General features: G+C 39.2%; 1 protein-coding gene across 3 annotated transcripts; it reads right to left on the bottom strand.

Moving 5' to 3' along the window:
- Positions 1 to 13,817: 13,817 nt before the first annotated feature.
- On the bottom strand, positions 13,818 to 117,413 carry mef2aa (myocyte enhancer factor 2aa). 3 transcript variants are annotated; one of them, XM_028450756.1, is made up of 11 exons: positions 117,101 to 117,413; positions 79,553 to 79,754; positions 66,440 to 66,643; positions 37,539 to 37,670; positions 35,601 to 35,790; positions 33,905 to 33,967; positions 22,094 to 22,278; positions 17,336 to 17,359; positions 15,098 to 15,236; positions 14,887 to 15,010; positions 13,818 to 14,166 (listed from the first exon to the last, which is right to left on the bottom strand). In XM_028450756.1, exons 2-11 carry the CDS (start codon positions 79,604 to 79,606, stop codon positions 13,818 to 13,820), a joined length of 1,464 nt encoding a protein of 487 aa, XP_028306557.1. In that variant the 5' UTR covers positions 79,607 to 79,754; positions 117,101 to 117,413. The 3 variants fall into 3 exon arrangements, with proteins under 3 accessions (XP_028306557.1, XP_028306555.1, XP_028306556.1); XM_028450754.1 differs by lacking the exons at positions 17,336 to 17,359; positions 33,905 to 33,967 and adding an exon at positions 37,337 to 37,471; XM_028450755.1 differs by lacking the exons at positions 17,336 to 17,359; positions 33,905 to 33,967; positions 37,539 to 37,670 and adding an exon at positions 37,337 to 37,471.
- Between the last annotated feature and the right edge of the window lie 26,766 nt (positions 117,414 to 144,179).

The raw sequence follows: 144,179 nt of genomic DNA on the forward strand, positions 1-144,179 counted from the left end.
CGTCTGTAATGTCATAGATGTGGTGGCTCCAATCAAAACTAAGAGAAAACCAAACACACAGAAAACACCTTGGAGGAGGACTGAGATAATGCAGAATTTGAAATCTGACTGTAGAAGAGCTGAGCGTAAATGGAGATCAACAAAACTCCAAATTCATCTAGAACTGTACAAAATAAGTCTGCGAAAATTCAATGATGGCTTGTTCAAAGCAAGGCAGCAATACTTTTCTGAAATTATTGCCAAAAATGTCAACAACTCTCGCACGTTGTTTTCTGTAATTGAAAAGCTCACAACCCCCCCAGATCAGATAGCCCCTGAATTACTGTCAGCTGGAAAATGCAATGAATTTGCTGTATATTTCAATGAAAAAATACAATCAATAAGGTCAAACATCAGAACAAACCAGCAAAATTACAAAAAGCTTGAACAGCTTCAACCACTGAGGGATGAGTCAACTACAATGTTAGAGTTTCTTACAGTGAACCCAAAAACAATAGAGGAGACTGTTCAGCAGCTGAATCCATCAACGTGTTGCCTTGACACAATACCCTCAAACTTCTTTAAAACTGTTTTTAAGTCAATTGTCACTGATTTGTGTCAGATAATTAACTGCTCATTCCAATCAGGCACCGTACCAAAATCCCTGAAAGTAGCTGCTGTGAAACCGCTGTTAAAAAAGAGAACACTGGATGCCTCTATACTGGCTAACTATAGACCAATCAGCAACCTTCCATTCATGGCCAAGATCATTGAGAATGTGGTCTTCAACCAACTGAGTCAATTCTTAACATTCAACAAAATATTTGATAAATTTCAGTCAGGTTTTCGTTCTCATCACAGCACTGAAACTGCTCTTATCAAAGTGATCAATGACATAAGGTTGAACACTGATTCAGGAAAAGTATCTGTTCTCATTCTGTTGGATCTAAGTGCTGCATTTGACACTGTAGATCATACAATTTTGTTGCACAGATTGCAAACATGGGTTGGACTAAATGGAAAAGTAATGCAATGGCTTAAGTCATACTTGGAGGAGCGAAGCTATTTTGTAAAATTGGAAACTTGTCCTGTGGGGTTCCTCAGGGCTCTGTTCTTGGACCCCTTCTGTTTAACCTTTACATGCTTCCTTTAGGACAAATTTTACAGAACTGTAAGGTTGATTATCAGAGCTATGCAGATGACACACAACTATATCTATCACTGAACCCAGATGACCATGGTCCCATAGAGGTGTTGTGTGACTGTTTAGAAAAAATAAACTGCTGGATGAGTGAAAACTTCCTTCAACTAAACCATGACAAGATGGAGGTGATTGTCTTTGGTAACAAGGAAAAGAGGACTGCTGTCAGCAATTATCTTGAGTCTCGATCTTTAAAAGCTAAAGACCAAGTCAAAAACCTTGGTGTTCTGATTGACTCAGATCTTACATTCAGCAGTCAGATCAAATCTATCACAAAAACAGCCTTCTACCACCTAAAGAACATCTCCAGAGTGAAAGGTTTAATGGCTCAGAAAGATCAGGAGAAACTGGTCCATGCTTTTATCTCCAGCAGACTGGACTATTGTAATGGTCTTCTGACAGGAATCCCCCAAAAGAGCATCAAACAGCTACAGCTGGTTCAGAACGCTGCAGCTCGGGTCTTAACCAGAACAAAGAGGTCAGAGCACATTACTCCAGTTTTAAAGTCTTTACTCTGGCTCCCAGTCAGCCTCAGAATAGACTTTAAAGTTCTGCTGCTGGTGTATAAATCTGTGAATGGGTTTGGTCCAGAATACATCAGTGACATGTTAGTCAGGTATGAACCCAGCAGGTCTCTCAGATCTATGGACACAGATCAGATAGTGGAGCCCAGAGTTCACAGCAAACATGGTGATGCTGCTTTTAGTTGTTATGCTGCAAAGAAGTGGAACAAACTGCCAGCGGAGCTGAAGTCAGCATCCAATGTGAACATTTTTAAATCAAAGTTAAAGGCACTTTTTTTCTCTACTGCATATGATTGAGAGAGAGATTTTTTGTCATGTTGTTGATGTAATGATGATTTTACTGATGATTTTAATTGATTTTACTGATGATTTTAAATATTCTTATTGATTTTACTGATGATTTTAAATGTTCTTATTGATTTTAAACAATTGAATGTTTTATCATGTAAAGCACATTGAGTTGCCTTGAGTATGAAATGCGCTATATAAATAAATTTGCCTTGCCTTGCCTTGCCTAAAGAACAAAACAACACTCAAATGTGTAATTCTTTAGCCAAAGGGTGTGGGTTGGAGCAAAGCTTACATATTGTACCTACCCCATCACAACTAAACAAGGTTCTCTCCATAATATCACACACAAAAAAATAATTTAACCTGTAGAATAGTGTGCGCCATTTCCCTAGTTTATTTCTATGGGACATGCGCATGATAAATGTGTTTTTTTTTTTTTTTCATTTTGTGTATTTTTCTGTAATGTATGTTTCTGGAGCCTTTTTGTATATTTTTGTGCACTTCTGTTGTCATTTTGTGTACTTTTTGTATAAATATTTTTTAGTTTTTTTGTTTTATTTCACTCATTTAGTATATTTTTATTATAAATACCTTATGTGTGGTGAGGGCGTGTGTGTGTGTGCGCGCGTGTGTTCCTGTGAAATGTTTGAGACGCTGATAACCAAACTCCATAGGTATTTTCAGAAAAACAACAAAACTACGCAAAACAAAATGTAAAGCTCCAAACTACATGCATGAGTAAGTAAATTATAGTATTATCTACAATTCGGCTGTTTTTTATTTCAAGAAAAATCATTGTTTACCTTGGGCAGAGCCTTAACTTTCATGCGCGGCACCACAGAGAATCTGCAGTTTTCCAGATGGAGTATTGAACGGGTTGAGTTCAATACCGACTATAGTGCGTTAGTGAGTAATTACACAAACAGTTATATGGTTTAAACAATGGGAAACTTGTTGGTAAAAGACTCACAAGTGGCTGATGGTTTCAAATTATTGAAAGACCTCCTGTTTTTAAGACGCAACGACAGCATGACAGGCACAGAGATGGAGACGGAAGAGGAAGTGGACTCCGTGACCCGCGACTTAAAGGAAGTTTGGGATCACGGGAATAATTTTAAATAACCATGAAATACTAACTTAAATGACATTTAGCAGTCCAAAAACGTTTTTAATATTGACCTTCTTTTTTTTTTTTTTTAACCCAAACAAACTGCGACACAGTGACGTCATAAACCCAAAACCGGAAGTCGCGTGCTCAATACCACGCTCATTACAGAGAGGGCCGTAATCTTCAAATTAAAGTTTGGAACGTTTTGCTACACCAAATTACTCCTAAATAACAGATGCACACACTTGGAGTATTTGACTAACTTTCAGGTCGAACTCCTACCGCGTTGGGGAGATATTCGCTACACACACACAAACGCGCGCGCATGCAGACCTTTTTTGCTTTTATATATAGATAGATAAATAGATATTCTGCACAAGTTTTATATATACAGTTTATACATTCACATCAAACATATATACGCACGTACACACATACATATAAACACATTAATGTATGACATGTACATAATATTCATATTATAAATTATATTTCATATTTACGACACAAAATTCATCATTTAAATTTAGATTGGCAATACATAAATTAATAAAAACCTTTTATTATATATATATATATATTATTGCTGTCTTAGGTGAAATTGTCGCTTTTCTTTCTTATACTTACTAACAATATATGATTTAAAAAGTGTTTTAAACAGGTTTATGTTGTTGCTTTGTTTTATTTCATCTTTTATGCAGTTCCATAATTTAACCGCTGCTGTTATTCATCCTTTTCCCTGTTGTTCTAGCATATTGGATCTTGAAATTTAGTTATATTGCTTTTCTCTCTCTAAAAATCTTTTCTGCAACCCTTTTGGAAGTGCACCTTTACATGCTTTATAAATCATTTGGACAGTTTTGAGGTGGATGAGATCTGGGAGTTTTGCATTATGAATAACAGTTGGATCATTTATGTATTTCCCCAAACTTCTAGACAATAATCCAAATATGGTAAAACAAGTGTACATTTAAAAACTTACACAAAAATTGGGTCTCAAAATAAAGGAATTTAGCAGTGAAGATCCAACAGGGACTCAAACCTGTCATTTATTGATTGGATGGAGATATCATTTACACGTGGAAGTGAAAACTAGGGCACAATAATGTGGAAATCACTTCTTTTTTTCCCGCTGCCTAAAATCTGCGGCCCTTTAGATAATAAACTACTCTGTGTTTGGCCCCTCAAAGAAAATGACTTTGACAAGAAAGTATTTCTATTTTTATTTCCATCATAATATTCATGCAATCCTTGCCCGATGAAGAACATTTTATGAAATATCATGCAGTGAAATCCTTATACATCAACGTCATTGACCCTGATGCAAGTAACCTTAAGTTAGAACAGTTGAAAAAAGGAAGGGCCAATGTTTCTATTAAAAAGGTTATGACGCACCACAGTAAAGTAACTATGAGCTGAAATTTGTGCCATTAACTGAATTTGAATAGTTGGAAAAAAAATCCTCACTGTGCATTCCAAAAATTCAATATATTTCTGCTTATCAAATTCAGATTCAGTGTACGCAATTCAATTTTTATTCCCTTTCTGTCATAAAAACACAATTTCTGTTTCAATGACAAAAACACAAATAGAATGCAAAGTGGAACATTTGATATGAAGTTATTACTGACTTGAGTAGGTCAAGAACTGATAGGAACATTGATTTTGAAGCATTAATACTTTTAGAGCTATGAGCATTTTTTTAAAAACCTAAACTATTTGAGCTTAAGTACCAAAATCGTACCTTTGTACCTAAGTGTCTTCATAATATCATATATAAATATTTTTTCCCCACTTTTTTCACATCAGATATTTTCAGTAACTTCAGCATTAACCCTTAACATAGTTTTTCAATATATGTTTATACATTTTATATTTGTATGCCCTTTTTGTCATAAACACATTTTTTTTTCAATGACAAAAACACAAATTAGCATTTTTTTTTTTCAAAAATAAGGTGCAAAATGAAATATTTGGTATGAAGTTAGGTCAATAATTAATAGGAACATTGATTTTGAGCCATTATAATTTTTAGAGCTATGAGCATTTTTTGAAAAAGCCTACACTCTGACTCTAGGTACCACAACAGTACCCTTACCCTTTATGTCATATATAAATATTTTTCCCACTTTTCTCACGTCAGAACTTCAGACCTAACTATAAATGTAAAGTTTTTCATTACATTTTCATACATTTAATGTTAGATGCATTTAATTCTTTTTTGTCATAAACCACTGATGAACCAGCTCATTTTGGCTTTTGTTATTCAACTTTTACACACGCCTTAACACTAGAGTTGCACCGAAATGAAAATTTGAGGCCGAAGCCGAATAAAATATAAACGCTTGGCCGAAAACTGAATATCAAATACGCTTGTTGAGTTTTTCACTATTTTTTTAAAATAGTGCATAAATAGCCTAGAATACAATTTCAGACATGATTTTTTCAAAGAAAGTAAATGTTAATTGAATATTATGATATCTTTTAAATATTACAGTAGCCTTTACTTTTTACAAAAAGCACAAAAAGGTTTTTCATTTAGCCCTTCAAATAAAACAAAACATGCATCCAAAAAAAACTAAAGTGCATTAAAGGGGAGGTATGATGAAAAATTACTGTCTAATGGTATTGATACAGTGATATAAATCCCTTTAGCCTTATTCAGAGGGACAAAGTGGAAAAAATTATGTTTCCTCCCTCCTTTGTTATTCCACATTTTGTAAAAAGTCAGCTTTAAACGAGACAGTTGGATTTTGCCTACGTTGGCAGGTGACATCACCTAACACGCCTCCTAGAATGTGAGCTCCTCCCTCTCCAACTATCTAACAGCTAAAACAACACTGTGGTTTAATATTGAATACACTGTATATTATAGTTTATTGTCATATATGTAAATACAAACTGCACTACTTTTTCTGCTGCCGATCTGTTGGGAGTCACTGCTTGGAGCCACGGACCCATTGTTAACACACATCAGCTGTTAGCGCTCCATGCTAATGCTACACCAGTTTATGCAGCGAGACCCGGTGTAGTGTAAGGTGGAAACGATGGGGATGTTTACGGATTCGTCATCCCACCTAAAACCTGTTTTCCCTATATTTTGAAGGTAGTGGTTTTGATTTGTTAGGTATTTTTTGGGAAAACCACTTCTATACATCTTACATAAAAGTGATCATGGAATTCTGAACATGACAATAAAAGAAAACTCCTGGCCAAAGTTCATACAATTAGGATTTAAACTGAATGAGATATAGAGAGTTTAAAACACTGAATAAGCAGAAAGTACATGTTTGGTACCCAAAGGTGCCCCAAGAGTTAATCTAGTTTTGATTTATTATGAAATATGATGTTACTTGTTCCCTGTTAGTATGATACATTTGTAGATTTTATGGGGGGGTAATGGGGCTTTAAAGGTCACCTTCGTTCAAAGTGGGAAATACCCAAAGAAAAGCAGCCTGTAACAGACCTTAGTGTTCATGTTGGTAACAGTTCACGCTTTTTATACATTCAGAAAGTTTTTCCTCTTTCCCATCACGTATGTATGTCAGCATTGAAAAGCTTTTCCAGATTCTGTCTTTCATAAAAAATAAAAGAAGTGCATCTTATGAAACTCTTCCAGTTTCTGAAACTTGTCAAGTTGTTTTTCCAGCGTCTGTGGTCGACCTGTAGGTGAGTGAGAGGCTCAAAGATCTGACCACAGATTTAGAATCAGTCCACGTAGACAGGCCCGTCACATCTGTGCTCTCACACATCTGGCTTTGTTGTGTTCAAGGACACACGCACACGCACACGCACACGCACACACACACACACACACACACACACACACACACACACACACACACACACACACACACACACTAAACGTATCTATCATCACTATACATCACCAGTGAATGTTTCAGAGCAGATTACAACAGAAAACATTATTATACAGATTTAATATTGTGTTAGTTTTGTTTAGAAGTCATGGAGTCGACAATGAAAAGCATCCGATGGATTCAAAATTATCAAGCTAACACTCAATATGATTTGATTAGATTTTTGTGACCAATTTTTCATTGATTTTTAATTTGGGGAAATTATGTGAAATAACTACAAGAAAATGTCATTCTTTGGACAATTTGAGTTGGTACCTGATTCTCCCACACATGAAGGAAGCTGTTAGAAATGGTTTTCTCATTTATTCCCAATCCATTTCAAACTCAAGCCCAAATGATTCCGAATGGCTTACGCTACAAGTGAATCTTCTACATCATGTCCTCCTGTCAACTCCAGAGGATTATCAGTTCTGTCTCTGAGAGGCACACGCTCTGTGGCTTCATCGCACTAAGTGTTTTAATGAGAGAACATATTTAGTTTGACTCTCTTTCAGCAGCCCAGTCAGTTATAGGCCTGTACAATTATATTTATATTATATTACTGGGGTCAAGTTAAACATTTTATTTTTTGTTTGATTTTATGTTGTGCATTGTTGGAATGTCAATGCTCAGTAAATATTCACATATTTTAATTGATTTATTCTTTAAAACATTAACATTAATTTATACAATTGTAAAATTTTATTTTTGGTGGTTTGAACACAGACTAATAATTGACAAAATAATTTATTTCATTGTTTCAATTTTCGGCCAAGAAATTTTATTTTGGTGCACCCCTAATAAAAAGCATCAGATGGATTAAAATAATATATTGGAAATGTATCAGGGTAACACTCATTAAAATAATAAAAAATGAGGCATGACTGAGTGAGAAGTTGCCAGGTTGGGTTTAAAGTGTCTGAAGGAAGTGCTGGAGGCTACATTTTAGTTTGGAAAGTCTGTGAGTAGAATTAGCAGCTCTTTCATAGCACACTGTGTGATGTGGGAGGAGCTTCAAACAAAGGAGTTACAAGATGCTTAACCAATAGTTTACTTAGTCTCTACTAGTCACGTTAAAAACAGCGAATTACATTTTTTTCAGTCTCGCTTCTCTATGAAGAGTGAACAATTTAACTTTTAATTTAAAAAAAGAGAAAAAATTATGATTCTTCTTATTTAAAACTAAAAACAAAAAATAAATAAATAATGTGCAATCACATGTATTACTACAGCAATAAATAAAGCGATAATAACGACATGATGTTATTCTGCCCTATAACGTGTCACACCCCTCTATTTGAGTGTTTGAAATGCTAAATGAGCCTCTGCTTGATTAGCTTTAGCAGCACATGCTACACTGCTGAGCTAACATTAATAAATTAAATCAATTATTAACGTGAGCTCATGTATGAAGAAGTTACATTGATGTTTATCTGCAGCAAATCTCTGTTTTAAATGTGAAAAGAATTAAATACTTAAACAAAAAGATTATATTTTTCAGCAAAGCAGATTATTTTATCACTTAAAAAACAGCTAAGACACAGACTGTTTCTATGAACCCATGCACTGAAACTAACATTTGAAGATCATTTGTTGCATTTTTAATATACAATGTGAATTGTATCATGTGAAGGGTTTGTTATTACATTTCTGGTACAAAAAGTGTGTGAAAACTGGACATAATAATAAGTGCTAAGTGAGTAAAACATGATTTAGTAAAAGCTACTTTCCTTAATTTCTTGTGGTTTTATGAACACAAAGTCATTGTTCAGTGTTCAACTGTTCAGTGTGTGGGTCTTTATTGTGTTTCATGTTTTAGGTTTGTTTAATGAACAGTAAATGTGGAATGTTTGGGCAGGTAAAAAAAAAAAAAAAAAAGGTGTATGAAATGAAGTAAATAATAGCCTAGCATGTCTGTGCTTGAGCTACATTCCTTTAATGGGAGGTCCTGCAGCATTATTTAAGTTAACAACAACTGAACAACTGTTGAAAATATATATATACATATATATTGTAAGTAAGACAAAAAATAGTGTTTGAGGGTAAAACTGAATTTAAAAACGCTAAAATAAAATACATTAAGTAGCAAACAATAACAAAATACCCAGAACATTATTAAAGAGCAGATTTCAAATAATTCTTACCTTAGTTTAACAACGTCGTAGAGTTTTGTTTCACACAGCCGCCAAAAAAAGGATAAAAGTAAATCAATGAATCACAAACAGAAACACGTGCACTTATTTACTTACTCGAACAAAACAGAGCCGCGGGGCAGCAATTCATTGTTCCACAGCGCGCTCTGCTGGACACACGCGGAAATACAGCCGAAAAACTCATTTATTTAGTTTATTTATTTATTTATTTGGCACTTTTCTTGCTAAAAGAAAAAGAATGGGAAAATGTGATCTAGGTTATTATTATTATTATTATTATTATTATTATTATTATTATTATTATTATTATTATTATTATTATTATTTACTTCTGCTGTTAGCTCTTTTGTTGCTTTTTTTTTTTAGAAAAATCGAGCTGCATTTTTGATATATTAAGTGAGGAATGTCTCATCATGAATCACTCTCGTTTTTTTTTTAATCAAACGTACAGTTACAGCAAAGACGGAACTTTTTGATTTCATAAAAACATGATCATTTGTGATTTTATTTCTCCTTATTCCCTTTTTTTCTTTTTTTTTAATAAACTGAATAAATTTACTATTTTTGTCTGTAAAAGCGAGATCCTGTACAGAACTCAAACTTATTCCTTCCTATAAATTATACAATTTCATCATTATTTAACTTCTATTCCCACATCTCAGCTGACCTTATTATTTGGTCTGTAACCAGCAGCAGAAACAAGAAAGGAAGGAACATGCAACGTGCACAAGGAGAGATCTCAGTCTCTGTGGTAAGAATAGAAACACATCCATCCTCTGTCCACCTGCTAGTTTACTCCTTAATTCAGTTTAAAATCACAAATAACTCCATTATGTTTCAGTGTGTGAAACATACACACACAAGGAGAACATGCACACTCCACCAGGTAAAACCATATTGAATGGTCTTACCATTGGCTGAGAGCGAGCGTTGGAAGCTAATAAAGTGAAAGAAGAATATTTAGATGTTCAAGCTCATTTCATATTATTACTGCCTGGTGCACATTTTATTGACTTAAACCACATGTGTCAATCTCAAGGCTCGGGGGCCAACTATGGCCCTTTAGAACCTTCAATGTGGCCCGCAGGAGAAAATAAACATGACATGAATCATTGTGTAAATTCCACATCTCAGCCTCTACAAATACAAATAAAGTGCACAATGTTTGCAGGGCTCACTGTTTTCATGTTTTTTTTGCATCTGAACTAGTTCTTCAAAAAAATCCTCCAAATTTCCTCAAAATATTTTACAAAATTTCCCCAAAGTAATTAAAAATTGTTCACGAAATAAGGAAAATTTAAAGTGAAGATTCTGCAGGGACTGAAATCTGTCACTTATTGCTTGGTAATGTCAGTTTCAAATACTCTTTTTTGTTTCCCATAAGTTATATTTTACTACAGTGATCATCTTTTTTTCCTCAAATAATTGGAAACAGTGAGAAAACAAATAAAATATGCCCTTGAATTAAATATGCATGTAACTTGTGTTACTTTAATTGTAACTAGTAATTTATTATGACACAACTGAGTTACTTTGAAAAGGAACATATTACTGTAATATATTACAAAAATAAGTAGTTACTCCCAACACTGTTTATGTATCCTTTATATGTGGAAGTGCAAACTCAGGCACAATAATGTTGAAATTAGTCGTTTTCCCAACCAAAATCTGCAGCCAACTTTATACTAAACTGCTCCATATTTGGCCCATGAACTAAATGAGTTTGACACTCCTGATCTAAATGTATTTCTTCATTAGAGATTAAAGGAGTGAAGTGTCCATCAATGAGCTGATTTAACCCATTTCTCACTAAAAACAAACAGAAACAGACGTGGGTTGAGCTTGAGCTTACACTGAGGTGTTTAATAAAGTTTCTACTGTTTGGGACTTCACAGGAGAACAAATTCTATGAAAGAGTCGTTGACTTCATTTTATACAGAAGAGAAAAAAGCAAAATGACACGTTTTCAAACCCAATATTTCATGTACTTTAGAGAAGAATACAAATTTTGTACAACATCTAGCATAGTATCTTGTTTGTTAATAAAAAGTTCACTTGAATATTCATATTATGATGACAATAAAATAAAATAATAATAACACATTTAAGGGAAATAAAATGCAAGATTAACTTAAATCTGTTCAGAATTTGAAACAAAAATATTCATAATTGGCAACAAAGTCCAGCTTGTGCCGCCAAACGGTCTGAGCGTTCAAACCGAGAACAGCCTCTTCAGTGAAGGGAACTATGGACCACACACACACACACACACACACACACACACACACACACACACACACACACACACACACACACACACACACACACACACACAGAGTTGTGTTCATAACAGCCATGAAGCAAAGCAGTAGCACAGCAACATGAAGAAGAAGAAAAGCCTCTGCAGAGGACACAACCCTAACCATGATCACATACATCAGATGTGCAATGACAGGAGGAGAAGATCACTGTGCATTCACCACTACATGACACACGTTTGTGTTTACACCAGTTTACACAATAAAAAAAGAAAATTGATGTTTGAGTAAATGTGCATCATCAGAGTGAGAGCTGTATCTTTGGATAAGGTCATTCCTGAATGTGCAAACACATAGACACAAAAAATTTCCCTGATAAGTCAGTGAGAGCCAATCAAACAAGCAGAATCAGGAGGAAGTAGAAGAAAAAAGAAAAAGAGAAAAAAAAAAAAAAAAGAGAAGAGAAGAGAATACAAAAAACAAAAAGAAAAAAGAAAGAGGAAAAAAGAAAGAAAAATAAAACATCAAAAATGGAAAAAGAGGGAAAAAAATAAAGAGAAAAAGAAAAGAAAAAAGAGAAGAAAATAGAGAAAAGAACAGAAAAAAGGAAAACAAACAGATAAATAAATAAATGTGCAGAATCAGGAGGCGATGCTGCCAGGAGGAAATGAAAATACTTTATTTTCATTGATTGATTATTGCTATTTTCACCTGATGTGTGGACAATGCACACATTAACATCTGCAACATTCCTCTTTAATTCAGACTAAAATGTGAATAATGTGATGGTGGTTTCAAACTGCATAGGTCATAAACAGGTGAGGATGACGATGATGATGAAGCAGGTCATGCAGTGGCGAATGCAGAGCGATGGCCTCTCGTACAGAAAACCTTCTACAAACACGAGTAAAGGATGATGTTTGAATGTTTAAATGTTTCAGATTCCCGTCCTGATACAATTTATAAAACACATACGTGGTTTTTTTTTTTAGACTGCAATGATTCAAAAACCTTTTTCAGTTATGAAAAAAAAGGGGGGGGGGGGGTGATAAGATAGAAAAATGGGACAAAAGGACAAAACAAAAAAAAAAAAGAAAAATGAAAGGAAAGAAAAGAAAAGAAAAAAAGGAAGAAAAAAATAAGAAAGAAAGAAAAAAAGACAAAAAGAAAAACAACAGAAAAGAAAAAAGGGGAACAAAATTAAAAAAGAAAAGAGAAAAAAAATGAACAAAAGAAAAAAAGAGAAAACAACAGAAAATAAGAAAAAAATTTAAAAAGAGAAAAGAAGAAGAAAGAAAGAGGAAAAAAGGAAAAACAGAGACAAATAAAACCTCAGCAGAACTTTCTTCCATGTTTGTTTTTTTTCTGTGAACTCAAAGAAGCAAAGTGTAATTGTGTTGTTATCCATATTAGCGACATGCTAACATGCTAACATGGAAATAAATAAAGAAGAGGAGGCAGTGTGTTTATAAACTGCTGGTCACTAGGAACACACGCTTCATCCTCATCGCCCTGTGGTTGTGTGTGTGTAAAACAAGTAAAAGCCTCACACTTTGTGTCTGTTTGCTTTTTCGTCTTCAGGACAAAAAACACGAAAGATAAAAACCAAATGATTTTCATAAAAAATCCTAGTGAGTCGCTGTGTAAAATTTAGAAAAATAAAAGCAGTGTTTCATGTTTCAGGTTCTGTTGTAAAGTCAGATGTGTGTCTTCACACCACTGATGATGTGTGTTGATGAGTTTCCATTTATACAATAAACACATCAAACAACAACGTTTGGCTCAAATTGTCTCACAAACAGAACAACAGGATGGTTTCAACGCTGTGTGCGTGTGTGTGTGTGCGCGTGTGTGCGCGTGTTTGCGTGTAACTAATGTACAAAACAACACAAAAACAGCTTTGGCTTATATTACTGATGAAGGAGACCACGCCTACTTTCTGAATTGCACATTTCTACGTCCCACTCTTTAAAATGTCGACATGAATAGTTTTTATTTAAAAATTATTGCAATAAATTGTGTTGCTTTCCTGTCTTAAATATCCAAAGTAGGTCTAACGGCTGATTATGTTTACTGTGTGCGTTACTTCCTGTGTGTTACTTCCTGTGTGTCATCGATTCCTCTGATTGATTGATCAAAGCTCTCTGTGGGAACAGGAAGGTTTGAACGATGATCGTCGGGTCGTTCTCTGATTGTTTGATACTCGCCAACACAAAAGCTAAACTAACACAGAGACTAGAAAGATCTAGAACAATCTAGAATGCTCTAGAATGATCTAGAATGATCTAAGGTGAGTACCTGATCCACTTCCTGTGCATAAAGTCCAGTCCAGCTCAGAGTTTGGACTTTTATTGGATCTGTAATGACTTTACGTTTGAATATTAGGACCTTTGCTCTAAGCCCCTCCCCTCCCTCCCTCCGATTGGCTGCTGTTCACATGACTTTATGTGACCCACGTGTCCATGCGCAGCCGTTTGACCGATGGGCTCTCCCGGTCCTCAGCGCTGGCAGGGGGCCGACCCAGGCCCAGAGGGGAGTGGAAGTCGGGCCGATGGTCCTCTCGGTCGCTGCCGTCATACGAACTACAGGAAGAGCTGAGGCTGTCTGCGGGGGAGCGGCCCAGCACTTCCTGTCGGCTGGAGCTCTGCTGCTGGGGCTGCTGCTGCTGGGGAGGGAACCCAGACGAAGCAACGCGCTCCCGTGGCGGGGATATGGGTTCAGACTTGATATTCACACTGTGGTTGGTGTTGATGGAGAGGTTAGAGCCCTGCAGCAGTTGATGTCCTCCACCCCTGAAACAAAATATTTAGCTTTAGAACACAAAAAAATGTAGGATTCAAGTCAAGGAAACATCAATGCCATCAGCTGATGCCCCTGAAGAAAACTGGCAGTTGACAGTTGAAACATGTCAGGGCATCAAAGTAAATTTTCTGAAAAACAGTTTGTCTGAATAAATTAAAACTTGATATATTATTCAAAAACAAGAGAAAAAGAACTTGCTAAAAGTATTATGCCGAACTTAAGGAAACATCAAAGCAATGAGTAGACACCTCTGAAGAAGACTGGCAGTTAACCGTCAAAACATGTCAAGAGATCAAAGTAAATTGTGTGAACAAATGAAATCACAACATATTCTAAAAGAAAATAAAATTGCTGTAATTCTTATACAAAAATGTAGAAAACATCAAAGCAATCACCAGAATCCTCTGAGGAAGACTGGCAGTTGACAGTCGAAACATGTCAGAATGCCATAATAAATTTTCTGAAAAAGTTGTTTGAATAATTGAAACCTTAACATACTATTCAAAAATAACTTGAAACATGTCAGGAAATCAAAGTAAATTGTCTGAATAAGTGAAACCTTAACATATTACATGTGTGATTCATCTCGTTGCCGTGGCAGGGCTTAAAACAGTGGGTGTTTGCGTTTGTGCGAGGGCGTCTGGAGGAGAGTGTGCCTTTGTTGTTTGTGCGCAAGAGTGTGTGTGTGTGTGTGTGTGTGTGTTACTCACACCAAAGAGTTGAGAGCTGCCTGGCCCAGTTGATGCTGTTGCCATGCCGACATGGAGCCCAGCGAGAGCCCAGGAGAGCTGAAGCCCTGCAGGGAGGAGATGTCTGCGCTGCTCAGGGAGTAGTCTGTACACAAACAAGAGCGCACAATAAAACACTGAGACACACAACCAGCTCACATTTCACACAACACAAAGTTAAAGTGAGACTGACCTGCTGGATTGTAGGAGGTGGGCATGCCTGAGTACACCAGACCCTGTGGGGGTAAACTGGGGGTGGTGACGGACACAACTGGAGTGGCCAAAGGCTGGGTGGACTGGGAGGACTGGGAGCTGCTGATCCTCTGAGTGTTCTGTAAAAACAAAAATGTACACCAACCCACAGTGAATTATTAGATGGCTCTGTGTTTTAAAAGGTAGAAGAGAAATGAAACTAGTAAATTATTCACTGCAAAACATGAAAGTGTAACATCATTCTGGGCCACAAGGAGGCAGTGTAGCTTCATAGCTGGAAGTGTTTCTACATCAGAGGTGGGCAACTATCATACAAAAAGTGTGATTGTATCTGATCCAAGAGGACCACATTATCAACATTCATGTCAGCATTTAGAATAATAACCAATCAGATCATTAACAAAGGGGGTAAAAGGTTTGTCATCTTTTTTGTCTTTGGTTTCATTGTTTTGTCAGTTTTTGGAGTCATTATGTGTGTTTTTGTTATTTTTTTTAGTTCTTTTTGTATCCATGTGTATTTTTCTATCATTAACTGCATTTTCATAGTCAATTTGTGAGTTTTTGGGGTCACTGTATTTTCCTGTCATTTGTGCAATTTTGTTGACAATTTGTGTGTCTTTAGAGCTATTCTGTAATGTGTTGTTGTTTTTTGTGTTTTTGTAGTCATTTTGTTTGTTTAAGTGGTTGTTCTGTGTCTTTGTTTTCACTGTGTATATTTTGATTTTTTTGTGCGTATGTGTGTGTGTTTTTGTGTACTTTTTGCAATTTGCTGTCAAATTGCTTTTTGGGAATTATTATTACTATATATTCCTTCCAAATTTCTTGAAATACTATTTTTGGGGATCTGTTTTAGGTGGCCCCCGGGCCGCCAGTTGCCTATGTCTGCGCTACATGAAGATCAGAGAAAAAAATTTCATGAATACACAAAAACTTACAGAAAAAAAAGCTGACAAACAACCTACAAGTGATTTAATTTAGAGAAACAATGGATACAGCTTGGGATAAAATTACCTAGATCTAAATAATATTAACTTTATATTAAAGTTAATGAAGACACAAACATGGAGGTTCGTAGATCACATACCACACACTTTCGACATTGATGCAGTTCAATACAAAGCATCTAATGCACATGTGTCAAACTCAAGGTCCTGGGGCAAAATCTGGCCCTTTAGAGAACCCATTTCAGCCAGCAGCAGAAAGCAAAAAAGTCAGAGAAACCATGAATCATTGTGTAAATTTTATCTCCAAAAATAATACACAAATGAAATGAAACTCCACAATATTAGCAGGGCTCACATTTCTCCCCAAGCTTCTCATTTGTAATCTCAAACTGTTAAAAGAACATTTTTACCAAAACCTGCAATTTTCTTCAAATAATTCCACAAACTCTCCCCAAATTACATAAAAATGAATCAAAAAAATCAAATAAATTGAAAGTGAAGATCCTTCAGGGACTGATATCTGTCACTTATTGCTTTGATATGATCAGTGCCGTACATATTTTACATGTATTCATACATGTAAGTGCAAACTAGAGCACAATAAATTACTCAGTTTTCCGCATAAAATCTGTGGCTCACTACAGATCAAACAACTTCGTATTTGGCCCCTGAACTAAAATGAGTTTGACACCCCTGATCTAATATAATCAACGTGTTATGCAGCTGCCAGTGTTTACACACAGCGTTGCATCATCATCATCATCATCATCATCATCATCATCATCATCATCATCATCATCAGTGGATGCTTCCTCTTATTGTTCCAACACTCCTGAGCCCAGATGACTTCATTCAAACACAATGAGATCATCCAGGATGATGTAAGCCTTGTTTCCTCAGATTAAATAAACCACTCATTAGTTACACATTACACTTAAAAACTAGAGTTGGTTTCATTGTTTTAAAAAGTAACACTGCATTAGGATGATTCCTGCACACATACACACACAGGCACAAACACACACACACACAAACACTGCTAACACTCTGTGGTTTATGACTAACGTTGACGTGTTGTAGTGTTATATTAGAGCCAACTGAACAGGCTGAGGCACATTTCACAGGCCGAAACCAAGGCATGCAGTGACAAAACGTCTTTTTCAACTTTTGTTTGTGCAGAGTTTAATGCTGTCTGTTCCGTTTTGAGCTTTTCTCTATCAGATATCATTAAATAAGGTGCTCTTACTTTAACCATTAGCTCAGGCACAACTCACCAAGTCCATTTCCTCCTCCTCTGACTGACATCAACAAAAGGAAAGAGGAGGAGCTTAGTTTAGTGTTGTTGGAGACGATGAAGGATAACCAGCCATGATGTAAAATCCCTTTCTGTTTCCTATCTAAATATAAACGTTCACTTGCATTTGCAGCACCAAGCTTTCTAACACTCACACCTGAGCCGCACACAGAGACGTGCACATGTGGAGCAAGTGTTTCCTCTCTCTGTTGGAACTGTGATGGTTAAAGGGCCCATGTTACACTAAATCAAATTTTCTCTGCTTTAAACATCATAAAGTGTTATTGAGGCTTCATACACATGCCCAAAGTGTTTTTCATTGATTCCCTCAATCATTAGTTAGAGGGTGATTTGTTCCTTTCTTACTGCAAGGTGAGCCCAAACACCTCGCTCTAATTTGATGACGCGTTCCCACTTTGATGACGAATTTGACACAGCACTGAGCTGGAGAAACCGCACCTCCAGGAAGCTCTGTGCCGTGATTGGCATGTAAACAGACACGCCCACAAAGGTGAGCATTTCAACGTCCTTCACGCAGTGCTATGTATGTATTTTCTACTGTCTATGTACGTAACGGCAAACCCCCCGCCCCCACGCTCTGTCTCATGTTTATAAAGCAGCATGAGCTCGGCTACGAAGTGGGTGGGAGGAGGACGGCCGTAGTGTTCCTTAATGTGACTGAGTGACGTGTGTGACACACTCGTGTGTGTATGTGTGTGTGTGTGTGTGTGTGTGTGTGTGTGTGTGTGTGTGTGTGTGTGTGTGTGTGTGTGTGTGTGTGTGAGCGGAAGGGAGATAGAAACTAATCACTGGTAAAACCATTAAAACACCAGAAAACAATCACTGAATACATATTTGCTCCCTGGTAAAGACAGTCGCTCTAACAACAGGTAAAATGATAGACTGGTTATATTACAGCCTGTACATGCAGTACGGGGACGCATTAACTCTGCCTCTGGGTCCTAGTGCCTGCCGTCCAGTGAAGCCTGTTCTGTTTACCGAGGTCCGTGTGTGTTTAATAAGTCCCATTAAACTATATCAACTAAGTGAATTAATAAAAATGGCCTGTGTAAAGATTTTTTCAAACTGAAAAATGATCTTGTGAAATCTGTGACCTGTTGACCTGCACAACTCAAAGAATCAGAATCGAGGATCGTTATTTCTTGGCAGAAATACTTCTTGGCAGAAATACTTCTTGGTCTTGTCTTGGTCTCGGTGCATTCTGGTCTCGGGCAAGTCTTGGTCTCAGATAGTGTGGTCTTGAACACAACACTAGCGGGCCGTCCTCTGGCCCTACATCACCGTGCGGGGAGGAGACAGTGTCCACGCCCACTCATGAATATGCATAAGTAGGCCGCAAATCAGCCTGTTTGTGTAGAGTTGCTCAGAAAGTGACTTTACAGAGGCTAAAACTCTGGAAAACAGGCGAGTTTGGGAAAATAAACCTCAAATACTATGTTTTAGGAGTTCTTAGAACAAATGGAAATGGGTGAAAAATAGCATGATATGGGACCTTTAACCTCCACCACCAGTGTCACAAATGCTCAAATTTGTGTCCAAAAAAGGCTGGAAATGCATTAAACATTAACATTAATTTTAAGTCTTTTAATGCTAATGGTTGATGAAGCGCTCAAAACCAATGAGAATGAGCCCACACGCATTTCTCTCTATTGCCTTAAGTTTGTGTGATACATTTTATCCCGCTGTTCTAAGGCCAATTTCCTCGCGCAGTTCTGCAGACGTGGAGTCAAATGACACTGGTGCTTGTTCTCGACGGCTTAAAGAGGCGTCCCAATAACCCGGAAATAAAAAAGAATGAGAAGAAGACGACTTAGAGACTGAAAGAAAACAAGAACAGTGGACAAAACTACTGTTTAGTTCCACAGAGGCATGTGCACAGGTCTTGCAGTAAATAGTCACATCAACAATGAGTAAATATATAACTGCGTCACAGATGGAGTGCGGATCGGGCCGCATTTTCGCATCCAACCCAACAGTGAAAACATCCATCCTCCTTCGGCTGGGGAACAATGCTCTCACCGTTACAGATAAAGTGACATTCTTCAGCACTACATCAGCTGTGGCTGCTGCAGCAGGAAAGGAAGAACACTGCAGTGCAAACGACACTATGTGACTGAACCCGACCACCAGTTCCTAAATATCTGTCTGAACCCAGCCCGTCCGGTGCTGTCGGGTCCCGTCAGGGTTCGGTCGGGTGTCCATCCTCTATCCACAGTATCTAATCAGCTGTGTTCTGGTGATAAACAGTAAATGTGCGTTCCCGCGGTAGCTTGACTGATGGCTGTGGTGTCACTATGGAGTCTGATTTCTAAATCCTGCCCTTTAAGATTTCATTTTTTCAGGCAACTTTTTTCAGGAAATTATCTTATGGCTGGTGCACGTGAGTCATGGACAAAATCTGTGCCCAAGCATTGGACACGTCAAAGCAATCAGCAGACACTTCTGAAGAAGACTGGCAGTTGACAGTCAAAACATGTCAGAAGATCAAAGTACATTTCCTGAAAAAATGTGTCTGAAAAAAATGAAACCATAACATTTTATTTAAAAGGAAGAGAAAAATAACTTGCTGGAATTAAAAGTAATTCGACCTCTGGTTATAATCACTGATGTTTCTCACACATACATTCATAAGAAGCCTGTTTCCATCCTTGCTTTAGAAGCTGAGTCCAGACCAGGATCTGATACTCACTTAATCAATAAAAGGAGGAAGACACGACAAGGGCAATGAGATCTTATCAGGCTCACCCTCTGCTCCTCTGATTAAGTCTTTATCTACTCTCAGTCACACTGAGCTGTCGTTAATCTAATACTATTACAGTGTGTCCTAATGACAGCCTGTCTGTCTGCAGACCAAACCAACCAAACCAGCCAACTTTCAGTGCTGATCCGTGTTCCACATGCAGACATGGCAACACAGAGTTTAATTGGTGATTTAGGAGAATCTTACACAGTAACCCCAAATGTATCGCACAGAACATGGTCCCTACTGGGCCCATTAGCAGCACAAAGCGTTCATACCAGGGTCAATTATAACTGTATTCGCGTAACTTGTAATTAATTGCAATTATGACTTAATTATAATTATAATTGTAATTGTAAAAAAATATGTTACTGTTATAATCATACTAGAATTGTAATTGAGTTCAGATAATTGACTTTGTAATTGTAATTGGCATGAAAAGTCTATAAAAACTGTCATTTACAATTTAATAAAGGCAAACCCGGTGAACCATGTCACAGTTCTATGTCTTACACATATGTAGTTAATAATTATTAAAATATGTTTCATATAGAGTTTACCTGTCACTTCTCTTAAGGATCATTTTACCAATTAAAAAATAATTAAAACTCGGGGTAAGGTGAAGGAAAAAAAACTCAGTCACTCACACTAAAAATATTAATACCAATATTTTCATCGATTAGGAAGCCTAACGAGGTAACCAAGAGATGAAAAACACATTAGATGATGGATAATATATTTTAGTGTATTTTACAGCTCATTTAAGACATGGGTCAAACTGACCTGTTATTATTAGAGATGCTAGCAGAAAGCTAACACAAGAGGAAGGTTATGTTTAATAAGGGTTTTTTATTAAAGGCTCAGTAGTTGTGATTAACTGTAATTTAACTTTAGTAATTGAGAGTGCATTTGTAATTGACTTTCAGGGGAAACAATATTTGTGATTGGAAGAAATCACGGTCACAGTAATTGAGTTGTAATTGAACATGGATAATTGAAGAAGAAATTGTAAAACATAACTGACCAAGCAGTCGTTTGTGGGGGATTAGGGATAAAAAAAATTCAGATGTACAACAACCAGGGTTGGGGTCAATTATAATCATAATTGTGTAAATAATCATTAATAACAATTATTAATTATAATTGTAATTGTAAAAGACATGCTGTTGTAATAGTAATAGAATTGTAATTAGGTTCAGATAATTGACTTTGTAAATGTAATTGTAATGGAAATTCTATAAAAACTGTCATTTATAATGTAATTAAATGCAAACCTGGTGAACCATGTTACAGTTCTATGTTTTACACATACATAATTAATAATTATTAAAATATGTTTCAGATCAACTTTTTCCACTGACCCGTTATCATTAGAGATGCTAACAGAAAGCTAACACAAGAGCAAGGTTACATTTTATGTGTTTTTTTATCAAAGGCTCGGTAATTGTGAATAATTGTAATTGAACGTAATTATAATTTACTTTTAGGAGAAAAATTGTAATTGTTATTTGAAATTAAATTGGAAAATATGCCAGTCATCGCGATTCAGTTGTAATTGAAGGTGGATAATAAGACGTAATTGTAATTTTAAAATGTATTTGACCCCAAAAGTAAATATAAGGCGAACAAGGCGAGTGTCTCACAGACTGAAGTTTATCTTGGTGTTTTTCTCTGTATTTTTATCCAATGATGGATTTGTGCTCTTTGTGTCTTTCAGGCGCTCACGCTTCCTGTGACCTTCTGATAAAAGTTGTAGAACAAACTCGGGCTTTGTGTTCATTTTGACATCAAAGTGTAAAAAGTTATCTAACCATGAGTTTTCTGACACGTGCTGTGGATTTATGCTCGTGTTCATTTTCCTCAGAGGAACAAATCCCCACCATTGCTTTTAAAGATGTAATAAATAAATGTTTGAGGACCTGCGGTGCAGACGTTTTAATCAGTGATGCGTGTGTGTGTGTAGTGCTGCGTACGCACCAGCGGGGGCATCATTCCTTTGCTTGATGGAGGTATGACCACCCTGAGGTCTGGCTTACGGACCCCCATTCCCATGTTCCCTGTGGGGGGCGGCGGGGACTTGGTGGGCATGACCTTCCCCAGGCCGTTACCACTGGACGTGCTGAGGAGCCCCGGCGAGGCCCTCGGGTTAGCAAAACCGTTTCCTGTAGAGACAGAAACGACAGAAACACATCATCAGAACACGGAGCGTGACCATCAACACTTGCTCTCATCAACACAAACTCAGTGTTTTTCAGCTCCAGCACGCTGCGCTAAGTGTTTCCAGCCCTCTGGGAAAGTTTTAATAGAGCGGGATAATTATCCTGCACATTTACAAAAATAAAATGTCCATTTTAAAATTGATGAGCCTTTTATTTTTATTGTGAATGATTACATCAAAGCTTTTGCTGACAAATGTAGTGTGACTGCTTTAAAGAGAAGCTGCAGCTATAAAAGACAATAAGATGTTTACACACACACACACACACACACACGCGCGCACACACACACACACACACACACACACACACACACACGCACACACGCACACAATAGCAACGTGCTACATTCTCCCTCAACACTCACACCTTCATGCTTGTGTCCATTACTCATTTCCTTTCTCAGACTGTGTATATGAGTGTTCACATGTTATTTTAGGAGCTCACACTCCCCTTCTTCTTATCACCAGGCAAAAGAGAAAAATTCACACCCAACGTTTCCAAAGAAATACTCAACAGTTGGGGAGTTAGATGTGAAACACATGCTAATACTATGTAATGTTATATATTGTGTTATATTAAACATTTACAACACATCCATTCAGGCTAAATATCACACATTTTCAGAGACCCTCTATTGTGCTACTGACTAAACTTCCTGTTAACTTCAAAATAAGAGAACTATTTATAAAAAAGTAAAAAAAAATAAATAATGGAAGACAAGAAGAGATGCTGCTGTTCTGCATAGGCCTGAACCCCTTCAGCCAAATAATCAACAAGACTGGCTATGGATACCAACACAGGAACGGGGCCACCATCAGTCACCGCCTCTACATAGATGATATCAAGCTGTACGCTAAGAATGAGCGAGACACAGACTCACTGATCCATACCATCTAGATAGATCTACAGCGCAGACATTGCCAACCTGTCACGAGGCATCAGATTGGCCAGGAGGAAATACTCCAGGAGGATCGCAGACCGGTTCACCGACAGCAGAGACACCAGGAACCTGTGGCGGGGGGTCCAGACCATCACGGACTACAAGCCCCCTCCGCAGACCTGTGACAGCTCCACCTCTCTGCTAAACAACCTCAACAACTTCTTTGCTCGTTTTGAGGCAGACAACAGCACCCCAGCACAGAAGACGCCACCTTCTCCTGGCGACCAGGTACTGACGCTTTCCCGGGATAGCGTGAAGCGATCCCTCCAGAGAACAAATGCACGGAAAGCGCCAGGTCCCGACAACATCCCAGGTCGTGTCCTGAGAGACTGTGCAGAGGAGCTCACAGATGTCCTCACCGACATCTTCAACTCGTCACTGAGCCAAGCTGTTGTCCCCACATGCTTCAAAGCCACCACCATCATCCCGGTCCCCAAGAAGCCGTCTCCATCCTGCTACAATGACTACCGCCCGGTCGCACTAACCCCCATCCTCATGAAGTGCTTCGAGCAGCTGGTCATGCAGCACATCAAGTCTGCCCTCCCCTCCACCCTGGACCCCTACCAGTTTGCATATCGGCCTAACCGATCGACCGACGACGCCATCTCCACTGCCCTCCACTCAGCCCTCACCCACCTGGAGACCAAGGACGCCCACGTCAGAATGCTGTTCATCGACTTCAGCTCAGCATTCAACACCATCATCCCGCAGCAGCTCATCCACAAACTGGACAACCTGGGCCTAAGCACCCCCATGTGCAACTGGCTGCTGGACTTCCTGACAGGGAGACCACAGGCAGTTCGGGTCGGCAGTAACACCTCCAGCACCATCATGATGAACACAGGGGCCCCCCAAGGATGTGTGCTGAGCCCCCTACTCTTCACTCTGCTGACCCATGACTGCGCCCCATCTTCCAGCTCCAACCTCTTCGTTAAGTTCGCGGACGACACGACTGTGGTGGGTCTCATCAACAACAACGATGAGTCAATCTACAGGAGTGAGGTGAGCAGGCTGGCCTCGTGGTGCAAGGACAATAATCTCCATCTGAACGTTGAGAAGACGAAGGAGATTGTTGTGGACTTCAGGAGAACGCACACCCAGCATGCTCCTCTGACCATCGACGGTGCTGCAGTGGAGAGGGTGAGCAGCACCAAGTTCCTGGGTGTGCACATCTCCGAAGACCTGTCCTGGTGCCTCAACTCTGCATCACTGGCCAAAAAAGCTAATCAGCGCCTCTACTTCCTCCGCAAACTGAGGAGAGCAAGAGCCCCATCCTCCATCATGCACACATTCTACAGTGGCACCATTGAGAGCATCATGTCCAGCTGCATCACCGTGTGGTACGGCGCTTGCACCGTGTCCTGCCGTAAGTCTCTGCAGCGCATCGTGAGAATAGCTGAGAAGATCATTGGTGTCTCTCTTCCCCCCCTTCTGGACATTTACAATTCACGTCTCACCCGCAAAGCCACCAGGATTGCAGGTGACCCCACCCACCCGTCCTACAGCCTCTTCAGCCTGCTGCCATCTGGGAGGAGACTGCAGAGTCTCCGTGCTCGAACGAGCAGGCTCAAGAACAGTTTATTCCACCAGGCTGTCAGGAGACTCAACTCCCTCCCTGCTCTCCCTCCCATTCGTCCACTCATCCCCTTTCCCTTTCCTGCCCCTGCCTCCATCCCCCCTCCGCCTCCTTCCACCCTCTGCCCTCAGTTGTCTACCCTCCTTCACCCCTCTGCCCCCTCTGCCCTCCACCCCCCCCCCTTCATCCTGCCACAGTCTGCCCCTACAGGACCTGGCATCACCCCCCTCCACCTCCACCCCCTGCGTGCTCCACTAATTCACGCACCCTAAACTCTGCACAGCCGTCATTGTATTGTTATGCTATTTGCACACTACCTCACTTTTTTAACTTCATCTGCACTCTGTTTATATTATTAATACTGTAATTTATTTATATTCTACCTCATAGTAATTTATCCACATTCTACCTCATTGTTGTTCGTTATTTTTTATTTGTTGTCCATATGTCTTTAGTTAAGTTATTTGTTGTATAGTATTGCCAGTTGTTTTTTTTTTGTGTGTTTGTTGTGTGTTTTAAGTGCTCTTTTTATGCACTGCAGGTTTGCACTGGGGGTTGGGGGGGGGGATTGCAATTTCATCTGTGCTGTATGTTTAACATGGGGCATATTTGACAATAAAGAACCTTGAATCTTGAATCTTGAATCTTGAGATGTCATTCGGACTAGAGAAGTGTGGTCGGATGGTGACTAAGAGAGGGAATGTAGTCCACACAGAAGAGGTCTCACTCCCAGAAGGAACAATAGCAGACATTGAGGACAGTTACAAGTACCTTGGAATCCCACAAGCAAATGGCAACCTCGAAGAAGTGACTAGGAAAGCAGCTACGGCCAAATACCTCCAACGAGTAAGGCAAGTCCTAAGAAGCCAGCACAATGGCAAGAACAAGTCCAGGGCAAGAAACAGCTACACCCTGCCAGTAATCAGATACCCTGCAGGAATAATAGGATGAGATACAGACCACAGATGTTAAGACACGAAAGCTCCTAACCATGCACGGAGGGCTCCACCCCAAATCCAGCACCCTGAGACTGTACGCTAGCCGTAAGGAAGGAGGCTGAGGACTAGTGTGTGAGAGCCACTATCCAGGATGACACATCCAAGATCCATAAGTACATCAAGGACAAGGCTCCAACTGATGACGTGCTCAGTGAATGTCTCAGACAATGGGGAACAGAAGATGAGGTGCTGGAGGTTTCGTCATGGGAGGACAAGCCCCTACATGGGATGTACCACCGAAACATAACTGAAGTGGCGGATATCAGGAAATCCTACCAATGGCTAGACAGAGCCGGACTAAAGGACAGCACAGAGGCACTCATCATGGCTGCACAGGAGCAGGCCTTGAGCACCAGAGCATTAGAGGCCCAGATCTACCACACCAGACAAGACCCCAGGTGTAGATTGTGCAAAGAGGCCAATGAGACAATCCAGCACATAACTGCAGGGTGTAAGATGCTGGCAGGGAAAGCTTACATGGAGCGCCATAACCAAGTGACTGGTATAGTGTACAGGAACATCTGTGCTGAGTATGGGCTGGAAACCCCAAGGTCAAAGTGGGAAACACCTCCAAAGGTGGTAGAAAATGACCGAACTAAGATCCTGTGGGACTTCCAGATACAGACGGACAGGATGGTAATGGCGAATCAACCAGACATTGTGGTGGTGGACAAAGAGCAGAGGAAAGCTGTTGTGGTTGACATAGCAATACCAAGCGACTTCAACATCAGGAAAAAGGAACATGAGAAACTAGAGAAATACCAGGGGCTCAGAGAAGAGCTGGAGAAAACCTGGAGGGTGAAGGCATCATTGGTGCCCGTGGTTGTCGGGGCACTCGGGGCAGTGACCCCCAAACTGGAAGAGTGGCTAAAGCAGATCCCACGAAATACATCAGACATCTCGCTCCAGAAAAGTGCAGTTGGCCTATTCGGTTTTCTGGGGCTCACAATCAAAATCCTGGTGCCGCTAATGCATCAGGATGACTGGAAGATTTCTAAAATGCTAATATTGAACATTTCTAACCAGTAAATCAAAACAACCCAGATTACATGTTTTATATTTACTCCCAGGGCAAAGGACAGTTAGTACAGCTGTAGTAAAGTATTAGTCTACTGCTTTCAGTTTGAAGAATCCACTTCTCTGTTATCTGCACTTCCACTTTGTGCTAATTTAAAAAGCAAAAAAGCATTTTAAAAAGGTCAACACACACACACGAAACCGCGAATCCCTAAAAAATTAATAAACACAACTTCATGGATTCTTCCTGCTTGCTTTAGTTTTCAGTTTGATCACTGAGCAAGTGGATCTGTTAATTCCAGACAAATGCATCAAAACAATATTATTAATTCCATTTCTGTTTTTTGTTCTTAAAAACTGTGGAAACCAAAAGAAAACAAATCTAAATATGAATTAGAACAACAGGAGGATGAGAGGATTAATGCTTTCAGTGCTGCATCAACAGTATCAGTAACACTTCGACAAGCTACTGACGGCTCCATTGTGTTCACAACACTCCCATGAAACAATGTGTGTGCGTTTCAGGAGCCTCAGGCCCTCAAACATAATGGAACAATAGGCTCTCCCTCTGCTGATAAACTCAGCAACAATTCACGGTCAAATAAACAGTTAAGGAGTCCACAATAGTATCTCACAGCTGAATCAACAGTATACGTACAATCAGCTCCACTTTGATCAAACGCTACCAGAAAGAAAGCAGCGTTTTACAAAAATAGTAAAAGACAGAGAAAGAAAGCAGGCTAAATGTCCAACAGCCTAAAAATAGTTTTACAGAGTGTCACTTTATCACAATTTACAATTACACAAAAACAAATAAAAGCCGGCGTCTCAAAACATAAAGCTTTTAGGCAGAAATATTGACAAATCTCAGCAAAAGTTTTACACATCAACATTTCTCATTTGCTTAATAATAATAATTAATCTACAACGTCAGTAAAAATATATTTTAAAAAATTGTTGTTCAAATCTTGTCATCAGTAACTGTGTGTAGGTTTTTATTGATATTTATTTGGTTGTAAATATAGGTGGAGGCTTTAAAATAAGCCATTGTAGGTTTTCTACCTCCTCTTCTTCTTCTTGGTTTTTAAATTATTTGTGTTCTTTGAATTATGTGCTAAAAAAAAAAAATGAAAAAAAAAATATCCTAAGGCAGGGGTCACCAACCTTTCTGAAACTGAGCAACTTCAAACATACACAAAAATCCGAAGGGCTACATCTTAATATGTACATTTTTAAATACCAACTTTCCACAGTTTCACTTTAATTAAAGGGTAAGGAAAACTATAGCAGCCACTTCAAAAGGTAGGAAATGTTTCAACATGTAACACTGGCCACGTTTACATGGGAGCTTTAATTCCTCTTTATAATGGAATAAAAGTTAATTCCTCTTTAACCTGACACCTAATTTCTAATGCTAATTTAATTCCAAACAAATTCCAGTGGTGGGCCATCAGGGCCAGCAAGGCCTTCTCTGCTGGCCTAAACATCATCAGAAAATAAATTTCATTTTAATATATTTTTTTCATAAATATGTATTAAATTATTCCTCATAGTCTTTTCTCTTCATTTCATAGCTTTCCTCTTGGTTGCGCTGCTTCCAGGATTGTATATTTATCTTATAGCTTTCATCCGATCATATTTGAGCTGTCACGTGTTGCCAGGCTCCACAAAATCTTCCCGAGGCCTTCAGAATTAACAGTGGGGGCGCCTGTACACTTAAATGAACTGAAACAGACAGATTGTGAGAACCAATCAGATTTCGAGTTGGTGACATCAGGGCCAGCTAGCAGGTGTCACGTTGAACGTGACACGTTCTGACGTTCACGTCCTCTGATTGGATACGCACTAGTGAGAGGCAGCGCTATGCAAAGTAGAGTGACGTTAACCAAATGGAAGCTGGTGTCCCGTTAGCAACTCGAACGAGCTAAAACGTTAATTTGCGTTAATTTCGCTGTTTTTTTCAACCCACAATGGCTGAAGGAGGAGAAGAGATTGACCTGGTCGCTGAATATACATGCAACGCCATTTTCAAGACGGACCTTTCAAGAAAAACTTGATTTTGTGAGGATAGGTCGTCCAACCTCCGCGCTAGCTAACCTGTCCCAGCCAGGAGAAGGGTTTGTGCGCCACTTTCAAAGCAGCAACTACGAGCGGTATCCCTGGCTCACAGGATCAGAGAGACTCGGCTTTTAGCACTAGCCTCCATGTCGATAGACTTGTTGGTGGAACTGAGACAAACAGATAAACTGTACAACAGTCAGTGAAGACTTATTGAGGAAAGAAAGGAGGATGGATTTTGTGTTCAAATAAGCGGGGATAGTCGTTTTGGTGAGTACAAAGCTTTTTTTTCTATATTTTTGTGATTTTATTTCGTAAGCCCTGTCTCGACGGTCTGGCGGGGTGGTCTGCGCCGTGCCGCGCCGAGCGCAGCCTGCACTTTACCGTTGAGACAGAGCCCATAATGTGCCGGTACCTGGCGCACCTGTGACTTCACTGAATTGTTTCGCTTTAATCTATATCAAAGTGGACGTTCAAGGAGTAGGCTACACCATTTCACCACTGTCGGAAATGAATGAATGAAACTGCTTTACGGGTGCGACAATGTGCTGTTTAGTGGACTTTTGTAGACTAATTGCCTTTTATTTTTAAGTTGTGACAGTATCCAAGCGATCATATAACTTTTACTTTACTACTCTTAATTGTTAATACGGATGTATTGATTTTAAATGCTCCGGAAATAAAGTAGTTGTACTCGACTATGTTTGTTTCTGTATAAATGTATGGTTTAGAGAGACATGGTGTCATAATAATGGTATTAAGAGGTGGATTCATTCAGTGTAGGACATCACTGAAGGCCTAGGTGTGAAATGCACGGCACGCCACTGCTTAATTCCGAATTACAGTAGATGGCTGGTTTATTCCATTTTTCATTCCGAATTAAATAATTCCACTTTCTTGTAAACAGTTAACAACACTTAATTCCACTTTAAGTTAATTCCAGTTGTTCTGCACATGACGCACTGGTTGACGACATAATCCAACATGGTGGCCCGGAATAGAGCCGACACTATCTAATAAGAGCCTTAAAAACATGGATATAATGAAAAAAGGGGATGGATGGAGGCATAAACATGCAGACATTAACACGGACACATGGAATTATTACACACATGAAGATCAGCAAAGGGAACAGCTTCATCGGATGGGTGAGAGATGGAGATGGAGTAAATGCGTCACAATACTGCTGCACAGGCTGTAATATCACCAAGTTTATCATTGTAATGGTTGTTAGAGCTACTATCTTTACCAGGGAGCAACTATTTATTCCTAGTTATTGTTTTCCGGAGTTTTACTGGGCTTTATTTACTGGTGATTAAGTCTAATCTCCTTTCCGCTCCGTGGACCAAAGTGTGTTATTGTTGAGCTGCTGCTTCAAAACTACAATCAAAATAAAGGTGAAAACAGTTGTCATGTGTGATCTTTTGTGTTACAGCCGACATTAAAATGTTTGTTGTGTGTTTGTCCCTATAGACGTGATCGGCGTGATACGTCATGTTCACCCCGTCCACTCAGAACCTTCCCAACCCCCAGAGCTAAAGCGGAATTAACTAAAGCCGAATAAACTGGTTTTCCATGCAAAACTCAATTCAGGTATGACTATTACTATGTAAACACAAAGTAAAACACTTTAATTCTGAATGATTTAATTCAGAAAAACTAATTCAAAATTAATAAACATCATGTAACAGTTTGTTTCAATTCTGTTACATTTCATAGGAAATCATGGTTCCTATTTCACTAGCCACTAACTACAACTTTTTAACTAAATTTGTCAATGTATGTGTTTCTGTCAACTTTTGATAAACTAACCCCCAATTTCCAATGGATATGGGTCTGCTGCATTACGTCTCTGATACGTTTCACTTTAGTCTATGTGTTAATTTCCACCAGGTCCGGTGGAACTTCTATTTCTGCCGGATTCCGGAGCACAGAGCAACTCAGCACAGAGCAAATGCAGTAAAACAGGAATTTAAGCACATACTAAACATTAAAACATCCAGTTACTTTTCAAAATAAAACACAGATCAGATCATGTTTAATCATACTATCTCTTTTCTGTTGGCTGTAGCTAAAAAATGTGGCTAGGACAAAACATCAACAAAAAGAAAACTTTATATTTTAATACCTTAAAACATGTAATAAACGAAAAAAAAAGCTGTGAAACTAAATAATGTAATACATACATATATGTCTGAAAAGTGTTAATGTGTTTCCCTGTCACCCCTTTATCGTTATTTATTTATCTTTATTAATTTATGTTTCCTCTCCTTTCTCTCTCTTTTCTCTTTTTTGTAAATTATTTTTTCTAATGATATATGTCATTCAATCTATTTCCCTGGCTCTATTAACCACATACATGCCTGTCTGTATCTGTACTTGTTTGTGAATATTGCTGCACTTTATTATTGTATATGTCATTGTAATTCACTACTTTAAAAAAAAAAAAATGTCGGACGGCAGACAGCGGAGCAAAACCGGATCGGAGCCGTGGCACAGTGGAGACATATCCAGTGGAAACCCTGGGTTAAAAAGCTAAATTTCCAACATTGATCAAAACTGTGTTTCTGGTTTTATTTACCGTACCTGCTCATTAAAAAAAAGATTAAACCAACAAAAATAATTTACTAAAATGCAATTCTGACATAAACTTCAGATTTCTGGGAAATTCATGCAATTCTTTAAAAATAAATCACAAAACAGCAGCCTTCAGACAGGACATTTCACTCACATTTCCTGAGGTTTTCTCAAATTTCCAACATTCGCTTGTGGCGTTAAATCCTCTGAGTGGAGGCTTAGCACATACAGTATAAAGTTGGCTGATTTCGACTTGTTTGTAATGCATTAAAAACATGGTAATAGATCATGTTTTGTGTCTAAAACTTTGATTGTGAAAGGTTCAGCGATTATATCCGGACAAGCCCCCAATTGTTACGTTTCCCCTGAAACAACCTGAAACCCAGTGATCACAAAAAAACAAAAGTATCCAAACAGAACAACTGAAAATTACGCCTTTTTCCTCAAAGGAAACAGAAAAGTTAATATGATCCCAACTGAATCTCCCACTGATTCCAAAGACAAACTCTAACAACCCAAAATGAAAAAAAGGGAGACACTAAATGGAAGAAGTGAACCATCACTGTGGCTCTTGTGCAGCTTGTATGAAGGTGATCAATCAGCTGCTCAGCTACACAATGGACTTTAAACTGGATTCTATAGAATAAGAAATAAGAAATTAGGATGATTCAGTTTCAGGGTTGCTGGTTTTTTTTGGGGTGTAAAAGCTCTGGAAGAATTTTTCAATAACAACAGATGGCTAATTTAAAAAAAAAAAAAGAAAGAAAGAAACAGCTGATGCTTGTTTTGCCAGGAAATTTTGCCAGTCGTCTTAACAGTGGCGCTGAACATGGATAACCTGCACTACAGAACATTCACACAAACTGATCACTAACTTTAAACCAGATAAAGACCCGAAGGTTTTTCTTTCCCCAAAAAAAAAATAAACTGAGTTTTTAACTTCATAAAAATGATCCAGTAAAGATGAACCGTGTGACACATGGTTCGTCTGCTCTGTGTTTACAGCAGCTACTTGTTAAAAATCAGAAGTATGTCAACAATGGTGGTCTGACATGAAGCCTGGAGATGCTTGTCCTGCCTGTGGTACAAAGAACAGCTGCAAACAGCTCTAACACCACCTTGCACAGAATCTAAACTGCAACCACGCCCAAAACCAACCCAAACCTTTAGTCAAAATGAAATGCAAAAAGAAGCTCAGTCTGCCACTAAATACGATGAGTGACAGATCAACTAAAACAGTGGTTCTCAACCTTTTCACCCAGGGACTCCCAAAATAAAGGTTCCAGAGACCGAACACCCCCACTGTACCTGAAGGTGGTTGAACACAGACATGAACATTGAAAAACAGTCTTATGGTAATCAGAAATGATGATGGTAAAAGTGGTGAAATATGATTTTAAAAACCACAGAAATTGATTAAAAGTTAGCTAGTAAAGGGCATGACAAATCGAGAATGTGGATAAATCGGCAAAAATAAGCATGAAATATGGTGAAAAGAAGTTAAAAGTGACAAGAATGGGTCATATAAGTAATTTAGAAGTGAAAATGTGTAGAAAAGGCATACAAATTTGATGGAGAAGTGTCAGAAATGGAAGTAAAGTTGCAAAAATACATTAAAAGGAGCAAAAATATGGCAATAAATAGTGATGAAAATTTAAATTTAAATATAGCAAGTTTGGTGGCGTTGCAAACAAAGGGTAAACAAAACTGGGCTGAAATTGTTAAATATTAATTAGTTTCTTGAAGGCATCTGGGGACACCCTGCCAGTGTCTTGCAACCCCAAGGTTGAGAACCCCTGAACTAAAGCACGTCCGTCATGCTTATCATAAGGGATCATTACCGGAGAGAGTGAGGTGTGTGTTACATGAAGCATCTCCACAGAAACATGAACCAGTTGAAGCTCCACCTGCCTCCGAGCGTCACTCAGAACATTTCAGCTCTGACAGTCTCAGCTCATTGTGTACAGAGGACTTAGTGAGTCACATGGCCTGAATGCCAGCAAGGTTACGCTCATGGTCCAGCATCTCACAGACCCGTCCGGCCTTTTAAGGCAGGCCAGCTCAGCGGGGTAGGGGCAAACGCACCTGTCGGTAAGAAAGAGGAGAGGGGACGTTTTTATGGAGGTGATGAGCTTGACGGAAACGCCGCGTTTGTTCCTCTGCCAGAGTCGCAGATAGAACACTGAGTGCGTAACGCTTGCAAGTTCAACACCCCACAGTGTGCGTGTGTGTGATTCTATCAACCATCCATTAAACAAGCATGAGAGTCCACCAGTGTTTGCTTGGCATGCAAAAAACATAGTCACACCAGAGACAGGGAGACACATCTCTGCAACTGTTAGCAAAAGTAAACTAAATGCTACAGTTCAAGTACCAAGCAGCAGCAGAGACCTGAGGACTTACCCACTGGGCTGGAGGAGCCCGCCTCATTCTGCACCAAAAGTTCTGTGGTTTCCAGCATTTCACCTGACGAGATGCACAGAGTGACAGGATTAACCATCTGCTGGACTCTTGAAAGGGATCCTCCACTGTTTTTACAAATGTGGCCTAAAATCTTTTAAATTTACTTATTAGGAGATCTATGTCTTACAAAACACATTATTACGCACCATATTTGTTTAATAGCCTTTTAAAAATGGGATTAGTTTACAGTTTTAGAGCCTGTGTTCCTCCATCTTCAAATCACGTGATTGATGATGTCACACTGCCTGTAAACATCTCATTGTTTTCTATTGGAGTGAAGCATTCAGACTGCGTTTTAGATCATTTAGTGGCTCTTTTAGATCATTTAACAGTTTTTAGATCACTCAGCAGCTTTTCAGATCATTTAGCAGCTTTTTAGATAATTTAGCAGCTTTTTCAGTCACAATGATGATGAACCTGTGCTGCTTTTGGTTGCTCTATAAAAACCAGGAAAAGTTAAAGATCTCTTTTGTTTATCGACAGAGGATAAAAACAGTTGTGACCCCAAAAAAATCTTTGATCACAGGTGGCGACAGTTCCAACTCTGAGGTTTGGTAGTAGACAATGAAGCAGAGAAGACGAGCTCTCCTAAGGGACCTTTACTCTCCCTTAAACAGTGCATGGCTGACGTTCTGATGGCTGAAGTTAGAGAGTAAATCATGGATAGAAGAACTATAGACACAAGATTTTCCGTGAATATAAAACAAAAGCATGTTTTTCTGAAAACTATAATGAAACCTCTTCTTTATTCAAGTAGTTTATGTTCTGTTATTACTCACAAATAGAAGTCATTGGTAAGAGGTTCTCCTTGGACGGGGTCACCAACCCTTCTGAAACCATGAGCTACTTCAAAGTTACTGAATAATTTGAAGGGCTACCAATTCGATATCTTCGAAAAATACTAACATTTCATGGTTTCACTTTAATTAGAGGTAAAGATAATGGAAAATGACTAGAAATAACTTAAAAAGGTAGAAAATACTTAAGCAGCACTTCTTTTCTTTTAGTTTTCTATAATTGTTTCATGTTTGGGGTGCACGGTGGCTTAGTGGTTAGCATGTCTGCCTTCCTGGCTTCTTCCCACAATCCAAAAACATGACTGTTTGGTTGATCGGAGTCTCTAAATTGCCCGTAGGAGTGAATGTGAGTGGTTGTCTGTCTGTGTATTGTGTGTGATGGACTGGCGCCCTGTCCAGGGTGTACCCCCACCTAGTGCCCAGTGTGAGCCGGAGATAGGGACCGACAGACCCTGTAATAGGACAAAGCAAATCGTCATGTTCCTGTTTTTTTACCTGTCACTATAACTACTTTTAACTAATAGAAACATGTTTTTTATGTGATTTAACAATCACGTAAACAGTTAAAGTTCTTTAATTGAATGGAAAAACTATATGAAGTGCAAAAGTATTCAACTATACTAATGCAATGTCTACTGTCATCAAATTAATCAGATTTTAGATGGAGCTCATAGGTGAAAGATGTTCTCGTTACCCCCCTTGGTGACCCCTGTCCTTGGACGTAAAGGACAACCAATCAGCCTAAAATGTTTTTCCTTTTGCGTTACCAGGTTGTGAATACTATATTTATCACATGTAAACCAGCTTTCTGATGTGATTCTGGTGGATTCTCCACTAACCTGCACTACCCGTGCTGGTGGGCCTCTGCGGGCCTCCGCTGGAGCCCACGTTCCTGTGCAGAGCGGTCTGTGACGGGGACAGCATCCCGATGTCGCTCAGAGAGGCTCCTCCCCCCTGGTACATGGCGATAGGGTTGGACACGGGCACGGCTACGTGCATGGAGAAGTTCTGCTGTGGCAACGCCGTGGGCTGGAGGAGAAACACAAGAAGACAAATATTAACAGCCTGAATGACAAATGTCCAATAACTCAAACTGAAACAGTCAAATTCATCTAAATAACATTATTATTATATGAAGTGAAGAATAACATTAGACTGACAGCACACGACAATCAACAGTCATTTGTCAGTAACAGTGTGAAAACAATGGTCTGTATTAAAGCACATACACAACACAACAGAATACACAGTTTTACTTTGGCATCGCACACACTGTATGAAACAAGCTGGAATTAAAACCACAAATATCAGTAGTGCATGATCACTATTAATATGTTATTGACTACCATCATTAACAAAGTGTCTGAGGAAAGGATCTGAACTCAGTTCATTACAATTCAATTACAATTACAACATAATTTTCAATTCGAATTACAATTTTATATACGTCATAATCTTTATTAATTTTCAATTACACAATTACAATTATAATTGACCCCAACCCTGGTTTGGAGTAATAGGCTGACACATTATTAGAACCAGAGAAAACAGTTTAACTGTGATTGTATTTGAGGAAGATAAGAAGAAAATACAACTTAGTAGCATTTATGCATTCAAAAAAGACATTAAAGTGCTTTGAAATTTAATCAGTGCAAACATAACATGACATTGGTTGAATAAGGACGTCTATAAGTGTGCGTCATCATTGCTAACGAAGGCATGCAGCATTTCACCTGTTAATGAAATGTTCAGGGCGTGCCAAAAAATATCAGCAACAAAGAAAATGTGAAGAAGGCAGGGTTGGGGTCAGTTAAAGTCATAATCATAATTAAATTGTAATATAGCTTAAATAATTGACTTTGTAATTGTTATTGCTATGGAAATTCTATAAAAATTGTCAATTATAATTCAACGTAAAACTGGGGAACCATGTTACAGTTCATATCAAGCTTGGGTTATACTGACATAAAAAAGGCTCAGACGCCCAAATCAAAACTGTTAATACCAATATGTTCATTGATTAGGAAGCCTAACACGGGAACCAAGATGTGAGAAACAAATTAGATGATAGATAATATTTTTTAGTGTATTTTACAGCTGATTTAAGACATGGGCCAAACTGACCTGTTATCATAAGAGATGCTAACAGAAAGCTAACACAAAAGGGAGGTTACGTTTTATGAGCTGATTTATTAAAGGCTCAGTAATTGTGATTAATTGGAATTTAACTTTAGTAATTGAGAATGCAACTGCAATTGACTTACAGGGGAAAATTTATAATTGTAATTTTAGTTATAAAGATAGATTAAAAAAAACTGTGAGCCACCGTAACTGATGTAATTAGGCATGGGTAATTGAAAACGTAATTTCAATTAAAAAATGTAATTGACCCCAATCCTGGAGGAAGGTGTCGATTGGATGGTGGTTAATAAGAGTTTCAGAAAGAAAAAAACCCAAAGATTTAAAGCCGGACAACGACAAAAAAGTGGAGAAAAGTGAGAGAAAAAAAAAAAAAGCCAAAGTCCTTTTTTGTGCCACAAAGCCAAGCAAAAAGCGTTGCATTGACAGTACTTACGATTTTATGATTTCTCATCATATTATCAAACTCCTCATTAATTTTTTTATACTTTTCTTCAGTGTGAGGAGTGAGGACATATGAGGCATCGGGATCCGGGCTATCACAACCTCTGTGTTCTTTCTTGTTTAGCGCCTGCAGTGAACATCGACATAAAGACAGGAATCAACACAAAACAGCAGGAGACAAAGGAAGTACTTACACCACAGCGCTTGTACATTAAATCACTGTCTTCGCTTAGTTTGCCGAAATGGTCGTCCATGAGGGGGCTGTGCCCGAAACAGTCCTCGGGCTCAGGACTAGCACAGTCATTATGGCCTTTGTTTCTCAATTTCTGAAAGGAAATTACACAATTGTAAAGAAACACGAACAAGATGTCGATAAACTTTATTTAAATGAAATATTCAGTAGTACACTTGTTTGTAACACAAGTTGTCTACTCTGAATATGAGCAACATTGTGCCATTTGATGACAGGTCTATCAGGACAGAGAACAATGCAGAAGCTAATGGCAATTAACAGCATCAGCAGCACAAACGCCTTGACAGTAACAACATTTAAAAGACCCAATAAATGAACTTGTTTGTTACTGATTTACACCAGTTGTTCTCAACCTTTTCAGCCTCTGACCCCCAAAATAAAGATAACAGAAACCGGGGACCCCCACTGTACCTAAAGGTGGTTGAACACAGACATGAACACTAAGAACCAGTCATGTGGAGACAGGGCCATCTATAAGGGGGGATAAAGGGGAGATCTTTTTGGGACCCATCCATAAAGTCAGTAAAATGATGGTCCATTGTTCTATGAATCTATGATAACCACATTTATTTATTCATCTGAATAATATCTAAAGTTATCCAGGAAGTTTAGTATTATTTGGCCCATATTATATATCTTAAAGATGTAAACCCTTGTTTTAATCAAAAATTAAATGGGTTAAAAGTGACCAAAGATGGTGGAAAAGGTGGTGAAATGGAATTTTAAAAAAGTATAAAGTTTAAAAGTATTAACAATTAGTTTAAACTGGAAAATCATGAATGGGGTTAAATTGGCAAAAATAACCATGAAATATAGTGGTGAGGTTAAAAGTAATAATAATGGGTCAACTTATGTGACATTAATGTGGAAAAATGATAGAAAGGGGATAAGTGCTGAAAATGTCTTGAAAGTAGAAAAAAGGTGCAGAAAAGGAATTGACATTTGATGAAGTGGTAGAAATAGGAGTAATGTAGAAAAAAACGCATTAAAATGAGCAAAAATATGGCAAGAAAAAGTGATGAAAATAGGTTGAAATTTGACAAGTTTGGTGTAGTTGCAGAAAAAGTTTAAAAATAAGCAAAAATGGCCTCAAACTGTTCAGAAAAAATTCTTAATTTCTTGAAGGCATCTGGCGACCCCCTCCTATTGTCTTGTGAATGGGGTCCTGACCCCAAGGTTGAGAACCCCTGGTTTAGAGAGGGAACATTAGGTCAGGGCAGGCTGCCCCGTGAAGGACAACAGTCGCACGTGGAAGGAAGTGTCTGTCCTATCTCCAACATAGTCCAACGTATTCACCGCTTGTTTGGTTTTTAAAAACCTTTAGTGGATTTAAAGACCTATAGTGGATTTAAACCCTAGGGTTCTATGCCCACACAGTCCACCCTTAGCATATCAAAGCCAAGACCGTCCAGAACCTTTAGCCCATTGGATGATTTAGCTCACTATGACGTTCAAAGAGCAGTTTTTTCTTCTTCGGATCCAGCTTGTTTGAGATCAAACTAGCTCCTGAAATTGACACACCTTTTTTTTTCCTGTGAAAATAGAGCTTTATTTTTATTTGTTTTGATTGCCATAAATGGACGTGTCACTGTTAGCTTTAGCTTACACCAACACTGGAGATCCTCTGCTGCTCAATACGTCTCTGAATGCTGGTGTTAGCAACACTCGCTGACAGTGTGTGACAGACAGCCAATTATATGAAGACATGATGATTTATGTGTGGCCCTCACGGCCCGTCCATCAGGCCCCTGCAGGTCCACAGACCACCACAACCCCCACACACACTCTGTAGGAAGGTCAGTGACTCCAGTGGAGGAGAGGGTCAGAGGAGAGGGATCGACACACACTAATGAGATCTGACTATATGTGTGTGTGTGTGTGTTATTTTAACTACAGCTCCATATTTTGACAAACTGACATACTTTGATCACTGCAGCCAGTGTGGTAAACCCAGTGCTGATCATATGTTACATTTATAAAAACAACAGACGGAAATATCAGATTTCACGCCCTGAAACGGAAATGGGTCAATGACGTGCTATTTAAATATTCTGTCTAACTGCATTTCCCTAAGTTAAAACAAGGTTTAATTGCATAAAAAAATTCAAAATATATAGTATATATGTGCTCACTTAGATTTTTTAAATTTTTTTGTTACTAAATGACTTCTGTAATTTATTCTGTTATTCAAAGTGTCCAAATATCATGTGGTGCGACTGTCTGGAAAAAATCGTTAAAATTACTAAATATATTCACATTTATTTCTGCTTTCTATTTTTATATCTATCATAATAGTCATGCAAACCTTGCCCGATGATGCTTATTTTATGAAATATCATGTAATCCTTACCTGTCATTGACCCAAATGGCAATATTGTTTGTTTAATTTTTGTTGTTTTTAAACAAAAACAAGAAAAAATTGCCATATACCCACACATGAATATTTTGGGACAATTTCACACATTTTTCAGGCACTTCTTTCCTGAAAAGAGGTGAGCAATTTGATGGAAATGTCAATTCTACAGCAAAATTTGACAAAACATGATAGAGTTCAAATGAGAAGAGCTTTATGACAGATACTAAACCATCACCTGAAATGTTTCGGGACAATAATACACATTTGTTCCATATTTTTCACTGTAAAACGCGTGGTTTAATGTGTTTGCCTTTAGCAAACTTACACACGTCAAATCTCACACTTAGTCTCACGTTATTTCAGCAAAAACAGTGGGCAGATATGAGATTAGTAACAATAGTTATAAACCTTATTAACGCAGAGTTGTAAAGACTACAACAAACAAGACATTCATAAAATACTCAAGTACAAATAAGAAGTAGCTCAATTAAATAGTACTCAAAGTACAAGTTACTAGTTACTTTCACCCCACCCATGTTTACTGTTGTTAATAAATCTTGCTACAGTTCCCTTACATACAGTGAACATTTCATGTTGAAACTTCAAAAGGAAGAGACCAGATCTATCACAATTGGAACCTAATTTATTTTCTAAAACGGCATCTCTATAAAATAAAAGTTTTGTCAAAATGTACAATTTTTAAAAAAAAATAAAATAACATCAATGAACTCAAGTCTCAGGCTCTACGTACTGTATAGCTACATTTATGAACTCTAAAACAGTGCCATGCCAAATGTTCCATGTGGGTAACAATGTATTAGGTAGAAACCACAACCTGAACAATAGAAAGTGTCTGGACTTTGGCACAACTTAGAACATATGGATTATGTTCAACGTACCAAGAGATAATGAAAAAATAATCACAAAAAAATGATAATTTACTTAATAACGGTTGGGTGTAGAAATGTAACTAATTACTGAACTACAACGCCTCACTTTAACCTGACAGCTTTTTGATTCTTGTACATATCTGTATTATCTTTTACATTTGTATTATTATTGTTATTATTTTTTCTACTCTAATGTGTGCACTTGTATTTAATCATTAATTAGCAGTATTTTACTTAATGATGTACTTTTCCTTTTTCTTTGTTTAGTGTTTCTTCTTTTCATCTGTAAAATGATCCAGGCTCAGTAAGAAAGTCATTTCCCCCTGGGATAAATAAAGTACTTCTGAGTCTTTTGGAATGCACTTAAGTACAAGTAAAAATGATTTAGAAATATACTCAAAAAAGTGCAAGTATCCATAAAAGCAACTTAATTACAGTAACGTGAGTACTGAGTAGTGAAACAGAAATTAAACGGAAATGTGTTGTTTTTTTTTTTTTAAGTTATGGAGGAGGATTTTCCTGAAGTTTAGAAAAGAAACGCCCTCTCCCCTTTTTGAAAAAATGCACATGCGCAACACTCTACCTGCTCCCAAGAGGGAACGCCTTTTAAACATGTGCGAGAGAGAGTGCATGAGCCCTGTTTTCCTCGTGCACAGCTCTGTTTACAAGTTGGTGTCAACATCGCGAGAAGATTTGCATCCAGTGAGAATGGCAAGCCTCAATGAATGGCTGAAACCGTAGCTAACGAGACGCATAAACACTTGAAAAAGTACATGTGCAGCAAGCGAAAACTAGCTAGGAACGAGCACGTACGACGGCCTTACGTCAGAATGATTGACAATTCGGAAGACCAACAGTCTTGATGATCCACCCGGAATTTGAAGCCAAAAAAACATCCTCCACAATACCTAAAAACAAATATATATATATATAAAAACAGAAAAGTGCTTGATGAGCCTCTCATTTGGTATCATTGATCCTTAAAAAGGACAATTGGGGATCTTATATTACTATTTTGAGCTGTGAAAAAGTGATTTGTGTTTTGTTGCTCTGTGAAGGTAGAATAAAGGAGGATGAAGAAGACTCCCACACAAACACAAACACAAGTGTCCACAGTCCCCAGAGGAGATGATGGAGAGAAGTGCTTTGGATAATGAATGACCAGCGTAGCCTGTGGTACATTCTTTTCATTCTCAGAAAATGCCTCGGTGCTTCATTTCCTGTTTACTGAACCCAACCCGCTCAGCCCAGCTCGTCAAAGGCCTGTGTTTACCCAGTTACACTCTGCACTTTCTCCTCCTGGGAGCCAAACATCTGATCTCAACCTGCACATTTAAGCAGAAGCTGCTCATTATAGGGAATATCTTGGTTACGCTGGTCAGCCACGGACGTGCACGGAGACATGCACAGAGACGGAAAGGGCTGATCTGCTTTCACGACAAGCCTGTCCTGGGTTTTGTATGACCGCACCCACCGGTTTCAGCCATTTGGCGAAGGGGGGAGGGGTGAACAGAGCCATCTAAAAGGGGGAATAAAGGGGAGAGCCACAAAAACCACAAAAATTGGTAAAAAGTCACAAACTAGAGTGGCAAAAAAACGGACAGAAAAAGTGGCAGAAAGTGTTCAAAGTAACAATATTGGCTTAAAAGTGGCAGAAATGGGAGGGGGGGGCGGAGAGGGTTGGGATAATGTAATTCATGTAATGTAAAGTAGGAACAATTAGTCTAAACTGGCAAATAATGGGCATGAGAAATTGTGAATGTGGTTAAACTGGCAAAAATAAGCATGAAATATGTTGAAAAGAGGTTAAAAGTGACAATACTGGGTCAACATATGTGACATTAGGTGGAGGGTTTATAAGAGCCAAAAATGTAAAAAATGTGGAGAAAAGGCATTGAAATTTGATGGAGAAGTGGCAGAAATGGGAGTAATTTATTAAAAATGCATTAAAAAGGAGAAAAAATATGGCAAGAAAAAGTGAATAGGTTAAAATGTGGCAAGTTTGGCATTGTTGCAGAAAAAGCCTAAAATTGACTTTTTCCCCTTTACATTTGCCACAGATTTGTATCCAAGGAACTTTACTACAGACGTCAGTAGGCGTTTTAATGCAGATCAATCTTACAGTGTCTTTCCCTAAATGATCTGCATCCACAATGTTAGAAAGAAAATTAACATTTGTAAAAAAAAAAAAAAAAGGAAAACAGCACATTATGATGTGAGCACGTCTGTGGTGTGTGATGATACTAATGTGTGTCAGAGAAGAGTATCAAGGTAAATTAAAGTGTTCCTTGAGAAGCAGTGTTCAGGTGGGCGGAGCTAGGTAGAAAACCAGGGTTTCTTTGATAAAACCTGCCAGCGAGCAGGTTCAGTTCACAGAGAATGTTACCATGGTGACATACTCAGAGAAGAACATACCTCACCTTAAGGAATGGGATACTCAGTGTTTCCCTCATTTTAGCCCAAACATACTCAGAGTTTGAACATAACCTGCTTTATGAAATATCCCTCTGAAGGACAAAAGACACAATAATCTCAATCTCAAACTGTATTTCTTTTGTTAAAAGATTATATATATATATATTAGATAAATAAATTAAACTGTGGTGGGAGTTCAATGTGACACATACTCAGGATCTGTTGACTGTTCACGTGTGTACTGTACAAGGACTCGTGTGACCATGAAGACCTTGAAGCTTCTTTGTCTAATAGACAACAAATGCTGCCTTCTCTTACCATGACACTGTTGATAGACAAAGCACATTTCATTGTTGCTGCTGGAACGAATGTGTCATACTTCTAACAGGTGAAATAAAAAGCTTATTTAAAGGGATCCTCCACTTGTTTTACAAGTTTGGCCTAAAATCTTTGAAATGTCCTTATTAGAAGATCTATGTCTAACTAAATTATATTACTATACATTATTATGCACCATATTCATTTACCGTAACTTCCTTTTAAAAAATGGGACTACTTTCCAGTTTTAAAGCCTGTGTTCCTCCATCTTGAAACCACGGGATAGATGATGTCACATGGCCCCACTGCCTGTAAACTAGTGATGTAACGATTAATCGTAAGGCAGTTAAAAATCGATTCATAGGTACCACGGTTCACATCGATGCTCTGAAAATTGAATCGCAGTACTTTTTTTTAAACAGCAGAGGGCGCTATATATTAATCCTTCCAGAAGCGGACGTGGCGGGCGGAATCTGCTACTACTTTCTTTCTGGCCGCCATTTACTGTTAAACATGCTCATAAATGATTCTTTACTCCTTTAGCACCGAAAGAATATCTGTAATATTACGTGAATATCTGTAAAAATCAAGTTTTTCTATTAACTCTGTCTGTTAGCGTAGCATCTCTTCTTCACTGGTGGAATATCTGCATGCCAACCGACCACTGGGTTACGAGCGCCCTCTGCTGGTCCAAACAAATATCTGACGTAAATACAGTAAAATGTCTAATTGTTAAGGCACAAAATACATTTTCAGTTGCACTTTTAAAAAGAAAAAGAACTATTATGTAGTTTTGAATTGTTTACTATAGAACCAGAATTTAAATTAATAGGCTTCTTCGTCATTTGTATTATTCCTTTATTTATTTCATTCAAGATTTATTTTTAGTTAAATTGCATTGTTTTGAATAGTTTATCAAGGGATTCTTTTGACAATGAAAAATAAAAGGAAAATAGTATTTTCCCCCAAAAAATAAAGGAATATTTTTCAGTCCCATTTTGTAAAATAAATCGTGAGAAAATCGTATTGTGAACCCAGTATCGTGAATCGAATCGTATCGGGAGTTGAGTGAATCGTTACATCCCTACTGTAAACATCCCATTATTTACTATAGTACTGAAGCATTCAGCCTGATTTTTAGATCATTGAGCAGCTTTTTCAGGCAAAATGACAACTTGCGCTGCTTTTGGTAGCTCTAAAAAGCCAGGAAAATTTCAAATCACGTAGTTTCAAGATGGAGGATCACAGGCTCTAAAACTATAAAGTAGTCCCATTTTTAAAATACCATGAAATGAATATGGTGCATAATGATGTGTTTTGTTAGGCACAGATCTACTAAGAACATTTAAAAGAGTTTAGAACAGATTTGTGGAGGATCCCTTTAAGACCTAAACTACATACTGTACATCACCTGTGTCTGGCTGAGAAGCCATTTCCTTGGAATGTGCCTGTGCTGTGTCATGTATTTAAGTAATTTATGTGCTGTACGTGAATAGAGAAGCAGCATGCACGAATAGAAGCTGAAAAATAAGTATGAAAGTGTCAGTTGACGTCTGTTCTGTTGAGAGTTTTTTTTTACTGTTGACAGAGACATGACTGATCTGGGCTTCATGCTCCACAGCGCTGAGGAAAAGCCTTGCAGTGTAACAAACTTAAGCACTTCATCAAAGTTTCATTGATACGCCGTTGGCTCTAAAGTATAGCAGCGTGTGCATCAGGCTCCTCCCACCCCATCCCATCATGTCCCTCCTCTAATCCTCATGACATGACCATTGTGTCCACACGGTTCCGTCTAATGTTCTTATCAAAGGGCTTCTTTGAGTGTGAGGAAGGTGCTGCTTGGAAAGCTTTTATCTGCTCTGGAATATTTCTCATCTTATGTAACGTTTTTTTCTACGCTCGTGCTTCCTTTTCCTCGTGATGCAGCTGTGTTCACTTACAGAGCATAAAAGCTCTTTAGGTTGCTCTGCAGGCCATAGAAACGTCTCCTCTATCTCTCTTTCTAACTATTCCAGTGAGTGGCTACTCCATCAGGAGACCTCTACAATTCCCAGACATATCTTGTTAAATCACATGACAATTATGAATTACAGAAGGGACTGATATGAGGATATGAGGCTGAATGCATCTCCTTCCTTTGGCCCACTCCATTGTCTGAGTTATTCTGTGGGCAGGAAGAGCAGCAATGGGGGGGCCGGCTCAGGACTTAAGCCTCCGTATCAGTTTTTCATACCGTCTTCCTGCTCCAGGTCGAAACAAACATACATTAGTGGGGCAAGCTCCTGGTCTTGCTTCTTTTCTTTCCAGCTACAACATAGAAGACCACAACTATTTGCATCAGAGCTGTGACAATATGCTTTTATTCTGAATCAATGTTGTCACAATACTCTGATGCCAATTTGATATATAAGGGCGAAATGTTCATTAGGGCCACATTTGTGATGTTGTAAATGGTGATGTTAATGTTAGCTGTGCTGTATGAGTACCATAGCAGCAGTGCTGAATTCTTCCTCATGTTTGTTTAACATGGGGCTGAATGATGAAGGTTTTCCACTCCGTTACCTTTTTGTGGTAATGTGAGTGGAATGGACAACATGAAGGTTGGTCACAGCCATCACACACTGAGTTACAACTCAATGGTTCCTGCTCTAATACCTAATGTCCTTCATGGATTTCCATGGATACGGTTGATGATAACAGAGTGGAAAGGAAAAGGAAAATAAAACCTGCATTTCAAAATAAAACTGGGTGAACTAGAAAGCTAGGAATGTTATGCTTTATTAAGTAATACACACTGATATTTCAGTGGGTCACATTTTTACTGAAAATAATGTTAAAAAGTATTGAGCCCACAAATATTTTTTCCAAGATGTGCCCCTAATGAAAATTTTGTCGTTGCGATTCAATAGTCACGACTATTGTGATTTTTTATTTATTATTTCCCAGTCAGTTGCTCTGACATTTTTTGACATTGCACCACTGTACATGTACTGTTAACCTGTGAACACATGGATTATTTTCTAATTAAAAAAAGTAATGTGAAGATAAACATCAATTTTGCCACCAAAAAATGTATCATAAATTGATATATTTTCCCAAAATTTAAAGTTATATTGTCTGAAGCATTTTTTTAATTAACTTATAAAATTGGGAAACGTGCATGAAACACTTCATTTTAAAGAGAACGGACAAAGTGCAGCTTCAGTCAATGTTTTTATTTCACTGATAGTTGGTCAGTGCCTTCAATCTCAATAACTTTTAGGTGATTCTCTTTCTGTTGGTACTTTTTGGTTATGCGTTCTTGATTTTTCTGCACTTCTCAGATGGGTAACTTTTTTCTCTCTTAACTACTAACTTATTAATGCTTGAGGTGAATTGTCGAAGGTCATCTTTAAACAAATCTTTGAAAGTGAAACGTTCAGGCCAACCACGCTAAAAGCTTTGGGTCGTTCGCTAATTAAAAAGGCATGTGTGGACCTGGAGTTTGTATACGCTGTGTACTTAAACTCATTAGGTTCACAAACTGTCGAGTTCAAATACTTTATTGTAACTGAGAGGGAAGTAATTCCAAAGCAATGCAATGAGAGTTTTTGGTTCTCTCTCTGTCTCACACACTCTCTCTCTCTCTCTCTCATCATTGATCATTCGCTGTCCGAGCCATTGAAACTAGAAACTATACCTCCAACCCTGAAGTTCCATTCCTGTTTGCCTCTAAAATATTCATGAGGACAATTAGGAGTTCCGATAAAGCAAATGCAGAGAAGTTGGGGGCGTGTGGCAGAGGAGGGCGGGATCTGTTCACCACAGACCTGTCCTCATCAGACTTAGACACAGACTCCTTTTGCCCCCAGTCATATGATGCTGGGTTGGCACCGTGCCAGCTAACCATCCCAGTCAGGTCTGCTCCGTCCTCGCCCCGGGGACCCAATGGTTGGCTGCTGTGCATGAGAGAACGGTCACGCCAAGGTCGGTGAGGAACAGAGGATGACGACTTATGGTTCATGTCATCTTTGGTATCAACGGGACTCGAAAACTCAATCCAATCGAATTAGGTCAGATATCTTTTCCACATGCGTCCCGTTTGTGTTGACTTAGCAAAGCACATTCAAAACACACCTCAGCATTTTGTTGTTAGGGATAATTCTAGACTGCGTGGAAGTTCTCGTAATCCAGGTTCGTTTGCTCTGATTGTCCTCCTCGTTTGGTCGGTGTGAACGCAAACTAAGTCTATAGTGGATCAAACAGGACAGTTCTAGAGTGATTGTTTCTGTTGGTCTCAGAGAGTTTCTAATGAAAGTCCAGACTGATTAGGAGTGCCGTGAACACAATGCGAGCTCGGAGCGGATTAAAAACAGAAAGTATCAGAGATGACGGAGAGCTGAAATTGAATTGGTCGAAACTATTTAAATATCTTTATTACACATTTTCATGATTTTCTCCAAAACTGGTGGATCAGTGTCTACAAGTGCAGCAAAGAAATTTGGCAAATTTCTTACGGCATAATCTGGCGTTATTTCAGTTTTACTCTCCTGGTTTCCGTAAATCATCTGAAACATTTAAATCTAAAATGAATAACAATAGTTGACTCTATGAACATATTCAGCATGTTTGAATTTCAGGGAGTTTAATGTTAGTAAAGGGTCTAAACAGGGAAGGATGATGAAACTGAAACAAAATGAAAATGGGCAAACTAAAAATGACGCAGAAAACGGTAAGCTCTAAAACAGAATTGAAAAAATGTTGAAACACAAAAGTCGAGGATTTACCTCCAACTTCATGCTTCTCAAAGTCTGTCGCGCCCCCTTGGTGGGGAATGGAGACACGGTGGGTGGGGCGCAACAAATAGGAGGACATTTTCAATGTCATGTCAGTTTAAAAAAAATTGAAGAAATCTTCATTGACAATAAAGATCATTAAAACTAAACAAAATGCCTAGAAACAAAGAAAGTCATAATGAGAAGCCTAAAAATTAAAAGAGAATTAAATGGATAGACTGCTTTAGATATGGACCTGGAACAAAATGTAACGTGGACTAAAGTGTAGAAATAAAGATTCATGTTGGATGTTGGTGGAAAAAAATGAACAAACTTTCAATAGCTGACTCACTAATTTCCTTTTTCTGAAGATTTTTGTCACAGATTGTAAACAATGTTTGGTTATTTACTGTATTTTTGACTACTGCACTTTTACATTTGTTTTTAATGCAGGTGATTATTTTAATTTAGTTTGTGATTTTTGATTATTATGAATGATTTGAGTAATTCGTTATTATTTTCATTATTATTACTGTCATGAGTCTGCTTATTTAGTCACTCCCTGTTCCTTGATTTTGCCTGTTCCTGCCCAGTTTTCCTGCTCTCCACAGCTGCTCCTCATTCTCTTGTCAAGTTGAAGGAGGGTATATATACTCCTTCAGTTCAGTCAGTCTCTTGCTAGATTGTTAACCTGTGAAGAGAGACTTTCAAGCTCATTGAAATTATTGAGAATCTGTGTTCCTTTAATAAACAAATCCGATTGGGGAATATTTCAGTTATCCTCCTTGTTTTGTTTGGGGCCCGTTTATTCAATCTGTTAGATATTTCAGTTTCTTCCTACTCCTTCCTGCGTTGCATTTGAGTTCTTCTGTATACCTGTGATAGTACAATCTAGCCACGCTATGAACTCAGCATCACAGAAGGAAAGCCCAATGGAGCGGCTAGACAGACTAGAGAAGTGTATGGAGCAACATCAGGCTCAGTTACAATCTGCTACTTCTGATGTTCGTCAGTCGGCTGCAGCTAATGATCAAACCATTGCTACTCTGCTCAGATCCAACAGCTGGCAGTTACTGTCACTCAGTTAGTCACTGCTGTTGATCCCAATCCTGCACCAGCTCCGCCCTCTGCTGATCTTGCTCCTCCATTACCAGTTTCTGAACCTCGAGTGGGTACCCCAGAGCGCTATGGTGGTGACCCTGAAGGATGTGATCCTTTTCTGACAAACTGCTCCATACTCTTTGCCCTACAACCACATACATTTTCCACCGAGAGAGCCAAGGTGGCTTTTGCCATAAATCATCTTACTGAAAGGGCTCGGTTGTGGGGAACGGCTGAGTTGGAGCGACAAACACCTGCTTGTTCTTCCTTCCAAGCCTTTGCGGATGAACTTCGTAAGGTTTTCGGTGAAACCTCTTTAGGTCCGGACGCAGGGGGAGGTCTACTAGGGATACGACAAGGGACCCGCACTGTTTCTGGTTATTCTATTGAATTCCGGACCCGAGCCCTTCAGAGCCAGTGGAATGCCGCTGCCCAAACGGATGCTTATCTCCTGGGTCTGAATGACTATGCTGGTTTCACATGACCTTCCCTCATCTCTTGATAAATTGATAGAGCTTGCCACCAGATTGGATCGTAGTATCCAAGCCCGACGGCAGGAAAAGAGGCACAGAATTCCTGAGCGACTTCCTGTTCCACGACCACGTCCTCCAGTAGATGTAAACTACTTTCCGGCTCCTCACGATGGTGGTCCCGAGCCTATGCAGGTGGGCCGAATCAGCCTTTTGCCAGAGGAGCGACTACATCGTCGCCAGAGAAATTTCTGCCTTTATTGTGGGAAGCCCGGCCATTACGTTTTCAGATGTCCGGTAAAAGGGGCACGCTCATCAGTAGAAAGGGGAGTACTGATGAGTCTTTCCTCCACACCATCCCCTATCAAATGACCCCACTTCCAGGCTCGCCTGTTGCTCAAACGTGGTACTCACACCCTGGCTACTTTGATAGATTCAGGCTCTGATATTTGCCTTTTGGATGAAAACCTGGCCCAACAATTAGAGATCGAAAGCGTTCCTCTTCCAGCATCTGTTCTTGCTAATGCTCTGGACGGCAGACTCCTGGGTACTATCACACATCGCACAGTTCCTGTTCATCTGGTACTGGCTGGCAGGCACCATGAGACTGTCCAGTTTCACATCCTGAAGACTCCACAACATCCTGTTGTTCTGGGGTTCCCTTGGCTTCTCCGACATAACCCGCATATCGACTGGTCTACGGGTTCCTTTATTAGTTGGAGTCCGTATTGCCATCAGATCTACCTGAAACAAGCAATACTAGCTCTACTATGCAGTGACACCTCTGGTCCTCCATCTGATCTACAAGGGGTGCCAGAGGAGTATCATGATCTCCAAGAGGTGTTCAGTAAGACTAGGGCTACCTCACTTCCTCCACATCGTTCGTACGATTGTAGCATTGACCTGCTACCTGGAACATCACCTCCTCGTGGTCGTATTTACTCCCTGTCAGGACCTGAAAGAGAAGTGATGGAAAAGTATGTCAACGAGTCTCTGGCTGCAGGCTTAATCAGGCCCTCCTCATCTCCCGCTGGAGCAGGTTTTTTCTTTGTTGAGAAGAAAGATAAGACGCTAAGGCCGTGCATCGACTACAGAGGGCTTAACAACATCACTGTCAAGAACCGCTATCCTCTTCCGCTCATTTATCAGCATTTGAACTCCTGCAGGATGCGGTCATTTTCACTAAACTTGACCTACGCAATGCTTACCATTTGGGAAGGGGATGAGTGGAAGACTGCTTTTAACACTCCTACTGGACACTACGAGTATCTGGTTATGCCATTCGGTCTCACCAACACTCCCGCAGTTTTCCAGGCCCTGGTTAACGATGTTCTCCGTGACATGTTAAACCAGTATGTTTTTGTTTACCTCGACGACATCCTGATTTTCTCAAGGTCCAAGGAAGAACACGTTCATCCTGTCCAATCCGTCCTGCAACGCCTGCTTGCAAACTCACTCTTTGTCAAGGCAGAAAAGTGTGAGTTCCATACCCCATCTGTTGCTTTTCTTGGTTATGTCATTGGTCAGGGAAGCATTTCCATGGACCCATCCAAGGTAGAAGCAGTTGCGTCCTGGTCTGTTCCTGAGTCCCATAAGATGTTACAGCGCTTCCTTGGGTTCGCAAACTTTTACCGAAAGTTCATCCGGGGTTACAGTTCGGTTGCTGCTCCACTCACAGCACTTACCTCCTCCAAAGTACCCTACAGGTGGTCTTCAGAGGCGGAGGAGGCCTTTAAGTCACTAAAGAAGCGTTTCACCTCTGCCCCCATTCTTAGGGTTCCGGATCCTGAAGGGAAGTTTGTGGTGGAAGTCGACGCTTCTGATGTAGGTGTGGGGGCGGTTTTGTCTCAACGAGCACCTGATGATCAAAAGCTGCACCCCTGCGCCTTCTACTCTCGACAGTTAACATCGGCAGAGAGGAACTACGACATTGGTAATCGGGAACTGCTGGCAGTTAAATTGGCCTTGGAGAAGTGGAGACACTGGCTCAAAGGCAGCAAGGTGCCATTTCTGATATTGACAGATCACAAGAATCTGGAATATCTTCAGTCTGCAAAACGCCTCAACTCTCGGCAGGCCCGGTGGGCTCTGTTTCTCACTAGGTTCAATTTCACTCTGTCCTATCGACCTGGTTCTCGCAACACTAAGCCGGATTTGCTGTCCCGCCAGTTCTCCACCTCGGAAGTCTCCACTGCAGAACCCGAGACAATCCTGTCCAACTCCCACATGGTTGCCATCCTCACATGGGACGTGGAGGAACGGGTCAAAGCTGCTCTGGAGGACAGTCCTGGACCCAGCACCTGCCCTGACAACCTTCTCTTTGTTCCTCAACATCTCCGGTCGGATGTTCTGCAATGGGCCCACAGTTCTAAACTCACGTCACCCTGGTATCCAGCAGACTAAGGAGTTCCTGCGGCAAAGGTTTTGGTGGGCTTCCCTGGATGAAGACACCAGAGATTTTGTCAATTCCTGTCCTGTATGCAATCAGTCAAAACCTACACACCAAGCACCTGCTGGACATCTTCATTCCCTACCTGTTCCTCATCGACCTTGGTCCCATATATCCCTTGACTTTGTTACCGGCTTACCTGCTTCTGACGGACACACCACCATCCTGACAGTCGTTGATCGTTTTAGTAAGATGGCTCATTTCATTCCTCTTCCTAAACTTCCATCGGCGAAGGAGACCGCCCAACTTATGTTGCTAAATGTTTTTCGTCTGCACGGACTACCTACTGATATTGTCTCGGATCGGGGCCCACAATTCACCTCCATTTTCTGGCGGGAGTTCTGTTCGCTTCTAGGAGCCACTGTCAGCTTGTCATCAGGATACCATCCTCAATCAAATGGCCAAACCGAAAGAATTAACCAACAGATGGAAACCATTTTGCGTTGTATGGCTTCCAGAAGTCCGTCCTCCTGGTCCCAACAGTTACTGTGGGTCGAGTACTCGCATAACACTCTGCAAAGTATGGCCACAGGCCTTTCACCATTTCAATGTGCGTATGGGTATCAGCCACCCTTATTTTGATCCCAAGAGAAAGAAGCATCTTGTCCATCTGTTCAGGCCTTCATCAAACGCTGCTACAGGACCTGGAAACAGGCACGAAAAGCCCTGCTCCGTTCAGCACATCGTTACTCTGCTTCTGCTAATCGCCGCCGCTCTGAGGCTCCTGTATACCAAGTAGGCCAGATGGTTTGGCTTTCCACAAAGAATCTCCCTCTTAGAGTTGAGTCCAAGAAACTCGCTCCAAGGTTCATTGGTCCTTTTGAAATCGAGAAGGTGGTCAACCCTGTGGCTGTGCGCCTCAAGTTACCCAGGGCCATGTGTGTTAATGCCACTTTCCATGTCTCGAAGGTTAAACCTGTCCATGAAAGTCCTCTTGCTCCCGCCCTACCTCCTCCACCACCAACGCGTCTGATTGATGGGGAACCTGCAGACACGATTCGACGCCTTCTCCGTTCCAGGCGCCGTGGCAGAGGACTCCAATACCTAATCGACTGGGAGGGGTATGGTCCTGAGGAGCGATGTTGGGTACCTGCCAGGTTTATCTTGGACCCGCGTCTCATTCGAGCCTTCCATGAGCAGCATCCGGTTCAACCTTCGGCGGCCGTCACTGCTTCTGGCCGATCTGGTTCTGGGGTGCCTTCTGTCTTTCCTCCTGCGGCCTTGGATGACCAGCTGGACAACAGTGGTTCTGTGGAGGAATCGAGTGGTGGTTCGTCTGTCTGTTCGTAGGGTGTTCTGACCCTCCATCGTGTTCCCCTCCTCCCTCCTGGCGTGGTGGTTGCTGTTGGGACGGCAGGAGCCGTCCCTTGAGAGGAGGGTTCTGTCATGAGTCTGCTTATTTAGTCACTCCCTGTTCCTTGATTTTGCCCGTTCCTGTCCATGTTTTCCTGCCTGCCCAGTTTTCCTGCTCTCCACAGCTGCTCCTCATTCCCTCGTCAAGTGGGAGGAGGTTATATATACTCCCTCAGTTCAGTCAGTCTCTTGCTAGATTGTCAACCTGTGAAGAGAGACTTTCAAGCTCATTGAAATTATTGGGAGTTCCTGATTCTGATTGCAAAGTGTGGAATCTGTGTTCCTTTAATAAACAAATCCGATCGGGGAATATTTCAGTTATCCTCCTTGTTTTGTTTGGGGCCCGTTTATTCAATCTGTAGATATTTCAGTTTCTTCCTACTCCTTCCTGCATTGCATTTGAGTTCTTCTGTATACCTGTGATAATTACAATTATTTTGGGGCAATGGACACGGGTGGATTGAGAATCACTGCTCTAATTATTGCTTTTTAAAATGTAATATTATTGTTTTTTCTCTAAGATGAAAAATAGAGTAGGGGAGTAAATGTGTCTGACATCAATGAGGTCTAAATGTGCCACAGGCAAAACTCTCGAGTGGTAACCAGGTGACAAGCCTCACACAGTAACAAACATGCACACTCACACACACACATACACACACACACACAGCCACAGAAAGCAGAAACATGAGGAAACATTAGGATGCGATTAAAAACTAGTTTTTATATCTTTAAAATCTCTAGTTTGGTTCTGACATTCAAACTACATAGTCCCACATAGGAATGTGATTGTACAACATTTACCAGGTACTGTAGCAGCTCCTTAGCAATAGGTCACATGTAGCAGAACGATCTACACAAACATTATGAGCATTATCATCGCACTCAGAAAGCTACAAAAGAAAACACGTGACCTTTTTTTCATGAAAAACCCAGAGGAAAAGAAGTCCTTGTCCTATAAAAAGGGGCACTTTGAAACGCAGTGTGTGGCTCGCTACAGGCCCATGACTGTAATACTGGCTCGCTCGCTGCGGCACGACGAGAGTTCTCAGAGAAACCTCAGCAAACGATGACACCAGAGATGTCATAATAAAGCAAATAATAAAAACCTGACACAATGAGCAGCTGCTCTAACAAACATACGTATATAGAAAAACTACACATCCAAATTAAATAAACTGTAACAGTTTCACACACTTCAGTGGTTTATTTCTATCTCGTCCTACTACTCCACAGGATTTTAACAGATATTTGAGTTAAATGAGCAAACTGTGAGTTTCTTTGCTTCTGACCCCATGAAAAACACAGTGTGCTCTTAGTTACACAAAACACACACCAAAGTTTCACAATATGTTGATTTTAGCTGTGCACAATACAAGAACGCAGTAAAAAAAAAAAAAAAACATTTGTATCACACGACAACTGTGTGATATTCATAAGAGGAAGTAAAAGAATTGCTTTGTAATTCATATTGCAGCTTTGGAAAGAAACCAACAATTTCTCAAGTATTTTTTTTATAGATGTTTCATATTGAAAATACTGTATATATCCTGCTTTTAAAACGACTTGAAGGGTATCTAAAAATTTAAAAATAATGTGCAAATCAATTGACTTTTTTTAAATTGTAATGTCAAAGAATGAGAATTTACTGAAATCATAAAAATCCCCTTCAAGAAACTAAGAATATATATATATATATATATATATATATATATATATATACATATATATTTTTATTATTATTTTTTTAACAATTTCAGCCCATTTTTGCTTACTTTTTTCCCTTTTTCTGAAACTACACTAAACTTGACCTATTTTCATCACTTTTTCTTGCCATATTTTTGCTCCTTTTAATGCATTTTTACTACATTAGTAGTAGTACTATTTCTGCAACTTCTCCATCAAATTTGAATGCATTTTCTGCACATTTTTTCCACTTTCAAGACATTTTCAGCACTTATAAACCTTTTCCATCACTTTTCCACCTAATATCACATATGTTGATGCATTATTGTCCCTTTTCGCCTCTTTTCACCTCATGCTTAATTTTGACAAATTAATTACATTCACCATTTGCCATGCCCATTATTTGTCACTTTAAACTAATTGTTCCAGTTTGACACTATGACCCCATTAAAAAAAAAAAAAAGAAATCTTTTTTTAACTCATAATAAAGTCTTTTTATATTCAGAATGTAAGAATTCTTTGATGGACTCGTGTCCAAACAAGCCTGTCAGACGATGAAATGTAGATAAATTCTAAAAAATCATAACAATAACATTTTAATTCCACAGTAATTGCGTTTTTCTGATCAGAAGAAATGATAGATGAACATTTCCATTCAGACAAAGCAGGAGTTGACATTTAATAATGGTCCAAATTTACATGGACCATAAAAACAGGCCTGTATTCTTTCTAACAGTTGATATTGACTGTCACATAAAGCCAAATGGAAATGACCTGATCATTTATGCACCGTTCTTCACCCTGTTTTTCTCCGCTCACAATAACAAAGGGCAGCTCTTTACTATTATGGCAGAGATAAGCAGAATTTCCCTATGAATGAATGAATGATCTTCAAGCATTTACTGACACAAAGGAGGCAGTGGAAAGTTGCTCGCTTTGGTTTGAACGAAGTTTTGTCATTTTGCAAAGATTGGTCCCAGAAATGTGATTAACGCCAATTTGCTACCTTGATTTTATAAGATTACAGTTAAGTGTTGATTTAACGTTGATTCGGTTTCCCTACAAACCTGATTAACACTAATGTATACGGTGTGGCTTTAAGCGTGTGAAGTCATTCAGCTTTAAAGAGCAAGTGGACACAGAGTGGAACACGAGGAGTTGAGTAGCACACAAAGTATTATTATTGGATTCATCCTAATGACTAACAGCAGCGTTTAAATTTACCCTATAAACAGAATTCAATTTGTGTCACAGAAGAAAACAGCTTTACACTTGAGGCCACTTTAGGCACAGCATCACATACAGTCATTATGAACACAAAGCAGTCTGTAGCAATACTTATTAATACTGAGTGAAGCAGCCATAGTTCAGTCTAATAGTTACTGTAGGTATTAGGTTTTTAGCAGGAATTTTATGAAAAAACAGCATTGCCCCCACCCCCCTAGGTGATTAAAAGTTTTCATTTAAGTTTTCCTAAATTAATTCAAAAAATAAAATTCTTAATATTATGTAAAAATATATATAAGAATTTTAAGTGCCAGAAACACAGTAACTAGGAAATGATAAAAGCGCAATGACATTTGACCCTCTTGCTTCCAGTAGCAGCTCAGACGTTGCAGTGTTTACAACATGGACACCACAGGTGCTCCATAGACTCACTAGTGGGCGACCGTGGATCAGTTGGTAGAGGGGTCGTCTTCTGATCGAGAAGTTCGATCCCGTCTATGTCTCCTGTCTATGCGTCAAAGTGTCCTTGGGCAAGACACTGAATCCTGAGTGGTTGACCAACACCTTGTGTGGCAGCTCAGTCCCATTGGTGTGTGAATGAGTTGATATTGTAAAGCACTTTGGGACTACTTCAGTGTATCCTAAATATTGTGTAACTTAGTGATTTACAACTGACAGAAAGTCTATCCCTCCATGTACATATATATATATATATCTATATCATGAATGTAAATAATAACACTGCTCAATTTAAGCAACTGTATTCTCTCATTCTTTAAGTTACAGGAACATTTACTGAACATTTCAAGCTGCATTTTGGATTTATTTTGGCAGGGCTTGTGTTACAGAAAGTAAAAAAAAAAAAGTTAGATTAGAATATTAGTTTTCAATCCTTATTTGTAAAGGGAAACTCGAGACGTTCTATATATGTAATTCTTTTTCTGTTTTTTTTTTTGCTGCCACACTCCCCCAGCTAGAATCTCAAACTCTGCCTATGCAGAAACTGTATTGTATGTTTACAAAAAAAAACTGAAATTATAGCCATAACATCCAGCTTGGTTTGGGTTTCTGTAAATGCATTATATTCATAAGCTTGTTAGGTCAATCTATTTCAGTGGTTCCCAACCTGGGGGCGGAGACGTCATGATGGGGAAGGAGGGAGGGGGGCGCTAGAATGGCCTTGCTGAACCTTGAGCATGAAAAATGGAAAATGATTTTTTTTCTTTGTACTTTATTAATAAAGAGCTTTATTACTGTTCTAAATAGAAAAATATGATTTTTAAACTGAAGCTAAAAACAATTCATTCAGCTGGTCTTTTATGTAGTGCTGGTCACAGCTCAGACTTCGGCCACTGCTTTTAACTAAGTTTTGCAAACAATAAAATACTTCTGGACTTAAATGGAAACAGGTTCTTCTTCTTTTCCTGCCAAACTGGACAATTGATCACATGTCGGTTAAACATAGGAGAGTCACTTTAACACAATTTATACATTTAGATAAGTGTCCACTGTAAGTGTCCTCATGTGAGGCCCATTCCAACAGAGGGGGGTGGGATCCATCCCTTCATCGTGAATGTCTCAGTGAATGCCAGTAGTGAGAACTTCTGCACTGGGAGACGTAGACTGAAACATGACATGATAAACAGTCTTCACTACACAACCTTGATGATAACCAGCCGGCCATGTGTTCATATCTCTAAAGATACTGGGACAACAGTGGCTTGTTCTGTGTTACACTGGGTCAGCTCCATTTAAAGCTCTCACCAGTAGGAATGCGATCATGGGACCATTCGTTCAATGACTCAATAAAATCTACGGGAAAAAAGACTACAGCAGTCACTGTATGGATAATCAACAATCAGTTTTATCAGTTTGCCCACGTTAAACAACTCTCTACTAGTTTTGTCCTGTTCAGAATCCTGTATCATGTACAGCATGCATGTCAAACTCAAGGCCCTTTCTGGTCCTTGAGGGCATCCAAAGTGTCCCGCAGGAGAAAGTGAAAATGAATTGTGTAAATTACAAACTAATTCAGTGGTAGATATGTCAGTTCATACAGATACACAGATTCAGTGTCCCCACGCTTACATCATATGATGTAATAATCCCACGTTGTTGAAAGAACTCTCAATGTTTACCAAATCCTTCAATTTTCCTCAAATTAAATAGTAATTGGTCATAAAGTCAAGAACACTTAAAGCTGCAGTACGTATCGTAACTTTTTTTTCCCATACTATGAACCCTGTGGCATAAACAATGACGCAGCTAATTTGTGGATTTTTCTGGTTTTCAAGCTTCTTGACGCCAAAAGATTTAGCTCCGACACATTAGACCAGGTGGACCAATGAAACGGTTAACATTAAATTGTTCACCCTCCCACTGAATCATTCTGATCAGTCATTTTGTCACAGACACACTCCCTCATCATGGCAAAGACATGGAGAAATGCTGTCAGAAAGAAAGCGAGAGAGAGAGAGAGAGAGAGAGAGAGAAAAGGCGCTGCGGCAGCCTGTATAAAGTAATAAAGTAAAAGTCAGCCAGTTTGTAATAGAAGGAAAGAAACAACAAACGGCTTAAAGTTGTTGAATCACAGCATTAGTCTTGTTCAGAAGTGATTGGTGCTCTGAGGGCTGGGTGGGTCGGGTGCAAAGAGGGGCTGGGCTGAGGAGCTTCTCTGTGTTTACGCTTTAGAACACAAGTAGTTTGATGCTATTTTTCAGCCAATCAGAGACCTGTTTACAGCTGTTTTGGGGCGTAACTATTGACTAAAGTACTCAAGGCAACTCAATGTGCTTTACATGATAAAACATTCAATTGTTTAAAACCAATTAAAATCATCAGTAAAATCATCATGACATCAACAACATGACTAAAAATCTCTCTCTCAATCATATGCAGTAGAGAAAAAAAGTGCCTTTAACTTTGATTTAAAAATGTTCACATTAGATGCTGACTTCAGCTCTGCTGGCAGTTTGTTCCACTTCTTTGCAGCATAACAACTAAAAGCAGAATCACCATGTTTACTGTGAGCTCTGGTCTCCACTATCTGACCTGTGTCCATAGATCTGAGAGACCTGCTGGATTCATACTTGACTAACATCTCACTGATGTATTCTGGACCAAACCCATTCACAGATTTACAGTATACACCAGCAGCAGAACTTTAAAGTCTATTCTGAGGCTGACTGGGAGCCAGTGTAAAAACTTTAAAACTGGAGGAATGTGTTCTGACCTCTTTGTTCTGGTTAAGACCAGAGCTGCAGCGTTCTGAACCAGCTGTAGCTGTTTGATGCTCTTTTGGGGGATTCCTGTTAGAAGACCATTACAATAGTTCAGTCTGCTGGAGATAAAAGCATGGACCAGTTTCTCCTGATCTTTCTGAGTCATTAAACCTTTCACTCTGGAGATGTTCTTTAGGTGGTAGAAGCTGTTTTTGTGATAGATTTGATCTGACTGTTGAATGTAAGATCTGAGTCAATCAGAACACCAAGGTTTTTGACTTGGTCTTTAGCTTTTAAAGATCGAGACTCATGATAGTCGCTGATAGCAGTCCTCTTTTCCTTGTTACCAAAGACAATCACCTCCATCTTGTCATGATTTAGTTGAAGGAAGTTTTCACTTATCCAGCAGTTTAGGTTTTCTAAGCAGTCACACAACACCTCTATGGGGCCATAGTCATCTGGGTTCAGTGATAGATATAGTTGTGTCATCTGCGTAGCTCTGATAATCAACCTTACAGTTCTGTAAAATTTGTCCTAAAGGAAGCATATAAAGGCTAAACAGAAGTAGTAAATATAGACGTTCCATCATGAGAAGTCTCAATCGCAGCATTAGACACAATGTTTACATGACAAAGCAAAAAGGAAGACCCACGTACAGAAAAACAGAATGAAGGACAAATATACTGAGGAGGAAAGAACAGACTCATGGAGGTCTGTGGACTTAAAGCGGACATTCCGTGACCACGCTCAGTCCGCCCCACATCCTGATGTCAGAGGGAGAGTGAGAAGAAACGATAAATCATGTGTAAACCTAGAGAAGCATATCCAAGAGGGAGAGAACATGTACAGTTCATTTCCAGTGTGGAAATGGAGTGGTGTGGGTCTGCTCTGACCTTTGAGCCCTTTGGGATGGGGAGGGGCTCACGTTGAGGACAGTAACTACAGAGTGATGCGAGCTTTTATGTCAGAGTCTCTAAAACGTAAAAAAACTCCAATAACACAAGATAAAGTTGGTAAGAGGAGTTGGAAAGCTCCACAGTCGTGCGCGTTCACAAGGATGCTGGTCGATACAAAATTGGGAGGGGAGGGGGAACCATGGTTGTTTCCATTCCAGTCTCACAATTCTATATACTGCAGCTTTAAGTGAAGATCCTGCATGAAATGAAATCTGTCACTTAGTGCTTGGATATCGTCTGATCATTAATAAATGGAACATAGGGCAGAATAATGTAAAATCTGCAACCCACTTTAAGATCAAACGGGTCCATATTTCGTCCCTGAACCAAAATTAGTTTGACATCCCTAATATACAGGACACACTTTTCCTGTATCTAATCACCACATGCATGTGTTTCTTATCATGGCTTTGCATCTTTACTGTAAACCTATATTATTATTATTATTATTATTATTATTATTATTATTAATTATTTTAACTCTACATTTTTGTGCATATTTGTTAGGTTAATAGACACCTTAGCAGTTGTAACAATGAGCTACTCCACTAAGACAAAACACCAGGAAATGAGTAAACAGACGCAGAAGCAGACGTTTGTGGCCACTGTTATTATGTAAAAAGGACTGCATCATGTATCATTGATGCAGGTGAAGCCCTGCTCTCTGCGCTGAAAGGCTGACGGAGGAAAAGTGACTGCAGAAAAAGAAGAAGAACGCTCTTTGCAGCTCTGCCGAGCAGGTAATTCACATAAATAAATCAAAGATAATGGGCCACAGCTGCCAGTAGTTCCACTAATTCATCCAGGAGCAAGTGTTTTCCACAGCTGGGATAAATGGAAAGATCCTTTTCAATCTCACTCATCTTCAACTCTCGGTGTTGCTTAATTGTGCAGCTCTAATAAAAACACTGTATGTTTTGGTGGCTATAAGAAACATATCAAACTCAAGGCCCGGGGGCTAAACTTGGCCCTTTAAAACCTTTACTGTGGCCCACAGGAGAAAGTAAAAAAGAGACACAAGACAACATGAATGATTGTGTAAATTAGACCAACTAATGTAGTTTTAGACACTCATATGCATGTCACATGATGGCAGTTGTTTTTTATGGGGCCATTATTGTAACAAAACTATTTGTGTGTGCGTAATACAATCCATGTGTCTGTAGATTGATTCGTGTGTGTAGAGTTGTCTGTGTGTAATCCAATCCGTGTGTCTGTATTAACATTTGTATGCATGGGTCATCAAACTGGGACATTCTATTGGCTGTCTCTGTGCATGGAACTTTTGGAACACATGATAACATTATAATACTGCTAGAAACCAGCAGTTGTCGCTGGTACCAAGCGTCAGGCCCTCCAATCTGAGGAAAACTATATAATAAACTTTTTTATATATACGTATATAGTTTATAACTGTAACTTATAAGTCATATACATTATATAACTGCGTCATATAGCTTATTAATAAAACACGCGTTTATAAAACCAAAAAAGAAATGGAGAAAAATCAAACACCAGACAAGCAGCAGTTTTCTGTGGTGTAATGAATCTGCTCCTAGTTTCTTGTGATCAACTTCTGTGTGTGATGATGGCTGAACATAAGCATCTTGTTAAGGAAACATCCACAAACTGCATGAAAACAGGAGGAACCTGAAAATGGCTTCAATAAATCCTAAACAGTCTTATTATGTGTGGAGACCTGGTCCAGGACCTGTGGAGGGAAACCAGGTGCAGAGGACTGGTCCTGTTCGCTCAGAATGTGACGTGCTGAAGCTCTTGCTCTAATTTTCCCGTAAATATCCAAACATCTTACAACTACAATATGATTTCACGATTAAGATTTTGAATTTCATAACAGAAAAACGCTGCTTATCTGGGTAACACATATATATATATATATATATACATGTATGTATTATGAAGTTTGACTGTGATTGGAGGGTCTGTCACTTGGTACCAGCGTCAACCGCTGGTTTCTAGCGATATTGTACGATAAAACTGTTCCAAAAGTCCTGTGCACAGAGACGGCCAATAGAATGTCCTGGTTTGATGAGCCACGCATATGAATGTTAATACAGACACACAGAATGGATTACACACAGACAACTTTGTTTACAAATCCTAATTCTACACACACGGATTGAAACACACACAACGTAAAGGCACACATATTGAATTTATGGCGTGTTCACACCAAACGCGTTTTGGGTGTCAAAATCGTGCGTCACGCCCCTAGTTTGACGCTTGTGCTCACTGAATCAGACGCTTGTCACCAGCGTTGAAGACGCTCTGGACGCGCGTCCAAACACGTGGGGAAGAGAACGCGTTGAGTGAGTTTTGGGGAGGGGCTTCTCTGTTAACGGTGGTGTTCATACAGTGGATGATAGTGTGGTGATCAGTTACGTTCATAATTCACCCAGTGACTGTGAAGTGGTGGGGAACATTGTGTTGAGAAGGCGGTGTTTCCAGTCGGATATATTTTGGTGTGACTCAGTGTGTGCACTGTGATGTTAGAGGACTATAGAGAAAGTATGGTTGAATGGAGAATAAAGTTTGGAGTTCCTTGCTGAACACTCCGCCTCTGACTCCCGTTCATCGGCTCTACATTATATAGAGAGTGGCTTGGCTTTATTTGCGCCATTTCTGGATTCAGAGAGTCATTTTCAGCGCTACTTCCGTATCTCCCGTGCCCAGTTTGACGCCCTGCTGACCCGCATCGCCTATGGACACCAACTACAAGCGCTCTATTCCAGCGTTGTCCATCTGTCTCCAGTTAGTGTTGTTTTTTTGATTATTCTGGATTTGTCACAGTTGGGGAATGCTCCTGATTGGTTAACACTCCGCGATATGCCCCAAAAGTTCAACAATCCCTTCATAACGCGCCGCACAGGAGGTGCGGGACCTCTCGATGCTCCTAGAAGCGCATCCACCATATATTGGACGCTTTTGACGCATTCGATGCATTTGGTGTGAACGTGCCATAATAGTTTTGTTACAATAATGGCCCCATAGTTTTTAATCTGAAATTTTTAAAAGAACACAATTATTAAACAATATTTCCCTATTTTTTTCCAACAATTTATTTATTATTTTTAGCTTTTACAAAACACAAAAACAATACAACCGCTCAGACACATATCCGTGCTTCTCCTTCTTCACAAAGAATGACAAGTTAGAGTACAGACGACAATAATTCCAAGAAGAAAAAAAAATTGGTCACAAAATGAGGGAAATTTAAAGTAAAGCTCTGTAAAGCCTAGTTTCTGTCACTTATTGCTTTGATAATATCCGTTTCTTACATACCAGACATCATTAATAAGTGAAAGTGCAAACTCAGGCACAATAATGTTGAAATTAGTCATTTTCCCACCGAAAATCTGAGTTTAAACTGCTCCGTATTTGGCCTCTGAACTAAAATGAGTTTCACTTTGTCTAATCCATATGTGTCAAACTCAAGGCACGGGGACCAAAGCCGGCCCTTTAGAGCAGTGTTTCCCAATCTTTTTTGTCTCACGTACCCCCAAGGCCTCTTCAGATTAGGAGAACCCCTTCGTCACTCCAATTAAGTAACCTTTCTTGTTTTATTTACATGTTGTTAATAACTTGAAAATATCAACCTGTACGTTTAACACACACTAAATATCGGTTTTGTGCATTACAGTTACTGTATATATATTTACCTCAATTTTTATGTGCATAACATGTTTGTAACAATTTATTAGGATATTAAGGCCACAATATTGTTTATTTCATTAATGAAATTTATTGTCAACGGGTGGAAAAGATGTTGGATGAGCATGTACAGTGTCTGAAATAGGCTTTAAAATGACTCAGCATGTTGGAAATAGATTTATCAATGTTTCTAAGTACCCCCTACAATGGGTTCAAGTACCCCTAGGGGTACACGTACCCCTGGTTGGGAACCGCTGCTTGAGAGCATCCAATTCGGCCCACTAGAGAAAGTAAAAATGACAGAAAAAGCATTTATCATTGTGTAAATAACAAAAAAATTAACTTGTGGGTCTCACAGTTTACCATGCTCATATCACATGACTGACATGTACTTTTTTTTCTATCACAAATTGTGGAAAGAACTGTTTTCAATCTTGGAATTTCCTCACAAACAATTCCACAAAATTCCCCCAAATATTACACAATAGATATAATGTTGACATGACAAGATAAATGGATGAATACATGTAATTAATTCAAATTACTATTATTATTTATTTCACTTATTATTTTATAGAATTAAATATATTATATTATTATTTTTTTTATTTTATTTAAATAGATAATTAAATTTAAAAACTTGCTCAAAAATTGGTCTCAAAATCAATGAATTTAGAAGTGCAGATCGTGCAGGGACTCAAATCTGTCATTTATTGCTTGGATAGAAATATCATGTACACATGATAGTGCAAATATGGCAAGATAAATGGATTAATAAATGTTTGTTTTTTTATTTTTATCTATTTCATTTTTTTTATTTACATTTTTAATTTTTTAAATTGTATTTATTTTATTTTTTTTATTTGATAAATACATTTCAAAACTTACTAAAAAATTGGTCTCAAAATCAAGGAATTTAGAATTGAAGATCCTGCAGGGACTTTATTGTTATTGACCATGCCAGCCTGTCATTGCCTGATCTTGTTAGGTGTCTGAAGCTAAGCAGGTCTGGGCCTGGTTAGTAGTTGGATGGGAGACCACTGAGAATTCCAGCTGCCACAGAGGGAGACAGTGGTATCTGTCCTTGGGCAAGCCACTTCATCCACATTACCTAGTATGAATGTAGTGTGTGTGTGTTAGTGGTGGTCGGAGAGACCAATGGCTCACTATGGCAGCCTTGCTTCCGTCAGTCTGCCCCAGGGAAGCTGTGGCGACAATAGTAGCTTACCACCACTAAGTGTGGAGTGAAAGAAGAATACCTAAAATTCTGTAAAGCACTTTGAGTGTATATGATAAAGTGCTATAAAATCCAAAGCATTATTATTATTTATAGCTTGAATCGCTTGCCTAAAATCTGCGGTCCACTAGATTTCAAAGTACTCTGTGTTTGGCCCCTGAGTGAAAATGAGTTTAACAGTCCTTCTGTAAAACAATGAATAAAAAAGACTCTTAACTGAAAATACAATCAGAGTGCTTAAAAATAAAATGAATTATTATTATTAAAGTCTAGCTTGTTGAGCAGGATTCATCCCTAATATTTTCATATTTCCTGGTCGTGGTTGTGGTCGTGGTCGCTGCCTGCTGACCCACTGATAGTTGGTGGATGGAAAGCTCAGAGCCTACAGGTGAATAATCTTGAGGAAACAGGGTCAGCAACGATGCTAGTGGCTACCGTTAGCGTGCGCATACAGAGATAGGCTTTTGTTGTCCGTTGAAGTTGAACTTATCAGTGAGTGCAGACCCTCCACAGCCGTATCTGACTGTGACTCAAAGGAAACTGTTCATTGTCTCCGACTGTTTGAATTACTTGTGTTCTATTTATTTGGGCGAGATGTTCTCACACAGAGAACCTTCTTTATTGCTTTGATAAAATGATTAATATAAGTAATTAACCATGAATCTGAGCAGTGTGTTATTGATGTGAAAGTCGTGACTCACGCTGACGTAGGACAAAAGGATGGCTCACTCACTCACCTCTACGATGTCAGAGTTGGTTCTACTCTCGTGGGGCTCGTTGTACTCGGTGTATTTCAGCAGCACTTTGTCCATGTCTGTGCTGGCGTACTGGAACAGTTTGTTAGAGCTGTTGAAAATGATGAGGGCGATCTCACAGTCACAGAGCACGCTCAGCTCATAGGCCTTCTTCATCAGGCCAAACTTCCTCTTTGTGAAGGTGACCTGAAGGAAAACAGAGAGAGGAGAAACATGGGTTACAGCAGATACTGGCTTTGTTTGTTTTAGGGGAAGATGAAGAAGAAAAACTCCACATCTGTGTTTAGTTTATGCAGCATTTGATGCAAGAAATAATTTCATCCCGGTTTATATTATCCATCTATCCATTTTCAGACCCGCTTGTTCCTAGGGTTGCCACCTTTCAGAAAATAAAATAAGGGACACCCATGGGACCGTGAACACAATCCTCAAAAATAGAAACATTTTGACATAAAACTTGCCCCATGCACCCCTGAGTTCATGTTATACATTATCTATTTGTGTCCCCAGGCTCGTCTAAACTCTTTCCGTGTCTCGTCCAACATTAACCTTGAATTTAGGCCTTTTTTATTCATTTATTTCTGATGTTTTGCTCATTTTAGAATTTGAATTTCACCTTTGGGTGTATTTTAAAGAGTTGTGCAACAAATTATGATTGATGGATGAAAAAAAAAGTCTGTGTGCATGTAAAAAAAATCAATAATGTTGAAAAATGAACTCAAATGTTTGTGTACCTCCTGAATGGTGTTCAAGTATACCTAGGGCAGCGGTATGCAAACATTATTCTCAAAGGAGCCATTTGGCTTCCTTTCACCTGGATTAAAATTTAAAAAAAAAATACATTCTCAATGAAGACAATATAGTGTATAAAGTTCTATACGTAGATACAAATATATCAAATAATATCATGAATAATAATACTTATTTTTTTAGTTGATTAGTTATTTGTAGTGCTACAATAAAAGCACATATTTCTTACACCCGTATATATATATATATATATATATATATATATATATATATATATATATATATATATATATATATATGGGTGTAAGGAAAGTTTATGGTTGATAAGCGTTATTGCACAATGCAAATTATTTTTAAGTTCACAAATTGTTATATCTTGATTTTATTTGGTGTCAATGTCATTTATAATTAATACCCTCTGTAAGAAATACCAATTCATTATTTTAATATTGTCCTATAGGTATAGGCAGCCATTGAAAAAGAGTCAAAGAGCAACAGGTTGCAGACCCCTGTCCATGGGGTACACGTACCCCAATTTGAAAATCCACTAGAATATACAGAAATTTCAACAAACATTTTTATTAGGGATAATATATATTATAAAATAAAATATTCATGTTTTTATTTATTTATGTTAACCAATCAGTATGATTTTCGTTAAAAGCACATACAGTACATAATATGCCTTTTTATATTGCCTAATACTACTGTAATAATAATGATCTTTCAGTAAACTTCAAACCTCCACATCCTAAACATGAAATCAAATCCCACTAGTTTATTACATCTCACGTATATCCCACCACAACGATGTTACTGGCCTTTGTCTTTCCTGCGTTTTTGTGTGTGACGGACATGTCTAGTGTTCTGGTCATTTATGCAAATATGGAACAAACAGCATTCCGTTTTGGCTCAGTATGGGACGCACCATTTAAGGGCCAAATAAGGAACGATTCCGTATTTTGAGGGACCCTACTTGTTCCTGTTTTTCAAGGTTGCTGGGGGTTTATTTTATAGTTTTACATAAAAAATAATTTGTGAATCAGGTTAAGACATCATGTTGGGATCAATTAAGCAATATCACACTGGTTGTCGTGCTGTTGTGCTGAAATATCAGCTCTGGTGTGATTAGGTTGTAGATAATCACACAAAAGCATATTGCTTTTATGTAACAGTTCTCAAAATACACATTCACATAAACATATCCTAACTGAAAGTTGAAATAAATGCTACAGGAGCTAGCTAGGCTACTCTACAGGAGCAAGGTAGGCTATGCTTCAGGAGCTAGCTAGGATACGCTACAGAAGCAAGCTTGGCTACTCTCCAGGAGCTAGCTAGGCTACGCTACAGAGACAAGCTTGGCTACTCTACAGGAGCGAGCTCGGCTACGCTACAGGAGAGAGCTATCCTACACTACAGGAGAGAGCAAGGCTACGCTACAGGAGAGAGCTCGGCTACGCTACAGGAGAGAGCAATGTTACGCTACAGGAGAGAGCTATGCTACGCTACAGGAGAGAGCTAGGCTACGCTACAGGAGAGAGCTAGGCTACGCTACAGGAGAGAGCTAGGCTACGCTACAGGAGAGAGCTATGCTACGCTACAGGAGAGAGCTATGCTACGCTACAGGAGAGAGCTATGCTACGCTACAGGAGCGAGCTAGGCTACTCTACAGGAGCGAGCTAGGCTACTCTACAGGAGCAAGCAAGGCTACTCTACAGGAGTGAACTAGTCTACGCTACAGGAGAGAGCTATGATACGCTACAGGAGGGGCTATGTTACGCTACAGGAGAGAGCTATGATACGCTACAGAAGCGAGCTAGGCTACGCTACAGGAGCGAGCTAGGCTACGCTACAGGAGAAGTCTTGGCTACGTTACAGGAAGGAGCTAGTTGTACCCCAACTTTAGATTATTTCACCACTCGCGAATACTGAAAAACCTTAGAAAAAAAAAAAATTGAAAAAATATAAAAAGTATTGCATCAGAAAAATATTTATTTTTGAAAACATAATATCTATTATGAGGCCAATATCAAAAAGTATTAATCTGATCAAACTAAAAATGTACAGTGTTACTATTGAATAAGAAAATTCAGAATTTTTTTTAGACTGAAGTGCGTGGGCCATTTGTTGAAAGGACATAGAATGACTCCTATGGTACACATCCCACAATGCATTGCACCAAATTTTTCCAACGGTGCTCATAAACAGTGGAGCTCAAAACAAACTTCCGATTGGTATTTTGATTTTTGTTTTATTTGATATACTGTACATTCAGTGTGATGTAGCCATCACGTAATACGACACATACACGTAATAAATAAAACTGAATAATTGCTGAAACACAACGCTGCATTACACAAGGTGACTGATAACAAGATAATTCCACCTTTACAATGAATGGCCATGGTGGCATTTGTAGTTATGAAGGCCAGAGGTCATCCTGGACAGTGAGCTGAGTCAGGCCTCCATACATTAGCCCTGACTCCATATACAGACAGTTATCTCCATAGTGCAGCATAAGCCTTGTAACACGAGCCCTCAGATGGGACTGCAGGTCATACATCACTCCATTGGTAACGCAAACCCTCTCTGCAAAGTGACTTTCTGTCCTGTGTCTCTGCAGCTCTCAGACGTTCACTTACAGACACCTACACCTAGTCCTCAACCCGAGATAATGACCCACACCTACACCCAGTCCTCACGCCCACATAATCTCCCACACAGTGAAAGGACTTTGTCTTTTTATCTACATTTTAAAATAATTCTACATAAATGTTTGTTGTAAAGGGTTGTCCTTCCTTAATGCAGATGACTTCTTTCTCTGTGTTGAAAGCTTAATGGACATTGGTGTGTGTGTGTGTGTGTGTGTGTGTGTGTGTGTGTGTGTGTGTGCGTGTGCGTGTGTGTGTGTGTGTGTGTGTGTGTAAAAACGTGTGCTGGGAGCTACACAGAGCCACCCACGGTCTGTGTGTGTTCTCCATCAGCTTCACTGACCTACTAAGGGAGGAGTTGAGCAGATGAGCTTTGTTCATGTTTAATTGGTCACAGCTCGCAGCCATACCCCCATTTTAACTGGTATAACGCAGTATAATCCAACGTGCAGCACAGCGTTATGTGTGACCGCTGAGGCACGGGGGGTTTTTGGGGGGAAGGGTTGTGGGGGTCAGAATTACAAAGCTTCTACCTAACAGGAATCACAGCAAAGTTTGTGATGTAAAACAGGAACGACTTCGATTTAGGTGTAATGTTTTGTAAATGAACATGAACGTTTGGCTTCTTTCCGTCCTAATAGCTTCAGCTTCTGCTTCTCCAAACACCTGATACGAGTCCTAAAAAACCAAAGCCGCCCACAGCCTCATTCTGGAAATCAGGAGCTGCTGTCGCTGTGTTGTGTGGGAGAACGATTAACAAATTGTTTGCTCTTTAGCAGATGAGTGTGGCAGTTAAGCCAGGGATATGTCACCTTTCAGCAGGAAGCCTGGGACCAGACCCTGACTGAGGATGCTGTGCCACATGGATGCATGGTAGAGAGAGTCGCTACACTTCTCCTTGGTCATTGCCACATTCAGAGTGTATTAAAGGGATCCGCCACTGTTTTTACACGATTGATCTAAAACCTTTTTACATGTCCTTATATGATTAACGAAACACATTATTATGCCCCATATTCATTTAAATGCCTTTAAAATGGGATTACTTTACAGTTTTAGAGCCTGTGTTCCTCCATCTTGAAATCACGTATTTGATGATGTCACACGGCCCCACTGACATAAACATCCCATTGTTTTCTATTGGAGTGAAGCATTCAGCCTGCTTTTAGGATAATTTAGCAGTTTTTTAGATCATTTAGTAGCTTTTTCAGTCAAAATGACAACTTATGCTGCTTTTGGTTGCTCTAAAAAAAAAAAAACAGAAAGTTAAAGATGTCGATGTAAACCTCTTTTGTTTACCGAAAGAGGATAAAAACAGAAAACATACAGTTCTCTGTTTTAACATACAGTATCCCCTCCCAGAGGAGAGTTTACCGATCCAGGAGAGGCCAAGGCCTACGTCAAGAATCGTATCCTGCCTGCCTGTGACAGTCAAGATGTCGGCTGAGTAGCATTATCCTACTCTATGTCAATGGATTAATGACTCAATGTTTGTGCCCCCTGTGGGTTAACTTTATTTTTTCCGAAAAATATTATTCATATATTTCTATTATTGTGTATATGTCATATTGTTCATAATATTCAATAAGAATAAGAACAGGTTATTGAGCTAATTAAGTTTATCAGATATCCTTTGATATATTTTTATAATACTGCCGATCCACGTTCTGAGCAGGTTTACATGCTACTGGTTGGGAGGGAGGGATGAGGTCATCTCAGATTTGGGGGGAGAGAAGTTCAAGGGCTTTATTTTTTTGTTGTTTTTTTTCCCAGCTGCAGTGCTATTTGCATTTTACGTTATTATATTGTTGCATATCTTCCCTGATTGTTTTCAAGTGTGATCATGACTACCTCTAGTTTGATGCAGACTGCTGCACCTGGATCCCGCCCTACTATTTTTATTTCCTGGAATGTGAAAGGACTAAACAATTTGGTTAAGCGCAAAATAATATTTACTCATTTGTCAACCCTAAAACCAGACTTATTTGAGCTCAACACATAGTAACAGGTTCATACGAAGTTGCCTTCCCCAGGTCAATAAAAATGTTCCTTTTGTTTCCACTAGTGTAAAAAGTAATGTCAATGGCCGCTTTGTAATAGTTACTGGTAAACTGCATGACACTTCCATCATTTTGGAGAACGTCTATGCTCCAGCTTGGGACAATCCACAATATTTCATGAGACTGATTGATACGCATTACCTGATTTTTGGTGGGGACATGAATTTAGTACTTGATCCTAATCTTGATAGGTCCAAACTACGTCAGTCTGCTGAGGTTTCCAAGTCAGCATCAGTGCTTACCACCTTTCTTCTAAACTATGGTATCTCTGACCCACTGCGTGTCTCTGAACTCACTGCAAAAATCGACTCTTTTTTCTCTCCTATACATCATTCGTACTCCAGAATTGATTGTTTTCTGTTGGACAATACTCTTATCCCAAATGTTACCATGTGTAAATACCATACAATTCTGGTTTCCAATCATGCACCTGTACAGGTAGATATTTTATTACCAAATGTCGTTGCCACGCTGCGCTCTTGGAGATGTGACTCTACATTACTGTCAGATGAAGACTAAATTGATTACATTTCATATCAAGTTTTTTCTGGAGCTGAACAACACTCCAGATCTTTCAAAATGTTCTATCTGGGAATTGCTCAAGGCATATCTTGGTGGCCAAATAATTTCTTTTTCTACTTGAAAAAAGAAAAAGTGTGACGAGAGACTTCGGGAACTGACAGAGCTCAAAGAAGACCTTGATGCACAATATGCAAATAATCCATCTGCGTATTTATATAAACAGAAGGTCTTGCTACAGTCTGAATTTGAAACACTTTCGATCACAGAAACAGAAATGCTCTTACCCAGAACAAGAAACCATGTATATGAACACAGGGAAAAGTCAGGGAGACTTTTCTCTGATCAGTTTCGTCAGTCTATTTCACACCACTTAATATCAGATGTAAGGTTAGATTCAGGTCAGGTGGCTTCAGACCCTCAAGAGATTAACATGGTTTTCAGGCAGTTCTATCAGGATCTCTAAACATCCCAAGTTACTCACAGGCTGACTTGGACTCCTTCCTAGACAGGGTAAACATTCCAACTATACATGATTTACTCAAAAGACCCATTACAAGGGGGAATTATTACAAGCAATCAAATCCTTACAAATTGGTAAAGCACCTGGCCCTGATGGTTTTTCATGTGATATTTACAAGGCATTTGAAGGGCAAGTTACTCTCTTTGCTTGGTGAGGTCTTTTTATAAATCCATACAACGACTTTGTCTCAAACCCTATTCCAAGCCACAATTTTGGTAATATTGAAAAAGGACGAAGACCCTCAAAAATGTGGATCCTATCGGCCAATTAGTCTGTTAAACATAGATTATAAGATTCTAACTAAGGCTCTAGCACTTTGCCTGGAAAAGGTAGCACCAGCCATTCTCCATGAAGACCAGAGGGGCTCTATAGTCAACCATCAGTCATATTTTAATGCCCGACGCCTATTTAATGTTTTGTATTTGGACCACTCGACCGATCACTTTGATAGTTTCACTCAATACCAAGAAGGCTTTTGATTGTGTTGAATGGCCATACCTGTTTTCTGTCTTGAGCAAATTTGGTTTTGGCCCCAATTTCACGTCCTGGATCAGGGCTTTGTATTCATCATCTCTATCCTCTGTCCGTACCAATAACATTACCTGTGATTATTTTCCTTTATACAGAGGCACTCACCAGGGCTGCCCCCTTAGCCCTTTGCTGTTCAATCTTGCAATAGAACTATTAGCAGCTGCGCTCAGAGCGAGTCCAGGAGTTCGGGGATCACCCGGGTAACACTACTCACAAGTGTTGTTTGTATGTGGATGATCTTCTTTTATATATTACAGACCCGGAGACATCTATTCCTTCAGCTTTGGAGCTCCTCAGGTCCTATGGGCGTTTCTCTGGTTACAGATTTAATTTGGGCAAAAGCATACTTTTTCTCATTAATCAACCAGCTAAGGAGCTGGATTATTCAAAATTGTCATTGAAAAATTAGCTTTTTCCTCATTTGTTTATTTGGGAATTCACCTGTACTTTTAAAGATCTTTTTAAGCATACTTTTGCCCCCCTATTAGAGAAATTTGAATTGGTTTTGGCGCATTGTTCCGTGTTGCCCATCTCTCTCGCTGGAGGGGTTAACACAATCAAAATGGTAGTTTTGCCCAGATTCATATATCTGTTCCAAATGATTCCCCTATTCCTTCCTAAAAAAATTTAACAAAGTAGATGAAGCAGTGTCTTCATTTATCTGGGATAAGCAAGTTCCAAGAATTCATAAATCTTTATTACAGTACAGTACATTACTGGAAGGTGAAGGTCCGCAAACATTATAAAACTATCCACCTGGATTTGAGTATTTAAAGAAGGCAATGGGCCACTTTGGTCCACGAAGGAACTACACTCTAATTCCCTTACATCCTCAGTTGCAATAATGTGTTCTACCTTACCAGTCAGTCATGACATTAGGTTAAAAAATCCAGTGGTTAAAAATTCTTTAAATATTTGGTTCCAATGTTGCAGTCATTTTGGCTTCAAGCAGTTGCTTACCTGTTCCCTTATCACATCAAACCCTCTTTTCCTACCAGCCCTGAGTGACTCTAGTTTCAAAATCTTGCCTAATAAAGGAATTGTATATCTTTCTGATCTTTTTGTTTGGTGGTAATTTTTGTCATTTGAAGCGCTGGCCAAAGATTTTGATACACCTAAAACTAATTTTTGTAGGTACTTACCGATCCGTAGCTTCGTAATTAAACACTTCACCACTTACCCAACCCTACTGACCGTTTGCCCTCTTGAGGAATGTTTGCACTCTTGTCTCATGGCAAAAGGGCAAATCTCTTAAATATACAATTCACTTCATCATATAAAACCTGAATCTTTGTCCAAGGTGAAAAATGCTTGGGAATTGGATATGAACCAACAGATCCCTGATGATGCATGGGATATTTGCATCAGTCAGGTTTATTCATCTTCGATTTGCATACGGCTGAGCTTGATACAGTTTAAAGTCTTTCACCGGGCTTACTTAACAAAACCAAAGTTGGCCAAAATATATAATACTTCTGATGATAGATGCCGGAGGTGTAAACAATCTCCCACCACTATGTTGTGGGAGATTGTTTATTCATATTTTCTGGTCCTGCAGTCACTTGAACGGGTTTTGGAATTAAATCTTTAAAGCGTTTTCTTATGTGTGTAAACAGACACTCGACCCTAACCCAATAACAGCAGTGTTTGGTGTTATTCCAAACCAAAATGGTCTAACTTCATTTCAAACCAATGCAGTTGCTTTTTCCTCTCATTTGGCCCGAAGGTTAATTCTCCTGAAATGGAAAGATTCACGCCCCCCTCCTTTATTCACTGGGTGAGAGAAGTAATGTTCTGCTTACAGATGGAGTACTTAAAAAACAGTTTACAAGGGTTGCAAAGTAAATATCATGAAACATGATAATCTTTGATTGAATTTGTGGAGAAGTTGACATTTGCTGATGTCTGACACGATATGTATGTATATTAAACTGAAATATTCAAAATAAAGTTTTCCAAAAAAGAAAAGGTGGCGAATCAACAGAGATATTTAGCCTCAGAGTGCTTCAGGTTTTTGTCCTTGTAGGTTTCAAATGTATCTTGGGAAACTTGGAAGTATACTTCAGTGGGAACGCTCATCATCCTAGTCATACTTATAATATATAGTAGACACTATATACTCATAAAGTTATTAGTGGAGAGTACGTATGGGACATTTACAACACAGCCAAGCTCTAGGTTTAAAAGACAAAAGACAATCATGTTCAAGTCTTTCACAGAAACAAATAGCAACACGTTGATTCCTACGGGGCCGACGTGTCAATCAGAGAGTCTATCAATGTCTGTCCTCAGGAACAAATGCCAAGAAGACAAAATAAGACATGTATGACTGAGAAGCTGCTCTGACTAAAAACACCTTCAGAGGAGCTGCGGGCTTCATCAGGACCCACGTCACCTCTGACGGACCCCGTGGCAGACATCAGAGTCTGGCACCAGCTGGTAAGAGTGACCCGGGCCCTGTGGGTCCACAGAGCCACTGTCTGCTTGGATCAGCTCTCTGTGGGAGAGGACACGCCCCCAAGACCCCTCTGTGGACGGCTGATGGTGCAAAGGCCTCACCCACAGGCTCGGACTGACCTTGAATGCCACAGAATCCATTACTGATCCTGTTTAGTGGTCAAAATACAGCACGCCAGTGAGCAAAATGGATCTGGATTTACTGGAAAATAATTCTAATCAATAGCAGGAGTCGTGGGTCCAGTTTTACATCACTTATCAGTTCTTCTATAGCTCATATATGTAATCTTTTCTCCGATAGGATTCACTCAGAATTTTAGGAATGAGTGAAAGCTGTAAAATGATAGTTTTTCTTTGCGTTACTCCCTGAAGTCTCAGTGTGAGAGCTACTCTGAGCCCACGGGCGTTTACAAAATGAGGCACAGCGAGCGCAGGCAGCCCTTCTAATGACTGGTACCATCAGCCCAGTGAGCCACAAAAACAGCACTGACAGGGTTTTACTTGTATATTTACAGACACATTAAATAAATACATGTCCTCCTTATTATATTTAGTGAAAGCAGCTAGGGGTGCAAAGTGTATTTTCTATGTTTCGATGTTAGAGGTGGTACGATATGATATGATAGATGATAAAGGGTTAAGGAGGAAAAAAAACAAAATTGTAGTTAGAAAATTAACAATGACCTTAATTAAGGGTGTAACAATTCATCCATTAGATCAATGAATCGATTTCTATTCCTACAATCCAACTACATTGATTTGTGCTCGGCTAGTTGTCCTCCCTGATAACAGATACCAAACTAAAATAGTTTTAAAAGCTAATCACTCGATCATATCGATACAATGAAACAACTCATTTTAAGCACAGCAGACTTTATATGGATGTGTTTTAAAAGCCACTCACTGTGTCCACCACCAGGCCATTCTGGCAGCGTTCACTGCAACAGCAACAGCACATGTAGCGTTAGCATTAGCTCTGCAGAAGCCTCATGATAACCATCATATTAAAAGGAAAAGTATCAGGTTCAACCACTGCTCATTTAACCTCAACACATCATTGTTGATATTAATATTGTATTATTTTGATGTATAAAAATAAACAGAAGACTCAGGTAAACCTAATACATATTTTTACTGAAAATGAGAGCAGAAAAGTTAACATCCTGTTAATTTCAGCTAAAGTTGTCACCAACAACACATCATGATCTAAATCGAATTGTTAAAACAAATGCTACTTTTACCTTTCTCCAACAATTTAACTCTGGACATACTTACACACTGACTCTGAGTAAGAAATTTTTAACTCAATAGGAATGTAAAAAAATGAAAACAAACCATAACAAGCAGGTGTTTGATATATTGCGTAGATTTATTTATTTTTATTTCACCCCTCCCCTTGCGATACCACTCTTACCCTTGACGATACATCTTGTGATGTTTTATTATTACAAGATCTTATCGCATGATATATCGTCTCATATTGTCTTTATTATAAATGTATATATACTGTATATTTTGAGAGTGATGCAGTTCAAAACCGAGGTTAAGTTCATGTGATGAAGCCCCTCCCACATCATTTCTAACCTCTCATGTCATGAAATACACTGCACATATCCAAATAGAAATGTTTGTTGTTGATATCCTGCACGTTTCTCTAACTGAGGCTTCTCAGCTTTCCATGTAGCGGCGTTATCTCATTAGCCTACTTTAGGCCCAATTTCCTCTATTGCAAGAAAAGTTAACAACACAGTGACACAGACTGCTACAATGGGGAGTGTATGCTAATAGCTATTCCCTCATGGTTGGGAGCGAGCCCCGGGGAGAAGGCATGGTGCGTTTTATGACTCCAGGGGAAAGAAGGAGGGAAAAATACATACGCATACATCACTTTGTAGCAACGCTTTATTTTAGCACAGCAGCCTATTGTCACAGCACATTCTTTGCTGAGCCAGCGAAAACACGCTAAATTACAGAGTGAAGTGCCTGCTTTCTGCTGATAAACTTTCTCAAAAAATATACAGTGAAACACTGAGAATGTGATGCAAACAATGGACTTTGTGAGTCACATTTAGAATCAGCTGCACTTTTCAGAAGAACAAAAGAGGGAAGATCTTTGTGAAGGCCTCAGTGTCACCTCATGTAACATGTCAACATGTTTTCACTGTAAAGCAGAGACACGATCAGAATCCAGCTCTGCTCTTGGATCAGTTAACAACCTCTGATCTGATCTTGCTTAAACAAACAGGACACATAACAGAACTCTGATTAACTCCATCTGACTCCGCTACCATAGGTGGCGCTGTATCCTCTACCAAGAAGGAAGACGTCAACTGATGAAAATAGTTTTTTTTTCAGTTTTCTCCTGTTAACGTATTTTTACATTGTCCTGCTCGCCATGTCTGATTGCTGTCGCGGCAACGTGCCTAAATGCACTATTATCTCAACTGTCAATCATGTTATCTAAGTGTGTTAATTTGGGATATAACATAATAGGCTCACCAAAATAACTCACGATACGAAATACTCAAAATACAATATAAAAAATGAAAGAAACAAATCCCCAATGAAGATTACACAAGATGAACACTACCACACACTTTCCACAACTTTTGCAAACAAAAAATGAATGAAAAAAAATTACCAAACTACCTACATATTTTTAATTATTTCTTTTACATAAAAGTTTTGAAAGTTTCTGTCTTGAGGCCTTTATACTTTTGGCTCAAAATGCACAAATACAATAAAATAATTTCAATAAAAAAATGCACTTCAATCAAAAAAAATATTTTCAATTTAAAAAAAATGTCAATAAAAAATACTTGAATATTTAAGTGTATAAGTCACAAAAACACACACACACACACACACACTCTTAAGCTGTGGGTAAAAACTAAGTTGGGACCCTCCCAAAGTCAAAGTCAGGTGTCACATTAATAATTGGTCCACAGGGTGGATTTTTGCTTTGCACTGATTAGAAACAAACACACACACAGCGATTATTGTAACCAGCTCAAATTATCCTGAGGTTGTTTTCTCCTCATGTGGAGCTGAAAAATCTAAAGATATCTGTGTCTGTTTTTCTTATTTCATTATTAATTCCAAGCTGTTTCCGACACTGTTTTCCTGTTTCGGAGTTTATATTTAACCGGAGCAGACAGAGTGGATTCCAGCTCTCTCCCTCTTTGTGGGAAGCCATAACCAGCGCAGCCAGGGCAAAGAAGGGTGCTGTGTGTCCCATCTGACCCACCCTGCAAATGAGAGGGTGCTGTAGTCCTAATTACTACCAAACAGCTGCAAACACACAGCGTTAAAAGGGACAAGCCCCACAGTGTGGGGAGGGCACAAGCAGCTTGCTGTACAACCTTCAGCTCACTCCCACGCCGCGAGGCCCCCGCTACGGCCCGGCGCTCCTGCTGCCTCATCAACTTCCACGACTGAAATTGCAGGGTGGCAAGGGAGCGATGTCTGAAAATATGAATGTCACTGCTCCTGTTCACCTGCTGCGTCCTCGGGGACGGAGGTACGTCTGTTTGGATCCATGCAAACCCTGACAGCTGCTCAACTTTGGTCCAAAGCAGAAGAAGGAGAACTCGTAGACACTGACCTGACGGTTCCGTTCATCCATGATCCTGGTGATCTGTATCTTCTTCCGCCCCATGGCTTCGTCCCGTCCAGTCTCTCTGACACCTCGGTAATATCAGGAAAATGATGCACCCTCTTATCTCACTGAACTAGTACATCGCTGTGCTTTCACACGCCGACTCTTCTCAGTTCACACTTTAATCTTCAGCCAAACTCACTGAGACCTGAAACAGAACCAGAGATAAAAACGAAAGAGATCAAGAAAAGGGGACAGAATAACAAAAGGTAAAACATGTGTATGTAGCACTTCAACCAGTGCTAAAGTCAAAATAATTTAAGCTTCACTGTTGATGGATGTTTTATAACAAGTTGGAAACACTGGATAATAACCCAATCAGGTTTTTTGTAGGTCTATTTTTTTATCTTTAAAGGAGACATATCATGCATTTAAGTCCTTCCTTTTTTACATATAAATAATACAGTTGTGGTCTATATAAAGCGGAACTGCAATGCTTGGGTCTGAATTCCTCATTATTATAGCTCCACAGACCCCTTTTTTACCCCTTTTCTGATGTGCTTCTGAGAGCAACTCATTTTGGTGCGGTCTCTTTAAATGCAAATGAGACACTCCATTCCCCGCCTCCTCTCCAGGTTGCAGAGGTGACACTCGGTTCAACTCCACCCTGTTCGGCCATTTTTGTAGTTTGATAGAAGAAATACGATTATTTATCAGCGCAGAAAATGTTTATTCACACGTTATTTACACAATGTCAACAACAGAAGACTTGTCCATCCAGCTTTACATGTTTGAGCCAGAGTCTGACCCAGCGGAGCGAGATGAAAATGAAGATGATGAACCTGCAGAACCCTAACAAGTGAGCTAACACAAGCACTGAGCTAACGCTAGCGCCAAGCTAACGTCACGAAATGCATTTTAATAGTCTTTTCGGAGACAAAAACGGCAAAATGAAATGACTAATGAAAACTTTAGACTTAAATTAAATCACGTAGGCCATACCATCAAGGATCTAAAACGAGCACACAGCGCTAACATATGAAGACGGTGCAACTGCTAATGCTAACAAAACAATGACAGGGACGTCTTATCATCACACTTTTTAGCGTTATTTACAGCTTACCGAAGTGTTCTGTTTGTTGTCTCCAAAGATAGAAGGAATTGAACCCTCAATCAGACAAAGTCTTTCGGCAAATCCTTCTTTATACTGGCGGAGGTTGCTGAAGATATCTACGGAGCACCTGAACAGACTAATTTGAACTTTTCTGTACTTCTAAACACTCTAAATATACAACAAAATGCATTTAAGGGCTAAAAAAGTGGATTTAGCATGATATGTCCCCTTTAAACAAAAACCATGAAACGTTTCAGTAGGTATCTGGACAAGAAGCTAATCTTCACTGGCCATTATTCAGTCCAGACAAAAGACGCAATAACTATTTATAAAACATGGATTGAGTCTATAGCTGCATTTCTGTGTAAAATCTAACCCTCAAATATTGCAAAAAAGTTTTTAGTCTTTCAAGAGGAGGTTTTTCCAACATTGCCATATTGAAATGTTTAATGGAAACACTTTTTACACAATTATACATCACAGGACGTGACGTACCTGGTCACATGACCACTTCTCTCTGAGAAAACATGGAGTGGTAGAAGAGGAGACCCAGACATTATTAGGATTAGACTTAAAACTTATTAAAACTTTTATTAAACGTTGAAACAAAGAAATGCAGAGTGTTATAAGGTAGTTTGGAGCGTCCATTTTCCTGCAGAGAAGTCTCATGGGATGAGATTTCACCAGAGTTACCAGACTCCAAAACAACCTTCAAAAGAAACACCTTCAAAGAGACATTAGACTTTGTGGAAACTTTAGAAATATCACTTTTATTTTGAGATAAACTGTAATGAAAACAGCTAGTGACAAATTGTGGGCAAAAAAATAACCTTGCAGATAGGAGAGAGTGAAAAACAGTTACGGGACGCAAGCTTAGGCTTGATCACCCTGTAGCCGGCCACTTTTGATGAGGATGTCTAGTGTTAAACACCCTCTGATTCAAAGGAACACTACTGATGATGCGTCCCAAAATTACATCCTTCCAATTTCTGAGACACAGCTCTCACACCACTCTCAAATGGTAAACCTCATGTGACCACAATCTTTTGGCACAAAAGACAGTTTAACATCACGCCCTGTGTTTAATGGTTCTGTGGACATTTTTGAAATACTACTTTTATTTTGCGAAAAACTGTAATTGAAACACAGCTTATGTTCTTACTGCTGCTCAACGATGTCCTCAAAGCTTCTTTTAAGTGTTTTTCCTCCAAAAACAACTAAAATGTTCCCAAACTGAGTGACTCCATCAACCACAAACTTTCTTGACCATCATCAAAAACTAAAGGTAGAACAGGTTCTAAAGGTGATGATGAACATATCTGTATAATTTTTAAACCTGGGCAGTAGTTTGGAGAACAGTTCCCTGAGGATTCTCTGCTTCACTGTAGGCAGAGATTTTGCTCCGTCCCTGGAGGCACATCCATCACTTATACACAGCAAATAGAAAATGTCTAAACAACTGTCCTTCCCCCGCGGGAACAAATGCAGAAAGGTTAACAAGTCGGGCCATTAGATGCAGTCAGCAGTTGTGAGGCGAGCGAGCTCCAGGCTGTACTGGCAGTGAAAAGGAAAATGACCAGTTCCAGTAGCACACACTCATTATTGGTTACAGATGGACTGGCATTATGGTGTCTGGCAGTCTGAACTGGGTCTCCAGTGGAGGCAAACTGGACTGAGATCATCCTGCTAACTACCCACGCATGGCTGTCTGAGCCAGGAAAGTAATGAGGAATTTAACCCCGACCACATCACAATGGAGCAGAAATGTTGTGTTCATTTGGAAAGACTAAAGTGAGAGTAACTCTACCAAGATACATCCGTGTTCAAAATGTCACTATAATACCACACGTGTAAGAAGATCTGAGTTTAATGATGACTTGATTCACAGCCGATTGTCACAGCAACGATCAATAAAAGTGACAGAATGCTTGGCCTCATCATGTCCTTTATTTGCAAGAAAAAAAGAGAGATCACCATAAATGTCAGGATAATGTCTTTGCCATGATAAAGTATTTCACTCTGTGAGCACTTTGTTTGATCCACGGGTGTTAGCGTAGCTTAGCTGTGGCTCTCTGACGTATATTAACCATAAATAAATACCTGTTTGTAATGATTGGTCTGAAGGTGATTAGTGAGCAGATGATGCTTCTTTAAAGAGTAACTCAACCACCGAAAATAATTTTTCCTGCTGAAATCAAATGTATTGGGAATAATAGTGCTGTTGATTGATCCTGGTCCAACTCTCAACATTTTAGTCAAACTATTTCCATTTGTCATATTTTGTTGTAAAATGTCAGAGTGACTACCCTCTATGGGTTGAAAACAGGCTATTACATTTTTTTTTTTTTTTTTACTATTGGCTTAGAACAAGATTTAGTGACGTCATTGAACCATCGTGTTTCACAAACAAGCACTGTTAGCTCCGCCTCCTCCAATAAAAACTATCATCTGTGGACTCAACAATCTCTACAACTGCATCAGAACCAGTGCATACATGTGACTAATCATTAGTGATTTTAACAGTCTATGTACAGAGCTCAAAGCTGATCAAATCACAGGGAGCTGAGGCATATGTAAAGTTGTTTACTGAAGGCCCAAACATGTTCCAGACCCAAACACACACTAACTTTTTTACTATTTTGAGGAGCTGACATGTCCACCAGATAGGATGTATAGCAGATATTTTTCTATATTCTGAGAGAGTAGGTGGAGCTGTATTACTATACCAATTTTCAGTTTCCTATGTGGTGTAATTCCTGAGATATTGGAAGCTGAGTATGGAAAAAAAAATAAGGACGCAAAAAAATCCACAAACACACGCCTCACTTAATTGTCCATATCTCAAAAAGTGATCAGCCAATCTAACTGAAAATATACAGTGTGGCTATTGAATACTGACGGAACAATTGGTAATCATTTTCAAATTTTTTGAGACTGAAATGCATGGGATGTCCTGAAAATGTGTTGAAATGACATGAAATGACCCTATCATGAGCAGTTCTGGGTATCGCTAGGGACCTCGCAATACAATACTGTCACGATATTTTTCCCACAATAACAATAATATCATGATACAGCAATTCTGTGATAATTGGTATATTGCAAGAAATTTCATTCACGTTATACTACGATATCTGTGTCACTGAACAAATTCAGAATTTATTGACTGCACCAAATCCATTTCACAGGAATTACAAAACATTGTCAATCAATTTCTCATGAATTTCAGCCAATAAGTGGAACAAACAGGCCGAATATAAGCTGAAGCAAATAAATATCAAATCAATTACACAACTATGCATGTTTGCTATGACTTTAGAATGTTTAACAGCCAGTAAAGTCATCAAAAGAGGGAAACTGTAGATCTTTTCACTTAAATTGCTGGCTGTGTTTCTCTTTTTATGAAATCAATGAAAAATCACTGATGATGTGAGTCTGAAGGAGGAGGACAGACCAACTCCAGAGACACAAAGAGGAGATGACAAACTGATGACTGCAGGTGAGCCACGCTCCCAACTCGAGTCCACATTCATTAAAGTTAACTCAACCACCTCCACATGAAGCTTTAACTGATCCACTACCATCATCAGTACATCAGTTTATTTCTACAAGCACAAATCTGTTTTTCTACAGACATCTCGCAAATTGTGTTGCAAAACTCGAGCAGTGCAGATTGACGTGAGAAAAGTAGTTTGTGTTTTTGTAGTTGTAACCGCAGAGTCATGGTTGTAAACGATATTTGACGCAAGTATTTAAAAAAATGTACAAATATTAACATAAATAATTAAAAAAAAAAATCCCATTTTTTGTGACATGAAATTTATTTAAAGTGTGTGTATTTTTTATACACAAGCTCACATCACATTCTACAAGCTCTCACATTTTGCAACATATCTACGCAACCCCCAAAATAAAGGTGCCAGAGACCAGGGACCCCCCCATTGTAGGTGAAGGTGGTTAAACATGCATGACAGACATGAATACATTCAATTAAATTCATGTGGTGGGAAAAATTGTGGAAAAAGTGGTGAAATAGGATTTTAAAAAACATAGAAATTGGGTAAAAACTGCATATTTGAGTGCCCAAAAACAGACAGAAAAAGTGGTAAAAAGGGTTCAAAGTGTCAATATTGGCTTAAGAAGTAGTATTGCTATTCTTGTAGTGTTGACCTTCGACAGCATGTGCAGACAAAGTGGAAAAAAGGTTAGGTACAATTAGTTTAAACTGGCAAATTATGAGCATGACAATACATGAATGTGGTCAAATTGGCAAAAATAAGCATGAAATATGGTGAAAAGAGGTTAAAAGTGACAATAATGGGTCAACATATGTGACATTACGTGGAAAAATGGTGGAAAGGGTTTATAAATGCCAAAAATGTTTTGAATGTGAAAAAAAAAAAATGTGCAGAAAAAGCATTGAAATTTGATGGAGATGTGGCAGACATGGGAGTAATGTAGCAAAAATGTGGCAAGAAAAAGTGAAAAGCTCAGATTTTCAAAAAATATTCTCAGTTTCTTAAAGGCATCTGACAACCCCCTGCCAGTGTCTCGCGACCCCAAATATGGTCCCGACTCCAAGGTTGAGAATCCCTGCTCTAAGGGACTGCATGTGTGAGTGAGTTCTGTTGTGTGGCTTGTTTAGGGGAAGGTATGAGTTAGAAATCTATCTGAGCTTTACATGTTTTTTGTATTTTAATACAAGATAAGCTATAAAATTAAAAAAATATATATAAATATATATATATATATATATATATTGTTATAGGCGATATTGTAATTTTCTATATCACCATAATAGAAATCTGAATATATCTAGAATCTCGATATATTGCCCAGGCCTAGAGTGTGTGTAAATATACGATTATATAAAGGAGGGAATGTGATTAATGATAATTTGACTTTGTGTTTCCTGTCCAGTATGTACTGTTTGTGATTAAATAAAGCCTTAGATGTCACCATACACCTGGTAAAAAATATTTTAAAAACAGAGAAAATATTGATGTAAAAATAGAGAAAAGAAGCAAAGAAAAGAGGTTAAATTCTCGAGTCCAGAAGCTCAATAACCTTCATAAGACACCTCTGCATACTTAGATGAAAAATGATCCATCTCTAGCAACAGATGCTTACACAACACTAGAAACATGAACAGATGAACATGCCTCCATCAGCCAGACCCAAAACCAATAATAATGTTAAACATACTCCATAGACACATCACTGTGGAATTTTCTCCACAAATCACAAAGAGCTGCCATTGTTTCCCACTGTGGAACTTTCCATGACAAGGTGCGAGACTGGTGACAGGACCAACCAAGACAAACCACTGGAGATACTTGATGCTTTCCTGACAGGTTGGCTCCTGTACAATCAATAAAATATGCTCAATTCCCAGTTGTAATTACTGGATCTAACTTGGCCTCCCACTTCAGCACACAAAGTTAAGACACGACTGTCTAAAAGGGATCCTCCACAGTTTTTATAAATCTGGCCTAAAATCTTCTAAATGTCCTTAGTTGATCAAAGTCTAAAAAACACATTATTGTACACAATATTCATTTAATGGCCTTTAAAAAATGGGACTACTTTACAGTTTTAGAGCCTGTGTACCTCAATCTTGCAACCATGTGATTGATGATGTCACAGAGCCCAACCGCCTGTAAGCATCCCATTGTTTTCTAATGGAGTGAAGCATTCATCCTGCTTTTTAGATAATTTAGCAACTTTTTAGATCATTTATCAGCTTTTTTGATGTGCTGACATGCTCTGGTGGTTGAAGTTAAAGTAACAGTAAAGTTTAAGGTGGGTGTCCTTCTATCCTCAGAGTTTGTCTTCAACTTTACTCACTAACTTCAGCCACCAGAGTGTCAGCTGTGCACTGTTTAGAGCAGGGGTGTCAAACTCATTTTCACCGAGGGCCACATCAGCATAATGGCTGTCCTCAAAGGGCCAGATGTAACTTAAAAATGTAACGAAATGTAACCGAATGTAAGGTAAAATAAATGTAACTACTCCTTTATGTTAAATAACTCTGAATTTATTACTTATTCAAGTTACAAGCATTACAGTTGCACAGAAAATATATGTTTGCTTGTTGCTCTGTTAAAACATAAATCCTTTTAATTTGTCAGGTTATGAAACCCAGATAACTCCATAAATCAAGGATCAAACTATCCAAGTGAATAAAAAAAAAATAACATCAAACAAGTTATGACATTAACTTTATTCAAAACGTTTTTGTCAAAGTTAAAATGGGCTTAATTACTGCAAAATCAAAAATTGTGAGCTGCTAAGAACATGTATGACAGATGTAGCATTTTACAAAAAAAAAAAAAAGAGGCTGCACACAGCCTTGCATCCAACTGATGGTTTGATTACAATAATTTGTCTGCATACATACATAAAAAACTGCAAACACCAAATAATTGCAACAGCAGCTACACATATAAATAATATGGAATCAACTAAAAAATAACAAAATAAAGGTTGACTCAGTTCACAACTATATTGGTCAAGTTTTTAGGTTAGTTTTTGATAAGGAGATGCTGCCTGTCCTTGAACACACCAGGTGGATCCACTCTCTACCATCCATTGATCATGTTCAACTATTCTTCTTCTTGGTTGAATTACATTTTATTATATTCCAATTAAGTTTTTTTTTTTTTTTTTTTTTAATGCTTACCTGTGTGTTTTCTGACCAGATGTCTGACACCGTTTCCCGTTACCAGTGTTTCAATGTCTGATTTTAGATCCTGTGCTGAGGCAATCCGTAGAACAGCATGGAGGTTGTCATCAGTGAGGCGTGATCTGTGCTTGTTTTTGTTCAGATTCATTATTGAAAAGATCTGTTCGCACAGATAGGTGCTCCCAAACATGGACAGAACACGGGCAGCATGAAGTTGAAGCTGCGGCATCAGCCAGGGGGCAGCAGACGGTAAAAGTCTTGGATTGCAGCATCCTGGAACTTTGCTCTCAGGCCACTGTCGCTTTGAAGCTAAATTAACTCCATCTGAAGGTGTTGGGGTGCAGTGCAGACGTCGGTGGTGAAAGGATTGGCAAAGATGGCAAAGCCAGGCTGCTGTGGTCTGAAGTCAGAGAAGCGCAGATCAAACTCAGTCTTTAACCTGCTCAGTTTGGGAGCCAACTGAGCACATGAAATGTCCCGGGAAATGAGGCTGACATGCTCTGACAGACAGGAAAGTAGGCAAGATTGTCCTGTTTCACTTGGCACATCCATAGGTCCAGTTTACGCTGAAAAGCCGTGATCGTGTCGGACATCTGCGTGATGACTTGTTTGCATCCCTGCAGCATCTGATTCAGTTGGGCGAGATGCTCGGTTATGTCACACAACACAGCAAATTCACACAGCCACTTTGGTTCTGACAGTTCAGACAAGGGTTTTCCTTTACTCTGCATAAAAACAGCAATGTCTTCCCTGAGCTCAAAAAATCTTTTGAGGACTTTGCTCCTACTCAGCCACCGCACTTCTGTATGGTACGGCACATCCCCGTGCTCCGAGCCCATCTCCTGTAAAAACAGCTGGAACTGACGGTGATTCAGGCCACGCGCCCGAATGAAGTTCACTGTTTTCATGACCGTGGTCACAATGTCATTCATCCCCAGCACCTTCCCACACAAAGCTTCTTGATGGATAATGCAATGATATGTTATCAGAGGCGTTTTACAGTTCATTTTTTGCATTTTCCCCTTCATTAGTCCAACCAAGCCCACTTTTCCTCCACACATTGCCGGTGCACCGTCTGTAGTTAATCCCACCAAGTTTTCCCAGGGCAATGCATTTTAACTTATGGACTTCTCCACCACATCAAAAATGTCCTGTCCCGTCGTGGTCCCATGCATTGCAGCTACATCCAACAGCGCCTCAGTGACAGAGAGATCCAACTTCACGCCTCTAATAAAAATTGATAACTGCGCTGTATCCGTGTTATCTGTGCTTTCATCAACAGCTAATGAAAAAGCTGTGTAGCTGCGTGTCTCCTCAGCCAGCTGCGTTGCAAGGTTTTCTGCTAGTTCCGTAACTCGGTCCGCGATAGTGTTTCTTGATAAACTGACATTTTTAAAAGTCTATATCTGGTCGGGACACACCTGCTCACAGACCTTCAGCATACACTGCTTCAAAAACGCTCCCTCTGAAAAAGACTTGGAAGCTTGGGCGATTTCTTTAGCCACAATAAAGCTAGCTTTCACTGCCGCATTGTTTCTGGCTGTGGATTTTGTGAATACACTCTGCTGCGACCGCAGTTTGCCTTTTAATTCTTGGGCAAGTTGTTGCTTTTCTTGAAGGCTAGCTTTGGCGAACTTAGCTCCGTGTTTGGTGTCAAAATGCCGGCGTAGATTGTACTCTTTGACAACCGAAACCGCCTCTTAACACAAAAGACATACTGGTCTTTCTCCTTGAAGCACAAACAAGTATTCGCCTTCCCATCTTTCTTGAAACAGTCTTCTATCTCCATCAAATTTTCTCTTCCTAGACATTTTGGATTCATTATTTAACTCTCAATTCCACTTGTTGGCATTGACGTGAAAACACTGCCGTGTAGTGGCGGGGAGCCGTGACCGCGCGGGTATCACAGTCGACAGGCATTGTGGGAAATGTAGTTTTTGGTCAAAGCACGCTTTTGACCTATTTTTTTAGACACTCAGACCTTTTATGCTCTTGCGGGCCACATAAAATGATGTGGCGGGCCACATTTGGCCCGCGGGCCTTGAGTTTGACACATATGGTTCAGAGGGAGTGAAGGTTCCTTACGAGAGTTCTTCTTCTCTGCTCCATTGTCTACTACCAAATTTCAGAGTTTGAACTGTCGCCCCCTGTGCTCACAGATTTTTATTCTGTTTTTAATCTTCTTTTTAGATCAGATTTGTAAAAACAGTGGAGGGTCACTTTAAAATCCTCTGGACTGCAGGATGACAGAAATAATGTAACGGTGTATCTTCAGCTGATAATATACTGTACCTAAGAAATACCATATCATTATGAATAATGTGATGTAATGGTACCAGTTCTAAAGTCCTTCACAAAGTCACTTAGCCTTGGAATCCCACCACAGGTAGTGGGCAGACAACACTCCACTTCCTGTTATTGAGGACCCTTCACTGCATGCCCTCTGTGGGGGAGTGAGAAATAGACGGAGAAAAAGGGAGGGACCACCTTTGGGACAATCGTGTCTTCTTCTTCCCATCCTGGACTGAAGTCTGAGACTAAACAACAACAGAGGAGGCTGCTCTCCTGCGCTCCCAGTGTTTACTCTAAGGATCATTACACAGGCTGGACGCTCCTCTCAGAGGCTCCGTGGGCAGCACGAAGCTGCTTTTGTTGGTATTCAAACACTCGGCTGTTACATAAAAATGAATCACACCTCTCACAACACGAGTGAACATATATCGAGACAGAACGATCCGTTTATCTCTAAAGCATGTGATGATTTGCTTTACTTTAGAGGAAGTGGACAATAATCCTGTGCTGTGCTCAGAGACTCAAAGAGTCAACATCATAGCTTGGTTGTGATTAGCATTGGCAGATTGAAGGCAGCCTAAATCCACATGCTTCACTGTTTAGTTTGGACGGAGTAGAGAAATGAACATTGTCTTTGTTGGTACTTCCATCAGGAGGTGCTGTACCTGTAAATGGAGCTGTTGGCCTGAGGGGAGTGGAAGCAGGCCAGCCTCTTATCTCTGTGAGAGGGGGTTCTTATCTATCTCTCTCCAGCATCACTAGTGTTAATGTCTCCTGATGCTAATCTGACACACGGCTGATCCCTCAACAACCACTTTCTCTATCCCTTTATCTACTCCCTTTATCTACGCTGCTTTTCACTTATTCTCCTTTTCCCTTCTCATTTATTCCAATCTTTTCTGTTTCCGTCTTTCATTGAACTCATGTTAACATTCCTTCGTTTCACTTATCAAGGCAACTAATGAGATATATTTATTAAGACCTATTGCAAGGGCATGGGAACCAAAAAGTAAAATAGCCATTGGAGGTTCACATAGACTTTTAGGGTGCATTCACAACGGTTTAGTCATGATCTTTCAAAACGATCTGTTCACATGAGACTGCGGGAAACATAAAAAATGATGTAGTATACATGCCAGGCCAATAGTTGGAGGTGTGATTTTGCAATAAACCAAAATAAGCACTTCCTCTGAACACAAGGTAAAGCTGTTTAGTGGTGGACTGGGTCTGAATGGTTAGAGGACAGCTGTCAATTTGATCACTGTGGTTGGTTTGCGTTCAGAAAACAACTTCTGATCAGCTCCAAACAGCCTCTGGTGCAGTGACTTGAGCTAACCAGTTGAGAGCACCGTTACTGGAGTAGAGACTTCTCTAGGCAGAGAAACAGAAATCTGAAGATGTTCTCATCTATGAGTTAAAGCCAGCGCTTATGAGTGCTCAGAAACGTCTTCCTTCTCTGTTCATTCTTTACCAACATTCAACAATGGAGCAGAAACAAGTTGTCGTGCTTTTGGTGGTTTTAAAGCACTGGTTTTGATCGTTGCCGGTTCTCCTGATCACCCACAATGCAGTGCGCTCTACATCATCTCTGTTACGTTCTGGGTTTGATCCGCTCCGAGAGAGGTTGTGTTCACAGTGAACCTAATCACTCTACAATTTGATTGGAATCATTCCAAGACCAAGAGAAACAATCGCTCTAGAATTATCCTATTGAATCTGCTCTAGACTTCAGTTGCATTCACACCTGACCAAATGAAAAGGACTATCAGAGAAACGCTCTTGGGTACTTCAGCTTTAACGCACCTTAAGGGTGCTTTCACACATACTGTACCTCTTTGGTCCGCACCGGGCTTCGTTTCCTCTGACAGTCCACTCCGTTTGCGGTGGCGCTGACCAAACAAGCAAAGGCTGGTCTTCTGTAAAGTTTGGGTCTCGGTCTCAAGTGAGTGTGGTTTTAAAATTGTGAGAAAGCAAACCTAGACCATATATAGGAAGTGGGACCAAAAACAGGACGTGACGTTCAAATGCAAACATGATGGGGACAGGAAAAAAACAAAACTTAGTGTGTGCAGGAATTAGATAAATATAAATGTTACGGGGACGGAAGACCTATAAACATCAGGACCGCAAAAATTTGGAGCTGCTCTATTTTTTATTACCGGAGTGTTGTTTTCTTCATCTTCTTCTTCTTTTTCACCTGAGCATTGAAAGTATTTCACGCAGACGAAAAAGAAGAAAGTGGAAGTATTCTTTTCAATAGGTGAATGACTGGTTTGCCCATTTGACGTTTTTTAGAAAGTTTTGTGTGTTTGGCAAAGAGCAGAGTGAAAGAGAACCAGACCAAATTAAAATGAACAATGTTACAGATTCACCACCTGAACCGCACCAAGTCCACCGGACTGTAGGTGTGAAAGTAAAACTCTTGGTAACCCAAGCACTGCCTGAGGTCCAAAAATTCATCAAACAAAGCTAGAAAAAGGCCCAAGCCTCTTCAATATATACCAATAAATCAAAGAGAACAATGTAAATTAAGTTGACCTGCACAATAAGGACAACATCCAGCAGGAAGCGACTCCAGTGAAACGGCGGCTAAGCAGACAGCGAGCAGTTAATCTGCCCTGAGCCCAACTCTCCAATGACCCAAGTGTAATCCCACATTGGATCAATGCAAGTTCAAACAATCCTCCACGCTGCTAGCACCTTGCCTCGGCTGGGGGGATGGTGCCGCCAGACACAGACCAGGAGGAGACAGGAAGCTACTTATCACCTCCGAAATGACATGGAAAGGAAAGAAAAGCCGACAGGATGAACATCATGTTTAACTGTAGCAGATGTGAACAGAAAATACTGTTTGTAGTCTGAAAAAAATCAAAGAATAAGTGAGTGAGTGAATGTGGAGGAACAGAAGGACATCATCTGCTGTCAGACATCCTCCATCTCGCTCCGCGGTGTCGTCAAGGGACGAGAGAACACAGCAAGGTGACTTTCACTCAGAGCCTGGGGCTTCCATGAGAAAACGCCACTGACATTACATTAATTTCATGTTTTCAACAGATATGAAGCCACAGAGCCCCCGATAGCAGAAAAATACAAGATAGTCCACCTGTCAAGACTGGAAGGTTTACAGGAAGTTAGACAACAGTGACAAACACCTCAACAAAGATGTTTTTCAGCCCTTTGAATGTGTTTACCAGGTTTGACCAGAGAACACTTAGAAAAAGACGGAGCAGTGAGGGATGGACTGTGTTAGCACAGATTTAAAGGAAACAACTCTAAAAGAAGCTCCATCCCACCTCTGTGAGGGTGTGCTGCAGCGGCATTGTAACATAATTACTGCTGGGACGCTTCTATTCCCAATGATCCATTTGCGTCAGTCAGGTTCTCGAGCCCAGCCAGTGAATGGATTCTCAGTTTCTCAAGGATAAAGAGATGACCCTCGCCTCACAGTTAGATCCATTTCATGTAGAAAAGCTACTCTTCTCCTCTTCAAGGTAAATCCCTCTATGTGTGTTTGAGTCAAACTTTTATGAACAAAGAAAATGATAACTTCCTTTATGCAAGGTTAGGATGAAGAAAAAAAGAAAGATCTTATTAAAAATGAATATGTTCCACAATGCAGAGATTACCAATCATCAAGGCCTTTAAACTACAACATGGGCCAGATTTTAAAACAAACAACTTAAATTGTGAAAAATGTATTTCAATGTGTCACTTTGGTCACATCTGTGCCAGACCCAAAAATAAGCAACTTTGAGGGCCACAGGATAAAATAATGACCGATCAGAATGTTAATAAACAACAATGCTTTTATTATGTTATTGTTGCCATTTTATTATCATTCTGTGTGTCTCGAGGCATTTTTCTGTCATGTTGTGTGTTTTGTCCTCTTTTTTGAGTAATTTTGTGAGTTTTTAGAACCAATTTTGGTCATTTTCAATAATTTTATGCATTTTGTTGTATTTTTTTGGTACTTTGGGATTCATTTTTTGTGTTTATTATTGGGGATGTACAAACTTAGCCCGAGGGCAACATGTGGCCCCTGGGCCGCCAGTTGACCGTATCTGTCCTATGTCAGTCAATACCGAATTACCTGCTTTAACACTCTGAGTTTAAACAATTCAGCCAGGAACAAGAACCGAAGAGCAAAAAATGTAAGTAAATCAAGTCACAGTATCATCTAAATTTAAGTCACATCCTGCAAATTAAAGGGGCATTATTTCAAAGAAGTCTTAAGGAAATCTAGGAAATCTATATTTTGTATTGTTTAAGATAAAAAAAATACATAGAACATATATAGTAACGCAATTTTTATAATGATTAAAAACATCTGTTTTGGCTCCTTATGAGCCATCCAGAGTCTACTTTATGCTGTGAATGTATTTATATGGCTTCCTACATTATTTTGAAGAATTTGTTTACACTTACGTTTTATTTTGGTAAAACCGGAAGTGGCGGCCATATTACTTCCTATTTGTCGAAAAGTCCGGAGAAATATTGTTCAGACTGCTGCACTGTGTCCTAAGTCATCACAGCCTGTAAGTTGGTTAGAATAATTTAGTTAACATGTCTACACTTGTCTGTGTCCTTGCATGTTGTTGTATTTCATGTTTTGAGGGAGATGAAGCAAGTTTTGGTGTTCTATCGTGTTAGCACCATATGCTAACGTTAGCATCAGCATGTTAGCTTGTAATATGAGGTGCCTAATTTTCATTATATATTGTTTTATATCAATTTAAAATAATTGTTATGTGGTTGTGTTGCAGTTTTACCACTCACACACACATGAGTCATGCTGCTCTTCTGAAGAATAAAATGCATCAAAGAAACAGCCAGCGTGGTCATTACACTGGTTAACTGCCTGCCTAGGAACGCACGGGGAAGCTCCGAGGGCAGAACAACATCTAATCAGCTACTGTTGTGTCTAATGACAGATGAATGGAAACTGATTGTCTTCATATTAACCCTGAGGGTTTATTATTGCTTATGATGAACTTTACATTTTACAACATCAGTAATCACTGTCACACTGGAACTAACAAAGTTACATGACAAACATTTAATGCAATCGCGTTTTTTCAAGTTCAATATCTTTAGATTGACACACACACACACACACACAAATATAATGCATTCATGCTCCTGGAAGGTTTAAATTAGCATGGAATCAGAGTGTGGCAGCGTGGTCTGCTCTGGCATTATGGTGTATGTCCATTTGCATGGTTGTCGATCATGAGACGGACTTTTCACCAGGGAACAATAATAATGCCAGCCCCACAGGGAGCACCGGGCTCTCCGGCTCTCCCGGGGACCCTGCGAGCTGTGTTAAGTGTCACGGCAGCCTTTTGATGTTGCGCAGACCTCGGCTCGGAAATGGTAAACAGCATAAAATGAAGCAAGATCCTTCTCCAGGGGGATTTCACAGAATAAGGATATTATGAACGTCATGCATAATGTGTCTCACAATCTCAACGCATCTTTTTCTCAACGCTAAAAGCTCAGATGAGACACACAACTTTTAGATATCGGATACTTCTCCAGTATTTGAATTTAAAACGGATAAAGACTGCGACAGACTGCAACATTGAGTTCATATTGTTTAAATCAGTGTTTCTCAAATGGGGGTACGTGTACCATTAGGGGTAAGCAATGGCACGACAGGGGGTACTTGAGAGAGACAAAGAGGGGAAAATTAACAAACGAAAGCATTACAAATATGGGGTTTTATAATATTTATGTTTCAGTTAAAAAATGATAATACCTAATATTAAGAGCAACTCACAAGACAACACAAAAACACAAAATAAGTGAAAAAATATACTGAATAACAAAAAGAGCAGACAGACAACAACAAAATACACAAAATGACATTAAAAACACACACTAGGGGGAGGAAAATAATTACTATTATCAGCAACACACAAAAGGACAACAAAAACATACTAAATGAGAGAAAAACACAAAATCACTACAAAATACACAAAAATAACAAAGTAACATACAAAACATGAGACACAACCAAATGACACCAAAAACACTCACACTGAGACAGAATAATTTAAATACTACCAACAACACACAAAAATGACAACAAAAACACACAATATAATAGAAAAATATACTGAGAAACAACAGAATACACAAAATGACAACAAAAACACACAACGTGATAATAGAAATTATCTTTATTAGAACATGAACTGAAAATACAAGGATGAGTTTTGGTCTCACATCAGGATGGAGAGGATGAAAGAAACTTTAGAACTAAATCTATTCAGGAAGCCTAAAAACCGCTACTGTTACTGTATTCTAAGCAAAATGTTGTAGTCGGACAAAGGGGGTACTTGGATTCAAAAGTAAGAGAAAGGGGGAACTTGAGCCAAAAAAGTTTGAGAACCAGCTGTTTGTTTTTGGAAAATACCAGCACTGAAAGAGAAAATAAAGCACTGAAACAAGTTATTTGGGGTCTCTGTTAAATTGTATGTGCTTTATAATTATAACATGTATATGTCATAAGATTTAAGGATGTGACTAAAAGAACTATGAAATGGAACGATACATAACTGGATAAATGGAAGCAGAATACATTAGACAGGCAGAAATGGAGACATATGATAGGCAACGGAAGTCAAACATGAAACAGTCATAAATGTTTTCAACTGACTGCAAATGATGATGATGATATTTTATCATCCGTTATTTACTTTACTACTTTATTTTGTAATTACTTTATTTACTTATTTACTTTTTTTACAAAGTAATATACTATGTACTTTCACATTAAGTAGCAATTAGTTGTTAGCGAGTGGTGAAATAACCCAAAGTTGATAAATAAAATGAGAAAGAAAAAGTAACCTTTATACTATAACTTAAAACAGAGATCAGATTTTTTTCTTCTTACATTCCCACATGCAGTTATGAAATATGGGCCAATGAAAATAGTAAAAAAAAAAAAAAAAAAACTTTTTTTTGTTTTGTCTTGTTTTGGTTTTTTTCAAAATTCAAGAGCGTGTCACCCAAGAACCAATGCATTTATGTGACTAATCATTAGTGATGTGAACAGTCTATGTACATAGCTCAAAGCTGATGAAATTACAGGGAGCTGAGGCATATGCTAAGTTGTTTACTGAAGGCCCAAACATGTTCCAGACCCAAACCCACACTAACTTTTTTATAATTTTTTGGAGCTGGCATGTTCACCAGATACGATGTATAGCAGATATTTTTCTATATTCTGAGATAGTAGGTGGAGCTGTATTACTATAACAAATTCCAGGTTCATATGTGGTGTAGTTCCTGAAATATTAGAAGCTGAAAATGGAAGAAAAATAAAAACTAGCAAAAATCAACACATGCCCCCCGTCACTATTGTCCATATCTCTAAAAGCTGATTTTTTTTAGACCAAAGTGGGTGGGCCATTTGTGGAATGACATTAAATTACCCAATTAGAGGTTGTAAATGAACAGATTGGTGCTCTAGCGCCCCCTCAAATTGAGGTCAGAAGCTGAATTGTTAGGTTTCATTTCTGGTAAACATGACCGTGCCGTTCTCATTTATTTATGAAGTCTTGCGGCCCACAAGCGTGATTGACACAAAATGCCACAGCAATCGATGTGTTGGGTACCCCTGCTATAGAGCATATAATATGGACCCCCAATGTAAATTGTGTATTGCGTTATTTAGGTCCATTTCCTATTAAATAGAAACTGTAGTTTGTATTTAATGTGTATTATAGTGTTGGGATCTATTTTCTAGAGCAGTGGTTCCCAAACTTTTCACAGTCCCTACCCCTTCAGACCTTTAACCTGAACCCACGTACCCCCTGCTCATGCACACTTAAAAAACATAATAACGTAATGTCAGATACAACGGAGGCCTACGGAACAGGCTTGGGGAGTAACGGATTACAAGTAACGGCGTTACGTAATCTGGATAAAACAATAACGTAACTGTAATCAGTTTACTGGTATTTTTGATAAAAATGGGGATTACTTAGTGGTATTACATTTTAAAAGCAAGCAAAATATACAGCATGCAGCAGATACACACAGTGCGCGCACACATTGCAACACTTCACATCACTTCACCCTAAGGAACACTTGAAACCAACGCGCTGCCTGCCTGGCTGTTTATCATCATGAACCTGGAGCTTTTACTGCATGGAAACTCTTCCGTAATTTTCCTTCAAATCCGAATAAGGAAAGACTATATCAGTACAAATAAAATGTTGCCGTCATCCAGGGATTCCACATCCAAACTGAAGAAACATCTAAAAGTAAATTTGCCCAAACACAGAATTACAGCAAGATAAAGTGAAGCTTTGTTAGCTTGCTAACCTGACGCTACTTCTACTTACTACTAAAACAGTACAACGTAACTAGTATCAGGAAAGAATGGACTGTAGGTATTGAAGTTAGTCCCCAAAAACCTAATAACCCAGTTTATATTGTAATATCCATATGGTTGTTGTAAAGAAACTGGGCCGATTCGTAAACACAAGCGCTTTAATATCTGGTCATTGTCGGCCGTGACCACGCCAAATAAAACACAGAGGGGTGAATTACGAGGATGAATCAAAAGTTAACTTTTGAGCTCCGACACAAACCCTCAACACACACACCTCTGCTCCGCATCCTCGAATTGCCTTCACCGACTGCCAAAGCTGTAAGAATTAGGAATGTCTACAATGAACACATCTAACAAACAGCAGAGCTGTTACAATTAACCTAATATGGTAACAGCTCATTTAGATCATAGTGTGCAATAACACAAAGGTTGTATTTGTGTTTGCTGTGTTTTATACAATATATTATTTGATGTGCACTATGTTGTAAGTTATAACCATCCAGTCTTTCAAAAGCTCTTCTTAAGGAGGTTTAAAGACAAAAACAAATAATGTTTTATTGAAATATAACTATTTGGCAGAAAGCTACATGATGCAGACTAACTACATTTGTTATCTAGGAAATCATTTTCAGCAAATAGTATTTGTCACACATTGAATTAAAGTCAGCACCTGTACATTATATGACACAAGAAAGATGTTGTGTTATGTAACCATAGTAACTATAACTATAGAACTTGTTCAAAGCTGACATTATATTTTCAGGTGGTGCTTTTTTGTTTTACTTATATTACAAAACAGTAACAATTATTATATACAGTGGGACAAAAAAGTATTCATTCAGCCACCAGTTGAGCAAGTACTCCCACTTAAAAAGATGAGAGGCCTGTAATTTTCATCATAGGAATACCTTAACTATGAGAGACAAATTGACAAAAAAAAATCCAGAAAATCACATTGTAGGATTTTTAATGAATTAATTGGTAAATCCTTCTGTAAAATAAGTATTTGGTCACCTACAAACAAGCAAGATTTCTGGCTCTCACAGACCTGTTACTTATTCTCTGTCCTCCACTTGTTACCTGTATTAATGGCACCTGTTTGAACTCATTATTAGTATAAAAGACACCTGTCCACAACCTCAAATAGTCACACTCCAAACTCTACTATTGGCAAGAACAAAAAGCTGTCAAAGGACACCAGAAACACCATTGTAGACCTGCACCAGGCTGGGAAGACTGAATCTGCAATAGGTAAGCAGCTTGGTGTGAAGAAATCAACTGTGGGAGCAATTATTAGAAAATGGAAGACATGCAAAACCACTGATAATCTCCCTCGATCTGGGGCTCCACGCAAGATCTCACCCTGTGGGGTCAAAATGATCACAAGAACGGTGACCTAGTGAATGACCTGCAGAGAGCCGGGACCAAAGTAACAAAGACTACCATCAGTAACACACTACGCCGCCAGGGACTCAAATCCTGCAGTGCCAGACATGTCCCACTGCTTGAGCCAGAACATGTCCGGGCCTGTCAGAAGTTTGCTACAGAGCATTTGGATGATCCAGAAGAGGATTGGGCGAATGTCATATGGTCAAATGAAACCAAAATAGAACTTTTTGGTAAAAACTCAACTCGTTGTGTTTGGAGGAGAAAGAACACCATACCTACTGTAAAGCATGGGGGTGGTAACATCATGCTTTGCGGCTGTTTCTCTGCAAAGGGACCAGGACGACTGATCTGTGTATAGGAAAGAATGAATGGGGCCATGTATCGTGAGATTTTGAGAAAAAACCTCCTTCCAACAGCAAGGGCATTGAAGATTAAACTTTCAGCACAACAATGATCCCAAACACACCGCCCGGGCATCGAAGGAGTGGCTTCATAAAGGTCCTGGAGTGGCCTAGCCAGTTTCCAGATCTCAACCCCATAGCAAATCTTTGGAGGGAGTTGAAAGTCCGTGTTGCCCAGCGACAGCCCCAAAACAACACTGCCATAGAGGAGATCTGCATGGAGGAATGGGCCAAAAAACCAGCAACAGTGTGTGAAGACTGACAGAAAACGTTTGACCTCTGTCATTGACAACAAAGGGTACATTAGTATTGAGATGAACTTTTGTTATTGACCAAATACATAATTTGCAAATAAATTTATTAAAAATCCTACAATGATTTTCTGGATTTTTTTTCTCATCTTGTAATTTTCATCATAGTTGAGGTATACCTATGATGAAAATTACAGGCCTCTCATCTTTTTAAGTGAGAGTACTTGCACAATTGGTGGCTGGCTAAATACTTTTTTGCCCCACTGTACAATACAATAATCATTATAGTATGGTCTGTGGGCAAGGTCAATGATTCAAATGAATTGTTCATAATTATTGAGTAAACTGATCTTTCAACACCTCATTTATTTAAACTACTGTGTGTTTTCCCAGTCTGTGTTAAACTAAACAATGCTCTTTATTGTGTGTGACTGTAAAAGATGATTTTATGTTTATCTAAAATAATACAGTGAGCAGGTTACACATATTCTATCCTCTTGTGTCTTTATTTGCAATTTTGGTGTTTAAGTAATCCAAAAAAGTAAGTGAAAGTAATCGGTTACATTACTGTAATATAGTAATACTTAGAGTAAGTTACTGATTTTTACAGGTAACTTGTAATTGTACCGGATTACTTTTTTAAAGTAATCCTCCCAACTCTGTTTAAGAATTATATATATCAAAATGAAATTAATCATCTGTTAGCACACAGAAAAACATCTTATTCAGAATTATCACTTGTTTGCTTTATTTAATTAATTACCCTACTGGTATTTTCAGTGAGAAACAAATCCCTCTTTTAGGGGAGGAAATAAATCTACCAAACATGTGTTGATTGATCATGTACCAGTAATATAACATATTCATCACCCTGAAACTGTGAAAAATAACTTGCTCAAACTATAATGAGAAGAGTTAGGTTGAGAGGATGAACAGAACTCTGCAATGTTTGGATTCATTTTATATTTGTACTTTTTTGATGAGATTATTTCTCTGTCTAAAGCTGTATGAGGGGGCCCTGCATCTGTAATTTGTGGAGGCTCCTGACTGCTGATCTATTTATATTCAAGTTGTAACACCTTTTTTTTTTTACCCTGGGGGAACCAGTACCACACTTTGGAAACCTAGGTTCTAGAGCATAGTATATGGACCCTCTATATAAAAGGTGTAAAAAAAGATGGGGTCCAAATTCCGCTGCGGGTTCATTTACAATATTACACCGGTAAAGTGAAACTACACGTTTAATTAAATCACTCACTGAAACGTTCTGTACGTGTTGCTGTTCATGTCACACACATGAATAAAGTATATTCTGGTTTTGAAATCTGAAAACAAATTCATGCTCTTGTTTTTAAATATTTTTTTCCAAATACATCCATTTATCAAAGTGTTTTACTTCGCCTTTTAATGGAAATAAATATCAAGCAGCTCAGGATAAATATTTGATTTTCTCCTCCCATTTTTATCGTCGATGCTTCTTTCCCACAGAGTTCCATTACATAAAAGGTTTATGCAATCTGAAGAGTGAGGACGGCCATGAGTCATAATAACAATAAAGGCCAGCAGCCTTTTTATATTTCTGAGGTTTTTTCTACACTTCCATGTTATCAGGTTGATCGTACAGCAGCACATTTTCCTGTAGGAGGAAAATAGAGCGAGCAAAGCCCTGCGAGCACAGGGAGAACCTGTAAGTGCACACAGAACTATTCACCATATCCAGCTGTTAATGGGCTGCAACTGTTCCTAATCCTCCTCTGAATAAACATCATAAACACTCTGAATGCGTTAAATAATGAAGTGCGACAGTTTAAACACAAACTGTGCCTCCAAATCTGCCAAAGTCAGTGTCATTTTGTGGTAAACGTTATTGTTGGAGGAGAGTTCACACTTTTTCAGTTGGAAACGGAGCCGACGTTAGATAAAAGTAGAAAGTTTTCTGCTGCTGCAGCTCACGTTGTCTCTGAGATCAGATGATATGTGTTAGCTGTCACATGAACAGAGTGTGCAACCACTGATCGATAGAGTGTGTGTGCATGCGCGTGTGCGTGTGTGTATTAGTAAGATAGAGATAAAACTGGGGAGGGGGGGCGAGGCCCTGGCCTTGCTGCTTTTCACTTCTCCAGGAATCAAAGACACTCTGAAAAGAATTATGCCTAATAATGTGGAAAATTTTCAAATTCAACAGTTAAATGAGAATATATTTTAGTTAGAAATTATTTATATATATATAATAATTTTACATTTTATATGCTTCAGATGATTTACATTTGTGTTAAAATCATGTGAAATTACCGTTACATACCGGTAGCTAGAGTGGCGTTAGCAACACTGCTAACCCTTAACTCACTCAGTGCCATTGACGAGATATCTCGTCCTTTCAAATCCAAACGCTCAGTGCCATTGATGAGATATCTCGTCATTTGCATTTTTTTACGGGGATTACTAGAAAACACCCTGGCAGAGGTCCCTCATCAATATCTAAGTTGTGGGGTGTTGTAGTGACCAACTGTGTCCTGAAGATGGCAGCAGTGCACCTTTAGATGAGAGATTAGCCACTGATGCTACCCAGCAAAGCAGGAAGAAGCAGGAAAAGAAGGGAAATTATTGCGCTACAGAGTGATATATAGCGCTATATCGTGAGATAAAACCATCAACTAACCGGGCCAAACGGGTCATCCCTGCGTGTCGGGAGGAGGGGGAGGGGGAGCCAGAAAGTAAAATAATAGGTGACACGTAGGAGGTAGCAGTGCACCTTTGGATGAGAGATCATCCGTGCTCATCACAGCTAAGAGGAAGAGAGGAAAGGAATTTACGAGACAGAAAATGGCGCTACGTACAGAGCTGACGTTCCCAGCAGCGCACACTCCGACCAGAGCAAGTGTGGAATTCATGGATAATGTGGCGATTGTGAGATAAAACCATAAAAAATGGCGCAAGCAGTGACACTCAGTATGTCTGGGAGGAGGAGGAAGTTGCGTGTGTGCAGACTGACGGGAGAGAAAGTTGGAGGAACGCCAAAATACAGTAAGAAATACATTCAACTCTGACCCAGATAGATAAATAATAATAATTTTGCCATCAGAAGCCCGGTCTGTGTTTTTTTTTTTTTTTTATATATATATATAAAAGGAAACGATGTTCAGACGTTAGAGTTGTCACTAAAGCAAAAAAAAAAAATAGCTTTAAAGTCACTGACAGGGTTTTTTTTTTTAGAAAAAGGCTTTTTTCTGAGCTTTTTGCTCTGAAACTGAAGATTTGTGTAAAACTTGCTCTATTCAATGGCTGATTACAAAAGAATGAAACAAGCCAGAAACATTTTTTTTTTTTTTGATGAAAGTAGAGGCTTCAATCTTTCAGAATCTAGTGTCAGATTTCAGATAGTCATAGTAAAAAATATTCTGTGGGTCTTAAAAATGAGTCAACATGCTCAAAAACAGCTGGCACTGAGGGGGGTAGAAAATCTGAGAATGGCTGGCACTGAATGAGTTAACAAAAAAATCCCATAGAAATGTGTGATATGATCCCCAAACATTATCAGTGAAACCTTTAATTACCTCCAACCAGAGAATCATCCTAACATTTTGCACAAAATCCTTCACAGTGTGTGTTTGGAGAAGCTTCTGCTGTGACAAGTCACCAGATAAACTGATCACTAGTTCAGCTAATACATCATCAGCTGTCTCTGTACCAGAGCCTTTTCACATTTGAATACAGTCATAGTAATCTGAACCAACACATTAAAAACACACTTCAGATGAAGCTCAGTAACAGAATAACATGATAACCACTCAAACCGTAACACATAGTGAGAGATTTTTAACGGGATTATCAGGGTGGAATTGGACACATTTGTCTGTTTGCTACACTTGAAAAATAGCGTGTAAATGTGTGATATTGTCCTAAATCAATAAGCTTGGAGCCTGGTTTTAAATAAAGAACACAAATTCCATTCCATTTCAATTTCCAAAAAAAATTTCAGCCAGAAAAACTTAAATGCTATCAGTAAAAAGATACTGGAAAAACATCTTAAGCAGTTGAATAATAAATAATTAGTAAATTAATAAATGACTCCCTTCTGTTGTTAGATTGAAGAATATATTTTATTCTTTAAATAAATCCACCTGAACACATTGCAAATGTCTATTACCTACTAAAAACTCATCTGTGACCCACTTTTGGGTTCTGGCCCAACCTTTGAAAACCTCTCCTTTAGCGTGAAACTGCACAATGTGACAGTTAAAGGTGTTAGTCGTAAATCAGCTATTGGTGATTGACTAATCTTTATAGTTACAGAGTTTTTTTCGAAGTAAAGTTAAAAGCGACACAGCCTGATACGTATAATATACAGACAAGATGGTAGAAACACAGTCACCCAGTGCACAGATGGAACGTAGACTGGGAGGGAAGAAGAGGACAGACGACAGACGCACAAACAGCGGGCGGACTCAACACCTCAGTCACTCACTCACTATCGCAGTCACACTGCAAAGAGCTGAAATGTAGAAAGTGGACACTCACTTTTTATTTCCTTAAATCAAACAAAAGAGACGATGCTGTGATAAAAAATAATCTTCAAAAACATACACACAGCCTCTGATTTTCTCTGTTTCAGGGTTTACACTTTTACCTTTTATCAAACTCCTGAAATCGTACAAAACATATTCAATACGTTTAATGGAGTCAACTATTGTCATTAATTTAATTTTTGTTTTATAAACAGCAGAAATGAACTTTTTTTAGTTGATTTCAAGCACTGAGATCACAAGTGATCTACCGTCCAGTCATTTGCTAACATGCTAAAGCTAACGCTATTTGCCCATCCGTTTTACAGTGAAAAATATGTTGGAAATGTGTGATATTGTTCCAAAACATGTTAGTGAGGGTTTAGTCCGTGTCATAGAGATTTTCCATTTCATAAGGTGAAGTCTGGCACTTCGCCTCATATTAAGTTTTTAAGTTGGATTTTGCGTGAGAATTGATAATTTCTTCTCTCTGACTGCCTGTTTAAAAAGACAAATTGGACATAAATGTGTGAAATTCTCCCAAAACATGCACATGAGGAGATAATCACTGTCAGATTGCCAGTTCAGCTTGATTTAGTTTAAAAACTCAAATTATATATATATATATATATATATATATATATATATATTTATTTTTTTTTTAATAATTTTAAAATATGTAAAAAAAATTAAAAATATATTCATCACAATAATGCCATTTCTGAGATCCACCTTCTGCGATCACGTAAAATTGGCAGTGCAATAAAAACATGTCAGACTGAGAGTCGTTTGCACTTGTGATTAAACCTTTGGTAAAGCAAGGCAAGGCAGATTTATAGCGCATTTCATACACAAAGCTACTTAATGTGCTTTACATGATCAAAAAGTGTAACAGACAACAGCTTAAAATCAATAAGAACATTAAAGTAGGCAACAAAACATTTAAAATCATCAGTAAAAACATTTAAAATCATCAACAAACATCAACAGCAACATGACCAAAAATCTCTCTCGTAATCATATGCAGTAGTAAACACAGCATCACCATGTTTACTGTAAGCTCTGGTCTCCACTATCTGACCTGTGTCCATAGATCTGAGAGACCTGCTGGGTTCATACCTGACTAACATGTCACTGATGTATTCTGGACCAAACCCATTCACAGATTTATACACAGAACTTTAAAGTCTTTTCTGAGGCTGACTGGGAACCAGTGTTAAGACTTTAAAACTAGAGTAATGTGTTCTGACCTCTTTGTTCTGATTAAGACCAGAGCTGCAGCGTTCTGAACCAGCTGTAGCTGTTTGATGCTCTTTTGGGGGGATTCCTGTTAGAAGACCATTACAATAGTCCAGTCTGCTGGAGATAAAAACATGAACCAGTTTCTCCTGATCTTTCTGAGTCATTAAACATTTCACTCTGGAGATGGTCTTTAGGTGGTAGAAGCTGTTTTTGTGATAGATTTGATCTGACTGTTGAATGTCAGATCTGAGTCAATCAGAACACCAAGGTTTTTGACTTGATCTTTAGCTTTTAAAGATCGAGACTCATGATAGTCTCTGATAGCGGTCCTCTTTTCCTTGTTACCAAAGACAATCACCTCCATCTTGTCATGGTTTAGTTGAAGGAAGTTTTCACTCATCCAGCAGTTTACTTTTTCTAAACAGTCACACAACACCTCAATGGGACCATGGTCATCTGGTTTCAGTAAGAGATATAGTTGTGTGTCATCTGCGTAGCTCTGCTAATCAACCTTACAGTTCTGTAAAATTTGTCCTAAGGGAAGTATATAAAGGCTAAACAGAAGAGGTCCAAGAACAGAGCCCTGAGGAACCCCACAGGACATTGGTAATCTGTCAGGTTCAAAGTTTCCAATGCTTACAAAATAACTTCGCTCCTCCACGTAGGACTTAAACCATTGCATTGCTTTTCCATTTAGTCCAACCCATGTTTGCAATCTGTGCAACAAAATTGTATGGTCTGCATTGTCAAATGCAGCACTTAGATCCAATAGAATGAGAACAGATACTTTTCCTCAATCAGTGTTCAACCTTATGTCACTGATCACTTTGATTAGAGCAGTTTCAGTGCTGTGACGAGAACAAAAGCCTGACTAAAATGTATCAAATATTTTGTTGAATTTATGTTGTGTTTTGAGATTGTGTGTTTCTATATGTCATGCATCGTATTTGTCCTATGATTGTCTTCTGTTACTCATTTTAGTTCAGGGGGCCAAACACGGAGCAGTTTAATCTCAAGTTGGCCACAGATTTTATGCGGGAAAACGACTCATTTCAAATGATTGTGCCTGAGTTTGCACTTCCATGTATAAATTATATCTATATAATCAATATTTAAGAAACTGACATTATCCAAGCAATAAGTGACAGATATCAGTGCCTGTAGTATCTTTACTTTAAATTACCCTCATTTTGTGACCAATTTGTATCTAATTTGGGGACATCTTATGGAATAACTTCAAAAAATTTGCAGGATTTTGGAAAAAATGTTGTCTCTTTTTTCCTTTCTCCTGCGGGCCACATTGAAGGTTCTAAAGGGTCAGGTTTGGCCCCCGGGCCTTGAGTTTGACACGTGTTGTAGAGGAAGACAGCGTGTGGTGAACCAGGGACGTTTCCAGAGCAGATGTTTCTTGTAAAGTGTGTGTAGCTGAATAATAGGAACAATCACATTCCTCCACCTGCTTCACAGAGAAATAATAACTCGTGTATACAAGTGCAGGACAGGTCAAAGGTCACGGGTACATTCTGCTCCTATACCTGTAGTCAAAGGAACAGACTTGTAGGCTCAGGCTGTGATATCATCCCTCCAACTTTCAAACAGAATCAAAAGCATTGACTAAAAAGTGATCCAAGGTGTGAAATATGCTTTAAGTAGCACAAAGTGAACTACTTCATTACAAAAAGAAAGTTTACATACTTTACACACTTTAATCTTCCTCATCTAAAGCTTTGCACAAAGCCTGAGAAGTAGCATCTCCAGTTAGAAACACTAGTTTAACACTGTGAGAAATTCAATACAGTCGGGGAATATTAGCAATCACGGGAGATCTTTTGATCTAGTAAATTATTATTATAATATATTCCTTTGATTTATGCTTTTTCAAAGTCTCATTAAAATTCAGTTAAAAAAAGCAACTCAGCGAGAAAGAGATGTCTTTATTAAGTTCAGTTTTGCTTTAGATAAGATTCCATGTAATGATTATATTGTGTAGCTAAGACTGTTCCTGTCGACTGTTTTTGTGCAGGCGTTGGTTATCATCGTCCATTGAGGAGCTTTCAGGTGCTAATGGACACGAGACAAGAAATAAACAGAAAAAAATCATGCGAGGGTTGAGAATGAAAATTTCAGGTATACGAAAACCAAGTTTGGGGTCAATTATAATCGCAATTGATAATTCATTACAATTATGACATAATTAAAATTGTAATAAAATATGTTGCTGTTGTAATTATAATTGAATTGTAAAGTCAAATAATTAACTTTGTAATTGTAATTGTCATAGAAATTCTATAAAAACTATCAATTACAATTTAATTAAACACAAACGTGTTGAACCATGTTACAGTTCTATTAATTCTCATTAATAATTATTAAAATATGTTTTAGATCAAGTTTACCCACTACCTGTAAAAAATAAAATATAAATCTAGGTCAGGGGAGTCAAGCTCATTTAAGTTCAGGGGCCAAATACAAAGTAGTTTAATCTTAAGTGGGCCACAGATTTTAGGTGAGAAAACAAGCAATTTCAACATTAATGTCCCCAAGTTGGTACTTTACACAACGTATAAATTATACGTAAAGTATGTAAGGTAATATGTGACAGATCTCAGTTCCTGCAGGATTTTCTCTTTTGTTTTATTTCCATTGATTTTGTGACCAATTTTTATTTAATTTATGGAAATTATGTGAAATAATTTCAGGAAAATTGAGTTCTTAGAACAATTTGACATTTAAAATGACTGCAGTCGTGTGAAAAAAAAAAGCCTAGGAAAATTGTGGGAGATTTGTTGAATTTGTGTATTTAGAAGGGCTATCAACAAATGAATTATTTGGTCATTTAAACCATAATTTATGTTTTTTCTGTCTTCTTAACATTCTTCTGCAAGCTGAATTTGATCATCGAAAGGGACGGATTTGGCCCCGGGCCTTGAGTTTGACACATGTGATCTAGGTGTATACTGACAGGATTACTATTGCAACAACACATCATTAGTAGGGTAAAACTAACCTGTCTCACGACAGTCTAAACCCAGCTCACGTTCCCTTACTGTGTATACTCCCTATTAATACCAATATTTTCATTGATTAGGAAGCCTAACAAGGTAACCAAGAGATGAGAAACACATTAGATGATAGATAATATTTTTAGTGTATTTTACAGCTGATTTAAGAAATCATTAGAGATGCTAACAGAAAGCTAACACAAGAGGAAGGCTATGTTTTATGGGTTGATTTATTAAAAGGTCAGTAATTGTGATTAATTGTAATTGAACTTTAGTAAATGAGAAAGTAATTGTATTTGACTTTCTGGGGACAATAATTTTTGTAATTGGAAAAAATGTGGGTAATTTTATTCGTGATTGAGTTGTAATTGAACATGGATAATTAAAGATGTAATTGTGCTTGGAAAATATAATTGACCTCAACCCTGGAAAACAAACTAGTTTGTTGGACATAAAAAATAAAAAATGTCAGGTGTGCGACTACGACAGAGTGGACGGAGGAAGTGAAAGAACAAAGGTCTTTTTTGTATTTACAACCACAGCATGAACGAGCAGCATCACAGCAGCCACCCTGTTTGAAAGTCTTCTCTATGTGGTCCAATTTGTTAGAGGTGAAGAGACCTTCACTGGTTTCACTGAGAGCAGTGGAGATGCTAAGCTGCTCTGCCCGCGCTCAGCAGCACATGTGTTGAGTCAGCCAAACACAATGGCTTAGCGCCACAGGTCCACGTCAAGGGCAGGACAGTTGAAAGGTCACGGTCTCGCTGTCCAAACACAAGCTTCACCCTGTGGGCTTACAGTGTTACAGTGTGCTCCTGCTGCTACAGGTAAACATGGAGCTAATCACTGCTACAGCACTCACCACACAATACCTGAGCTACATGATGTAAACATGTGATTATGGCTAGGTGAAATACTCAATAACACCCTGATTAAATGGAAACAACAGACTGTCAGTCAGTTCACCTACTAGTTAGTATCAGGGTTATCACCAGCAAAGTAGAGTGTGGGGCGCTGTGATTTCGATCCCCTAAACTGTGATTTCAATCTCCTATGCTGTAATTTCAATCCCCTACGCTGTGGTGTCGGCCCCTACGCTGTGATTTCAATCCCCTACGCTGTGATTTTGATCCCCTGTGCTGTAATGTCTGTCCCTACGCTGTGATATCAGCCCTTACACTGTGTGGGGGCTTTTCTGTAGTTTTTTCACTTTTTAAAAAAATCAGTATCGTTGTATTAATTGCTTCACACTCGGACACAAAAAGCACTCCCAAGCATCTGTTTACTACAGGCTATCTGCTGGGATGCCACCACCTTCACCTGAGGACCCTTGCAGCCACTTAGCTGCCCTCAATGTTGCCTGTGTGCATCCTCCGTTATGTAACCTATAATCACCATCCAATATAAACAGTGTGCTTCATAATCTAAATACAATCAATCAACTAAATAAAACAATAGACAAATATTGAATTATGGAGGGGGGGGGTGTTCATAAAGGTCCCAATATTAATGTGGGTCTTACAAAATACCCCATTTAAATTTGAAGAGAATACGGGCCAAAATATAGACCAGTTTTATCTGAAGTGGGTCGCAGATTTTAGGTGAGAAAACAAGACATTTCAACAACAATATGACCTACTTTGCACTTCCACCTTTAAATTTAAATAATAGGTAAAGTATGTAAGGCACCGACGATATCCAATCAATAAGTGACAGATTTCAGTCACTTTTTTTTTTTTTTTTTTTCGGGGAAATGTGAAATAATTTAAGTGAAATTGCAGGATTTTTGGAAAAATTGAGAATTCTTTCAACACTTTGCATTTAAAAATTACTGCCATCATGTGATATAAGCGTTGGAAAACTGCGAGCACTCGGAAATATTGTAAAGTTTCTTCTAATTTGTGTATTTTTGAGGGACTTAGATATCTACGACCAAATTAGTCGGTAATTTACACATTGATTCTTCATTTTCACTTTCTTCTGCGGGCCAAATTGGATGCCCTAAAGGGCTGGCATTGGCCCCTTGGCTTCGCATTTGACACTTATGCAGTAGATAGTAGAGGCACATGCATTTAACTGAACAAACTCCAAAGGTTGAACCTAAACCATCATTGACCAACCACGTACTACTAAGCCAATAGTTAGCTCTTTAACAACAAAACCAGCTTCACTATTAACAAATGTGAGAGAAATACAGATATCATTTATATAAATGTATGTAGGATTGATCCATAGCATAAAATGTTAACTTTGTGACAAGCTGAGCCAAAGGCGACGAGCTAAGTGGACGGTGGAAAGTCGGCAGTATTATCTACCAGGCTCAAGATTCTGCATCCAAGCTCCAGGTCTCACAGGGGAACGCTGGAATCTCCATATTGATGATGGAGCTCCAATAAACAATGAATCATGTTACTGAGACGCACCGGAAAAACAAAAAGAAAAGCTGAACAAACTGCAGAACGTTGTTTGGTTTTTTAACATCACACTTACAGTATGCATGATTTAACATTTAAATATTTATAATAACTGTATAAACCATATATAATCTTTATCATTATTAAAAATAAAAACAGTTTAAAATAAACTAAATGTAATGTGAACCAAATCCAATAACATATTTGAAACTCTTGCAAACCTGCAGTGTACTGAACTAATAAACCAACAGCATTAAAACAGATAATCTATCATGCAAAAATACTTTATAATGTAAATAACAAATACTGCATGATACATTGAATTTAAAGAAACATCTTGGCTTAGATACAAACAATCAGAAAAAAAAAAAAAACACTATCCGTCTTTATTGGAGCAGGATTTTTCTTATTTTTCACTCAATACATCCTGTTCAGTTCTTTGGAAAAATGTCCTGGGAGGAGGAGGAGGAGGAAAAAAGACTTTCACGCAGTGATTCAGAGGCACAGCATTCTCTCTCTCTCTCTCTCTCTCCCTCTCTCCCTCTCGCTCTCTCTCTCTGACAACCGGCGTTAATTGCAGATCCGACTCGCCCACACACTCCACGTTTCTCCTGGAAGAAGAATCTGAGGCGCTGAGATTGAAGTGAGATGAGGAGCGGAGCCAAAGATGCTGCAGCTGCCCGTTCCTCGCACCACCACCACCACCACCTCTACCTCCACCACCACCACCACCACGTGTTCCATCACATTTTTCACTGGAAACTTGTGCTGAGACACTAACGAGCAGTTACGCACGTTGACACACACACACACAGGGGGCACGCAAACACATAACATACAACAAGGCTAAAGCGTTTCATAAACACAGAGTCACGCATCGCTCTCTGAATACTACAGCATCCTCCGCTCCGTCGAATAAAAACCATTCATCAGCCCATCAGTGTGTGATTGTTTGAGTAGGGAAGTAAGGATATACCCCATACTGATGCAAATAAGAGGAGATTAAAATGGATAAAGCAGAGTATGTACATCGATATTCTACTTAAACAGTGCGCTGACACACTGTGGTGGCTGAAGTTAGCCAGTAAATGACGGACTGTTAAAGGACTCCCACCCAAAAGGACCTCTATCCTCAGGGTAGTGTCAGCAAACTGTTTAAGGGAGAGTAAAAGTTATCTTAGGAGAGCTTTTCTTCTCTGCTTCATTGACTACTACCAACCTGCAGAGTTGGATCTGTCGCCCCCTGCAGTCATATATTGTTTTTCGGGTCACAACTGTTTTTATCTTCTTTCTGTAAACTACAGAGGTTTACATCGACATTTTAAGCTTTTCTCTCGCTTTTTAGAGCAACCAAAAGCAGCGCAAGTTGTCATTTTGACCGAAAAAAACTTCTCAATGATCTAAAAAGCTGCAGAATTATCAAAAAAGCAGGCCGAATAGACCCATTTCATGTGACGTATGCATACTAAATTCGGTGCATGCGCGCAGGCTCGGTGCAAAATAACTGGAGAACTGCATTGTACTAACATCTGCACGCGATTGAAACACTTTTGTTTTCGCATAAAAACAACACAATGTTCCATTGCGGAAACCCGGTGGCTGGGAAGTATCAGGTGAATGCATTTAAAGAAATGAACACAAATGCAAAAAGGTCACAACACGAATGCAAAAGGGCCACAACGGAAGTGTTTCCGACGGACCGGTATTACAGACGGACACGTTTCTGGCGGAGAAGAACAAGAAGAAGACATCGAAACACGTATGAAAGTAAGTGAAAGTTGATTAGGATACTCTTATATGTGTCATATCAGGCTATCATATCATAATACCGGTCCGTCAGAAACACTTCCGTTGCGGAAACATTTCCGTTGTGGAAACACTTCCGTTGTGGCCATTTTGCATTAGTGTTGTGACCTTTTTGAATTTGTGTTTGTTTCTGTAAATGCATTCACCTGACACTTCCCAGCCACCGTAACAATGCCATTGTGTTACGTTGTTGTACACAAATAGAAGTACCAACAACCCAGTACTTAAATTTTTACAACACACTGGCTGGTGGGCACCCTTTTTAGAAGAATAGAAGAGACTTATGGTTACGTGCTATCAAACAGAGGCAGACAGTGAGGAGAAGATCGACTTAATGTAAAAATGGAAACTCATCCGATGAAACTGATCAGAATATGCGGAAATACACGGAAACCTTCGGTAACAGGACTACAGCAGCTCGCTTACCTGCCTACTTCATAACATATAGTTATAAGCCTCTAAAAACTTGTATGCTTTTAGGTTTTATTATGTATATACACTGGGTTTTTCTATCAGATATGTATAAATGCCTGGTCATTTATACAATGTGGGCCAGGAGCGCACATCGGATGACCATTCGTTTTCAGGAATGCTGCATGGGTCCCACAATTGTTCACCTGTACTTAAAGTGAGTTTCCTTAAATATAATATCATTGCCATTTTTACATTTTTCAAGCGTCACATATGGTAACAACATGGTTTCTGCACCGAGTATGACCACACGTTAGTCACGTGTCTTATGCTTGTCCACATTGAAATGGATCTATGCTTCACTCCAATAGAAAACAATGGGATGTTTACAGCTAGTGGGGCCGCGTGACATCATCAATCACGTGATTTCAAGTTGGAGGAACACAGTCTCTGAAACAGTGAAGTAGTTCCATTTTTAAAAGTTAATAAAATGAATATAGTGCATAATAATGCCTTTTATTAGACATATATCTATTAATAAATACAATTCAAAGGTTTTATGCCACATTTGTAAAACAGTGGAGGATTCCTTCAACCCTTGAACCCGTTTCAAGTGTTGCATGTCATGATACTCTATATCCTGACACTAAACAGTACAATGTACAGTCCAAAGTCCAAAATAATATGAAATACAATTTATTTCATTTTTTCATCGTTGTGAGAACAAGTAAATGGTAACTAACTGTAATTAAAAGTACAAATATCAAAAACAAGTGGTATGTTTATCAAACTATCAAATTATATATATTTTTAAGTTTAACTTTCACTTCGACAACAGATTCTGATTCTGTTAAGTTTTTCAATTCTTTTTTAAAAAGTAACCACATACATCTATCAAAGTGCCCAGTTTGTTTCATGAAAATAAAGCTAAAATACATTGAGGAGTGAGGTAGTTTAACAAGGTCCATCAAGGCCCCGGACCACAGATTGGACACACAACCAGCCACTGAGGGCAACACAACACAATCAGAAAAAAGGCCACACACATACACAAAAGTTATATGTGTCATTGTTTGTCTCTGTGTGGTTAAAAATACAGCCATTAGATTACAGTAAAACAGGAGTGTCAAACTTATTTTAGTTTTGGGACCAAATATGGAGCAGTTTGATCAGACTTTAGGTGGGAAAATGAGTAATTCCAACATTATTGTGCCCTAGTTTACACTTCTAGGTATACATAAAATACTAAATATGTAAGAAGCCGACAATAATAAGCAATAAGTGACATATATCAGTCTTAACACAAAAATTCCTACATTTTGTGACCAATTAATTAAGGAAAATGTTATGTCGAAATGTAAGAAAAATTCTAGGATTTTGTAAGAATTATAATTCATGTATTCTGTCATTTTTACTTGCTTCTGCGAGCCAAATTGGATGCCCCGAAGGGCCAGATTTGAGTTTGACACATGTGCATTAAAATATGTTTTCATATCACTGCATGTATTTTAAACCAGCGATTCTTAACTGGTGGGTCGGGACCCAAAAGTGGGTCGCAGATTTGTACTGGGTGGGTAGCGGACAGCTGGTCAAAAAAAAAAAAATACTTAATGTCTGTTTCTCATGTTGGACTTGCCTTTTATTTTTGAAAGAAACTTTTCTTTTAACAGGCATGCTGTGAAATGCAGGTTGCACAGGAAAATATATAGATTTATGTTTAAAAAAAAGATTACATATGTGCATTTTCAACAGCTGTTTTTGAAAAACTAAATTGAAAAAAAAAAGTGGGTCTCGATTTAATGACCGTGGCACAATGTGGGACCCAGTGTGAGACCAGTTGAGAACCCCTGTTTAAATCTGCTACGTTATCTAATATGTGACTTAGACTTCTAAATCTGTGAATTCTATTTGAGTTTATTTAACTGAGAGGTAAAAAATGACTGTTTTGTTTGATTAATGAAATTAAAAAATAACATGTTCACACTGTGTACAATATTAATGAGGAATGTGCTGTGTGGGTGTGCACTAACAACACTGGAGAATGTCAGCTTACTGCTGGCCTTTATTCTCTCACTGTGGCCACAGGTTAAGGTCAGTGCAAAGCCTCACAGTCAAAGCAGCAGAAAGCAGACATTCTCCTTTAAATCACTCACAGCCTTACATTCACTCGCCTTCAAAAGGCTTTTTATTTTCTATTTTTTCAACAATCAAATACTGAACACTCAGGTTGATCTGTTTTACATGGTAATGTCTATTGTAACAGATATGAACTATGATATTTGAATAACAAATGATATCTGGTGAAAAACGCATGTTTTTAAATGAATTGATGTTTGTTTGGTTATTTTTCATTATTTTCTTATTGTGAAGACACACAACCCAAATAAATTAGACATTTATACGATACTTGTTTTGTCTTGGAATAAACAGGCAGACATTAGCTATAAAATGTGTTGGGATCAAGTTTAAAAAGTAATACATGATGTTGTGTGAGAACACATTAAAAACAATTGTGAGACTTTTTTGTCCTTTTACTAAAGTGGAATAAGTCTTCCCAATGTGCATATGTGACATTTATTTGTGGAATACATGGAGTGGGGCATCACAATAAACCAGTGGTTTCCAACCTTTTTTGGATTGCGACCCTATTTTGATATCACAAATCTATTTATTTATTTATTTAGGTAGTTAGTTTTTGATCAATGTTTGTTATACTGTGTTAAAAAAAAATACAGATTAGTGCACAAAATCACAAGATGTTTAAAATTTGAGAAAGTGAAAGTATAGAATAGTTGTTTAAAAAAGTGACCCCAAAAAGGGTCACCACCCCAAGGTTGAAAAACACGGCATTAAACATAAACTGAAGCTGTTTTGTTTTTTTTTTCACTGAGATATAAATATGCATTATGTGATTTAAAATTACATTGTGTACATATTGGTATCGGTAAATACCAAAATGTAGTGTTAGACAAAAGCAGCATATCGGATATTGACAAAAACAACAACAAAAAAAAAAAACTGATATCGAACATCCCTACTACTTATAACACTAATCACTTATCACACACAATGATTACTATTTTACTAAACAAACACTGACAATTATGGGTCTTCTTCCTTTATTAAAGTATTCCTCATTTGCATATGTGATGTTTATCTGTGGAATACATCCACATTAAATGTAGTTTGAAGCTGTTATCTCCATAGAGATAAATACATACTATGTGATTTCAAAGGTTGGTGGGAACAGGATAAAAATATGAGTAAATATTGAAAATCATAAGTGGCAAAAAAAAAAATATATATATATATATATATATATATATATATATATATATATATATATATATATATATATAAATATATATATATTTCGACTACTTATAACACTAATACAGAAAATGGTCGTGTGTGTATCTACATGAATAAGAGTTAATAACAATATCCTGCAAAACGATTAAACATACAATCCAAAGTAAACTGATAAAAATGTATCATTTACCGCGATATTTAAACACACTGGTTACGATTTTACTAAACAATTCAACACTGACAACTTTGGGAAAAAACTCAGAGGGAGCTTTGAAACGTTTTCATATACTACTGACACACACACACACACACACACTGACAGTTGCTCAGTAAAGCCTCCTAAAGCCTCTCTCTCCCTCCTTCACATTGTTTCTATTTCCGTTACTTACCTTTCCTCCCGCGGCAGCTCGCTGTTTACGGTCTGTCTTTAGTCTGTAAACGGGGTGTAAACGGTGTGTGTCGGTGACTCCGGTGAATAAAGGTAATTTACGCGCTGGCTGCTATTTTAGGTTAAAGAACAAACTCAGAAAAGCAGAGTCGCTCTAGTCAGAGAAGCTCCGCCCCTTTTCTGACGAGCTTTTCTCTCTCTCTCTCTCTCTCTCTCTCTCTCTCTCTCTCTCTCTCTCTCTCTCTCTCTCTCTCTGCTTTAACAGACGTCATGAAGTGTCGTAAGTAACAGTAGAAAAAGGCTGTGTCTGTAATTATCTGTCGGTGGTTTAAGTAGAGATGTGATTATTATAACATGTTGTTTGGAAGCTTCACTTTCTTTCTTGCTTCCTTTCTTATTTTCTGTCTTTTTTTCTTTCCTTTTTTACATATTTCTTTCTTCTTTTTCTTTCTTTCTTTTTATTTATTTATTTCCTCCTTTCTTTCTTTCTTTCTTTCTTTCTTTCTTTCTTTCTTTCTTTCTTTCTTTATTCTAACAACCCTGCCCTCCTTAAAGTGATAAAACATCAAACTTGATTTGAATCACTAAAGTCTCTGTGTGAATAAATGTGAGTAATTTAACCACTGTGCTTCTTCTTCTTCTTCTTCTTCTTCTTCTTCTTCTTCTTCTTCTTCTTCTTCTTCTTCTTCTTCTTCTTCTTCTTCTTTTTCTCAGCCAATCACAGACCCCCTGTGTGTGTCACAGGAAGAAGGAGGAGTAAATAATAGGCCCCGCCCCCTCCCGATTCCAACAAACTGCTGAAGAAACAGGTGTTAGAAAATCAATACAACCCACAGCTTTTATGGTAAAAGGTATTAAAAACAACAAGGTAAAGTTACTTAATAGATAAATAAAAAAACACCAATAATAACAAGATTTGTACAGTAAAGTAAATTAAAGTTATTTATTAGGTCAAGTTACACATGAGGTAAAGTTACTTAATAGGTCAAGTTACATATTAGGTAAAGTTACATATTAGGTAAAGTTACATATTAGGTAGAGTTACATATTAGTTAAAGTTAAACAATGTAAAGTTACACCTGAAGTAAAGTCACACAATGAATGTCATGTTACACACCAAGTATAGTTATGTATGAAGTAAAGTTACACAATGTTAAGTTATACATTAGGTAAAGTTACATGATTAAAGTGACATATGAGATTTATAGTTTCGTTTTTAATGTTTAGTATTTTTTTTTATTTTTATTTTTTCAAATTAGTCATACAGTCGTATTTGTCACTTAAATAAATATAGTCGAGGAAAACTATGCCAAAAACTAAATTAACACTTTCTGTAAAGCTTTTAATAATTGCGCTTCATGAAGCAAGATACATTATATTTTAGACAATGTTACATTGATGTATAACAAAGTAGCTTTATAAAGTCTATAATTGTTTGTTTTTAACAGACTAGAACAGATGCAGGCATAGACATTTACATTCTGCTGTGTTTGAGACTAATCCCAAGGGCTACGTGTCATATTGATGTGTACTTTTGTCAATCTCCAAATAATTGAAAATACAAATGAAATAAAACGTCATATGTAGTGCTATAAGTGAGCACATCATGAATAGCAAGAACACTTTTCTGACACGGTGAGTTTGTTCATTTGTCAGTCACAGCGTGCTTGCAGCATGTAGAAGTTAGCATTGTGGAAGTGTCCGCACTAGCTGTCTGTGCTAGCTGCTACATGTTTAGCACTGAGGTGGTAGCGGGGGCTACAAATCTCCGGTAATAAGGCAAACTCTTTCTTGCACAATTTGCACACAACTAGGCTTTAATTTTCCATCCGGTGTATTTAAAAGCCAAAATTAACGCAAAGGGAGCTGAGCAGCTCTGCAGTCCTCTTTCTTGTATGGGCTCCATGCACACAGGAACATGACGTAATATCTGCTGAAATGTCTGGAAGGCTGTTTACTTCTGCTACTACTGTGCTATGCTAGCAATCTCACCGCTCGGTTTAGTCAATATTTGCCTTTTATTATCACATCTTTTAGTTGTTGTTTTGTGTTCCTATTTGTGTCTTCCCTTACGTGTAATACGACATGTAAGCGAACAAAGCTTTGTCTCCAAAAACACGAGGACAGCAGTTCAAGCCACCACTGCTGTGTGCCACTCTTCACCTCCTATTGTGTTCCAAGTAACTTTACATTCAAGTTGAAAATAATTTATGATACGGAAGTGTATAATGCACCCCATAATCATTTTTAGCCAGCTGATGAACTTATCTTTTGGTGTCTTTGAATAGGTTAATATGTTTTTATTTTCCAGGCTACCTGTGAGCAGCTGTAAACTGTGGGATGTTGCGATCTTAGGAAGTGGGTCACCAGTTGAAATTGACGAGAAATAATGCTTTCTTCAGTTATATATATAAAACTCTTCTCACAACATCACTATCATTGTGTGGATTTACAATAATTTGGTCACAAGTTAATATGAGCTCTTGGCATCTGTTTCGCTGAATACAATACATACGTGTACTGTGATTAAACCTGTGATGGGATAACTGAATTTATTAGGTGTTGGACACATTATAGGTCAATGAAAGTTCAAAGCATAAATCTTGTATGTGTAAGACATGTCTTCTGCATGATGTTCAAGTATGTTTATGACATTTCACTTGCTTAACTTTTACCACCGACACATTCAAGTTTTTCAGATCTTATATCAGATGGTGCAGTCGTTTCCAAATTGTTGAAAGAACTTTTTCTCAATGTGGAAAATTTTCCTCAAAATATTCCCCTAATTTCCAAAATCAGGTTAATTTAAGTGAAGATCTTGCAGGGACTGATATACTCACATACTTTATCATTAATAATCTAATTCATATGTGGAAGTGCAAACCAGTGCACATTAATGTTGAAATTCTTCTTTTTCCAATGTAAAATCTGTGGCCTATGTAAATTCAAACTGGTCCATATTTGGCTCCTGAACTAAAATGAGATTGACACACCTGATGTATATTATTTCTCCTGACACTGGGAGTCCAAACTCGTATCTCACCCGTTGAAGTCTTCACATGTAGGATGTGATGTTCCACCTTTCTCCACTTTCTCTTCTCCTTATTGCTCTACCACTTTTCTTCATCTTTCTTTCTTTCCTTTTTTGCCACTTTTCCTGACCAGCTGGCTCTGGATGCTCCGTCTACAGAAATGAATAAAGAGGACATGTTGGGCATGTGTTACATGGCAACGAGCTCTCAGGGCCAGACACAGCTGTCACTCACTACTTTAGAAGCTGTGGATGAATGCTTGTTCTTTGCCACTTACAAAGTTCAGAAGAACAGAAATATATAAAGATGAACTACAACCAGAAGTGAAAGTAATGGATTACAAGCAGAGCTTTAAATTAACACCCGCCAACCCTCCAATTGCTGGTAAAAATTACCTTTGGCAGGTAACATTGTTGTGTTACTAGCCTTTTTGGCTGGTGAAAAATGAAACAAATACCACTGCATCTGTTTGAATCGGCAAGCTGCAGAAACGATGCGACAAGTCATTGTTGCCAGATTGGGCTGTTTTCCACCAAGAAATTTGAGTGTGTTTAGATTTTAAAACGTTATGTGTATCTGGCAACACTGCTGGTTGTATTAACCCTACATTTCCCATGAACACTATGTTGTGACCAGTGACGTGCAATCAGGGTAGGCAAGGTAGGCAATGCCTACCCAGGGGGAATTGATATTTTGATTATTTGTTTTAATTATAATATAATTATAAATTACTTATTTTTCCATTTCCTACAGTACCTCTAAGTTTGAAAGTGTCAGCTTTTTGTGCTTTTCATAGCCCAAATGACTAAACAGCGCTATTTCCTGGTACAGCAGAGACACTGCACAGTCTCACTCCACTGTAAGGAAGGAGGAGGCCACGCCCCCTCCCAAAAGCACATTGCTGCTCTGCCTCTGTTCCCATAGCGTGTTTTTATGTGTTTGCGCATGCGCAGTCAGTTCCCCAAGATGACAACCTTTTATGTTAAAATGCAGCTCTCTACGCTGCCATTGGACATAACCGCACTATGCTAAATGCTATACATAAGTTCACAGTACATTAGTGAATTGATAGCACGTGGCTGCCGCTGCTACGTTCTCTAGCTAGTGGGCGAGATAACACTACAGTCATGATGACAGCGCTAGAGATGATAAAGAAACTTTCTTTTGAGGAAAAACAACAACTTTTAAACTGTGGGAGACCAACACTTGAGTTACCAGAGCTTCAGCAAAGGTAAGGTCAGAACATGTTTCATACTTTTCACAGTGAATGGTACAAAAGGAAGGATTAACTTTGTGGATGCTCCTCACTGAGGCTGTTCTAAGTTTTTGTTGTCATTTTCCCCATTTTCTCTGTGTTTCCAAAACAAAACAACGGATGTGCTGTCGTGTCATGAGATATATCTTGATGGAGAGTATGGAGGCTATATTAAATAATTGTTTATGTTTCTTTAATGGTGTTTATGATGTTGATTTTGTTAGGTGACTAAATGCTTGTTCATGTGGATCTTGTTGGGTTTTTTCTTTCTTATTATGAATTTTATATTTTGATAGGCGCATTGAGATGACTTTGTTGGAAATTGCTTAATACATATATAGTTGAATTGAATTAAATTAACTCTTGCCAGCAGAAACGGAAAGGGAATTGTCATTGGTGTTAACATTGATTTGCAACGCCCTGCCTACCCTACCCTAGTGCTCACGGCACCTTCACTGGTTCTAACTTCAGTGTTCCAGGGATCAATTTTAATCTGAGTTAAGTTTGTTTATTAAGTTATGAGAATATACTTTATAAAAGGTTCACTTCTCCAACACACCCAAAGTTCCATATTGCACATTTTAGGCATTGTTACAACATTGTTTTTAAATTAAATGTTTATGTTTTTTACCATTTTAATGTATTTCTGCAATCAATTAAAACAAAAACTATTTAAAGAAACATGAATGCTTAAATCTATTCTGTGGCACTCATAATGTAGTTATTTTGATGGAAAAAAATTTGGCTGGTGGAAAATCTGGTTGGCTCGTAACTTTAAGAATCTACTAGCCATTCTGGCTGGTGATCTAAAAAGTTAATTTAAAAAGTAATCACATTGCTGTCATTGATTTGCTTTTATGGGTACTTTCTAGATCAGTAATTTTACATCTACTTTTGTACATTTTAAAAGAAGTAAAGTAATTCATTACATTTCTACACCCAACCGTTACTGAGTGAATTATTATTTTTTGTTTTAAAATGATCAACGGACATTGTGAAACTACAAAATATGAAATGACCAGACAACAATCAAATGCATCACATCATAGCCAACCAATCAGATGAAACGTAATGCAACAAAACACCAAAACAGCATTGAATGCCTGATGTTTCAGCCTGAGCATTTGTTTATATTGAATTCAATTCATTGGTGTTATTTTATTAAAAAAACAAAAAACAAACCTTGTATTTTATGGAAATTCTGTGGAAAATAAATGAAGATTTGGTCTATTCCTTTTTAAGTTTATATATGAGAAGTGGCAACATTTATTACCAACAATAAATGTGGGGGGTGAAAGTAACAAACAAATCTTACTTTGAGTGCTATTTAATTGAGCTACTTTTTACTTGTACTTAAGTGTTTTATGTATGACTTACTTGTACTTGTACTTGAATACAATTTCAATCAAGTAACAGTACCTCTACTTGAGTAGATATATTAGTACTCTTTACACTTCTGGCTACAACAGAAAGAGGCGTCTTCACAGGAATATCCAGATCACACAAAAACAACACTTATGATCAACATATTCCTGTTAAACGTATTTGTCCAGGTTTTACCAGCATCTCTTTGTCATGTTGAATTAAAGGAAAAATCTTCCATATATGACGAAATATCCAATCGGATTCACCCAGCTGCAGCGATGTGCCAAATATCCGTTTGTTCCAGCCATGCTTTTCATGCCGACAGCTGGCATTTCCCACATTGCACCAAAACCACAAATAGACCTAGACACTTTTTCTTTCCAATTAAAAAGTGCACGCCTCTAGCTTTATTAGGCTTTACAAGTCGAGTTTGATCTGTAATGCGATAGCAAAGGGGGTGGTGGAAAAAAAGAAAGATGTTTATGTCGTAAATGTGGGAAGCACAAACAGATCACTTAGTGGGACAGCAATCAAAGCAGCCAGCTCTGAAATAACACTTCATTATCTGAGACTCATTAGAAAAAGCAGAGGATGCCCAACGATCCACACTGACTTTTACACACGATGATGCAGTGATATGAAGTTACCCTTGACATGCAAGGTAACATGAACTCCTGCAGATCCACCAACAGACGTCTCTATAACCCACGGCTATGGGCCTTTGCCTTGGTCGTGTGTCTGGATATGCAAAATGTTATGGATTTAAAGAGGGTTTTTAATGAGGAAATAAGATGAACAAATTGTTTTTAGCTCTTTGTATTACTGTGATTTCAGACATAATTCTTTGAGAAGAGCACATTTTAGACCACGTGTGTCAAACTCATGGCCAGGGGGCCAAATCTGACCCTTTGGAGCATCCAATTTGGCTCGCAGGAAAAAGTAAAAATGACAGAGAAAAACATGAATCGTTGTGTAATTAACTCAACAATATTTGCAGGGGCTCACAATTTCCCCGCTGCTATCATTTTTTATGTTAAACTGTTGAAAAAACTCAAAATTCCTACAAAATCCTTTAATTTTCCTTAAATGAATACATACTGCATAATGTTAAATAAATAGTAAATGGTCAAAAATCAAGGAAATGCATCTCTTATTGCTTTGATATTGTCACTTTCTTACATATATTGTATTTTATACGTAGAAGTGCAAACTAATTAGGAACAAGAATTTTGTAATTACTTGTTTTACCACATAAAATCATAAAATGTTGCTCACTGGAGTTCAAACTGCTCATGGCTAAACTAAAATGAGTTTGACACCCCTCATGGTTTGAGCATCAGGATCTAAAATGGCTTTTTCTTTAAAATACATAATCAAATCCTGGCTCCATTGTACTGAACTTCGAATACCACTTTTAAATTCCTTGATTTTGAGAATGTTTTAAATGTATTTATCCATTTATCTTGCCATGTCTGCATAAGTCATTAAAGTTTAACACTAAATGTAGTGCAATGTTTTTTTCTTTTTTTTTGACAGCAATGATTGGTTTATTCATGCAAAAAGTAAAATAGTGCATTTTTTATGTTGTGTGATCATAAACATCTTTTGTGTAGTCTTTAGAAGGAATTTAGTGAAATTGTTTGTGAGGAAATTCCAAGTTATGAAAAAAAAAATTTCCACTATTTGTGATAAAAAAAAAATAGAAATATTAAACTATGGCAGTCATGTGATATAAACATGGTTAAACTGTGGAAAAAAATTAGAAAAAATGAAAAAAATATTGCTCAAATTTTAATTTTGAATTTTTGAAGGCCACTGGTAACACCTTCCCAATGTCTTGTGGTGTTTCCTGACCCCAAGGTTGAGAACACCTGCTGTAGAGGGCCAATTTTGTCCCCCGGGCCTTGTATTTTAGACCATTTGAGTCTAAACAAACAAATGTTTTTAACATTTGTTTGTTAAAAAAAACAAAGTATCCACATCCCTCCAGCACTGAATAACATCCAACAGGTGAAGTAAACGGAACGTCACATAACATCCAGCGTGGGTCAGGATGACAGTCGTTATTTAGTTAGTTTTTTTTGCCATTGGCAGCCAAATACTTTTATGACTTAATTGACATGGAGACGATGCAGCTTCAGTATATCTGGTAAAAAGAGTTAATAATAAAGGAAATGATGCGACTCAAGCAGCAGCAGCAGGTATAGATGAGAGACTGTTCTCCTCCTGAGGCTCAGAGAATGTCAGCTTACTAAAGTCCTCCTGATGATGAGATGATCTCTCCTGAGATTTACACACATCTTTGCTTTCCTAATGGATTCATCTCTATTCAACACACAAAAGTAACACAAACATTTGGAGAGATTTACATTATAACAAGGAAGTGTCTATTGATACAGAAACGTATCAATAGCCCCCGGTACTATGGGTACGTTTTCCAGACCTTTTCTACATAAGAGTAATGTGCCTGTCTTTTCACCGTCACAGGATGTCTCCTCCATGAACCGCCACCTTAACGTGGTGGAGGGGTTTGAGTACCCGAATGATCCTGGGAACTATGTTGTCGGGGGCTTAATGTCCCTGGTAGGGTCTCCCAAGGCAAACAGGTCCCAGGTGACGGGTCCGACTAAGAGCGGTTCAATAGCCATATATGTACATGAAACAACAAAGGCAGTTCACGTCGCCCGGAGTGGCGCTACCGGGGCCCCACCTTGGAGCCAGGCCCGGGGTTGGGGCTCGAGTGCGAGCGCCTGGTGGCCGGGGCTTTGCCCACGGCCCCGGCCGGGCAGAGCCCGAAAGGACGACGTGGGCCTGCCCTCCCGTAGGCCCACTACCCGCAGGAGGGATCATATGAGGCCAGTGCAATGTGGATCGGGCAGTCGTCCAGGGCGGGGGCCTTGGCGATCTGATCCCCGGCTACAGAAGCTAGCGTTAGGGACGTGGAATGTCACCTCTCTGGCGGGGAAGGAGCCTGAGCTTGTGTGCGAGGTGAAGAAGTTCGGACTTGATATAGTCGGTCTCACCTCGACACATAACAAGGGCTCTGGAACCAGCCTTCTCGACAGGGGTTGGACTCTCTTCTACTCTGGAGTCGCCAATGGTGAGAGGTGCTGGGCCGCGGTGGCTATACTTCTTGCCCCCCGACTTAGTGCCTGTACGTTGGAGTTTACCCCGGCAGACGAGAGGGTAGCCTCCCTCCACCTTCGGGTGGGGGGACGGATCATGACTGTTGTTTGTGCCTATGGGCCAAACAGCAGCTCGGAGTATCCACCCTTCTTGGATTCCTTAGAGGGAGTACTGGAGAGTGCTCCTTCTGGGGATTCCCTCGTTCTGCTGGGGGACTTCAACGCTCACGTTGGCAGCGACAGTGAGACCTGGAGGGGCGTGATTGGGAGGAACGGCCCCCCTGATCGGAACTCGAGCGGTGTTTTGTTGTTGGACTTCTGTGCTCATCACAGATTGTCCATAACAAACACCATGTTCAAGCATAAGGGTGTCCATATGTGCACTTGGCACCAGGACACCCTAGGCCGCAGTTCGATGATCGACTTCGTAGTCGTGTCATTGGACTTGCGGCCGCATGTCTTGGACACTTGGGTAAAGAGAGGGGTGGAGCTGTCAACTGATCACCACCTGGTGGTGAGTTGGCTCCGATGGCGGGGGAGGATGCCGGTTAGACCTGGCAGACCCAAACGTATAGTGAGGGTCTGCTGGGAACGCCTGGCAGAGTCTCCCGTCAGAAGGAGCTTCAACTCCCACCTCCGGGAAAACTTCAACCATGTCTCGGAGGAGGCGGGGGACATTGAGTCCGAGTGGGCCATGTTCCGTGCCTCTGTTGCTGAGGCGGCTGATCGGTGCTGTGGCCGCAAGGTAGTCGGTGCCTGTCGTGGCGGCAATACCCGAACCCGTTGGTGGACATCGGGGGTGAGGGATGCTGTCAAGCTGAAGAAGGAGTCCTACCGGGCCTTTTTGGCCTCTGGAACTCCGGAGGCAGCAGACAGGTACCGACGGGCCAAGCGGAGTGCAGCCACGGCGGTCGCCGAGGCAAAAGCCCGGACATGGGAGGAGTTTGGTGAGGCCATGGAGAACGACTTCCGGACGGCTTCGAAGAGATTCTGGACCACCATCCGGCGTCTCAGGAGGGGGAAGCAGTGCACCGTCAACACTGTATGATGCGGATGGTGCGCTGCTGACCTTGACTCGAGACGTTGTGGATCGGTGGGGGGAATACTTCGAAGACCTCCTCAATCCCACCGACACGCCTTCCAATTAGGAAGCAGGGCCCAGGGACCCGAGAGTGGGCTCTCCTACTGTATCTCTGGGGCTGAGGTTGCCGAGGTGGTTAAAAAGCTCCTCGGTGGCAGGGCTCCGGGGGTGGATGAGATCCGCCCGGAGTTCCTCAAGGCCCTGGATGTTGTGGGGCTGTCATGGCTGACACGACTCTGCAACATCGCGTGGACATCGGGGGCAGCGCCTCTGGATTGGCAGACTGGGGTGGTGGTCCCCCTTTTTAAGAAGGGGGACCGGAGGGTGTGTTCCAATTATAGAGGGATCACACTCCTCAGCCTCCCCGGTAAGGTCTATTCAGGGGTACTGGAGAGGAGGGTCCACCAGATAGTTGAACCTCGGATTCAGGAGGAGCAATGTGGTTTTCGTCCTGGCCGTGGAACTGTGGACCAGCTCTACACCGTCAGCAGGGTCCTTGAGAAGTCATGGGAATTTGCCCAACCAGTCCACATGTGTTTTGTGGACCTGGAAAAGGCATTTAACCGTGTCCCTCGGGGATTCCTGTGGGGGGTCCTCCGGTAGTATGGGGTATCTAACCTCCTGATAGGAGCTGTTTGTTCCCTGTATGACCGGAGTCAGAGTCTGGTCCGCATTGCCGGCAGTAAGTCGAAATCGTTTCCGGTGAGGGTTGGACTCCGCCAGGGCTGCCCTTTGTCACCGATTCTGTTCATAACTTTTATGGACAGAATTCCTAGGCACAGTCAGGGCGTTGAGGGGGTCCGGTTCGGGAGCCTCAGTATTGCATCACTGCTTTTTGCAGATGATGTAGTCCTGTTGGCTCCAACATGCCGTGACCTTCAACTCTCACTGGATCGGTTCGCAGCAGAGTGTGAAGCGGCCGGAATGAGAATCAGCACCTCCAAATCCGAGTCCATGGTTCTCGACCGGAAAAAGGTGGAGTGCCTTCTACGGGTTGGAGATGAGGTTCTGCCCCAGGTGGAGGAGTTCAAGTACCTCGGGGTCTTGTTCACGAGTGAGGGAAGGATGGAGCGAGAGATCGACAGGTGGATTGGTGCGGCGTCTGCAGTGATGCGTAGTCTGCACCGGTCCGTCATTGTAAAAAGGGAGCTGAGCCAAAAAGCGAAGCTCTCGATTTACAGGTTGGTCTACGTTCCAACCCTCACCTATGGTCATGAACTTTGGGTCATGACCGAAAGAACAAGATCACGGGTACAAGCGGCCAAAATGAGTTTCCTCCGTAGGGTGGCTGGGCTCTCCCTTAGAGATAGGGTGAGAATCTCAGTCATTCGGGAGGGGCTCAAAGTAGAGTCGCTGCTGCTCCGCATCGAGAAGAGCCAGATGAGGTGGCTCGGGCACCTAATTAGGATGCACGTCCCTCCGGAAGGAGGCCCCGGGGAAGACCCAGGACACGCTGGAGAGACTATGTCTCTCGGCTGGCCTGGGAACGTCTCGCGGGGTCCCCCCGGAAGAGCTGCAGGAAGTGGCCGGGGAGAGGGAAGTCTGGGCCTCCCTACTGAGGATGCTGCCCCCGCGACCCGGAAACGGCTAAGCGGGAGAAGATGGATGGATGGATGGAAGGATGGCCAAGTGCAGGTAGGTGCCTGACTGTTGTTGTAGTGTAATAATAAACAAATACAACACAATATGAGTGTTATTGATCAGTTTGAACTCCTGGATTTATAGTTTACACATAAACATGTTTTGCATCTGGTTTAATTAAGGCAAACATTCGCACTAGGTTTTTGACTAAAGGTTTTTTTTTTTTGATTAAAATGTATTTGTGGGATTAAGATTCCGACATTCAAACACACTTTAATGCTTTTCAGGAGATCAATCTTTGATGTTGTCCGTCTGTGCGTTTGTGCGTGTCCAAACACTCGTTTTCTCACACAGGCACATATCACTGTTTTGCAAATTTAACACATTTTCTGACTAGATGATTGCATCATGAACAGCGATGTGTGTAAGCATGTCTGTGTACGTGTGACTTCTCTGACATTGTTAAAACAGGTGCCATCACTTCTCATTCCCACCATTTAAATAGGAAAAAAGACACTTCATCGAGTGCGAGTTGAATCAAGGGAACGAGTGGGAGAAAAAAAACGCTTTCCTTTGCAGCCTTTAGCCACTTTTCACTGGCATCTTAGTTACCATTTCACATCAAGCTAATTCTACTGTAATTTAAATTGTCAGACCATAAAGCTATAAATATGTGCAACAGCCGTGGGCTGGATTTAAGGACAACAGAGTATCAGCTTCTTTCCACATTAACATCAAACATTATTAGGTATTTTTACTTGCATTTACTTTGAACTTTTACAGCTTTTAATGTAAGGATACACAGATCGATGATCATTTTGGGGGATTGGCGATCAGCTGATACATGCATATGAAACCTATCTTTTCCACCAACCTTTTCCACCTACGCAAAGGTCTTAAAGGGATCATCCACTGTTTTTGCAAATGAGGCCTAAAATCTTTGAAATGTCATTATTAGTAGATCTATGTCTAACAAAACACATTATTGTGCACCATATTAATTTAATAGCCTTTTAAAAATGGGACTATTTTACAGTTTTCGAGCCTGTGTTCCTCCATCTTGAAATCACATGATTGATGATGTCACACGGCCCCACTGCCTGTAAACATCCCATTGTTTTCCATTGGAATGAAGCATTTAGCCTGATTTTTTAGATCATTCAGCAACTTTTTAGATCATTTATCAGCTTTTTAGATCATTTAGCAGCTTTTTCAGTCAAAATGACAACTTTTGCTGCTTTTGGTTGTTTTAAAAAAAAAAACAGGAAAAGTTAAAAATGTCGTTGTAACCCTTTTATTTACCGAAAAAGGATAAAACAGTTGTGACCACAAAAATAATCCATGACCACAGGGGTCGACAGTTCCAACTCTGTGGTTTGGTAGTAACAATAAAGCAGAGAAGAATAGTTCTCCTAAGGGACCTTTACTCTCCCTTAAAGGGGACATATTATGAAAAATCCACTTTTGCAGTCTTTTTTAACACAATTGAGGTAACTTGAGTGTCCACACGGCACACAAAATATGAAATAAATCCATCCAGTCATTTGTTTGTGCTCTGTATAAGTCTTACAACACAGAGAAAATTGCTTTGTTTCAAATTTTACACATTTGTGACGTTACAAATTAAATCAAGAAAGAAAATTCCCGCAACCCCCGCTGGTGACTCCACCCTAACCTGCTAAAACATTTGCGAAAGTCTGCAATTGTTTGTATTGCTGGCAAAGGAGTGATGGCTACCGGTAAAACTAAATACAAAACTTTTCTGCCTCCGCAGTGAACGTACACTGTAGTGTAAGCACTATTTGTTTATGCGGAAGTGTACTCTGCTCTTGTGGTTTGGCGCATTGGCGAACCTGTTTTATTGCCTCGTATCGCTGATCTGACATATTGCGATTCAGCGGTTGGAGAAAACAAATGATTATCACCTTAAATGCAATATTCCTGTAGTCAGAAGAGCAATGGAGGAGCTTAACACTCCGGTGAGAGTTTGGATGACTGCTGCTGCTGCTGTGAGACCCTAATGCTGCATTCACACCGGATGCGTCACAAAATGTACGTACATCCAGATTACATACAAAATCAATGGATAGACGCGTCCCAGATGCGAAATCTTTCCAGTGCGGCGGTGCGATCCGATCCGCACGTCAAGTGCGTTGGCTGTGCGAGCACGTTCCCGATTTTACGCATATCCGTACATTTGTCAGAGTTGAAAATATTGCGACAGTTTCCCATGACGAAAGCCAGAGTCTTTGTTGACGATGACGTCAGGCCGTCAACACGGACACCGGTCTGTTCACCCATTCAACCATGGAGTAGAAGCTGTGTGTGACCACCTGGAGCTGTATGACACAGCCTTCATAACCAGGACTGCACTAGGAAGGATTTGGCGTGGAGGAGAATTAGCGAGGAGGTGGTAGTAGCAGGTAAAAGTTATCTCTGTAGTTTTCATCTTTGAAAGTTTGCACTGAGCTAGGATAGCATTAGCCGCTAATCACACCGGCTTTTTTCACTGTTGGTTTATGTCTATGAGAGGAGAAAAAGGAGTGCAGCTCCTCACTTCAGCAGACAGTGAAACTCACCAAGTTAGATGTGTTGCTGGTGGGCGGGGCTTGGCTTCAGACGTGCGTATGAAGCAAATTGGGGTACGTACCTGCGGTACGTTTCGTGCTGCAGAAGCGTCCGGTGCCGCAGAAGACGCATTTGGTGTGAACGCAGCATTAGCGCTGAGAAAGGCTCACTTACGTACATTGTTTAACTGTAATGCGCAGTTTTTTGGCTGAAAACAATAACAACAGTGTGTGGATAGCACAAATAAAATTGCTTTGGTTATCACTGATCACCCTGTAAAAGAGCGAGACATGAAGTGAGTGGGCGTCTATAGACCCATACCGCAGGACCTCACAGGTCACATGATGTACGGCCCTCTGCCATGATGGAAGAACAAGCCACCGCAGGAAACGTTTTAGCGAATCAGAGAGCCCCCAGCGATAGTAAACGTTTGCGCTGTGTTTGGGTGTTCTCACACGGCTGGGACTGGAGTACACTAGTCTTTCTTCAGGATAGTAAATTAAACTAAACTAAACTAAATAAACTCAATTGTTTTATTTGCCTTGATCCAAGCGTGCAGATCTATTTTTCACACATCAATAAAATAGCTCAGATTCTGAAAAACCAGCATTGAAGAATTAGCCTTCTAACCCTGGAGGCAACCACACGAGTCCATTATGAATAAAAGCAGCTACTTCACACATCCAGCCACAAACAAACTGGTTGTAAGCTTCCAGTCCCTTGAAACTTTTCATGTGGTCCATTGTGTATGAGCTAGCTGTAAAGACGAGGTAGTTCACAATGTCAGGATAAGTCACTCCAGAGAAATACGAGACATCTTTATTCCGTTTGTCAACAGGAACGCTGTAGGGGTCATTCCTGCTGATCAGACCCAGTTTCTCCTTGTAACAACTTCTCTCAACTTTTGGTAGAGTGTCAAGATAATTCGTGGCCTCCGACATATTGAGGCCAAACGGAGACGACCTTCGACAATCGTTTAGCACTTGGGCTGCTTTCAATAAGTAAAAAAAAACACTATTGTTCAAGTATTCCAAGATGGCGCTGGGTCAATGTGCCGTGACATCAGTCGCAAGGGTCTATAGACACGCCCACTCATGAATATGCATAAGTCGGCCACAAAACGGCTTGATTTCAGAACTGCTCCGAGTTTGGAAAAATAAACCTCAAATACTATGTTTTTGGGTTTCGTAGAACAAATGGAAATGGGTGAAAAATTGCATATGTCCCCTTTAAACAGTGCACAGTTGCCTCTCTGATGGCTAAAGTTAGCGAGTAATCACAGACTGTTGAAGACATGCAAACCCTGAGGACAGAAGTCCGTTTGGGTGGGAGTGGCCGTGATTTACTCACTAAGTTCGCTAACTTCATCAGGGTAACAATTGAGAGATATTTCTTTTATTTTTGTATTTTTCAATGTTAGTCTATCTGACTCTGACACTCTGAACTCTGTTACTTTAGCTACACGCTGGTTTCCAACCGACACACTTTGTGCACTCTCTACATAACCCCAAGGTCATGATGCAGTCGGTTGGACTGGATCATTGTGATAAATCAGCCAAAAAACGTTCACACTCACTCTTGTGTGAGCTGTTTGCAGGAGCAATAGGCCTACTAAAAATTTCCTTGTGACTAATTAGAATAAAACACATTGAGAAATATTATTACTCTTGTCATCTGTCCTCGGAGCTGTTCAATTAAAAGATCTGGAAGAAGGTAGAAAAAAAACCATACATATTGTTACCCTGATGAAGCTCCTCAGACCCAAACATTTTTATTACTTCTCTTTTTTTGCACAAAATGTAAAAAAATTAAAGAGTAAAGGAAATTATATTATTAAGTATTTTGGACAGCAATGTTCTAACCTTTAATTTATATTTGAGATAACTACCTCATGTGCATTTAAAACAACAAGTTTGTATTGTTTTATTTTAAAACAAGATTGAAACATTCAAGGTGTATGTTGTCAGTTACGGAAAAAAAATTGAGATAGGCAGCTCAGTCGTCTTGAAGATCAGTGATCGAAAATTGTAATGGGTGCACCCCTAATTTAAACGCATTGCTAAGCTAAAAGTAAACTGAGTTACATCTTTCCTCACAAAGCCTGAAAAGCTTCGCTGTCACGCAAATGTAAAGGTAGAAATCTCAGCAAACCTTGTGACTCACCAGGCTCAGAGAGAAGCTGTACAACCCTAATCCAGGGGAGATAATTTGCTATTCATGTTTTACAAACGGTCTTGGGAAGAATCCCTGAATCTTTTTTGGCGAGTGCAGTCAGTCGCGAACGCGTGTCATTGTGTGTGAAAAGGCAGCAGGACGGCTTTGTGTCATGTTGTGTGTGTGTGTGTGTGTGTGTGTGTGTGTGTGTGTGTGTGTGTGTGTGTGTGTGTGTGTGTGTGTGTGTGTGTGTGTGTGTTGCCATCGTCGGCTTTCTTTCAGGCAGACTTTGTCTTTCCAGTATTTTCTCACTGGTTTTCTAGCAGGTAAATGGAGGCTCGACTATGTGACACGTGCACGTTTTCCTACAACAGGTCATAAATTAGCGTGTCAGGCCTGCGCGTCACAGATTAAACATGCTTTGTTTAGGGTGATTTATGGGGGCGCTATGGCACTTGGCTGTGGTTTGATGATGGTGGGGGGAATGGGGGGAGGGTTAGTGACTGTCAGATTTGTCTTACAGGAAGACTGATGTGTAGCTGCTGTGAGGATGCCCAGTGCACACACACCTCTGCCATTAATCACACACACAGTGCTTTGTCTTCTAAACTCCACCCTCACACCACAGCTCCACGACATCACCATCACAGAAACACAACAACTATCACAAAGTAAGAGCAAGTGTGTGTGTCCTCTGAGGCTGTGGGATGAGTTCACATCCCCTCAATGAGAAAAAAACAGATGCTAAGCTAAGATTCCCTCTGTTTTAGTTTGTAAAGGTAGCGTCTGCAGAGATCCTAAAGTGCATTGTTCCTCCTGGTGAGAAGGTTAGCTGGTGGACTCACAGGATTAAGATCATGATCAGTGTCCTAACCAAGGAGAAGCTGACACAGCAAGTCACTGACATTATAGCATGCGGAGCCAATGATTCCCCCTCGTCATCTGATTGCTTTGTAACATTATATTCACACTGCTGTGGCTTTTAGTGACAGAAGTGATGCTATATCCTGGATTGTATCATTAAGAGGATTAGTTAAGCTTTGATCAAGAAGATGGATACGATCAGTTTTTATCTATCCTTTGCATCAAAGACAAAGCAAGATAACACTGAATGTATATATACCAAACCATATGGGTCTTTCCATGTCATTTAAACAAATGGCCCACGGACTTCGGCCTAAAAAAATTGAGAATGAAATTTCTACCATTTGTTTTTGTGATACTTCAATAGTCACACTATAATTTTAGTTTGATTGGATAACTACTTTTTGAGATACAGTATGGACAATTTAGTGAGAGGGATATGTGTTCATTTTCGTGCGCCTTATATTTCTTCCTTTTTCAGCTTCCAGCATCTCAGGAACTAGACCACAGAGGAAACTGAAATTAGGTATAGTAATACAGCTCCACCTACTCTCTCAGAATATACAAAGATATATGCTATCCATTCTATCTGGTGGACATGCCAGCTCCTCAAAATAGTAAAAAAGTTAGTATTGGTTTGGGTCTGGAACATGTTTGGGCCTTCAGTAAACAACTTAGCATATGCCTCAGCTCCCTGTAATTTGATCAGCTTTGAGCTATGTATATAGACTGTTCACATCACTAATGATTAGTCACATGCAGTAACGTGCCGTGACCACTAGGGGTAGGCACATTGCAAATCGAGACCACCAATGACAATTTCATATGTTTCTGCTGGCAAGTGTTAATTCAATTCGAATCAATTTTATTTGTATAAAGAAATTTCCAACAAAGTCATCTCAATGCACTTATCAAAATATAAAATTCATAATAAGAAAGAAAAAACCCAACAAGATCCACATGAACAAGCATTTAGCCATCTAACAAAATCAAAAAAAAGTTTCTCTATCGTCTCTAGCGCTGTCATCCTGACTGTAGTGTTATCCCGCCCACTAGCTAGAGAACGTAGCAGCAGCGGTCACATGGAATCAATTCACTAATGCACTGTGAACTTACGTATAGCATTTGCATAGCGCGGTTTCGTCGCAGCTCTTTACGCTGCCTTTGGACGTAAATGGTTGTCATCTTGGGGGCTTGACTGTGCATGCGCAAACACGTAAAAAGACTCAATGGGAACAGAGGCAGAGCAGCCACGTGGCTTTGGGAGGGGGCGTGGCCTCCCTCTGCCTTACAGCGGAGTGACACTGTGCAGCTGTTCCAGGAAATAGTGCTGTTTAGTAATTTGGGCTATGAAACACACAAAATGCGGACACTTTCAAACTTATAGGTACTGTAGGCTATTGGAAATGGAAAAATAAATAATTTATAATTATATTGTAATTAAAACAAATAATCAAAATTACAATTCAACCTTGGGTAGACACTGCCTACCATGCCTAACCTGACGGCACGTCACTGGTCACATGTATGCATTGATACTTGGGTGACACGCTCGTTTTTTAAAAAACTATTTTCATTAGCCCATAACTGCATGTGAGAATGTAAGGAAAAATCTGATCACTGTTTTAATTTATAGTATCAAGGTTACTCTTTTTTGAGATATAAATTAATTTTTTTTATGCAACTTTTTCATTTTTATTTTGGACCTCAACTTTGGGTTATTTCACCACTCGCGAATATTGAAAATCCTTTAAATGAGGCCATTATAGCTTCGCTCTGTGTCTTAATTTATTGTTTATTAGTTTTTACTTTTTTATATCGTATCATGAGTTTACTATTTTGTTACACCCTAGTGGTAACATATTGTCATGGACTTAGCATTACCTTAGATGTGTTTTATTGCTAACGTATGTCCTTAGTGTGAGGGTAACAGTGTGATGAATGAATGAAAACAGAGTAAGAGCTGAATTAATGTGTTCATACAGAGGTATGAAAGAGGAGAGGCTTTAAGTCAGGAGTGTCAAACTCATTTTAGTGCGGGGGCCAAATACGAAATAATTTTATTTTAAGTGGGCCGCAGATTTTAGGCAGGAAAACCAGTAATTTCAACATTAATGTCCCCAAGTTTGCACTTTACAAGACAATATCCAGTAATAATTGACAAATATCCGTCACTGTAGGATTTTCTCTTTTAAATTTCATTGATTTTAAGACCAATTTTTATTTAATTTGGGGAAATTATTTAAAACAATTTTAGGAAAATTGAGTTCTTTGAACAATTTTAGATTTAAAAAACTGCAGTCGTGAGGTAAAAGAAATTGCGATCTTCCAATTATTGTGGAATTTGTTACATTATTACAACTGAATTATTTGGTAATTTAGACAATAATTTATGATTTTGCTGTCTTTTAAACTTTCCCCTGCAGGCCGTATTGGATGGTCAAGAAGGCCAGATTTGGCCCCCTTGCCTTGAGTTTGACACTTCTGCTTTCAGTAATTCCTCTACACATGAGACTGTTACCAGTTCTTTTAAAGCATGTTTTCTCCTCCTTTGCTCTTTGAAGCAGTGAAAAATGTCCGCGCTCTGCTTCACTGACTCTCTGATACGTGCTACGCTTTGCTTCCATCCTGGGTTTCTCATAAACAGCTACTTTCTGAATGCGACCCTCAGTGGTCAGGAAGGGAAAATAACGACGTGTCAAAATAGCGCCGGGGCTCCTCAAAGCGTGCCTTCAGCACGCCGCGCCACATATAATTGCATGCACTGTTTAACATTTATTACATTGACTACACCATTGCGGTTTGTTTGTGCAAACAGCTCATGTGCCTAAACTAATATTTGAGGCGCTGTATCAAGTTCAGGAACCAAAACGGAGGGTATCAGAGAGGCCAGGTTGGGTCGCGTGTGAAATAACACAGTCTTTGGGTCTCGGCCTATCACACGAGTGACTGAAGTGTTTGCACACAGAGCGTCACTGCCCCCACCTTTAACACCACACTAGGCCTTAATAAGAGCTGCTATGAAATCTGGCTAAAGTCACCAATGAAAGAATCCTCCCATCGTTGGTTTGCATAAACGCTGAAAACAGATTGGGGGGGGGTGTGGACGGGGGGGGGGGGGGGGGGCGGGGGCATGTGTGTGTGTCTGATAAAACAGAATGCTATGATATAAGTGGCTGTGCTGAATGAACTCACAGTGAAATTGGTTTAAAGTTGATATTCTCCTCACATTATTAAGAGCTCATCACGCACATTCTGCTCTATTGGATGTTACGGCTCCATGTGATTCTAATTTAACACAAAACACTCTGTCTGCATCGTTGCTGAGAGGAAAAGACTTTTGACATTTTACCAGATGTGAAATTAATGGATTACAAGTACTCATGTTACTGTAATTGAGTTGCTTTTATGAATAATCAGTAATTGGTAACACTTTACTTGAAGTTTTATACATAACGCTGACATTACGCTGTCATTATTATGATATCACACCTGTCATTAGCATGAATAAAGTGTCATGAAGGCAGTCATTAAGTCTTGTTGATTACCCTGACCCTATCCTTAACCCTAACCCCACTTCTGGTCCCTGGACACCACTCAGACACTGATACACCTTCACGAACTCCTTGATGAATGGTGTACGATGCAGAGAAACCTGAGTAACATGCACCAGGCCATGCATTTCCTTTGACTCCCCATATCAAACTGAACTGTCCAGAACCATTCAGGTTTCATCGAGAGAAAATAACCACCAACCTAACCCTAACCCTACCTAACACCACTATATCCCTCCACCTAACCCCAAAAATGCCAACATAGCTCCAAAGCTGTCATAATTTAGCAAAAGGTATCATTATTTAGCAAACGACACTTTATGACAGCCTTCATGACCTTATTCATGCTAATGACAAATAATGACAGCGTAATGTCAGCCTTATGTATAAAACTAATTATTTTAGTTTTATACATAATTATTTTATAATTTTAGTTGTATTTAAATTTATTTTAAAAGAAGAAAAATAAGTAAGTAAGTAGTTACATTTCTACACCCATCCTTTACTGAGTAAATTAATATTTTCTCTTTTAAAGTGATCAACGGACATTGTGAAACTACAAAAAATGAAATGACCAGACAACAGTCAAATCCATCACATGATAACTGACCAATCAGATGAAATGTAATGCACGACGCCAAAACAAAATTAAATTCTTGTTCGTTTCTCACCTTTAGACTTCATAAATGTGCCTATACTTAGAGCCTAATAATCTTTTTATTTTTCAACCGTCATTTATCATCAACAGTACTATTTAATTAAGCTACTTATTATTTGTACTCAGAGGTGTAAAGAATACTGATATAGTATATCCTCCTCAAGTAGAAGTACTGTTACTTGATTAAAATTGTACTCAACTACAAGTCAGTCATACATAAAATGCTCAATTACAAGTAAATAAGTAGCTCAATTAAATAGTACTCAAAGTAAGAGTTTATTGTTGGTAATACATTTTGCCATGGTTCCCTTGCATACAGTAAACATCTCATGTACAAATGAAAAAAGGAAGAGACCAAATCTTGCACAATTGAACCTTATTTTATTTTCCCCAAAGGCATCTGTATAAAATAAAAGGGTTGTCAAAATGTAAAATTATTTTTCAAGTAAAATAAGGCATGTCCATGGTTCACTTTGGTTCACATAAGCAGGAGTAGCTATAGTTCTTCTGGTGATGCTCTAAGAAAATAACCTCCATTCAATGCTGTCTTGGCGCTGCGCATTACATTTAATCTGATTGGTCGGCTATGATGAGATGCATTTTATTGTTGTCTGGTCGTTTCATTTTTTGTAGTTTCACAATGTCTGATGATCATTTTAATACAAAAAATAATAATTTACTAATGTAATGTAATAAATTACTTTAAGATTTTCCCCAAGTTTAGAGAAGAAACACCCTCTGCACATGCGCAAAACTCACCCGCTCATGAGGGAACTCCTACATGTGTGAGAAAGCGTGCACGAGCCCAGTTTTCCTTGTGCACAGCTCGATTTGGAAGCTGGAGTCGGCATTGGTCATACAATTTTACCTTGTAAGTGAAAATCCATCTTCAAAGGACCCGATGCGCACCAGGCACGTACACTAGCACGTACACTAGCACATACAACGGCTTTACGTAAACATATCATCAGGATAATTGACAATTAGGAGGAACAATATTCTTGATGATCCATTTGAAGTCAAAATAACGTCGTCCACAATTTACGTACAAGTAAAATTACAGATATTGAAACATGTTAAAAAAGTACCCATAAAAGCAACTTACTTACAGTAATGTGAGTATTTTTAATCTGTTACTTTCACCTCTGCTTGTACTTGAGTATTTAATGTATGACTTACTTGAACTTGTACTTGTACTTGAGTATGATTTCAACCAAGTAACAGTACTTCTAGTGAGTAGGATGCATCAGTACTCTTTACACATCTGACATTTTCCAACCAAAGGAAAGTCCCAGTTGATGATAAATGAAGTTCACATGGTGACGTATGAAGACACTGATCCACAGAGACAAGGCGTTAACAATTAAAGTAAAGTAAAGTCATCTCTGACCCTTTACTTCATTATCTGCAGCTGGACCATGACCAGCTGATGTGACGTCTTGTGGGCGTGGCCTTGCCAAAATAGAGAGCCCAGTTTTATTTAGCATGCTGGGAATCCCCCGTCATTTCCTCTTGCTGTTTAACCTCCCACCCTCCATTGTGTGTGTGTGTGTGTGTGTGTGTGTGTGCGCGTGCGTGTGTTCTGATGAATCTGCTGCTCGTGGCCTCTACAGCTCCATTGTTCTGCTCTCTGAGGTCCAGCTCTATGGTTCCTGATCACCACGACCCAGACACACACGCAACTGGTACCATAGCAGGAGGCGCCTCCTCTGTCCCTGAGGAGAGCATACACAAACACACACACACACACACACACACACACACACACACACACACACACACACACACACACACACACACACACACACACACACACACACACACACACACACACACACACACACACACACACACACACACAGAGGTTCCTTGCTTTATAGATAAATTACAAAATAAGCAGAGGCCTGAAAGAAAAATAAATGAAATGAATAGTTATGGTAAAATTCATTTTCTTATTTTTCGGACACACTTGAAGAAAAAAATCTTCTATTCGTTATATTGCAGTCATAACGAGTAAAGTCAGATTATTCTGTATCTTTTCTAACTTTTCAGTGCTGGTGTTTTATTAATAAGGAAAATGTTCCTAAAAAGCATCTGCCTTCTCACTTTCATTGCTCAAATCTTGTCTTTTTATTTTAGTCTTTTATGATAATAAAAATTATTAAAACCAAAAGTCAATGGACAAATGAAATGACTATTTATAATGTTTGGGTGAAGAAACTTGTATAAAAACCATGAACATTATGTAAAACACTCATTTCTCACAGCACTGACTGCAGAGCCACAGCAGGGATAACTTTATCCAAGTTGCTAACCTGCTGTGCAGCTGTAGAGGCTAAATCACCATGGTTACTTGTCCTGAATAAACTTGGCCGACTTTCGTTCAACTGACATGGGGATAAGTTTATCCAGGATAGCCAATTTTTCCAGGTTTTATCCTTTATCCTGGTTTTATGCAATTACCCCCAGATAACTGATTATATCTGGAAAGAGGAGGTTTGACTCTCTGAGTGATCTTATTAGACAATAAACTTAACAAATCATAATACATTAAGCTATTAAACAATTAAATATACAAAATAAATATCAGTAAATCTCCCCAGAGCTGCTGCTGTGGATCCATCTTCAGGGTGGGGGCTGACAAAGCTGTTTTTATGAGCACGCCGTACGTACAGCTGCACTCACATGTTCCCTGAAACAAGCAGAGACCGACATCTTATCACACGTCCACAGAGAAGTGAGAAAAGTGAGCCTGAAGAAGCTCAAACACATCAAAGCAAGCCCCAGCCAAGTGGAGCATGCCACCACCACCACTCACTGAGGAATAGTTCCTTTTTATGTAACACACACATTATTAAAGAGTTCAACACAGCAAGCAGACTAATGACTCCACTGGGTTATAGTCAGCAGAGAAGAAGGCACAGCCTCTGGAGAATACTAAAATATACAAATGTATTCATCACAAACTCCTCTTTTTATGTCATTGAAATTCGTGTGTGTGTGTGTGTGTGTGTGTGTGCGTGTGTGTGTGTGTGTGCAGGTGGCAGTGGGAGCGTGAGAGAATGAAAGAGGAGAGAACAGTCAGAGATGATGGCGAGAAAAAGAAAACAAGTGTGATAGCATCAGACCTCAGTGAGCATGAAGACATGGAGAACAATTAACAACTTACTTCACTTGCTGCTCCTTGGTTTTAAGTGAAATAGTTCAATATTTCCAATATCCATTGATTCATTTTACATGCATTAGAGGGGCAGTATTGTAAAAAAAAATCACTTTATAATGGTTTTGCTACAGTGATATACATTCCTTTAGCCTCATTCAGAGGGACAAAGTTGAAAAAGTTCTGTTTTCTCTCTCCCTTGTTGTGTCACATTTTGTAAAAAGTCAGCTCCAAACGGGCGAGTTGGATTTTTCTTGCTACTTGACGTCACCTAGCAGAAACTCCTCCTCCTGACAATCCTGGCTCCTCCTCCTATACAGTATATAAGAATGTAAGCTCATCTCTCTCAATCTATCTCACAGGTAAAACAAACACTGCAGTTTAAAAAAGAATATACAATGTACTTTATTGTCATATATGTAAAGCTACATACGCAAAATGTGTTCTCTGCATTTAACCCCTCCCTGAGGAGCAGTGGGCAGCCACAGTTTAGCACCCAGGGAACAGTTCCAATCAGTTCCATTTTTTGTATCCGTTATATCACCTCGTTTTGCCTTTGAGATGATCTGACGTGTTTGTGACCCAATGCAACGAAATGGAAAAAACAGTAGACTATCACCTTGAATGGACTATTCCTGTAATAAATAGTGGTGGTGAGGAGAAGAAAGCGACGAAACAGCTCTGGTGAGTGTTGGAAACAGCTGATTGACTCCGCTGCTGCTGCCGCACGGCACACGCACCCTGAAACGGAGTTTGTCTGGCTCACAATCAAAATAGCCAATTAAATAGCCATGTGTTTTACTGTAATGTGAAGTTTTTTGGCTGAAAACAATAACAAGAGTGTGTGGATAGCAAAAGAAAATCACTAGTGATCAACTGTTGTGTGGAGTCAGTGTCTACAGACGTGCCCACCCATGAATATGTATAAGTAGGCCCCAAAACAGCCCGCTTTTAGAACTGCTCATAAAGTCACTTTTTAGATGGCTAAAACGCTGAAAAACAGGCGAGTTTGGGAAAATAAACCTCAAATGTGTGGATAGAGATGTGGTGAAAAATAGCATAATAATGCCCCTTTAGGAGAAATGTGTGTACTGTGGCTCAGATGGTAGAGGAGTTGTCTCTGTGTCAAAGTGTCCTTGGGCAAGACAATGAACTCTAAATTGCTCCCAGTGGTTGACCAGTCCCATAGGTGTGTGAATGTGAGTGTGAATGGGTGAATTAGTTGATATTGTAAAGCGCTTTGGGACTACTTCAGTGTAAGCATAAATCAACTCCATTTTACCAATAAAATCTATGTTTCCATTATTCCTGGAAATGCGCAAAATTTAAATAGTTCAATAAATACTGGTGATGGAACCAACAGAATTTAGAGGAAAAAAACACTCAAATATTGCTAAAAACTTTGTGTTCTCTCATGAGGAGGTTTTTACTCATAAAGCCAAAAGATTAGTAGTACTAGTAGACCTAATGTAAATGAAGTAGGAGGGATTAGAACCAAATCCAGCTCCCTGATTGGTTGGAATACTTTTTAAAGCCAATAGTAAGTCTGAATTGAATTTCCCCGCCCCCCTATTACCATATAAGAAATACTAGTAGTACTAGCGACACTTTTTTACTTTGCTGGTAAAGTGTACTTGTGCACTAGTAAACCAAAATTGAGTACATATATTTTAAATGTACTAGTAGAGCTTCACTCACACAGAGAATCTGATTGGTCGTGATCATCATAAAACATAAAAAAAGCAGAGAAATGTGGGGAATGTCAGGAAATGTTTAAATGAAATGAAACACAGTCTCAGTCAAAGAAAACAACAGAAAAAATTAAAAAAATAAAGCTCCAATATTTCTCTCTAACATTCCCATCACATAATGTTAGCCACTCACAAGATAACACATATTTATCATCCCCTATTTTATTTTGTGGATGTTATTTTAATTTTCTCTTTGCAGATTTCATTACATCTCCTAATCCTGTTGATCCTCCTCATCCCTCCTCACCTGAAGAACAAAGGCTTCTCCACACACAAATTTAATTTTTTTAAATGTACTGGATTTGTTGGCCTGGCCACATGTTGTAACTATTGGGTTAAATCCTGTTAATAAAAATGTTAGTTCCATGTTTCCCTTTAGAAACCATTACCAACACATTGAAATACTTCATTTGAATCATAAATGATTGGAAAATGCTGGTTACAATAAATAATAAGTGTCTAAAACAAGCAGGATTTTAGAAAATCACTCAAAGCTCTTTCCAGGATCACCACAAATCTGACAGAGTTGTTTAAAATCTGTCTTTTCACTTGATTGTATTTCAGTTTTCATCTTATCTCATGCAATTGTAATCTCCTCAATTCAATCGAGGCTTGCTTAATTTCACTTGTTCATCCCCGGAAGCTTTTGTTGTTGCCACTTCACAGCCTCTTTCAGAAATAGAACATGAAAATACCCAGAACACACATCGTTTTAGAGGAAGCATCCCTGGATAGGCCTTTGAAATAGTAAATGTAAATCCACTAAAACGGTTCCCCCTCGTGGGTCCAATCCAGCAGGGATGACAACATAAACAATGTAGGAAGCAGCTGCATGCTGCTATTGTTAGGATTAGAGGTTAATCTGAGGGCTGGACCTGATCATCATCATCCAGGGTGGAGGAACACTTGTTCTTCATTCAGAGTCAACAATC

This window comes from Gouania willdenowi, chromosome 6 (genome assembly GCF_900634775.1).
Source record: "Gouania willdenowi chromosome 6, fGouWil2.1, whole genome shotgun sequence".
Classification (NCBI taxonomy): Eukaryota; Metazoa; Chordata; class Actinopteri; order Blenniiformes; family Gobiesocidae; genus Gouania; species Gouania willdenowi.

Bases quoted from the DNA above. Each gene is read 5' to 3' on its own strand.
- mef2aa (XM_028450754.1), bottom strand. From the start codon at position 79,606: ATGGGGCGGAAGAAGATACAGATCACCAGGATCATGGATGAACGGAAC. The intron at 35,791-37,336 runs GTAAGTACTGTC...TTTCTCCTCCAG, and splicing joins TGATGAGAAATCATAAAATC to CCCACGGCGTTGCCACAGCA. The intron at 14,167-14,886 runs GTGAGTAACACA...ATTTTGTTTCAG, and splicing joins GCAGCTCTCAACTCTTTGGT to GGGTGGAGGACATCAACTGC.